Source organism: Vidua chalybeata, chromosome 3, assembly GCF_026979565.1.
Source record: "Vidua chalybeata isolate OUT-0048 chromosome 3, bVidCha1 merged haplotype, whole genome shotgun sequence".
Lineage (NCBI taxonomy): Eukaryota > Metazoa > Chordata > Aves > Passeriformes > Viduidae > Vidua > Vidua chalybeata.
This window is the reverse complement of record NC_071532.1, coordinates 8,014,383-8,136,067: the sequence shown is the minus strand read 5'-3', so window position 1 is coordinate 8,136,067 and position 121,685 is coordinate 8,014,383. Positions and strand designations below refer to the sequence as shown.

The 121,685-nt window shown below is 39.4% G+C and overlaps 1 protein-coding gene across 4 annotated transcripts; it reads right to left on the bottom strand.

The window, feature by feature from the left end:
• Nucleotides 1–29,824: 29,824 nt before the first annotated feature.
• TASP1 (taspase 1) lies at nt 29,825–108,579 on the bottom strand. 4 transcript variants are annotated; one of them, XM_053939128.1, is made up of 14 exons: nt 108,551–108,579; nt 105,666–105,883; nt 103,947–104,014; nt 102,414–102,482; nt 94,715–94,835; nt 93,498–93,582; nt 88,118–88,197; nt 77,599–77,705; nt 70,991–71,110; nt 69,946–70,024; nt 54,093–54,203; nt 44,920–45,030; nt 41,291–41,364; nt 29,825–31,323 (listed from the first exon to the last, which is right to left on the bottom strand). In XM_053939128.1, exons 2-14 carry the CDS (start codon nt 105,808–105,810, stop codon nt 31,228–31,230), a joined length of 1,266 nt encoding a protein of 421 aa, XP_053795103.1. In that variant the 5' UTR covers nt 105,811–105,883; nt 108,551–108,579; the 3' UTR covers nt 29,825–31,227. The 4 variants fall into 4 exon arrangements, 3 of the variants coding, with proteins under 3 accessions (XP_053795103.1, XP_053795104.1, XP_053795105.1); XM_053939129.1 differs by having other exon boundaries at nt 88,133–88,197; XR_008430174.1 differs by lacking the exons at nt 29,825–31,323; nt 41,291–41,364 and adding an exon at nt 53,884–54,000 and having other exon boundaries at nt 44,943–45,030.
• Nucleotides 108,580–121,685: the final 13,106 nt, after the last annotated feature.

Here is a 121,685-nt window from a genome sequence, read left to right as displayed (position 1 = left end):
CTGCCCTGCCTGAATGGCAAGGCCTTAATGTCACGGTGTCTTATTTGTGCTGTCTCCCTTGTTAGTGGTGGGAAGGGAGTGAGGGAGAGCTGAGAGATGGCCCAGGGAGCTGCCTCCTCTGAGGAGCCACTGGTGCTCCCCAGGCCTTCCCTTTCTCCCTTTCCTTTGTTCTCCAGCAGGACATGCCTGGAACTGCCCAGCAGCCAACATGGCTCACAGCAGTTTGGCTTTGGCTTACGTTCAGCAGCAGAGTCACACACTCATCCATCTCTGGAGAAAGTCACATTCAGGCTGGACAGACCATGCAGAAACCTGGCGCCTGCTGTTCGTAGCAGAGGCAGAGAGCTGTCAGGGCAGGGAGCCTGTTCATAACCCACCCAGGCACAGCTACTCTGCAGCTCCACTGTCACCCACGGGACCATGCAGCACTACACAAGGGGCAGTGACATGGCAAGGCTTTTTGTCACCCAGAGGAGGAAACCTGCAAAACAGATATGGACAAACTCGAATTTCTTCATGTTCACTGCATCCACCTGCACAGGCACCAGCACGGCCACATCCCTCCCCTCCAAACACACAGAACCCAGCGTGCTGAGGAGGGAGAACATCAGCAGGAAGACCACCAGAACAGACATGACACAGCAGGAAGACCACCAGAATAAATATTCCCAGCAAACTGGAGTGAGTGCGTGTTGCCACCTAGCTCCGTGGCATTTCTGTGCCAGCTGAAAGAGCATGTGTTTTTCTATCACCAACTTCCCGCTTCTTTACCTTTGTAACTTGTAATGGAAAAATGTGTGGGCAGTTTCCATTATGCCTGTGCTGTTTCAGACAAATTAAGGGGTTGGCTAAGAAATCACTGGTTTCATATTTCATACAGAAAACACACACATGCATATATTTAAATGTCTATGCAAATTAATTTAGGATATCCTCTAGTTATGTGCTGTACAGCAGTTCGCTGCCGAGCAGGAAGGGTCCCACAGCAGACGACTTCCTTGCCTCCTGCACAGGGCATGAGGCTATTTTTGCACTTGTACAGGGGGAAGAAGGGACAGGAGGCTAAAATGGCAGCAGTCATTCTTCAGCTCTGCCTCTTACTTTATGAGTGGCAGGTTTATTCATTTTTCCTTTTCAGCTGCACTGCTAAAGCCACAGAGGCCTTTTATGACTGTGCTAATTTTCTATCAGTTCAGGGAGTTATAAAGTTTTTCTTAATTTATTGTCTATCACAAAAAGGATCTGGGAGTGGGGGGGGATGGGATTTTTAAACATACAGAGAAACTTTTCATTCAGTGCATTGCACAGTTTGTAAGGGGTTCAGAATGTTATATTCTGGAAGTGATAGCAATATTGCACAGGTCAGACTGGCCAAACTGAACACAGCTAAGCGTGGGTGGCTCTAGTCTTCAGAGAAGTGCTTAGATAATATTGCCTTTTTAAAACTGGGCAAACAGTATTACATGTGTTAAATGTCAGAGCTTGCTGTTTATTATGGGTCTGACCAATGCTTTGCTTAAAGTGGAACAGTGCTTCACTTATGGATTTCAGGAGGACTCTGGTAAGACTCTGAAACATGCCTGAAGCAAGAGACAGCATGTGCACACCATGGTGGTGGATACAGGATGTGAGTCAGAAAGTTTGGGGAGCAGAGAAGGTTTGGGAACCAGTTCCCAGTCCAGGCACCATATTCCAGGCTAGCTCCTGCCTCTGCACAGCTGTGCTTAACCCATTTGCTGTGCTTAACCCATTTGCTGTGCTTAGCCCATTCCTTTGTCCCCAAATCCAAGCTGCAGTCATTCCCCTTTCCACACTTCCCAGGGGCAGCTCTTGAGGGGATGTTGCTCAGCCATGAAACATAGAACATGGACACAGCTGGCCTTGGAAAAGCTCCATCTGCCTGAGGACTCACTGAGCTGGGTAAGGAAATGGAAGAAGTGCAAATGAACTGGACTGTGCAGACACAGGCATTCCTGTATCTATTTCTGGCAGTGTTTACCGTCAAGCACTCAACAGGGAGCACCTTCTAATCACAGTGCAGCCTGGCTTCATACACCTCCTGCTTGCCAAAAATGAGGGCAAATCTTAAGTAGCATTCCAGCACTGCTGCAGTTCCTGTTACCCCAAAAAGGACAGGGGATCCAGCCTGGCATGACATCTCCATCCAGGAGTCAGCTCCAACCAGGAGGCAGAAGCACATCTCCATCTCATGTGCAAATGTCTCAGCTATTCCAGTACAACCAGTAAATGACAACTTGGAGAAACAGCAAGGTCTGCCACTACTGCCTGCAGCAGTAACCACATCTGAACACCCTGAATTCAGTGCATCAGTTCTCCTACACATCTCTCATCATACAGCCTGCCTGGGAAACACCAAGAAAGAGTGTGGAAACAGGAGGAGTCTCTTTGGGTTGAGAGGATGCAATAACAGGAATGGGAAGAATCTCTGGCCAATGTGGGGAGGAAAGAACAGTGCATTGAATTGCAATGTGGCCTCATTAAGGGTGATCCCAATTTAAATCAGCATGTGGATAATGATATCCTGAAGGAGGGTGGTCTCAGAGAGGGGCAAGTCAAAAGGAACAAAGTAAGTCTTGAAAAGGAGCTGAGCAAAGAAAACACAATGTCTACATCCAAAGCAGGCTAAGGATTTCCCATGACTGGCTATCCACTGACAGAGCCATTCCCCAGATATTTCACCATGTGTTAAATCACCTCTAGGTACACAATCCCAGAAAAGCCAAATTAAAAGGTGCAGCTGGTAGGTGTAAGGGAAGGAAACATTCCTGAGCCATTTTCCTGAATAACAGCCCCCATGGGCACGTGCTGAGAGAGGCCGTGGCACAGTGGTGGCTGCACCACATCTTCCAGCTGCCCGCAACAGCTCCATGGCGGTGGTTAACCTTGACAAATAACTGTGTTTTGCCCTTGCCCATAGTGGCACAGCTCTCACTACTTCTGTAATTTAGTGCGGCTTTTGCTCAGAAGGTCAACCCTCTTCCTCTGACCCCCATATCAGCCACCCAGGCCAGTGGGTTTGCCCCCTCCCAGCACCACTGACAGCACAATGGAGCACTGGCCTGGGTCTCTTCTCCCACAAGAAAAGGGGGACCTGGCCTCCTCTTCCCAGCACACAGACAGGAGGCACGAAGCCACTGGAGCAGCACAGGCTGGAGGTGGGGGAGGAAGCTGAGTCAACCTCAGACACAACCGCATCTATCATTGCTAGGGTGGGTGGCCTGGTTGGAAAGGCTGGGCTGTTTTTGCTGCCGGTGGGATTGCCCATGGATTCAGTCTGTGAGCCAGAGGGAAAGCAGCAGCATGCTCCATGTCTGACTGTGCAGAAGGTGGGAAGGTGGGAAGCTCTGAGAGCTGTGCACTTTTAGATCCAGCTATATACAAGAGCCAGCACTGCCAATCTGAATCTCAGTCCTGGGATGGAAGCAGCACCCAGACAGCCACACAGGGAGCTGGGGCCAAAGGAACACATGGAAGGAGAGCCCAGCTTTGATGTCTAAGTCACTGTCAGGGTGTGTTTGGTCTGCATTTGAAAGGGGTGGGGGGGGACAGACAATTCCAGCTTTAGAAAAGGAAATCTACAAGGCCAGGGAATCTCACAGGACTATCTGCTCCATCTGACACGTCCAGGCTGGCAATTCTACCATGAGCTGCAGAAGTAGTCCTGAACAGAGCTTGAATAGGGTAGAGCAAATTTAATAGAAACTGTGAGATTTTTTCCTTCCCACAAATATCCACCTATTTCTCCCACAGATTGCCTTCTGCAAAACTTCCCAATGCTTTCAGCAGATGTAGAGCTGCTCTCCAACATCTTCAAATCCAGAGCCCTCTACAGAGAATCATAGTTTGGGTTGGAAAGGAGCTCAAAGCACATCTAGTTCCACCCACTCTGCCATGGGCAGGGACTACTTGCACCAGGTTTCTCAGAGCTCCATCTAACCCAACCTTGAAAGGTTCATTGGCAGCAAAACCTAGAAGGGAAACAGCAGCAATTTGACTTCCCCATAGCACAGTCACCACCATGTCACTGCACCCCCAAAAATGCCAGGAGCTGCCAGCCCCTTCTGAACCATCAATCCCAGCTTTCCTGCCCACTGGCTGAGTTTTTTGAAAAGGCTTGAAAGCCTTCTCTAGGAGACACTCATCCAATATGTTTGCTGCTAACCCTGGGGCACAGGGGACAAGTGACAGCCCCTCTCCTACCATGAACTTGCCCTGTGTTGGCTTTTCAAAGGCCTCACTGCATCCCTCTGGCAGCACAACTCAGCACCACCAGCATTGTCCGCCACTGGCCACTGCATTGCCCTCATTCCAAAACACTTCTTATGCCAGATTTTTTTCTTTTTTTTTAATGGGAAGAGAGTTAAATCCAGACCCCCTGTATGAAGATAATTTGTCTCTTCTGGGTATGTTCCAGCACGAGGAGTGTACTTTATACATATGGGCTCGCTTTCATGTTTGATTGCTGGACTAAGACCACATTGTTGTCCAGCTCAGGGGAGGGAGAAAAAAAAGCAAAAACCACACAAATCAGGAAAGCATTAGGTAGACTTAGCTCAGAATACATCTTCTGACGAAATGGAGAGCAATGTTTTTTCATATAATTAGACCATCTGCTGGAAGTCAAACAGAACAAATGGTGTTGCTTTCAGAGCTGTGGGAGCTGTGTAGTCCCCAGGAGATGATCACACCTTTCCCACAGCATTGGCTGTCATCCCTGAACAGGTTGTGACTGGAGACTGTGGTTTGGAAAACCCTCAGGAGCTCTTTCACTGCATTGCAGTTCCAAATGCCATTCCTCAGTCACAGAATCACAGAGTGGTTTGGAAAGGAAGGGACTTCAGAGATGATCCAGTTCCACCCCCTCTGCCACGGGCACGAATACCACCCCCAAAACAGGTTGCTCAGGCCCCCATCCACCCTGGCCAGTCAATGAAGGAAGACAAGGTGTGAAAACAAACCCTGACTGATTAAAAAGCATTTGAACATTATCTTCAAATTTGCATAAGGTGAGCAAAACGCTGCATTTGGCAGTAAAGGGACAGTGGCACAACCAGCAGGAGAGCAGATGCAGCAAGTGGGACTGTACTAAACACTGGAGGGAAAACACTCTGTACCAACACATAGTATCAAAGAGTAAATGATTCTGCCCTTCAGGTAATGTTTCTTTCAACAACAACCTTTTCTGTAATGGGAGTGGCACAAATGGCATTGAAACACGCAGGCACAGCAAAGGGAACTTGAGCCTGACACCCATATTTCTGCTCATGGCAAGCAGTGGGGATACAAAGGGCCAGAGCCTTCGACCCCCAAAGCCAACAGCAAGGCTCAAATCATCCGTAGCCCAATCTGTTTTTTGGGAATCAACTCTTTACCAAGAAGAAACAAGTAAACATGTTCCATCCTCTTCTCTTCCTAGACATTAAGCAAGAGTAACTTGTAAATTGCTTCCAGCAACTTCGAGACAGCAAGGGAACAAACAACTATCAACAGGCATTACACTCATTGCTTCACACGAAAACAATTATGAGGCTGAAGGGATCCTGACAGGCAATTGGAAAACAGTCCTTTTTATGCTAAATTTACTGTATTTTAGTCCAATTTTCCATGATTTAAAATGTGCGATGCAATAAAGAGCTGGAATGCCTTCTTTTGTCACAATATTTCACACCCAAGACCTCAGAGCACTTTTGTGAATCAACCTCTGCAATAGTTTTGCAAAGCCAATGATTTAGGAAGCAATGAACTGGAAATAAAGGGCAGTTTCCAGAGCTGTTGGTGGTCACAGAGGAGCCTATAAAAAACCAAAGTAGCGTCCCAATATCTGGGCTCCCTGATCCCGTGCCCTCCTTGGGCAATGTCTGCTGACAGCCCACCAGACCTCCTCACCTGGAGCTGGAGCTCCTCTCATGCATGCCCCGGCTGCACTGCATCCCAGCAATGAAAGAAATGTGGAAAGGAAGATGAGATGGGTTCATTGAGGGAGGAAAACATAGGAAGTGAAACACTGCACATTTTGCAGTATTCCAGATTCTTCCTGGGAAGAAAACACTGTCCATTGACTTGGCATCAATGCTGAGCAGACCACAGCTAACTGGGACCATTTGAGGGTCCCAGTTCAATTTCCCTGGACAAGCTGCCCCGCTCCAAAAGCCAGTTGTAACCAGCACTGTAGACAAAGGGCTTAAAGCCTGAGCAGACAGGAGGCTGTGCTGGTTTTGGGGGATCCCACACACATATGGGTGAGATTTTTTGTACTTCCATGGATAGGTACTTGCCTGTAGCCATAGGCCATGCATACTCAGATTCCTTAGATTATCAGCACATAACCAAATGTTTTCAGGGTTAAGCTGTTAGCTTAACTATATGCCTAGAGCAGAGCCCTTCCTGAGATCATTCACAGAATCCTGGAATCATTAAGGTTGGAAAAGACCTCCAAGATCATCAAGTCCAATCTTCAGCTGAATACCTCCATGTCCACCAAACCATATCCTCCACCTTTGGCAGGATTTCTGGTCAAAATGGGGAAGAAGTCGAGGCCTTTCTACTAACACAGACTTTCTCAATATGTTAAAACCAAAATCAGTGATGTTCCGAGGCTTTTTAGGAGCCACAATCAGCCCCTACACAGTGGGACAGGACAGGCTTAAGCAGCAGGGTCACAACCATACCTTGGTGTGGTTCTCCATACTCAGAATGTTTCTATGCCACTATTACAAAACATCTCTAAGTCCCTCTTGGGGATCTCAACTCAACAAATATTCATTAACTAATTTCCCCATAGCTTTTAAAGCATGATAGTAATATTAGGAAAATTCATGGTGTCAAGAGAATTAACCTGGCTAAAGTCAGAGAGGAAGGGCTGTGGCAAAACTGGGACCTGATTGCAAATCCCTTTTCCCATAGGGCTCCATCTTTACTTCCAAAAGCATAAGCACTACTATGAAAGATCACTGAAACACAAGTGGTATTAATGCTGATATTTCTGAAGATTCCAGTAATTGAGTCTCATATCCACCAGTGGTTTAGACAGAAACTGAGCAGCCACCAGGGCATGTGAGGCAAAAACCAGTCCATGTTAAACACTGTCCACACCTCAAAGCAGCACACAGACAAATCCTTCAAAGAACTGGGAATGGGTGGATGCAGATAGTGCACATGGTGCAGGATTTGCCTCTCTGCAATGTGCCATTCACAGATGACACATTGTCCTGCATCCAGGAGGGCTTTGTTCTCTGGAGTGAAACCTCAGCCTTCAGTTTGTTAAGTGCAATTGCAGAAGCTGAAAGGGTGAGGCACAAAGCCAGTTGTGTGAGCACACATATGATAAAAGCACACAGGACATGTATTCCGTCACAGGGGATTGCTTAGGTCCAGCAAAGCCCTTTGGATGGGCACAGGTTGGGACACAGCCCCAGCCATCACCTCCCACCTGGTGCCAGACAGCACTCAGGCAGACAATCTGTCCTCCAGCCCCTTTTAAAAGATAAACTAGGAAATGGGAGAGAAAGGGGAATGGCAATGAGTGCTTCTAAAGCTCCCTCAAGAGAAGCTGCCAGCACAGGACACCTTTGCAGCGCGCAGCCTCCAAGCAGTGGGACAGAGCCCACTGGACAGCGGGATGCAGAGCCCATGGAAGCAAGGGCTGCAGCACGTCCTGGCTCCAGCTGGGCAGTGTTTTCCTGACCCCTCTGCTCAGCAGACTGAAAAGTCTTCACTGGGATTAAACACCTGCCCAACCATGAGAGCCACAGCGGGACAGGGGGCTGCTCACCAGGACAGGTTCCTGCCTCTCTTCTAGACTGGGCTGATCAATTGGCTCATGCTTGGGAAAAACAAGGATGCCTGTGGAGCAGCACCAGGGGAGAGAAAAAGGGGAGCAAACACCTGCAGGTGCTGCTTCTGCTGCTGTGGCAGAGATGTCTTGACCTCAAAGAGAAACCTGCTGTATCCCCACAGGGTCTGGAAGGGAAAAAAAAGCTACAATTTAAAATCAGCTTCCAGGGTCAGCTGTTCCTTTACATCACCATTGCTCACAAGTTTCCATCCCACAGCTGTGACCACCTTTCGTGATGTAGGTAGACCCTCAGAAAAGCAACCAGAGGTCAGATCCCCTTTGTTGTCCTCACTCAGACTGTCTCTTTTCCTTACCCCCTGCCTCCAGCCAGATGTGCTCACTGCCTCTCCTGCCAGCTTTTGCGATCACCCTGGTGTTCATTCAGCAATTCAATTCAGGAAGCTGATCCAGCTGAAATCCTCAGCGAGGAAAAAAAAAAGAGGCTTCCAACCAGAATATAAGCACTGCCTTTGAACACACACACAAGAAAACCCTCCTAATTTGTTTTTAAAAAAATAGAAGAAAGTGATTGAAGTATCTTCATTAAAATTTCCTTTTATGTTGAAGAGAAGTGCTATAAAAATACTAACCTTCTAACACCATAAATTGAGTTGTAGAGGAGATTATGCCTTTACCAAAAGAGGCTGTATGGAATTCATCACTGGTTCACTCCTTTAAAATAAATCAGCTGGCAAAGTTGTGACGTGACCTACTTAATTTGCTGTCTTGAAAGTTGATGAGCACTTAAAATTTGTTCCCAAAGCCTGGAAAATGAGAGAAGGGGGGAAATGGAGGCACCATATCCAAACCCCTGAGTTGAGATGCTGCCTTCTTTCAGACACTACAGGAGTCAGTGGCTGCAGCAGCACTGCTTGGGAGAGGAAAACTGGGCTCCAGTGGCGCTCACAGGGAGATCCAGTCATCGTCCTAACTTAAACCTGTTTCTAGCAGAGATTTCTTACATATATCTTAAGAAGTTTCCATTGATGGAAATTTTACTCTACACCTGAGCAAGCCATCTTCCACACCACTAAGTTTTTGCAGAAGCTTCCTCCCTTTCTGCTTCCAAGGCACCCTTTTCTACAGGTGACAGACACAGTGAGCAACACCTTCCCTCTCTCTCCATGCACTGGTGGAGCTGGAGGCTGTCACTGTCCCACACCCTTAATCTTGTAGCTCCTTGCACTTTCTCTCTAGCTCTCTTCTCACTTCCCCATTTTTATTCCCTTTCCATAAAATGTGGAGCCCAAACCTATGGGGCTTTCTCTGCCAGGGTACACTTTTGTGGACATGTTTTTGTCCCAGTGCACCACAGCTCCAACACACTCCTGCATGTGTTTCAGGTTCAATTCATGCTCTCATGCTGTCAATCCACCCTTTGGAAAACTATCCACAACTCACTCAGAATCCATTTGCCTCTGTTACTATTGTCATAACCCAAGACTACACAGACTTCCATACCCAAAACAACAAAAAAATAACCAAACACAACACCCGTTTCTCAAAAATCCCAAATCTCCCCACTCTTTCCCAGGTGAGACGCTGAAAAACTCCCCTGATGCCACCAGAAGCACAGCACTGCACCAAAAATGTGGCTCAAGGGCTCCAGAAAACCAAAGGTTTGGCAAATAGGTCTTGGTGCTTTGACTACAAATCCTTAAGAGGTTTAAAAGTGTGTTTGGGAATTTTATTTGTAGGGAGAGAAATCAATTACATCTACCTGGTTGTATTTATAGCAGTTTAACCTTCTTTAAAATTTCATTTATTCTCTGATTTGATAAGGTTGTGGCCCTTTAATAAGCTGAAGTATTCATATCCTTATGACAATCTGGCACTGGAATTGTTTACTTTAGCACTGCAGATTGCACAAGAGACATGAAAGGCTTCAGCGTAGCTGGAAAGTCACTTTTGATGAAATCACCCATCGCTCCAGGGGCTGCATTCTTTACAGTTTGTGCATACTGATGATATGTGTCTTTGGATGCATTTCGGCAACCCCATGCCATTTTCAGAAATCCATCTGGGACTCAGGAACAAAGCAAATGCATACTAACATGAGGAAGACAGAGCTGGCACAGCTACTGGGTAGAATTTCTTTAAGGAAGCTCAATCACTTGTTCATTTTGCTGGCAGGAGAAGATAGGAAAATGATTGTTCCTGTTCTCAATGAACTTTGTGATATTGTTAAATCCCTCAGACAATATATAATTCATGGCAAAGCTGTGGCAGAATTCCTTTGCACTTATCCACAGTGTGGCTCTCCCCCAAAACACAGATTTCTGCCCTCATTTCATACACAAAAATTGCCCAGATGAACAATAGAGAAAAATCAGAACGCTTGCCCTTATTTTTTTTTGTTTTGAAACTGCCAAAATGTATTATTATTATTATTCCATCAGTGGAAAAAACGCATCTTTTCTTGCACTAAAACACAGAAGCAGACTCCATGCTGTGATATGGATTGGGAGGTGACTTTTGAAGAGAGTTTTCTGGGTAATGGCTTGAGCTTTGCCCTGGAAACCCTGAAAGGGAAGGCCCAAATTATGCCCCATACCTGGCAATGCCCCTCAGCACCAATGGCATCCAGCAGTGCACTCAAAGCAGCATGAGGGCACATCCCTGAGCCCAGAGCAGAGTGAGGAGGTGGCACTTACTCCAGCTCTGATCACTAATCCAGCCTAAATCTCCTCCATAGGTGCTGGTGGATATTTGAGTTGCACCAGCCATGGATGTAGCCCCAGACTGCAAATCATAATTAATACCTATCCCAGCTTTGCATTTCTTTTGGAGAAGAGCCGTGAATCACTGAAGTGGAGCCTTGTAGAGGAAATCCTCAGCCACAACAAAAACGTTTCATGCTTTATCTCCCCCCTCAAGTATTTTAGCAGACAGACAGAGGATTTTCCTCCCAGTGACAACAATAACTACGCTCATTGAAGAAAAATATGTGGAACAGGAAGACCTACATTCCTTGTGTGAAAAATAAGAGTGGCCTTTGCCAACTGCATTTTTCAGGAACAGCTCATCCACATGAAAAAATGGCTGCTGTGATAGTGTCCTGAACAGTGAGGCAATGGTAATGTGCTACATAACTGAGAGATGGGAAAAGTAGAGGGAAAAACAAAGCTTGGTCTTTGTTTATTCCTAATATTCCATTATTAATATTTCCCTTTGACTCACATTTGAATGACTGCATCTTCCCCACTCTCTGCTCCCACTGCTTTGTGTAGCAACTGTACCTTATTCCTAACTTCACCATTCTCAGAAGTTTTATTACTTTGTTTTTAAGAATATTCCTCTGATAAATCCTGATGCCTTGGTCTCTTCAAGACGTGGATTTGGAAAGCTCATGCTTCAGTCATTTAGGTATAAACTTAACATAATCTGTACGTCCCTAAATTCATTCAGCTTACCCAATGGGTATGGCTTAAGTGCAGCCTGGTAGTCCAGACAACTCTATTGTGATGATGATGATGATGATGATGATGATGATGATGATGATGAAGCATTACTATTGTTTGTTGTTGTTGTTGTTATTAGTATTACAACTGTTGTTGTTGTTACTTTTATTTTTATTGTTATTATTATTTTTAAAAGAGAACTTAAAAGGGGGAATAAAGATCTAGGGAATACTTCTTAACCTGAGATTAGCTCAATTGATTGGAGCATGGTGCTCATAACACAAGGGTTGTGAGTTCAATTCCACTTAAGAATCGGATTCCATGATCCTTGTGGGTCCCTTCCAGCTCAGAATATTTTGTGAATCCGTGAACTTCTTCTAAATGGGAAAGAATGACAAGGACATCAGCCTCACATATGAGATAAGGCAGCACCCACATTTTACTAAATCAGGTATTTAAAACACAAGGAGAACACAATTCCTACCTTCTATCTGAGCACTGTCATCTCCAGAGCAGGACCTCACGGATGTTTCCCAGTTCCAGACTCCCTGATGGTACCAGGGAGTGCTTGTCCCACATCCAGAGGGTTTGCCCAAGTCACCCATGGCCATGACAGCAAAGGGCAGTGTCTCCTTTAAACAAGGATGCTTGTGACTCATTCCCATCATGACAGATCTGCAGGAAACATAGGGCAAAATCAAAGGCAGAAGAAGAGACTTTGCTGATGTGCAAAGGAGAGGCAGCACAGGGGCTCAGAGGGGTCATCAGCGCCAGCTGAAGGAGCAGAGGCTGAACCATACCAGTCCCACTGAGTAAAAACTCTCAGCTCCCTTTCAGCCATTAAAATGAGTGAAGAGCAAGACTGTTTGGATAAACATCAGCCAAAAGAAACCTTGGAGGCAGTTAGAAGGCTACTGCTTCATACAATATAGACCATGTTTCCAAATTCCAAATACAAATATTAGACTTGGCAGAGACACTCCTTTGCTTCATGAGTTATGTTGCTCTTTTTGTTATGTTTAAGTTTGTGTGAAAGGTATAAATAGCTGGGCTGGTATTAAATGAGCTTTTTTTTTTTTTTGGTTGCAAAATATAAAAATGGTCCCAGCTCTTCATGGAACAAACACACACTATATTCCTTTGCCTGAATTTTTGTTGCTAATTACAGAAAATACCACGTAACCAAAAAACAATGTACCAGAGCCAGACATGAAAAACACATCTTTCCTATATGAAGTCATTTTTTTCAGAAAGCTGTCTGGAGGAGGGCATCTGGATCACCATAGAATTGACATGTGTGCATACATGCTTAGTGGCCTCACAGAACAGCAGTTTCTGCTCATGCTGAGGTGTGGAAAGCCCCATGTCCCAGCTGAGGAAGAGTGAGTGTGACAGAGGTTTAGGGTGTTGGTTTAGGGTTGACCCTGGTTTAGGGTGTTGGTCACAACTGCTTTGCCTGATCCCGTATTCCCTAAGAGCAGAGATAACAGGCAGTACTGATTATTTCCTGATTACAGACACAAGATTACGCTTTGTGCTGCATACAGTGATAATTATGGGCATAAGGCAAATCCCAGCAACCATTCAAGCCTCTCCATCTCAAGATGAGACGATACTACAACTTGAAGGCCAAAAGGCACTTTCATTCGTTCTTTGATAAATCTGAGTGTGCATAAATATGAGAGCACTGCAGGGCCCTCACTAGGCAAATCCCCACTGCCTCTTTATCACCAATGTCTACCTGGTTTAACCAATTACTACCTGAATGGATAAAAGAGTTACTTTTAAAGATGGATGCAGCTTGAACTATCTAACATGGATACAACATGAAATTACTGTCTCAGGTAAACCAGAGATGAGAGTTCAAATAGAGTTTAGCAAAGAAAAGTGTTATCAACTTCAGACAGCACAGAAGGCTGTCTATTCCCACTGAACTCAATACTTATTTCCATTTTTTAAAAAAAACTTACTAAATATTCCCAAGTTTTTTCAAAGTGTTACAAGACCACCAAACCAATAGAGCAGACATTGACTGAAAATGTGAGATTAGTGATTAATGATCACAACTGAAAATGTGAGATTAGTGATTAATGATCACAACTTCAGCAGCCCACAGAAAATGAATAATGCGTACTGTTCAGTTGCAGGGATGTTAAAGGGAATGGCACAAAAAATCCTTTGTTAAATAAAAGATATTTTGCTTGTGAGTGGACATGAGGAATGTGATTATTCAATGTGTCATCAGGACCTTTCCATCCATTCATTCCACCTCAGGAGTCAGGTGAGAGCAACCAAGGAGAGTCTCACCTCACAAATGCTTTGAGGCTCAAATGTTGGAACAGCATCAGATCAAATGCTGCAGATTAACAGTAAAAAGTACAGGAAGAAACACAAAATCACTTTCTTCTCTAATCCCTCATGGTTTTGCTGTTGGTCAGACCCACTCATCAGAAGCAGATGACTGTGCACTGCATTACATCTTTATAAATAGCTTGTTGACTATTCTTCTGGTTATTTCCCTTTGTACTACTGTAGGTAAAAATATTGGTCACCACAATTGTGACCAATATATGTAGGGAAAAATACTCCACCACCAGTGGCTGGTGGAACAGAGTAAGAATTACTTTCAAAACCTCACAGAAATGTTGGTAATTTTAGCTCCTGATACCACTGCATTTCAGGAAGTGTCCAACCAGTAACAGTCATCCTACAGCACTGCGGCCAATCTCAGTTGAAAGGCTTCTGCTTATCTCACAATCAATAGTTCTTGAGCTCATTTTTCAGTTCACATTTTTGGCTGTGAGAAGTAGCTCATTTTTCAGCTAGCACGATAATCCCCAGAAAACATGCTTAGAAAGAGCTGAGTTAGACTTAGGCAGCTCTGGACTCATTTTCTACAAAAACAGCATCCCCAAAACAAAGGTGTGGGACAAAACAAACACACTGCAAACTAGAGAAAAGCCATTCCCTGTGTTTGCTTGCTGCCGTTACTCATTTGGAAAAAAGTGTATTTTTAACAACACAGAATTAGTACAGGGTGGTGAACCCTAAGCTGTCATTAGAGGCTGCCAAATGAGCCAGTGTCCCTTGTGCTGGTGAATAAACAAGGGTGTATGAGGGCTGAACAAACAAATAAACAGAGCAGGCAAGGGTGGCTTTTTGTACTCCAGCATAGGTCAGTGTGGGAGTGAAGAGAAACCCTGAGCTATTTTCTCTCTGCTTTCACACCAGACACTGGTACGGGTGCCTGGGGTCCCCGTCTGAACTGGTGAGATCAGCTAGCTCAGTTTCCTGTTACTCTGTGGTTAAATGCATCGAAACATCGTTCCACTCATAGAGGAGCCCCTTGCTATTGAAGAAGCACAACATGGAGGAAATTCAGCTGCTGGATGAATTAATCTGGTCAGTGAGATTCCTTTACAAACCAGGCAGATGCCAGTCCATCAGAGCTGCAGAATGTATGAGCAGAGTTTTGTACTTCTTAACATGTATTGCTTGCATGGAGCAACATCACAGCAGGAGCTGGGCCTGGGAACCCTCCTGTGCCACCTCCTGTGCATGGGCAGACAAACCTGGGTGAGTCATATCAGTGTAAAATTGACATGCAGACCACTCTGTATCAATGGTTTGAGCTCTGTGCTTGCCCATGCGTGATGACTTCAAACATTCTCAAATATTCTCTTCTCAATAACTTCCCTGGGAAATCAAATGCAAACCAGACTTGTGACACCTCTCTGATGGTGGCCTTGCCAGCTGAGCTCAGAGGAACTTCCCTGTATTCTTATGAAGAAATAAAAATATCATCCTTCAGTTCCTTTCCCCAACCTGCCCACAAAAGCTTAGCAGTATTTCTGCTAAAATTAAAATCTTACTCATGCATAAAGGAGGAAAAGAAAGGAGACTGAGAAAAACACTATATACACAGACTTGGCAAACACCAGTCTTAGTTTCTGTGTGGGGATTAGGACAGCCCTGCCAGAGTAAGTCCCTGTCTGGGCAATCTTACAGATATATTTATGGTAGTTGTGCTTCTGCAACAGGTTTTGTTTTCCCATTTACACAGTACTCCACCTTCTTACTCCATCTTCATCATTAATTCAAAATTGTCCATTTACTTTGAAGCCTTACTGACTCAAATCCTACTTCCTCTCCTTGGCTAAGGTAGTTCTGTTAAGAAAAGGTAACACCTTAAACATGCTTTCACTTTGCTTTTTGTGCTTACTATAGACTGAAGAGATTAAAGTTTTCTTCTCATTTTTTAAAGTGTAAAAACATCATTGTGTTAAACATATCTGTCAAAAGCAATAACTGCTTTCACTTGAATATTGTTACCATAAAATCTCTCTGAATGACCTGCAGAACTGACATTCTAACACAGGCAGCAAGGACAAAGACTATGCCATGCATTCTAGGTTTTTTGAGTTATGATCTAAAGGTAGGAAAAAAAGCAATGAGCTACCAATTGCCTGTTGACATTCTGAAGTTTCTCTCCCTCAGTCCTCTGTGTAAAATAAACAGGTGAAAGCAGCCCACAGCCTCCTTCCTACACCGAGCGTATCCACTGCCAAGAAATAGATGTGGGACTCACGTTCCCTCGTGTTTGCAGTGGCTGCTGCCTTTCAGATGACCATGCACTCAGAGGCAGCCATCCCTGCACCTCTCACTGATGCAGACTGTGCCTGACCTGAGGAGATTCTGCCTGAGATGGCTCCTCTGAGAAGCTCTGCTGACTGGCCCAGTTGAGCCTGAGGTCTATGATGCAGTTTGAAAGAAATTTCCCTGCATAACTCACAGGCATCATTCAACCAAAGGTTCATTTAGGTTACTGGAGTTTAGCAGCCTATCAAAAAGTTCCCAAAGTCTTTGCATTTTGCAGAGGTGGACGGTGCTGTGGAAACCTGGGAGCTGCACAGCTGAGCAAGGGATGGGCATGGCCCCTGGGATGCCTGACAGTCCCTCACATTTTCTGTCCTTCTCTCCATCCCTGGGTGCCACATGGCTCCAAACTTCAGCATGTTCATGAATCAGTGGCATTTTAGGGAACAGCACACAGAGCATGAGGCAGCCGTGATTTAGCTGGTGAGGAAGTAATGATTTATATTAACATTTGAAGCAGGTCATTAAATATGACACACTCACTGCAAACCCCATGCTGAGCAAGATATTTTCTTGTAAATTATTTACGAGCAAGCTTTTCATACTTTTGCCTTGTAGGTTTTCCATAACTGCAGGTTCACTCACATTTCCCAAGCCCTGGTAGCAGCTCTGCTTCAAACTGTGAAGACATCTAAAGGCTGCTGCAAATTGGTTAGGACAGCTCAGCAAAGAAGAATAATAATTTGGGGCTTTTTGTGGCTTTCTCTGTCCCAGTTCTGTGATAAAGCTTATGAGAAATCCAGGAGACTTTTCTTGGGGCACCCAGGTAACCTCTGGTTGACTTTCTCCGTCTGACATTGCTGGATCTCAGTGGATGGACTTCCCACCTGCCAAGGAAGGGGTACTACTCTTCTCTGAACTCTCAGCTCCACGGCCAGCACGATGCTGAGCCTGCAGGTGGGTTCCTGCCTGCAAGTGGACCGTTGTGTCTGCTACATTCCAGGGCCTGGAACAGCATGGGGATTTCTGCTGAGACTGCTGCTCTTCCCAGGATGGCAGTACCTGCACTCCAGCTAGGGAAACTCAGATCATGCCAGAGGGCAGCAGCATGGGCAGCAGATCAGGGGAGGTGATTCTGCCCCTCTACTCTTCTCTGGTGAGACCCTACCTGGAGTGCTGCATCCAAGTCTGGATCCTCAGCACAGGAAGGACATGAACTTGTTGGAGCAGATCCAGGTGAGGGCCTTGAAGATAATCAGAAAGAGAGCTGGGCACCTGGGCTGTGAAAACAAGCTGAGAGAGGTGGGCTTGTTCAGCCTGGAGAAGAGAAGGATCCAGGGAAGCCTTCAAGTCCCTTCCAGTATCCAAAGGGGGGCTTTTAAAAAAGATGGGGATAAATTTTGTAGCAGGTCCTGCTGCAATAGGACAAAGTATATTTTAAACTGAAGGAGGGTTGATTTAGAGCTGGTATTAGGAAGAAATTTTTTACAATGGGGATGGTGAAACAGAGGCATAAGGTGCCCAGAGAAGCTGTGGATGCTCCATCCCTGGAAACATTTGAGGTCATGTTGGGTGGGGTCTTGAGCAACCTGATGTAGTGGAAGATATTCTACTCACTGTAGAAGGGCTGGACGAGCTGGCCTTTAAAGGTCCCTTCCTACCCAAACCATTCCATGATTCTGTGATAATGGAGCACACAGAGCAGCTCTCCTTAGTGGGGAAACTCCATATCCTGCTTGCACGCCATCCTCTGGGAGTGGCCATCTTCAACATGAATCTGCAGAACACCTTTTCAAGGCAGAGAAATCTGGGAAACTGAAGCAGTCACTGCAGTGTTCGTATCCTACTTTCTCCATCTTGAATTAAGTTATACTCATGTCCTTCTGAGAGGCATTTATAGTTTTGCAACCTCACATCATCCAATCCAAACTCCCAGTGAAATCCATGGAAGCAATCTATCTTGTGTTTTGTCAGCTTCTGGCCGGACTTCAGTCTCGGAAGGACAATCACAGCTGAAGACAAAGAAAGAAGCTACACAGTTCTGTTTGATTTTGCCTTTTAAGTATAATTTTTCATCTGTGTAACTAGAACGGTTCCTTCACAAATGAGGCTGGATCATATTGTATGCTGCTTTTGATAGCATGAGAAACAAAATATTTGCATTTATTTAATTGGTAGATTGCTTTCTCCTTTTATGGAAGGGAAAAAAAGCCTCTATCAAAAAATCAGAATATTTACTCTCATCATAAAGAATACTGATTTCTGATATTCTGAATATCTGATGCACCTTAAAGAAGAAGATCCTTATAAAATCAAATAATAAGCATCATTAAAGGATAAATGAATATTTAGATAACATATAGAGAGAATATATATAAAACATACATATAATATATATATATATAATATAAATAATAAAATTAATAAAGCCCCATTCTAATTTTAGGACCTGCCACATACGAGGTATCAATATTGAAAACATTCAGTATTTGATGTCAAGCAAGTTCATACCTACACCACTAGTAGTTGGAAGAAGACAAGTACCAGCAAGTAGTTGTTCCTGCTGCTTCCAGGAAGGCAGATATATTATTATTTTTTAAGCATATAAATCATACAAGGGAAAATATTTGCTTATGAGCATGTTTGTAACTTTCATTTTTTTAATTCCTCCAGCTTTTGGACAATTTCAGGCAACTGAAGCCACCCTGGTTGATGCCAGTCTCAATCCTGCCTAGTGGAATCCATGCAGCTGCTCAAGCCCAGCCACAGAGCCGAGCCCGCGTGTCTGGAGCCACCGGGGAGATGAGTGAATGCGCTGGCACTCAGCATTGGGCTCCAGCTCCTTGAGAACAGAAAGGAGTATGTGTTGAATTTCAACCTCCCCGAGCAACACGGGCTTTGCACAGACCGCTTCACTCTCAGTTCTTCCCCAGGGCAGGGTGGGAAGCAGCCTCGCTCCCCACGGCTGCTGCTCCAGGCAGTGCCAGCTCCTGGCTTGCCCCCCAGAACTGGCACGATGGCTTCATCCAGCAGATTCCCAGCAGCCCGGGGGAAAAAACTCTGCGAGGGATTCATATGCGGAGACACATCAGGCTGATGCTTTGCCCAGTTCGGACACGAGCCCTGCTCACACCTCCGCTCCCAAACTTGCAGCGGCGGGGCAGGAGAGGGAACGGAGCAGCAAGATGCGGTGTTGCTACGTGTGTTAGTTCCACTGCTGAAAGCGTGTCCCTGTCTGTGGTACCCTCCTGTGGCCCGGTCTGACATAGCAACAGCCTGACACCTGCCACGCTCCGTGCCCTCCGAACTGGAGAATCGGGGAACGGCTTGGATTGGAAGGGACCTTTACAGGTCGTCTGATCCAATCCCCCTGCAATGAGCAAGGACATCTTCAACCAGACCAGGCTGCTCAGAGCCCCATCCAGCCTCACCATGAATGTTTCCAGGGATGGGGAGCCCACCACCTGTCTGGGCAACCTGTGCCAGTGTTTCAGCACAAACCTTCATCCGTATGACTGCCCTGCCCTGCAATACCTCATCCCTAGTGATCACCATCCCTTGTGTTCATCCAGAGCAACCTCCAAGCCACCCACAGCACTGCTTCCTCCCCAGCAATCCCCACACCACCTTGGTCTTTGGCCCCTGGTTTTGGAGCACAGCCCTCTGTGAACAGGGAGATAGATCCCAAGGGTCTGAACATGCCACGGCACGGGGCTCAGCAGCTCCTGGCTCTGTTGCTCACTGGAGGCTGTCCAGAGGAGTGGAGCCGTCCTTTCCGTAGCTGCCAGCCTGGGCACTGTGTAGGGATGGCTCCTGCCTCTTTTCTCTTATGATCCAGCTGCTCCTGCAGCCCCCTTCCAGCTGTCTGTGTGCATGGGCAGGACTCAGAGCTCCCACAGCCATTCCACATCGCCAGCCACCGCCACTTTCTCTGCTTCCAGCAAGCACAGCCCCTGTCAGCCCTTGGCAGGCAGCTGCTGCTGCACCTGGTGTGGCAAGTTTGGGCTGGAAAATCAAAGGAAATGGTGTGGGGGCACTCGGTCCTCATCACTGCCCAGATCTGCAGCATGCTCAGGAGGCACTGGGCACTCCTGATTTTGAAGGATGCTGAAGATGCAGGGGAGCCCAGGGATGCAGGAACTTTCCCGACTGGTTTGAGATCCCAGCAAGTGGTGCCCCATGCCCCCTGTCTATCATCTCCTTCCATTCCAAGCAAAAAGACTCTTCTTGCTGAAGGGGGGGAAGGAGAAGGATTATTATGTTTTAGCCTTTTTCCGATCCGGCAAAGCAATGCCGACAGATGGAGCTGTACAGAGCAGAGACCGCTCACTTTGGCAGAGCACAGGGGAAGCGGCAGCCGAGCATGGAATTTGAATTATTAAGCATAATGAGCGATTAATCATCTCCAAGCAGGAGACAAGCTTTATTTACTATGCTCAAGTGAAAAATAAGTCTGTCAACAAAGCTATAGCCCAGAATGGGGGAATCCCAGGATTTCTCCATCCCTTCATGTGAGGATGTTCTGTCCCAGGAGAGAAGAAGGGCTCATCACAGCCCTTCAGCAGAGGCTGGAGACTCAAAGTCCTGAGCTGAACTCACATCATCACCCACCAGAGCTTCACATTGTTTAGGTAGTAAATGATAGAGCCAAATTAATAATCAAAAAATAGGTTTTTATTTCGCAAGATTTGGTCTCTGATAGTCACAATCAAAGGGACAGCGCCGAGCCCGGGATCGGCGCTGGGTGAACACTGATCCCAACTCTACCGCTTTGGATCCCCTCTGTTCACGCATGTTGTCTCTGTCCCGTTACTTTTATACAGTTTTTCCCGCCTGAGGCAGAGGTTTTCCTTTCCATTGCTGCACATATTCATGGGGTCTCCTTTTCTCTGTGCTGGGCTGGACAAAGCTGTTTCTGGGAAGTGATGAATGCTGATCATCGCGTTAGGGAACCTGGTATTGGGATGCACGCCCCTGACGACTCTGACTATCTTGATCGTAGATACTTTTCGAGTATTCATCGCTTGGGTGTCTCCTGGATTGTCCCAGGAAAGGGCCCATCTCTGCACGGAGCCATGTTTTGTCATTTGTAAATTAGGCCTTTCTCTCTGCTGCCATCTGTGGTTTCGCAATCTTTCCCCGGCTGCGGCTTGTGGTTTTAAAACTTTAAGAATTTTCATACAAGCACAACTTATTTCATGTATATTTTACATAAGCACAAATTATTCTATAACATATATTACAACATCAAAAGGATATATCATGCAGGACTTTTGCCTTCCCCAGCCTAATCCCAGAGTTCAAAGCCTGGACACAACAGCATGGCACAGATCTCCTTGGAGATCTCTCCCGAGATCAAAGTTCTCAGCTAAGGCCTCTTGCCTAACCCGAGGCCAAAAGCACAATATGAAGACTCCATAGCTCACCTGCAACCAGGTAAGCAGGGATGCAGGAGCACCAGGTTATCAGGAGGACAGAAAAAGGAAAAGGTTAACAGCAGGTGACTTTTTTTGGATTTGTATGCACAGACAGTGAATTTGAGAGCTGCATTTTTTCACCAAGAAATAAACTTATCTTGTTTAGCTAAACTTATAAACTTAAAAGTCCACTGTCAAGTTAGTGCATTTTTTTCCCAGTCAAAATGGACTAAAACAAAATGTACTTGGTATCCTCACTGGCCCGTGACTAACAAGAACAAGATCTTGCAGCCTATCTGAATGGGAGATAGAAATAATTAGAGTATTTAAGATGAGGAGGAGATGTCAGCTCTCATTTGAAAGAATGTTTCCTTTTTGGTATTTTCAGGTAAGGTGAATTAGTTAGCAGGAAGGGAAAAGGGCTTGTATTTTCTTTCCAGCCACATGAAAGGTTTCAGCAAAGAAGAAGCAAAAGCTTATGTGGTCTTTCTCTTACAAGCCCTGTTCAAAAAACTCATTGTATCTACTTTTATGTCATGAATAGAGGATTTTTTCATGGCAATATTACACAAACACTGTATTGGTCTTTGCAAAAGGACTGCATGAAGCAACATCTTTGATGGAGAATTCTCAGGGCAGAAAAAATAAACTCACCAGAAAGTACAAAAAGCAGGGATGATTCCTTTACCCCCTTCACCAGCTCCCGTGTTGCCAGCAGGGATGCAGTGCCTTCTACAGGTAATATTCAGTGTAAGACTGGCAATACATTACTGTACAGGTGATTTTTACCAGTTATAACAAATCTGAGAAGGAAAAAATCTAAGAAATTAAATAGGCAAAAAACTGGTGAAAATAAATAGAAATAAAAATTCAAAACTTTTGTACCAGCTTAAAAGGCTCTCATTTGTGAATGAAGCTGTTCTGTAATCACTGGATCAAAGTAAGCAGGCATTACTTCCACATTTGTGCCAATGGAGTTCATAGCAACCTACATTTTAGCCCTAACTGGGAAAAAAAATCCTGTACAAAGGCTTTTTTGGGCATGGATCCTCAAGGGACTCCTCAGTCTCCTTTCAATTCAGGAACTTGATGTATTTCCTTGTTCTTTCTAGCCACACACATTCATTTCACAGGGGAAATTTAATTATTGACCCTCTGTTAATAGTATTCAAGTTGTGTATATTTTGGAAAATTTGTGTATATAAAAAGAAATATATATAAAATATGTTATGCTGGTGAGAAATATTCTTATAAGATTTTAAGCACGCAAGCCAGTGTTGGGAGATTGCTTCATAGTATGTGGAAACCACTGCTGACAAGAGGGATGAGGACTTCATTTACAAACGAATGAACATAGTGCCCGGAGATGGGTCGTTCTCCAAGGTGATCCAAGGAACTCCCAAGCATGAATAATCAATAAATATCTAAGACTAGGGGAGAGATACATCTCAATGCCGCATTCCAGTAACTCAATCATGGATGTACATCGCTCCCCGGACATGGTTTTGTTCAGCTCCACATGGAGAAAAGAAACCACATGAATATGTGAGACTCTGAAAGGAAGAAAAGGAACTCTGCCTCAGGCAGAATAAACTGTATAAGAACTGCTCAGAAGGGACAGTCGGTGTGAACATAGGAGACCCTCTGCTGTAGAGGTCGGACCTGTGTCTCACCCAGTGCCGATACCTGGGCTCGGCACTGACCTTTTGTTTTGATTGTGGCTATCTCAGACTGAATCTTGGTCGCAAAATAAAAATCTATTTTTATTAATTATTGAACTCAGCTTGATCATTTTTTTACCTATAACAAAGTGAAGCAAGTGATGGTGCTGGAGAAAGAGAAAATAAAGTTGAAAAGAGCGGAGAGAACAGGACATAAATTGGACATGAATAAAGACGACACATGTCCATACAATTCAGGAGACCACTGGCCTGAAAGAACCTGCACCTAGGATTTCCAAATGAATAGTTAATCACACTGACTAGCCAGCCTGGCCATCATTATTACTAAGAAACCCTTTAAAATGTAGGTTTTGGAGTCTCTGATGTTTTTAAAGCGGAGACTTCAAGCATTTTCCCAGGCAAATTATTCTGCTGATTCTTGGCAGTGATGCAGAAGGGACAACAGCATCAGAGTGCTGGATACAGGCTGTAGTACTCCCATTGCCCTGAGAATGAATCACCAAAGTGTGGCACCCAGGAAGCATCCTGAAGACATTGTGACATGTCCTTGGGGCAGGGCTTGGGCAGGATGAGAGGTACAACACAGTTTGGGAGGAAAACAAAATCAACAGGTCTTGTTTTCTTCATTTCCTCACCAGAAGGGATAAAAGGAAGGTTTTTACCACTTTGTGTGTGCAGTTTGTGAGACTACCTAATATGGGCTCGTTCTATTGCAGTGAAATGGATGAAGGATTGGAATTTGAATTTCTTTGAAGACAAAGCACAGGGGAGCGTTGAAAGCCTACCCATTTCTTCAGACACCTGAATGCATTTGGGTGCCATTCTCTGCAGGGTTAGTTCCTATTGACTACCCAGCTGGGCTTGGCATCCCTACAGAAGTAAAAGCATCTTTGTTTTAAATTAATTTGCATTACTTTAGAGATACCTAAAGTGAAAACACTTTAGCAAGGCAAAAGCAAAGGCATCTTAGTTTCAAAACTGAAAACAAATAAAACAGAAAAGTACCAAAATAAGAAAACAGCATTAGCTCATACCTGAACTTAAAACTCTGTCATTGCAGGCTCATGCTGTTAAGGCACAGGAGCAAAGTAAGACAAAAATGGGTTATGTGTCAGGTTTGGTTTAACCTATTAGAAACTTTAAGCAATTTATTATGGCTGAAGACTGAATAGGACTACTCTGGCACCAACCTGTCTGCTAATCCTTTAGGACATGTAATTGTGTCTTTGAGTATAAAATCGACAGCATTCATATTTTATTTCTATGTATTTCACTTTGGAGAACAGGATAATTAATTTGCCTTCTGGCCCTTGTGTATTAACAGTGAACTTTTTGCCTGGTTTCTGTTCATCATTTTTAGTTGGGTGTTTCCTTATTTTTGAGTTCTTTCCTAATTCAGGTACCTCCCTAATGCTGGTCAGGATTCTTGAAACTTATCTGGGAATAACTATTCTTTTGATGTGCAAATAGAATACTAAAAATAATGTTTTTTCTAGCCATTAAACCTTTTCCTTGAGGAATTAATGGAATTGCAGTAATCTAATTGCAACAGATTGCAAATCATCTATCATACCGCATTCTCTGCTGTGCCATGGCATTGTCTTTTGGTTGGATAAATTTTCTTTCATGGACATTAGGTGACATGTTGATACAATAAAATGGGGTTTGAAACAATATCTCTCCCCTCCACAGACACACAATTAGTTTCAAAGGCCATCATGGCACAACACTGATCATTAATTACCTCAAGCCTTAGCCTGTCCTTATCTCCCCAGAGGAGTTCATTGCCTTCAAATTTTAGAAACTGTTTCTTCATCAGATTGAGAATTGTACTTCACTAGGATTGATTCCCATAAAATCCACCAAAAATTCAATTTTATAAACATGGCAATATTTTCCCGACAAGATCCATGGTGCATTGTAAGCAGTTACTTCCAGGGATGGACTGGAAGCAGTAAGAGCAACATCCAACACAAAGAAGACTCACAGTGCGTGGGATGATGTCAGCAGTTTCATTTTATACCAAATTTAACATCAGCAAAAGACAAGCATTTTTGTCTTCCCCATCCCTCTTCCAGCCATGCATTCCTGTGTTTCCTTTACACAGTCATATAGCTGCAGGGCCCAAAAACAAGTGATCAGCCCCCTAGCCCAAGCAAAAAATAACCTACCAGAAGAATATTTCCTGCAAAATTTTACTCTTTGGATATAATCCTGAAGAGAAACATGGCTGCAGATATAACTGATATTGGTGCCATCATGGGTAAAACAAACTCAACTAGGGGAAAATCGATTTAATGCATGGCTACTTAAAATAGGTTTGGATGGCAATAGACGAAGACAAATTAAAACACCACCTTCCCCCATATTCTCTTTCCTAGGCTCAATGTTACTCCCTAATCCATAAATCCTGCACCCTCTCCTACAAGAGGGGCTTGTGGGGCTGTTTCTCACATTTTTTTCTCACTCCTTGCTACCCATCCTGCTTCTCACAGCCAGGGCCTTTACACCTGTGCACAGCAGAATAGCAGAGACAAAAGAGTTTACTCTTAGCTGCAAAAAGTAGCAGTATTTTCAAGTATGGACAATTTGATGTCAACTTTAAACCAAATCTCAAGCTGACAGGGAGCAGGACTGGGAGATCTCCAACACAGAATTGCATTGTGTGGCTGTTATCAGTCACAACTCAGATTTTAAGGAAAAAGTTCTAAAAACTAAGTTCAGTAAGATTTTTATCACAGGTACAGTACATACAGAAGATGCTACAATCCAGGCTGGTTTCATGGCTTATTGGAACTTATCTGGGACACAGTGGTTTGCCACAGGTGAGTTGTACCATGGGAATCCTTGCCTAAGGTTGTGCTCTGATGGGTTGTTGTTGCTACCATTCACTCACATGTACCTGAAGTGAAACCAGGGCTGCAGAAATTATCATCTTTAGGAAAACTTGTGAATTACAAAACAGTGCTGAGAGCCTTTAGCTCCTTTTAGCACAGTCATTGCTTGGCTACAGCAGATTATTTGCCCAGAGGAGTCTGTAGTTTGGTTCTCCCATTTGGCTTGCTGGAGCCCTACACACCCAATAGATATTCCCAGATAATCCAAAAAATGAGTCATCAAAACATCTCACACAACCTCATTTCTGAAGCCTTCAGTACTGGCATTAAGGGACTCATAAAGTTTGAGTCCCCTAAGATAAATACCTTCAAGGATGACATCCTGGCTCCACTGAAGCTGATGGCTGAGCTCCAAGTGACCTCACTGGGGACAGGATCTGATCTCACCTCAGACACTTGCCTTTGTGTGACGCTTTCTGAAAATGGCATTTCACTTTGAAAGGCTTTTTGTTTCAGAAAGATGAGCTTAGCTGGTCTCTATCTCTATGCCTTAGTGGATATTTGCAGCAATACATTATCACTGAGACATCGGAGGTAAGGGAGGGTAGGATGGTTTAGGCACAAGGCCAAGGGAAAGCAGGTCCCACAGTACCTGCTACTCATGCTGACACTTTATTTGCTTCATTAGGCAGACAGGAATGGGTAACAAGACACATCTGTTTAAATCCCTATCAAGTGATGCTAATGGTCTTTATGGGGATTTAAGCCCCAGGTTATGTGGAATGTGTACATCTAATCTGTGTCACTGTAAAATCTACAATAAAAGTCAGTGTACAAGTCCTCCTTATCTCTGTGCTATCTCCAAATAGAGTGAATAATCAAGCACGGGGCTCTTACAGTAGCAAAACCTCCCACAAGCCTTCCTGTAAAAAATGAGCAAAAAGAAAAGAGGTAAGTTTTATTAATCAGTAATGCTGCCCTTAGACCCACTACCCAAGTCCTTTGCCACAAGCTTCCATATAAAATCTCAACACAATTTCCTGCAAGTTACAGGTTCTCAGCATTTCTTGGCAGATCTGGCCTCTGGTATGAGGCAGTGGCCCTTTCCCAACCCTCCTGCAAGTAATCTACAAAACCTCTGCTGACATGACATGGAGGCTAAAAGCCACAGAAATTGTGTTTGTCTTCACTTTGCTGTAAACCAGAACAAATATTTCACGTGAAAACCAAGTGTAAGGGAGCAATTCATACTTTGTGTCTTCAAATATCCCTTGGAAAACAAGCCCTAATAGCATGTGAAGGACATATCAATTCTTTGAAAATCCAAGTTTCTTGGTTACTGTCTCTTATTCTTTTTTTTTTCCTTAAAAATAATTGTGTTTTCCCTCTACCTCTTTCCATTGATTTCTCCTCTCCCCTGTTGGCAATTTTTTTCTGTATACTCTGCTAACAAGAGCCTTTATTTCCCTACCCAGCTACAGTATAAACTTCCCCTTCAACTCTTCAATTCTCTCCTAAACCATCTCCTATCAACCAAGCTGACCTGAAAACCAGGTTCTTTGCCTAAGTCATATTTTAATATGAAAAATTGACTCTCTACTAACAAGATGGGATGTCAGCCACCCAGAATTACACTGATCCAAATTCTGTTAGAGTGGCAAATCTTCAGAGAATGAGGAGATGGTGCTCAGTTATTTGCACACACAACGCTGTAAAAACTGGCCATGCAATTCAGATTCTTTCAACAGATGATAAATCCTGCTATGACTGAATGACAGAACTCTTGATATACCTCACTTACTCAAAAGTAAATGACTCACATAACAACTGGAAGAAAAAGAAATCATTAAATTGCAAGCCTTCACTTGAAGTCTCGTAACACACTTGGGAGCTTCCCATCTAATTCTGCATTGTTGTATCATGTTATTTGGTCTGTTCCTGTTTTCCCCCTCCGCTCATGGTCTCATCCTAAGTTGCCTCCCCTTCCCCAAAGTGTCAATCCCATCCCCACTCCTCCCAAATCCCTGGAAATTTCCCTGTCAATCATCATATCCCCTCCCTGGCACCTTGTCCATCACTCGGCTCCCCATCCCCTTTCTCTAGAGGTTTCCACAAAGGGGATTGGACAAGGGCCAGGGGTCCCCCTACCCTGCTCCCTAATAGCTTGTTCTGTTTGTCAGTTACTCCTTGTTTCACTCCCCCTTATCCTAATCCCCCTGGATTGTCTGCTCCCTTTCCTTCACCATCGTCAGCCGTGTCTCTTCCAGGAAAGGGCTGACAACCCTTAGCCACCCTTCTGCATTCCGAGCGCAGAAAAGTGTCCCCTGCAGTCACCGTGTCGGAGCTAGCAGGGAGGCACCAAGTGGTCACTGCGTCATTCTGCTCCAAACTGGGTTACGTACATTGTCCACTGGCACAATAATCTCATGCCACTGTGAAATATTGCACCAGTTCCTTTGGCTACTTTTTCTATATTCTGCTTTTAATTCACATTTTGAATAACAACAGCAGTTACCCCAACCTTGCTAATAACCCTAGATTTATTACCTTGTTTTCTTTTAGGCTTCCTTCTTTTTACAGCACCTTCTGTATTGTCCTTCACACGTGAATGGCTGCAGTTCCTCCAAACCAAGTCCTCTAATCCTCCACCTCAGTCAAATCTCTCATAAACCACAGCATTTCCAAAGGTTAATTTACAAGCAAAAAAGCATAGTCTTCATTTGTACAGAACTGCAAGGAGTTTTTATTTAAAAAATACCAAACCAACCAACCAAAAAAAAATCTCCAGGACTGGAATTCAAATCACCTCTTAAGTTTTTTTAGTGTAACAAACCTGTCTTCCATAACTTGCTCAGTTGGGAGCCCTTTGAAATCATTCATTGCAGGCTCATGCTGTTAAGGCACAGGAGCAAAGTAAGACAAAAATGGGTTATGTGTCAGGTTTGGTTTAACCTATTAGAAACTTTAAGCAATTTATTATGGCTGAAGACTGAATAGGACTACTCTGGCACTGACCCATCTGCTAATCCTTTAGGACATGTAATTGTGTCTTTGAGTATAAAATCGACAGCATTCAAATTTTATTTCTATGTATTTCACTTGCTCACCCTTCCTTTATAATTTCAGTAGCTATTGCTGTCCACAGTGTAATTTCCTCTTGGGCTCTATCTGCTTATGCCAGTGGCAATGGTTACTCATTACACACAGGGCTTACAGGACACATCACTGCAGTGTCCCTCCTCACCATTTATATTTCATAAGCCTCTTTTAAGCTCAAAATAGAACTAGTAGCACAATTAGTTGCATAATTAAAGTCATGTAAGATATTTCATTGGTTTAAGTGGGAGTTTGATAGGAAATTCTGCTCCTATCAGTCTTCACAATTACTGATACCAAAATTCATACATGCTAAGATGATTTTCTTCTCATAAACCCTGAACCAAGAAGAAGAAAAACAAATTGACTGGAGTATTGTATAGATACAAAAATAAAAACAAACCACAAAAATCCTATGCTGGAATCCAAACCTTCAAAAAGAGAGATTAAGCAAGTAAGGGGAAGAAAGCATTTATGAATTTACATTTTACAAGCTTATGGCATGAAAGAGTGAATTTATGCCAAAATTTCTATATTATGTCAGTACAGAAAAGCACTTTCAGAATAAAAGCAGGCTAATGCTGTTCCTTTAGCTTTTCAAACAAGGCCATTTTCAGATTTGGCTATGTACAAACCCATATACATGATCTTCAATTTTTCACTCACTTCACACAGTGAAGGGTCCTTCATTTTCTCAGACCATGATTGTACCACTGAGGATCCAACCTCAAGCATTGTATTTCAGCACAAACTATTTCAAGACAGGCACATTCCACGTTGTTGTTGTGCAATCTGGAAAGCTGCTGTTTTATATTACTTACAGAACTGTATTGAAATAACTTCAACTGTAGGGCTACACTGAGGTCACAATTAAAAAACCATACACAGATGACAGTATCTCAATGTATGCTGTAGTATAATAGTGAAAATTAACTCAGGCTATTAAAAAAAATTTTATTCTTTTCCATGAAAGATTGGTACTACAATCAATATAACCATTTAATCAGTCAAGTATGTCTGTTATAGGCAGGCACAATATTACAAAACAGGCAAGTACAATGCCTGATTAAGCGAATACAGTCTGAATATCTATTCATCCACTATTTCTGAAAACAGAATTATCAAATATCCACCAGGGAAAAGGATGAACTATTTTAGTTTCTCTTTGGCATACTTATCAGGACAATGAATCAATTACAAAAGTCTTCTATTGCTGCCAGTGCTGAGAAGGAAAAAGGACTGAGTGGAAGGTTTTACATCAGAACTCACTTTTAGGACTTGGGCAACCTGGCTCACATAGCCAAACTGGTGACAAATGACAGTTCAGCTGCCAATGCTTCATGAGGCAGACAAGGATTACATTGTTTTACATTGCAGGTTTGTTCAAGGTATCAAAAAGAGTTACAGTAAATTTATGCACAGTACATACATATTACACACAGTTATATAAATACCCATGCTGCGGCTGGACATGAGGAAGTTGCTTTACCAACACGAAAGCTCAGTATCAGACCTCCCACCAGCCACTTGATACACATTGCACTTCGCATCCAGTAATATGTTCATTTCTGTACCTCTCTTAAAAATAGATTTAAAGCAGAAGTGAAGAATAATATCGAATCTTTCTATAAACTTTGTTTTCTTATTTACAGTGTAATATTCCATTATACATAAAGACTGCGTAACGATACGTTATCTTCATATAGCTTTTTGCAATACATACAGCTTTGAGCTATTAACATCTTGGTTTGGGAACACAGATATGACCTATAAGACTATTCAAAAACAATTTGAGCCTTAATTTTGCTCTAGTTTGTTTCACTGAAACCATTCTTTGAACAAAAAAAAAAAATCCTCCTTACTGGAGAGGAAAAAAACAACTCATGTTTAAATCACCTCTGGATTTCCTTAAACCACTAAGAAACTTAGAAACCATAATCATTTTTTGCATAATTATAAAGCCACTTCAAAGGCCTGGTACTTTTAAATTTAGAATATGAATTACAATTGTGACCATATCTTTAAATTATTTTTTCTTAACTTTTGGTTATCTTTCAACACAGAAAAATGAAATCATTAATCATACATGATCTTTGCGCAACTGGGGAGTGTTCCTATTTATCTGGGGAGTTTCCTATATATCCCATGGGACAAATGAACATGCACATAACCCCCATTCACACAGTGAGAACATAAACTACAGCAGCACTTGTCTCAAGTTCTGGTGCACATGGTTGCAATACGGAATATAAAACAAAAGCAGAATTTCCAACATCTGTTAAAACACAAAAAAACCCTTATTCTACAAAAAGTCATTCACATTCTCTGCAATGAAGTCAAGAATCAGCTGCTTTCTGGACTCTCCAGCCTGCAAACTCCTCCTTCTATTGCCACGGACTGTCCTGCCACAGCTCCAGGAGGAAGTCTTGAAATGTGAGTCTGTGGAAAAGTCAAGAGAATATTATGGACTGTGGAAAGGCAAAATTATGCAGGACAAAGTAAGTTTGTAAGTATTGAACAATTAAGCTGTTCCCTCACTGAAGTCTAAGGACAAACTACAAAGCAACTTGAAAAGCAACTGAGATTCTTTTTCTATTTTGTTTGCATTAATGTTTAACACATGAAGAGAAAGACCATGACAGATGCATAGAAAAGGCAAATTGGATGAATCAATGCACTGAAAGTAGAAAGAAATATCCAGAGTGAAGACAAAAGAAAATACTTCTGGCATTTCATGGTTTATAGGTCTATTTCTCAGGGCGAGTCAGAAGTCTTTACTACTGCATACAGAAATACACCTTCGAGAAACCTCAGGCAAACTAACACTTCAGAGGATAAGGCAACTGCAGTGATCAGGATGCAAATAAGAAATTGCTCTGCAAGAAATACCTACACATCCACCTAAAAAACTCAAAGACTTCCTGTTGCCAGCTACCAAATAAATCAAACCAAAAAAAACAATTGTGTGTAAGCCAATAGGCATCTTCTCCACAGAAAATTTTAAAAGCCTTTGAGAAGGCATTGGAATATTTCAGCCAGGAAGTGGGTACATTTGTCTGTGTACACAGAACTCCATTTTATAGCTGAATTTTAACTCAGTGATCCTAAAAATCTGTTAATGATCCTTTATATACTGGGGTATGTTTTATTACTGATAGGCAAAAGCATCTGCTTATGAAAAGATAATTTGACTTACTGTTAAGAGTAATGACTTTTTATCCCCCTTTGCACATGATTTTTACACTGTGAAAACTGATCATGTTCTATTAAATTAGGAACTAGAAATGATTCCTACTATGGTATAAAGTTCACAACATAACGTTGCTGGCATTTAGAAACTACAGTTTCCTGTAAGTGCAGCCCACAACATATTTGTTTGTACATAATTATCCCATTTAAAAGATTTAATAGTTGCAAAATGTATAACTTGCAATGAGGTAATGGGTTGTCACAAAATATACAGTGTAAGAGTTCAGTAAGAAAAATCTGCTTCAATTGAGCAGAAAGTGATTTGAGACTCTAAACTCAGTTTGTCACATTGAAAAAACATTTTGTATCTTGAGCAGCTTAACTCCTTTCTTGATAAGGGGGGTATCCTGCTGCCTGCACTTAGGTGGTCTTGTTTTCAGTTAAATCACAGAATAAGATTAAATTTAAAACATTTAAATGTTTTCATTTTATTGCTAAAACTTTGACCTCTGGCTTTCCTGTTTGATATATGAACATGTTCCTACTTTCAGAACAATTTTAGTTACAATTGTGATTTACAACTCCAAGGAGAAAATAATCTGTTCAAATCTTTTACAGTTTCCCTCAAAATGTAACTGACAATTTTTCTGTGGATGTCATTTCATAAATTAAAAAAAGGAACAAAATCAAGTGGAAGACAGGTATTTTTTGTTCCATGACTGACAGATCCATGATATTTTTCCAGGTCTGTAAAAATTTCTAAATGAAAAGGATGACAGTATAAAAGCAGCACTGTTTGATGGGCATGGTAGCAAATTTGTTTCCTGAGAGGAAGAATGCCATTTGTCATTCAGCGAGGCACTGCAATCAGAGCAAACCAGTAAGTTAATCCTAATAAGTTTTTGAGCAAGGGGAGGAAAATGTACAAGAGGGGATAAGCAGGTAGTCACTATCTATTAATACATTAGCAAGTACCTATGTTTAAATAGCCACTCAAAACACATTTCCTATAGAAAACCTCATTTCCTCTGTCAGGAGGAACACATTCCCCATACACAAGACCCCCAAACCACTATACACCAGCACCTGAAGGTTCCCATTTACAGAAACACTGAAACCACATATAACAAAGCATTTCTTAAAGCCTTTACTTATGTCCTGTTTATTTGCATACTTTCTATGATGGAGTAAATACAGATCTGGTTTACACTGACTACTTTTCATTACTTTTACCAACGGCTGCCTTGTGCAGAACAAAAATGAGACAGATCTAAGATGATAATGTTTAAGACCTTACTTAATAAGTAATTTGAAAGGGTAACATTCATGTCAAGACAACTGTAGAAAACTCCCAAATGAATTCTTACATTTATATGTCCCTTGTTCTTAACCATAAGAACAAGCTCCAGTAAATAAAAAGAAACATCAAAGAACACTGAATATTTTTAAATGAACCACAGAACTTATTTGTAAAGTTCACTACATTTTCATATCCCAACATCATATTTTACATTAAGTCCAGATTGTATAGTCAATTAGGTTTAGATTCTAGAAACTTAAAAATAAAAAAGCAAACAAAAAAGAAGAACACTGGAAAGGTTTTAATTGAACTCAATTAGTGTGCCACATGAATGAATGAACCTACACCTGGAAGAAATTGTGCCTGAGACCAGAAAAAAAAAGGAAAACAAATATTTTTTCTGAGTTAATCTTCCATTCAACTCCACAGAAGCCTCTCTTTGAGGAAAGTGTATGTCAAAGAATGGTAGATTAAGAACGATGAGTTATCCGTATCTTCAGCTTCATATATAGGCATTTTACTGTCCCAAAAATATTCTGATTTGCTTTGCCTTCCCAGAGAAAAGCAAGGTTGGTGAGGGTCCAGTAGGAGATGAGGTACCAACATCCGGGACACCAGTCAGTCACCAGATTTTTGCTGCAGATTTTTTTGCTGCAGTCAGCTGCAGATTTTTGCTGCAGCTTAGAAGAGTAACCTCTTGCCCACAGTTCCACAGGAGAAAAGGTAAATGCTGGAAGAAACATTTGATCTTTTGCTTCCTACCCCTCTATAAAGCTCAACTAACCAACCTTTCAGTGCTGATTCTTGCTCTGTGTTCCTGACATCCAAACACACAGTGTTTCCCTCTTTCCCTCCTAACCAAACCAACATCATGGAACTACCGATCCCCCCAGCACCACAGTGCTGCAGACACTGCAATGTTACTCTCTCCCAGTGCTTTCTGATGCACACTGCAAAGTTCCCTACTATTTACAAACTAATAGCTCTTTCTGGAATAAATGAAATACAACTATTACAGGAACAATATATGGTTTCATCTTTTTGACTTTTATTACTTCATGTCTCATAGACAAGGATCCTGAACCAACCTTAAAGACCAAGGAATATGAAAAGTATTTTCTTCTAAAGAACTATTTCGCAGAAAAGTATCAGCCTGTCACAACAACTTAGAGAATTTTTCTTTCATTAAAAGCATAAATACAATGTAAAATGAATATATAAAATTTCAGCCAAGAGACAGACAGTGCTGCATGAGAAAGCTGAAATCAATCAAACACTGCCAAGAGGACAGAGTACAACTACCAGATGGCAGCACATTCAGTTCTTAAGCAAATCTAGGGAGTACTTCATGTGTTTAGCACTCTTATTACACACTCAGGATATGCTTTAGACAGAATAATTTATAAAATAAACTTTTTCCATTCATTACACTATAGAGATGAAATATAATGAAAGACCAAAGATACCATATCCTTAAGGAAATTGCTTTCGACAGCTTTGCTCCCTGAAAAAAAGAGTAGCACCAAACTCACATATTCTTTAGGAATTTGGAGCCTTCTAGCTGGGTACACACTTCCACCATCAGAACCATCTGACCACACATTCTGAATTTATTTTCTAAGCAGTAAGAGCCCATTTTGGCAGCAATTCTGCTGCTCTGTCTCCTGGTAATCTCTCCTCCACTGTGGTTTGTATGCACACCTGTAGTATGGCAGGAGAAGGTGCCCCACTAAATACTGGCAACTGCTGTTATGGGGAAATGCCATGTGCATCTTGTTTGGTGAAACCTTAGCAAAAAAAAAAAAAAAAAAAAAAAAGGGGAAAAATAGAAAGAGAGGCTCCAGAATATTGTCCTTGTCAGGAAACAACAGAAAAACACAGTGATGGGGTACTTCTGGTCTCAGTGCACTGGAAATAATGATTTTACATACAGGTTACTTAGGAAGTTAACAGTTTTCCAAGCTCAAATTCATTCTGTGGGTAAGTATATTACTATAAACTATTTATGTATCTAATTAAATTACTCATACCTGTATCAAGACAGCCTAAAGACATATACCAACATACCAGCCAGTCACCTAATCAGCTCAGCATCCCAGGGTTTTATAGAGGTATTGTAAAACCTTGTCATGAATCTTCAAATGTGATTTGTATCATTGTGAATTGCAGGTGCTAAGGTTATTGCATTTATATTTTCATACCTGCACACACAGTCCCATCTTCCCTACTCCACTCTGTCAGCCAAATCCAGGGAGAGTTCCAGAACTACTAGCTTTATGCAAGAATCCAACCGAAAAAGTGAACTTATCTTCTCATATCAGAGCCAGTTAACTTCCATGAAGGTCTATGAGCCAAACATTTTAACCAGTATCTTAGCACTGAGGGTTATTTCCAACAAATAGAAAAAACTTATTTTTACAAGAGAACTAGATGGTCCACTGTATGCAAGGAATAGTTTTCAAATGAAAATTTCTGACTGATTCTCCAGTCTCCAGACAAGCGTGAAGATTAAAGAAAATAAGTAGAACAGTGACATATACTTCTCCTGTCTCAGGAAGTTAAAAGACTGTCTCTGTAGTCTGAAATGAATGACTGAATTATTTGACTTCGTATTTCTGCTCACTAAACAGGCTTAGTAAATTTTTCCACTAATTTTCAAATTAGAATTAAGATTCTTCCAAGATGTGTTTCTTCACCCAGTGAGCACTGGAAAACTGCCCTTTTCTTGACAAAGGTCTTTCAGAGACCTTTCACTCACAAAGTCAAATACAGAAGCTCATCCTCAGAAAACCAACAACAATCACTACAATCAGTGTTTGTCACATGTATCACTTCAAACACAAAGGGAAGGACTTCTGCTAAATTTTACAACATCTGTAAAGGCAAATAAATCTGATGATGACAGCTTACATCTCCACAGAAAAAGTGAACTGGAGATGGTCTCTCTGTCCACCATGTTTATGTTTGCTCATACTGGCAGATGAAATTAACTGTCAAAGATAAAAGGTTCTTTTTGAACACTGCAACCACAACGTTTGGTGTGGACAGCAGTTGCTGCTGGTGGATGTTTTCAAACACAGCAATATGCAACACTCTCCACTAATGCTGTACTACGTCTTGCAAAGCAATGTGAATTTGGTTCATTTGAGAATGGAAAGAATGGCTTATGCAGCTTTGCATTATTAAAACCTGCCATAACATAAAGCTTACCAGTTCATGTTATAATAACTGAATAGCTGCCAAAAAGAGATTCAAACTGGCAACTGAATTGGATTATATTCAATACTGCAACTGGGCTTTTTAAATTTGCCATCTAAGCCATCCAGCTGTTAGAAGAACTAAAACCTATGAGTCTGAACTACTATTCAAAAATATTGCAACATTTACAGTAATTGCCAAAGTTTACAACATTTAGAGAGATCATATAGCAGATTTATAAATACTAAGAAACATAGTGAGCTGATAAATTATTTCAAATACTTACACAAAATAAATTACCAAAACTGCATTTTGCTGGTATTAAGACTGAATCTTGCACTGGGAAAAAAGGACTTTGACTTCAAATACTATTGCAAACAAAGTGAGGAATTACCTATATTCAAGCAAAATCATCAGCCACCAGCAACTACTCTCAATCACCATGACAAGACACTGGTCAGATTCAGGAAAAAGTAAGTATCCCAGCCACTAACACTTTCTGCATGCAGAATAATGCAGGACTTGAGTAAACAAATACTCTGCAGACCCTACCTGAGATAAAAGGGCTCCTGTCTGACTATGCACAGATACACAACATTAAATCAAGGAAAGGCTGCCTACCCATAGCCAGAACCTTCAAGAGATGTTGTTGGTATGAGAACTCGCATTGCAGGCATACACTGCACTCTCATTTGAGACTGAAGAATTTATTTTCCTTTGAAGCATCCTCCATTGAGTAAGCAGACATGGAACAAGAAGATATGAAGTCTTTGTAACCAAGAAGAGTCAATTAACTTGTGCAACCTAACCATTAACACCCTTCCTTCCCATTCCTCATTTTAATCTAAAATCACATTATGGGTGAACAGAACATAACCCGATCAGTTCATGAAAATAGGAAATGATAACTAAACTCTGCTGGAGTAATGCTAAAGAAGTCAGAGCCCCAGTAACAGGGTGACCTTCTTAGCTGATGCTATGAACAGTTGTTAGATCTATTATGGATCCATAAAGAAACCCAAGCATCTGGAAGGTTGTTCTGAAGACCAACTAGTATCTCAGAAAGAGAAGAAAATTTGGGCTGGAAAAAGAAATAATTGCTTAAATTCACATCAAGTAATTAATGAGTCAATAACAAAAAAAAATCTCCTCAGTTCATGCAGTTATTTAATCCCCCAGTCCTTCAATCTAGAAGTCAATACCTTTGTGGATGCAGCAGTTATGGCTACAGAAGGAGCTGTGTGAATACAGAGGGAATTCACAAACTAGTATTTTCTATCTGCTTCTATGTATTCTCACAGTGGCAGCCAGAAACTTCCACTGCAGCCCAGAATATTCCAACAGCCTCCTGAATGGATAGAAAGAGTTGAGCATCAGCTACTGTGACAATTCTACCACCACAGAGGTGACAATGCAAGACCTCTGCTTCAAGAGATCTTGGGAAGCCCATTCATCTTCCAAAGGACAGGGCTGATGTTGAGACAATCTGTCACAGTATTGCCTCAGGAAGGTTTGGCTCCAGAAACTCCTAAACCAGAGGGTGTCTGCCTCTTAAGCTCATGATAACTGAGGCTCCCAAGCACCAGCCTGGATTAGCTGCAGCACCAGGTGGTACAGGTTAGTTCAAGAAGTATAGGAAAGAGCCAAAATGCTGAGATGAAAAGATTGTGTCCTTCCACATCCAATTTGTGACAAACGCTGGCACCAAGTGATAATGAAGCTGCTTGTGTTGAGAAGAATGACAAGAAAAAAAAGAAAAGCACAGTTGAACCAGCTAAGATCAGCCTTGATTAGCTGTTTGTAGTGTAAGAATCTGAGGGAAGCCACCTGAACATCCACTGTGCAGGTGCTGGAGACAACACTCCCAGAGTTACGAGCAGTGGAGGAACTGAAATAGTTCCAGCATCTGGAAAGAGCTGATAGGACACACAAACAGAGATGAATGTGTCAGCAATAAGGTGTGAACTTAGTCCATCTGGCAAGGCTATGCAGGATTTTTAAAGCAACATTCAACTAAACACTTTAACAGAAAATGGTGACTTTTCCAGGCAACTGGTTTTACAAAAAAACAAAAAAACAAAAAAAACAAAAAAAAAAAAAAACAACAAAAAAAAAAAAAAAAAAAAAAAAAAAAAAAAAAAAAAAAAAAAACCAAACAAACCAAACAAACCAAACAAACAAACAAACACAAAAAAACCCAAAACTGGACACCTTTCCAGAAAGTATGCTTCAAATCAGACCACTATTAGTGCACAGTTCTTGCAGGCTCAGCCATTTGGTGCTGGTGAGCTAACAATAAGGCAGTCTGATCTGAAGTGGCCAGCTGCAGAACCCAGTCTTGCCTAAACTGGGAGCAAACAAACCCCTGGTGGAAGGATACTTCCAAACCAGGGCTTGGAGAGCTCATGCTGCCAGAAGGCAGAAGCACCAGCAGGTCACAGTGTACAAACCACTTCAAGTCACTGATTCCACCTTCCTGACCCAGTCCTCTTTTAAGCAGTTGCTGACAGATAACTGGTTGTCTCTATGTCTTGAGCACACCGGTGTCTGCAGGTGAGCTGCATATCTACCCTGTGTTTGCCTTGTAAGAAAGACATCCTGTACCTCCAGTTTCCATCTGGTGTTCAGAACCACCATTTGCTAGTTCCTATTATGAATTGCATTAACCTCCCATACCCAAAGAATCACACTAAGATAGAAAAGCAGGCTTCTTTTCTCTTTAATATGTACCTCTTTTCATGATTCTAATATTAGTCTAGTAAAAAATTAACCAGTTCAAAACCAGGAACTATGACAACCCCTCCATTTAAGAACAAAACTCAAGTCCTAGACTGAAGGTCTTTACCACCCTAGAAAAACAGGAAAGCAAATGTTTCCTTACAAGCTGCTGCTTAATCATTTTGCTATGGTCCTCATAAACAAGTGATATTTTATACTTTTATGAACTCTCATCCCATTATTCTTTCATGGCAAGCACTCAAAAATTAACTGTAGCAAAACAGTCACTCTATTAAAGAACAGAGATTTTTTTTTTTCACTTGCAATACATTGTGTTCTATTTCAAGCCCAGTTTTCCATCTATAACTTAGTCCTAGTTGTAGCAGAACAAAATTCCAGCTTTTATGACAGAGGACTTTTTTTGATCAATAGAAGTCAGCAGCAAAAGCGTTTGTGGTTTTTCTCTGGAAAGCATTTGTGGCCACAGACTCAAAGAAGGAAGAAAGGGAGGGGGATTAACTCTTCAGTGAAGGTCAAAAACATAATTTAAAAGTGATCCAAGAAGAGCAGCTGTGTCTGTCAGCACAATCAGGATTACCAGCTGGAGAATTTACCAGCAGTATGAAAACAATGCACACCAGATGTCAAATGTTGCAACTGTGAGTAGGAAAGCAACTCTGGGCATGGCACTGTCATGTTAATACGCATTACCAGACAGATTTCATATTTAGCATTTATTTATTAATTAGACACTGCCAGGAAGAAACAATAACATTTTGAGCTTCACAGTGTAAGTCAGAGACAGGTGTGCACATTGGAAACATCCTTTATTCTCAGTTATTCTTTCACTGCAAACACAAGGCAACAATTTTAAAGCTAACTAGCAAATACTAGAACATCTGTGGCTGAACTTGCTTTAGTTTCACTCAGTTCAATCTGAGCTTTTAACTTCAGTTTGGACTTTTTTCAACTAAATCTGAAACAAATATTAAGAAAAGAAATAAAACCACACTCTCTTCCATGTAGAGCTATCTGGAAAGAATTGTACCTAAGTTAATCAAAAGTGAAGCAAATACTTCACTTATACCTCTACTAGCACTTCCTTCATCGCCTGCTTGTTATCTTCCTTGTCTTTCTGGGGCATTCTTGTCTTTTTTTTCCTGCACATTTTACATCTTGAAGATGAACTCATCCATTCCAGTGCTTGAAACAGAGTGTTATACCAGTTCTGCTATGTAAAATATCTGATTTTCTTCTTTTGTATATTCTTGTATTACCTTGGTCACATTCGCCCTTTGCATTAATGTCTACAGAAACCATTATGATCTCTGCTTGCAGCTTCTCCCATGTTCATTCCTGTTCTCCAAACATCTCTCCTAAATGCTCCACTTGCTACTCTACAGTACCTTCCTTTTTCTCCCTTCCATGCTCTTTTCCTAAGAATGGATGGCTCATCCACTTGGTTAATCCATATTCCTTGATCATGATGTAACAGAGTTTTCCAGTTTTCACTGTTAAATTCAAATTTAATGTAATATTTCTCTCCTTAAAAATCAATTATAAGGCCCCAAGGAACTGAAATTATGTATTACAGAGGGTATTCTAGGAACTTGTTTGAAGTTTGTTTTATATCTTCCTTGATGGTGCAATTGCTTTATCCAAAGAAAGACATGCCCACAGAGAAATAAGGTACCAGCATAACTGAATCAAGATGAATATAGTTATTCAAATCCAAATACTGTCAGCAGAGGGAATGGACACATGTTTGTGGTACCTTATCCTGACAAGGAACATATGTTGGTATAGTGTTGTTAACTGCTGCAATTAAAAAAAGAAATTAGAAATGCCTAATCAATTGACACATTGAACTGCTTATGCAACCATTAGTTCTTCTGTTCTCTTAGAGAAAGAAATTTCTTATATATTTCATTATCAGTAATTCAAATTCCCCTTAGCTTTTGCAGTCACCTACTGTATTACAGCCTATTCCTCATGGCTTACCTTAGCTTTGCCATCCTGTGCAGACATGTATCCAACACACATGCTCTCTGTTGTATGGCTCCACAGAAATTCCACTATAAAGGAAAATTAAAGAAGTTACAAAAAGGCCTTGGTTTAAAATACAAGACGCAATTTAACAAGACTGTGTCTTGAGGAACAAATATAGCAAGGATAAAAAACAAAGAACAAAAACTACTTACCAGAGCAATTAAATCTCAAAAGAAACAGCTATCAAACAAACAAGATTTTCCTGAGTATTCGCAGTCGCATACTGCAGAACTATTACCCAGCATAAGAATGTTACTTCGATGATATGGAGCCTCCAAGATGAGACATACATCAATGCCAACTGCAGTTAAAAACTGGACCAACTTCTAAAGCAGTGGCCTGTTCCACTCATCAGTAAAAGCTGACAGAACTTGTATTTGCCTGCCTTGAACCCAGACAAAAGCACCCTGCAACAGCATAAAGCCAGATGGCCTACTATCAACAGGTAAAGGGGGATTTGTGGCTTAGCTGCCCAAGCAGGGATACAGGCAAACATGCAGAAATAGTCATGTCTGCAATATGGGAATTGAAGATATAGATCAGGCAGGAAAGACATCTGGTAAAAGCAAAATTATCCTGCAGAAAAAGGAGGAGAGGTGTATGATGGAAACAGAGTAACATGCACAATAAGAAAGATTTCTGGCAAAATTAGAGGAAGTCCTGAATTCAAAAGTACGCTGAATTACAGCAGCAGATGCAAACACCCCTTTTCTTTGTGGAGAGTGCAAGGAGCACTAAAGGTAAGAGAAGAAAGAAAGATGAAGAAGAAACTCCTAGCAAAGCACTCCCAGGTCTGATTACCTGGATTTCCAGCACCAGATATACAATATCAGCTCTCTGGTACTGCACTCACAGCTAATTTAGGATATCAGTGTTAGAGACCAACTGCCATGCCTGCAGTGATAATGATTAAGAAAATTAATCACTGCTCACAAGTATTGTTAATGCCTGTTAATCCAGTAAGGTGCTGTCCTGAAGTCTGAAAGTGCTCTGATTTATGAATTGTTTAACAGCCTGTTCCAGTAATCTTTAATTGCCTGATACATATGCAGGTATCTTTATGTACACAAACACACTCCTACTCAGCTGCAACACAAAATTCAGACAAAGAGCACATTATTAATATATTCAGCTCTCTGTCAGTGGAGCTTTATACTCCACACTGTTTTCTTCCTGCTCTCTGTCATGGTAATTTTTCTTTGTATTTATAAAGTCCATAATTTGGAAGGGGGAAAAGAAAAAAAATAGCTGATCAGAATTTAAGGCATTTCACAGAATTCTATAAAAGGCTTAAAAAATGCATTGAGGCACAAATTCTTTCTCTGGATTATGGGAGGTGTCTTACATGAATTACACAAGATGCCTTGAACAGACATTTCCACATATTTCTTTTGAGAGTAACTTTCACATACTGCAAAAAAAAGCATCACTAGATGGGTTTAAAACCTTTACTCATTCCTATTCCTCACGTTCCTTTAACGTGGCTGATGGTCACAGGTCACAGCCTGCTGAGCACACATCCTTTGAACCACATCTCCTTGCATAGCAATTAAACAAGAGAAGGAGATCAAATGTTAGATGATCCCAGCAAGACTTGAAGATTCTGACAGATATGCAGATACCATCATAAAAGAAAAATGAACTTCATCGAGGTGTGTTCTCTGCTCCCCCATAACAGATTCATGATTGATACCACCAAAGGTGAATCAAAAGCTTTCACAGAGTGAAACATATCCAGCACAATCAATGTGTGTTTGAGGCACCCAACCTCTCTGTGGCACCCCAAAATGCTTTTTCACTGTCAGTGAAAGCATTTTTTTGAAAGACAAATTTAATCCCATCTTTTAATTTTGAGAAGTTGAGAAACAGTCCAGAACAAATACCCTCAAAGTAATATATCTTTGCCTTTGAAAACTACCAAAAGTAGCCTGTACTAGCACAAACCTAAGTTACTGTTAGCCATTATAGGTAGTGAACTATACTGAAAATTCTAAATTACATGTGAAATATCTTCAGATAAGTATATTTTCAACCATTTGATAAGTCAGTTCCTTGCCATTTCTTTCAACATTAAAAAGTAAGAAATAAAGATGATTCCTGTAACAAAGACATGAGAGTTCTTTATTCTATACACAAAGTTTTTCAGTATTAACCAACTTATTTTCAGTCCAAACAACACAAATACTACATATGTTTAATTGTGTATTATCTCTGCATTCATTATAAGGTAGGAAATTTCCATGGCACAGAAAAAGGACTATGTTACAATTAATCCCAGTGTTATTTCAGTGGAAAGAAAACAAAAAATCAATGGACAAATAGTCTTTACTTATGATGTACAATATATGGGGATTTTATAAGTTAATTTTTGAGGAAAAACTGCCAAATCTTCATTAATAGAAGATTACTATCCATATATAAATGACAAGCATTAAATGAATAGAAAAAATTCTCTCACTTCCAAATCTCAGGAATTGAAGGTTACGTTGATCTTGTTTGCTCTTACTTAACCAGACTTGTATTTTCATTTTCTTAACTCTTTTTATAAGGACAGAATTTATGTTGCAGGATGCTGTTGCACTAGATAATGTCACAATTGGGTAAATAACAATAAAGCAGAGTTTTAGACAAAGGAAAAACACTTTAAGTCTGGTAACATTAGACAGGTCAATGTGACCCAATAAATATGCACATCTGAGGAGCACCAGGAAGGGAGATGGCACCAGCGTCATCCTGAAGTAATTCATATACCCCCAATCCCCAGTTCCTTCCCTTAGAGAGGCCTTCTGTCTCAGGGTTGCATTTCCACCCTGTTCTGCTCATAGTCTACAGCCTTCAGTCCCCATCTGTTTCTCCCACACAAACCACATGACAGTTTTCCATAATACACTTTTCTGCCGTAAAGCAGCAAGAGAAGGATTGTGTTTGCAGGACAGAAATAGGGATGAAGGGATGTAAAGCCCTTTTGGAACCAGACAGTCACTGGTAGAGGCAAAGTCCAGGTGATTCCAGTATGAGCAGCAGAAAGTCTTGTTTGGTGCAAATGCAAATAGTAACTGTGACTTATCTAAACTGATTTTCTTGGGCATTACCAAGAATAAACAACTATAAACAACTTTCCTTACAAATTTTAAGTGCATTCTCCAAATTCACACATTTTCTTCTGCAAAAAGGAGGAATAAAGAACTTTTTAGAAAGCATTTTTCACAAATAAGCTACTGAGAAGCAGTAAACTGCAACATGCATTACTCCCAGCTATAAATGCGAATTTTCCTATGAGGAACACATCCGACCTTGCCACAAGCAACTATTATATCTATGCCATAGGTTTAGAAGGATCCCAAACAATCTTCTGAATGACAATTCTGCTTAGAAATAATGAGTCAGAAAGAATGCTCTTTTCTGGAGTTCTGTTGATACTAGCTTTTTTTGTTCCCTATTTCACTTTCTAGATTTTTATTATTTCAATGTCAATTCCTTTTTGTTTTCTCTGTGTCTTTCAAACATGCACAGAGATTTCATTTCACCCTTCATTTTGAGTTAGCATCCAGCTGAATTAAAAATGAGTAAGAATTCCTTACCTAGTAAAGTTGGCTTTTCCTGTGAGGATTCAGGCCCGGCTGAACACCTGCAGGAGCGGAGAACTATCACACCTCCGAGTACACCATCTTCATTGGCTAGAAAAGGTGAACCTGGGAAAAAGTGTTGGGGAGATTTACTTGCAATAGGAATAGTTTCTTGGGCATTTTCTTTTAAATTTGACTTTCTGCCTTTTCCCTTTAATCTTGTCACTAAGGGTTGAAAAGACTGACAGATCAAACAGTGCATTTACAAAAGCATCAGTTCTCTTTTTCCTAGTGTTTCAAAAGAATAATTTTCTAGAACATTAATCTACTACTTCACCAGCAACCAAAAATTGAAGAGCTACATGGAATAAAACAAAAACATTTAAAATTACATTTGTGAGTGCAAACCTCAAATGTAATTTGGATGGATCAAGGAAAATATAATAAAAAATGGAGCGTCAAGTTGAAAAAAATTGTGACTCAATATTTATCTCTTTCTGTTTTACAGATTATATAAAGACATATCTAAAAATCAATCAAATTTGGGTCATTTTTACAGTTTATTCATTTTTGCCAATTTAAAACCCTTTGTACAGAGGCATCATCAAACTGCTACACTGTCTGCCCTGTTGTTTGATGAATACTAACAGAAAAGCCTAAGCACATCCTTTTTACAGTGGCTCCTCTGTTGTTAATTTTAGACATAAGATACAAAAGTCTCCTATAAAAAAAAAAAAAAAAAAGCTCTTTTAAAGCTGGAAAAGCTTTAAAGGTAGCTGAACCAAGCCTAAGTATTTTTTCTCTGGTCTGCAATTTGAAATAAGATTCCTGTTGCTTTAAATGTGGAAACAATGGTATAATTTACATACAATTTAAAATGTCTTGAGCCACAAAATTAATCAAGGACATTAATCAAGAATAGTGCCTTCTTGCACTTAGGCCCATAGACATCCTAGTTAAATATATGCATTATACTGTCATTTAAAATTGAACATACAATTGCAACAGCCATTTACTGTAATTCTTTTCAATGCTTTTTTTTTTGAATAAATTAGTGTACAGACACTGTAATTTGCCAGCCACTAGAACTTCAGAGCAGCTCTATTCATCAGCCTCCTTTAACTTGCCCACAGCTATTTGTATGATTAAAATTACTCCTTTAATGCAAATAACAACAAAACAGCCCAATAAAAACCAACTTTGAGCATTACCATAAGGAAAACTAAAAGCTTTATTGTGTTTTCTCTAAACCTAGAGCAGCCACCTTGAAAAATGATACAAGGTGGTGACTGCAATAGAAGCCCACGTTGCAGGAAAATAATAAATGAAGCATGCTTAATAAACAGTAGTATCATATTTGATGTAATGCAAACAGATTATTATCTTTAAAGTGCCACTTGCTTTGTAAAAGAACTATTACTAGTTATACCTGGTAATACACCTCCTGAATTACTCACTGACTGCAACCAAGTCCCTGTGAAACAAGAATCCAGCCCATGATTAAGTAGTAGATAAAACAGGAAAATATGTTTGGTTAAAACAAAAACACAAGGCTTGGAAAGTTGTGAAGAGTTTTACCACCCAAGTCAAAATCAGGCACTTCAAAGACAATGAACTTGATCTGCAGACCCAATCTTACATTAAACTGCACAAATGATTTAGGCTCCAAGCCACGGTGAAAAGTCTAAGCTCTCTAAGCTGAGGCAAAAAGTCATTGCAAAGAGACTGAAGTAGTTCTGGTTTCTTTCTAATAAGCAGTTTCTCCTTCCCTTTCAAGAGCTGTGAAAGATTCTTCCAAGGTTCTAGTGAAAAATATTAATTATCTCTTTAATTAGAATAGCTAAAAATGTTCTACTTCATCAGAGCACAGCCACCAAACAGTATTCACAGCAGACAGCACATTCGAGGCCACAGTAAAACACTGGGACTGTATGAATGCACATACACCAGACAGTAACTACTGATTGTAGTTTGTAGAGTTGGTTCCACTGAAGTGTTGTTCTAGAAATGCTTCCATTAGTTCAATAATTTATTTTAGGGATTTCGTTTCTCTCACACTCTGAAAAAAATAGGTGAAAGGGAAGTCTGTAAATAAGCTAATTACATATTTCATCATTTTCCCAGTATTTTTGTCAATTATGCCATCATGACTGATCAAACTGTCAGTAATCTGAGTAACCTGTATATGGTCTTTTGAAATTTCACAAGGCTTAGAAAAGACTCTGCAGCAGAACACGTAACACTGCATTTCCACCAAAAAACTTCCATTTTTACAGAAGTAAATGTTTTGCAAGAACAAAACATTCACCTTCTGCGAAACACAGAATTAAAAAAACAATCACTCAAAGCAGGTGTTTTTTTGAAAAAGGGTTTAAATAAGTAATTTAAAATTTGAGCTTCAAGCACATAAGACAAAGTTTTCAGCTTACAACTTCATCCAAAAAGATGCTCAACCTCTGTCAGCAGAGAAGAAGAAATTCTGTCAGCATAAATAGCATTTATTTATTGCCATTAAACATGGTATCCATTATATATTGCCCTAAGTATGTACACAATTTGTTTTCTGAACAAATTACTTCCTTCAACGATTATGCACCACGGAAGCTTTATTACCAGTCCACAAAACTCACAGGCTTTGAAGACCTGCCACCCTACTGCAACTGGAAAACTCCAGAAGAGGATTAATTTAATAACTCTGCACCTGATAAAAGTGCGAGAAAGTCTTAACTTCAGCACCAATAAAACACAATAGATGGGCAAGACACTGACTTCTTTAAGAATGACACAGATTGGACCCTTAGACCAAGAAGAAATAGTCTTCTTCTTCATGTTGGTTATGCCACATGAAACCAGGTCATGCTGCACTAACTTTGTAGCAGTACTACTGGTGTGAGATGAATAAAATTACTTAAAGTGACTTTTAGCAGGTAATTTGAATGAAGTATTGAACCAAATGTCTTAAAAATTTGTGTTATGCAAACAAAGCAAGGATGATGGGAGACATTATCTCTCCTACACACAAAAACATAGCCTTCCTTGCCCTTTTGATCTTCTACACCACTTCATCATCACCTGCAGAATGAGCATTATTCTGGAATGGTGGGAAAAGTCTGAAAAAGTACATACCCCTTGTTTCCATCTCCAAACACAAGCAGCAAATGAAGACACAGTCACTTGCAAAGATTCAGGATCTTCCCACCCACACCACTTCCAAGGGCCACCCTGCTTCCCCATTTCTGTTGAAGGCTGCCATTCCCAGAAACATCAGGAGCAAACTGTGTGACTACACCCTCACCCATCCCAGATGCCTTCAGCAGCAAGTTCAGCTAAATCATCTCAGTGCAAAATCAGCAACAATACAGTGTAAGTCTCCAATTCACTGCCTAAATTGTGGAGAATCAACCTCTAAGAAGTGTCAAAAATTAATTGCCTTCAATAATAATATTACAGTATTCTATGTTACAGTAAATTCAGGCTGTTTCTCTGCTCTTAAAAATCAGACCCTAAACCAAATTAAATACATGCTGAAAAGCATATTGTTTAAAAGTTATTTATTTTCCAATTAAAGCAATTTTTCAAAACTGTTAAAAGAAGGATTCAAATATAATACCTTTTTTAAACAAGGATCTTTCTTGATATGTGGACCTACTGATGATGATTACAATTATGCTAAAGAGTATATTTTAATAAACTAGACAGTGCAAATGAGTAGGTCTATGGTAAGTAAAATTTCAGACAGCTGAATGCTATGCATCTATCACTGAATCTGTAAAAATAATGGTACAAAAGCAGTATTATACTTTATTTTTAAAGAGAATCCATGTACCATACCCACCAATTAATTTGACTGTTCTCAACACTGTGAATTCAAAGGTTAGGAACATATTTCATCAATTTAGTTCTAAAACTCATTTTTGTTACAGACAACCGATTGAGAAAAAGAATAACAGAGCAGACTTTTGTAAAATATAACAATATAGGTAATGACTTTTTTTCTTTTTAGTATTATAATTAGTATTTCAAGAGGAGGAGAAAAAGTGGAACTAAAATACTACCATGTATATTAAAGGCAGAATGGTTTCTCATTAGAAGAAAAAAGTGATCTGGCTCCCACCTCCTACACCATTTTTTCTCTCTCTGTACTTTTCAGAAAGACAGGTTTTCCTCTACAAATTCAAAATTTAGTTAAAATAAAACCAAAACATGCCTACTACCCAAAAATATTGTTTTCCAGTGCAATAAAATAGAATTGCTGGACAAATCTTGATCTAATAGCTTGCTAATGACAAAATTACAAAAACCTGGAGCTTTAAATATCATTTTAAGTCTCATGAAGCTCAGTGCTCCTTTCCCAGTTACACTGGCATACCACTGAGGAATGTGGGATGAAAAACCCAAAGTGAAACTCCAACTGCAGCATTAACTAATAGTGTTAGCACTGACTGGCCACGGCAGAGAAGGGGTAGGACAAAGCTCAACTACTTTGTTATTGATATGCGACATACAGAAACCATTACTACATTTTTATTTATGTATTTTGTATGTTATTAATCTGCAGTAATGGTCTCTCAAAAACAAGCAAGCAGGTCATCACAGCTACTCCACATTCCCTGATCCCATGAAGTTCTGGCAGAGCAGCCAGAGCTGAACATGACGACCCAGGTTCAGCTGCTGATCAGGGACAGAACTGAGAGATTTCACAAGTGCTAAAGCAAAAAATGGCCTCAACATTCAGCCTTGCTCTGGAGGAGCTACAGTTATAAGTGAAGAACACTTTTTCTTCAGCATCTCTTGTAAATTAAAGCTCTCACATGATGAAGATTGTTTCCTCCAGATCATGGGAATGAAGTTGTTCACTTCTGATCCTGTGCCTTTTTTCCCCATTTGTAGTTACTGCATAGAACCATTCTAGCACAGATTCAACACAAAGCTGCAAATGAAGTGTTTTATTTACACTTACCCAGCTGAAGAATGAACCAGCTGCTCATCAGATGTTCTACATTCACACTCTTCTATAGCAGAGAAACCATTACCAGTTTCGTTGTTTACGTCAGCTTTCAAAGGATTAGAACTTGGGTCTGAACACTGACTGTGATGTGGTGTAACCAATTAAGTGCTTCAGCATCCCCCTGTTTTAACAGAGGGCAACTAGACAATTCTAAACCTTCTTGTGCACTGTGAGAGTGAAACTCTGACTTTTTCAGGTCAACAGTCTACAGATCACCTTGGCCACTGGACTGTCAGCTTGTGTACAGAATGTGGTGGAAGTGAAGCTGTTTGCCACTCTGCTTCTGCTATGTATCCCACTAAACTCCAAATATAATAAGCACTAAATGAAGCCTGCTTTTAATTTTATGCACCATTATTTGGTGAACATTTAAGCACAAGCTGTCTCAAGTCAGTGGTCTTTATATTTCCTGATACATTAAGTTACAACATCTATATTGAAACTTTAAAGAAGCTGCAAGAGAAAACACCTGCACTTTAAAACTTCAAGGGTAAGATTTTAAGAAATTAAATAACTGAGGATACCACAGACCAATAAAATCCCAATGCCTTTGACATGGAGAAGCATAGGGAGGACCTATACAAATCCTTGTGGAACATCACCACGTTGTGTTTGTGAAACTTCAGGATCACTTCATTCTCTTCAGAAATCTTTTTCTCTGTGTAATGGAAAAGCATAATAATGCTTCCATAGTTTGTTTCCTCTGCTAGAAAACCACAAAGGATACTACAAAGCTTAGAGTGGTGCAGCACCAAAGGAAACTATAATGCCCTATAAAGTAACTATAACACTGTGCAATGTCAGTCACAGTCTTCTTAGTGTTGAAGTACAAGGCTTTTTCCTCCCCAGCAAGCATAACTAATTATCAGGAAATTCATTTTCTATGATTCCTAGCTGTCCAAAGTCCTGATCAGAAGAGAGGATTTTGACACTAACTTTCTAGAAGTGTCAGCATTATTCTTTTGCTATTACCTTTCTGCGGACTTCGCTCAACTGAAGCGCAGTTTAAAAATGCAAGAATAGAGAAACATATCTCTGCTAAGGAAAGAACAAATATCAGATTCCAACTATGTCTTTCAGCTCATTATTTTCTAATACTTCATAAGAAGTTCTAAAGTACCATTAGTAATGCTGCCATTGTTAAAAGCCCAGATTTCCTGCCAATGAGATGACACAAATATTTACTCTAAGTCTACATTAGAGTCTACAAACACAAACTTGGCTGCATTTGAAAGGAATGATGAGTAACAAAATCCTCCGTTCTTCTGCTTGGAAGGTACTTATGTTTACAGAACACCATTCTTTAACTGTGAACCAAGCCTTCTGCGCTCTTTGACTAAAGATATGGCGCCCATTCCATTTACAAAAAGTCTATATTTAATTTCTCTCACTTCTGATTCAACCATCAGTTGTGCATTCTCCACAGTAAGCTGGCTCTGATAAAGGATGAGAGAAGCACATCTGACATGAGTTTGTTCATCACCTGCTGTTTAAACAGCACTCACTGTCTAAGCCAGGCATTCCCTAGCTGGAAGGATTCCCAGGACTCTGCAGAGACTCAGAGAGTCCTGTAAACAGGAAGCACCAATCTGATGGCTACTGCCAAAATCAGCTGTTCATTCCTCTGAGACAAGTAACACACATTTTGACTTCTGATAAAACATTCTAGCTCAGATTTGTTAAAGGCTGGGGTTTTTTCCAATGCCTTGGTCCATTATAATTCTGGTGACAGTTTGAAAGACCACAAAGCAGGGCTCTAAGGAAGGGAAGGGAAGGGAAGCATCCATGCTATCAGCAAGGAATCTATTACCCCATTTTATCCTGATGTTTCACAATAAGAAATTCTGCACCATACCACACATCCTGTGCTATCAACTAACACATCACTTATGAAAAGTCACAGGAAAAAACCTATTTAGTATAAACCTACCATTTTTAGGTGTAATGCACGTTTTTAACTGTTGCACTGTATTTGCCATGTGTAACTTTGCATTCCATCTGCAGAATTGCCAAGATGGCCACAATTTCTCTACCAGCTACAAACTCAATACTATGTCACATGTAACCAGCAAGATGTATCTGGTCTTTGATGTTTTCCTCAATCAGTCTTCATTCACAGGACAGCTGAGCACAAACTAGATTTTATGTTTTCTACTCCAAGCACTTCACCTACACAAAAAACAAAGGTGGCAGTATCTTTTTTCCCCACATCAGCACTGCCCTGAGTATAACTGAGCAGATACTACACAGTCTTGCTGTCAGGCAGCAGAAGCTGCAGTGGTAAGTTTCTGAAAATACAAGCCAGACCTGTCCTGAATTAAAACTTTAAAAAGGAATTACAAAGCATTTATATAAATGTTATATAAACTTTTTTTCAAATTTTCTTTTCATGAAGAGCATTAATTTAATCCTGTCTCTCACTCTGTTCTTTCTGCTGTTTAGCTGGGTTTAGTGTTTTCCCAAGGCAATTACACATCACACTGATATCCTGATACCTCTGTCTGTGCAGCTCCTCTTCCTCTGCAATTGATAGTTCAAGTGTAACAAATTCTTCAGCAACATTTAATAGGCTTTTATCTCCAACAGAAACATTTTCACATTTCCACTAAAGAACACAATGCATATATCACATAGGAGCCAGTTAACATTTAATATGCAAAGTGGTGGCAAAATATGTTTGCATTAAACAAGCAAAATGAGAATTCCATTTTTTGGTAACCATTACCAAACCTAACAAAAAAAACCCAGAAAACTCAAAGCAACTCAAAGAAGGCACCTTTAACTAAGACAATTTAAATTTTGGGCTTTTATCAGCCAGTCTCTATGAATTACTTCATCAGTAGGTTTCCATCTTGTGTGTATACATGCATTAATATGAAATCGCAGAAGGCTTCATAAAATTTGGGCTTGCTTTTAATACTCTTAGAACAAATAGCAGAATAAATTTTAAGAGCATGGATTAAAGATCTGACTTTCTTAAAGTTAGGCCACTTCCATACAACACCTGCAAAGCAGGTTACAAATTAGCAAAGCTATCACAAGCATCCTTCCTAAACGCTTCTTTTGGGTACACAAACTCCTAATTTTGTGCCACTATGCACTGGAATGAGTGTTTAAATAGAAAAAGCTACATTTTTGCTGCTTGGATTAGAATCTTTTTGGGGAACACACAGAGTGTTCTGCACTCTTACAACACCTAGAAATGACTGCAGTACAGCAGCAGATTATCAAGTGCAGTCTTTCAATGCGAAGGTGACTTCCCTTCAAAAAGTCAAATGTCAGAAGCAGAATCTAACATGGATTCAACACTTTAAAAAAAAATCAAGAAGTTGCAATGCACTGCTTGCCAAGACTAAGGGCATTAGTCCCTAGGACCCCAAAAGGTGTGTATAATGCCCCTCTTTCAGTTCCAATTAAAGTATCACAAAATGAGCTTTGGCAATACAGTGTACAAGTATTATGTTGTCCATAAGAAATTTTCAAGATTAAAATTGTCTTTGGATTCTAAAGCTTGAAAAATTTTAAGGAGTTATGAAAACACTGCAAGTCAACATATACACCAGAAGCTTCACTGGAATTTTCAAAAGGGCAAGGATTTTATGGTTATTTTAAAAATCCACTTTCATATTTTCCTTATGATTTGAGGAAAGAAAACAAGATCTATATTTACAAGAAATTGAAGATATATTACACAATTCTCTTAAATCAATTTTTTTTTAACAAAGTATATTTCACTTTTTCAATAAATTAATTTTATTATGTAAATAGCAAACCAGAATCTGTCTGTCTAAAGCATTTAATTAGAACATGAAATGGTTTTGAGGTCTACTATTTTTAAAAGGGTTAACATGATGAATAATTTTTACTAATGGTCCTAACCTATCAATTCTAAAACATGCAATTGTACACCACAGCCCATGATTCAGACAGGAAATTCTTTCTTCAAACCTCTCCGGTATTCTATGACTCACATAACAATTGAGGTATTTCCAAGGGTTTGCCTTTAAATTTCGTAATATATTCTTCTGTAGTTTAACATTTTTCAGATGTAACACGAGACTAAATCTGAAGCCAACTGCAACACAAAGCTTCAACAGAAATCACAAGAATAAGTATCATTGATAAAGTTACATGCATTTTCAACTAACTTGCATTTAGGCAATTTGGGCCATATGCTCACCAATAAACTTGTTTTGCATAGTCTCTAGGAGAGCTTGGTGGGCATCCTCTGTTTGCAAAGCACATGAACATTCTCTGGCCAGTATGGTCCGGACAAGGTGCTCTCCACAACCTAAAGAAATATTAAAATTGGGAATAGTCAAAATACAGATATCACTTTGAAGAAATCCGGTAATTAATTTATATCATCATGTTAATTTGGCTGTGATGATGCAAAATAATGACATTTTCTTCACAGTGATGCAAATGACAAGTTTCTACCACACATTTTTATTTTTTAAAAAGGCTGACACGGAGTCACTGAAAAATTCAATTAAGTCAGTGGTTTTCTCACAACTTTCCTGAAATTTCGACTCCACAACCAAAAAAAATTAAGTACAGAAAGAAGAAACAGCAACACTGTCTCTAACATAGCATCTTTATCCAGATAAAATCCTCTTACTAACCATTCTCTTGGGAAAGATCCTTGCATGCAACGCTTCAAACCAAGAACAACTTCAGTGACACAGTAACTCCTTTTGCATGACAGAATCTTCTACTTAGTCCATCTGATTCAGCCTTTTTGCAACAAATGAATACATTAATTCAGCCATGCTTTTTTGCCAGAGTGGCTGGTCACCAGACCCCTAATACAAATTCCTGTGATTTTTAAAGGTTTATCCTTAAAAAATTAAAAAGCTTCTGCAAACAATCACTTATTGCCTTAGTGCTTTCTGTACCTATCCCCCTGAAACCTGTTTTTGGTAAAGACAAGCAGGTCATTACTGCTACTCTTTTTCTGTAGGAACACTTTCACACCTGCTATTTTTTTCTCCACACACTTTCCCCTTCCTGTACTGTGCTTTGGGACATATAGCTGCAGCCAGATGGCACCATGAATGTTTACTGGACTAGCTGGGGTTGTTGGACAGAAAATTCACTGCTGATACCTTCTCCATATAGACCAGGGTCACTACACTCCTTAGGCCTCCTGTTTGTTGACATTTTTCCTTAATGGCAGCGAAGCAGACAAAGCAGCTAGAAGAGGTTTAACCAAGAGCCAGGTGAACTGTTGTTATCCCGTTAGGAAAGAAAAAAACACAACTAACATAGAGTTGTAATGTAACAATGATCTCAAATTATCTAAATGCAAGTGACTACATTTTGATCAGATTTGTAACTTATCAGGACCTAAAACTGAATTAGACACTAGAATACACAGAGAGAAGTCAGATACAGTCTGTTCACAATTATATATAAATATTTCTAGCATATTTCTCATTAAATACAACAAGATGATGCAAGCAGTGGAATCATAAAAAAAAATCTGTTATAATACAGTTGGACTTATTAGCTGAGGTACAGAACTACATAAATACACCTATACAGCCTCCAGAAACAAATTTATGGCTGGAAACAATCTAGTTGCTTCCAAGTGGCAGGGAGCTGGAGCTGGTAAGACATCAGACCTAGGCTGGCTTCAGACAAAGGCAGCTCAGTCTCCACAGGTAACTCACACTTTACTGGAAGCACTAACAAGCCCAGAACAGAGACACTGACTGAAGCCAGCCTAGATGTGGCACAAAGAAAAATTTAATAATTAAACCCAACCCAAAGTGGCTCCAGTGCAGCCTGCTGGGTCTCTCATCACTGTGCACATCCTGAGTTTAGAGCACTGACTGGTGTGGGTACAACGGAGCACAAACACGTTGGCAGGTCCAGCACTGTGTATTGCAACAACTCACAGATGGGTTCCTAGTTCTTCTCACCATTTTAAACCCTAACATGGCAACCTACTCAAAGAATCTCCCTCTCTGGCTACTTGACACACAATTACACCCTTCCCCTTAAATGCACAGTGAGTTTCCACTGTTCTTAAAAATTTGCTAATAGAGGAGGAAAAAAAAATTACCCTCCTCATTTTCAAGATTAAAACCCAATTCCCCCCCCCCAAAAAAAAAACCCAAAAAATCAAAAAACAACAAACAACACCCTCTGGAGCATCATGGATGCATTAGATGTCAGATAATCAGCCCAGAGACCAGATTGCTGAAACACTGTGTACACATGTCCCAAAATCCTGCTATGTTCAATCTTCACAAAAATACCCTGGTCTTCAGTTATGCGCCCCTGCTAATGGGAAGTGTCTCCTGATTAATACAATTCAGCTAAACTGAGTTGTTTGAATTCACTTTGGCATTGAATCTACATACAATTGGCACAACAGAAACACGAAAAAAATTCTTTGTATAGCAAACAGACTGAGTAAAATCCAGTAACAAATTTAGAGGAAAATGAAAGAGCAAAAATACTACAACATTTTGTTGTAGGGAAGACAAGGGAAGTTGTTCTTGAGAGCACAAGGGAAAAAATGTTTTCATCGAGACTGTCAAGCTCTCCAGTTAATGAGAGAAGTGTCCTGGTTAGGAGATAATCTTCAAGAGGCTCATGCAATACAGCAACCTCAGCAACTGCTTACAGGAGGGTCTGTCTATTCATTTGCCTCATTATACTCACACTCTGAAGCTTCTGTCCACAATAGAACTGTGAGTTATCTACTACTTATTCCAAAGTGATGGATGAAGAATATGAAAAAACCCCACAAGATGCATTTTACCCATAGATCACAACATGAACATTACTTTTTTAAAACTAGGAAACTTTAATCACTATGAAGCTTTGCTGTAACAACTAAAACTAAACAGGCATATGCTCCGGCAAAAACTGAGAAAGCTGTTTTTTTCTTGAAAAAAGTTGTTAGTACCTTTAAAATATAACATGTAACACCTTCAAATATAACTATATGAATAAGAAGCAGGGGACTTAGAAGAGGAATCAACCAAATGAGACACATAAATCAGTGAGGCTATGTATCTTCAGTGCATCAAGTAATAAAACCAGATGTTACTACTTTACAGTTTTAAGTATTTCCTAAATTGGAATAAAAAAATAAATGGCCATTTTTTAGCACGATGTATAATATTATTTCCCCCCCAAGAGAATTACTTTATTGAAGAGTTCCCATAATATCAAGTCTGCTTCAAAAAAAATTCAGAGAGAGAAAACTTAATATGGGTTAAAAACAGTTGCAGCCCACGTCCCCATCCAGGATCAACCACAAGGAAAGTAGCTTTGAAATTCTACTAACACATCACACATCTCTACATCCCCACAGACAAAGTCATTGCTTTTTGTCATATTTATGTCAACCTATAAGGCAACAAACTTACAGACTGCTACTGGCAGCGTATGTAAAAATCTTTCAGCACATTGCTTGCTGGCAGTCTGCAGGGACAGATAACTAAGGAAAACAATTCCTCCATTCGCAAAAGAAAAATTTGTTACTGTAGTTTTTGATGTAGGAACATCTATTTCTGAAGAAGAAAAAAAAAAAAAAAAAAAAACTAAGCAGTGTGTCACATACTTTGACCAGATACAGGCTGAGAAAAAGAATTACACTTTCTATTATCTCAAGTCAGAACCAAATTTCTTGCAGGTTTAACAGATCTATATGTCTGTATAGCATCAAACTGTAGATAATACTAGGACTAGGCACAAAATTAATGTATACATTACTAGAGCAATCAAAACTGATTCATAACTTAAAATATAAAATTGTGGGTTCAAATTTCCAGTCACTTTAGTCTAACCGCCAGCAGTAGCTAACTTCCAAAAAAGTTGTATTAACATGACTCAAGACAGCAATTCCAGTGAAAACTACTTAAACACATTTCCAAATCATGCACACAAGTTGATGAAACCGGAAATCTGATTAATTTGCTTAACTATCTCACATTATACTACATTTAACTGCAAGTGTTAATACATTTGGCATTTCTTTCACTGAATAGTACTACCAAGTATAACCAAACCAAGAGAGACTCTCACTAAGAATTTTTCAATTCTACATTAAAGTCTCAAATACATTTGTTTTAGTAACTTTCCTGTAAACAGAGTTAAAATAATTTTACTATCCTGCCCCAGTTATGATGATGACTTCTTCAGTATTCCGAAGCTCATTATATTTCAGAGATGAATATTTTGCAATGACAGACAAATGCTTCCCTAAGATTTCACACATGAGTGACTCAAATGCAGATGACTAGCTGGAAAAATTTACTGGGTTAAATTAGAGCTTCACATTGAAGTAACTTTCATATAATAAACAAATTATTTTCCTAACACAGTAATATTCTGCAAACACCATGTTGCCTACTTGTAACTCCTCTGCTGTCAAAAAAAAACTACTGTTGGAACTGCTGTTGTCCATGTTTGCAGGGCTAAGTACAATTAACTGCCTTCCTCTAGTATTGCTTCTGGCAAAGGCAAAAACACTTCTACAGAAAACAAAGAGTTTATAGAGACTATTTTGATAAATCATGCCTGGCAAATTTGGTGACCTTCTACAATGAGGTTACAGCATTGGAGGGTAAGGGAAGAGCAACTGGTGCCATCCATCTGGACTTGTGCAAAGTATTTGACACTGCCCTGCACAACATCCTTGTCTCTACATTAGAGAAACATGGATTGGTGGGCGGACTGCTCAGAGAACAAGGAACTGGCTGGACAGTCACACTAGAGTCGTGGCCATGGCTCAATGTTCAAGTGACACCAGTGACGAGTGGTGCTCCTCAGGGGCTGGTGCTGTTTCAGTCTCTTTGTCAGCAACAGGGGCAGTGGGATTGAGAGCACCCTCGGCAAGTGTGTGAATGACACCGCGCCGTGCGGTGCAGCCACGTGCTGGAGGGAAGGGATGCAATCCAGAGGGACCTGGACAGGCTGGAAAGTTGGGTCAGTGTGAACTCATGGAGTTCAACAAGGCCAAGAACAAGGTGCTGCACCTGGGTCAGGGTAAGCCCAATCACAAGGAGAGGCTGGAGGAGAACAGATTGACAGCAGCCCTGAGAAGGACTACCAGGTTTTTGGTGGACAAGATGCTCAACATGACCTGACAATCTGTGCTCACAGCCCAGAGAACCAACCACATCCCAGGCTGCAGCCAAAGCTCCATGGGCAGCAGAGGAGGGAGGGGATTCTGCCCCACTGCCCACTTCAAGTGAGAGCCCACCTGCAGCGCTGCATCCAAGACAAGAGCCTATAGTAACAGGACAAGGGGGAATGTCTTTACAACAAAGGAGGGTAGATTTAGATTAAATATCAGGAAGAAATTCTTTACTCTGAGGGTGGTGAGATACTGGAACTGGTTGCCCAGGAAGTTCTGAATGTGCCATCCCTGGAAGTGTTCATGGCCAAGCTCGATGGAGCTCTGAGCAACCAGTTCTAGTGGAAGGTGTTCCTGCCCATGGCAGGAACTTTAAGGTCTGATCTTTAAGGTCCCTCCCAACCCAAACCACTTGAAGATCCTACAAAAAATAAACAGAAACAGACAGATATTTTGATGCAAGTATCTAGCTTCCTAGATGAAGGGGAGAGAATATACAGATTCCTAAAGGCTCCAGGCAATGATAGCAACAGATTCCTATGACAAGGGAAGGAGAGAAGAATGAGGCTAAATAGCCACAACACCTTTATTCTGTAAACAAACTACAAACCCAAACGAAATTCTAAAGGATCCTGGAAAACCTGTCTTAAACCAGAAGCTTCTATTCCTTTCTGAAAATTACTTGAAGATCATATACAAAATCACTTAAGATCATACATAAACACCAACATTGATTTTCAGAGACACGTATCTTGGATCGTGCCACAATACAGATTTGATGCAGTGTTTCTTTCAAAGTGCCAGGCAGACCAACAGTGAAACAGAACTTCCCTTTTCTGTGGGTATTGAAAGGTGTAATTTCTGATACACTTTTACCTCCAATTCAAATACTCCTCATTGATTACTACAAGAATTGTCTGGGAATCTACAACCTTTGTTTTTCATAGTCTCTTTTTCTTATTATTCTACTATAATTTAGCTGTTCTGGATGTATTAGTAGTTCCCTTGAGTTACTATGTCAGCAATAATTTGCTAGTTAGCCTATGCACAACTTCAATAACAACCATGTTACTAGGGGGAAGGAGGGGTTGTGATGTTTCTATTTTTTAAGATTGTTAACATCTTCAACTTTTAGGTACTATATTAGATACTAGTACTATATTAGATACTATCTTACATTGCATACAATTCTGAAAAAAGGTAAGAAATCTGAGCTATAATGTTGAATTGTTAAATGTTAATCTTTCCGTACCAAACAGTAACTAATAATCAAGTCACAGGTTATACAAACCTTAACTTGCTACAGACTTGGATCTTTCATTTGAGTTCATGCAAGAAACTAAGGATTAAATCACAGGGTTTTTCCTCAGCATACTGACTTCTCAAGAAGATTTCTAATGCTTGAAATAACCACAAGAGGAGAAAGAACCCAGCACAATATAAGCTGAACATCCCATACAATGCGTGCTCTGCATCTTATAATGCTCCTCCGATGGAACCAAGATGGCAAACGAAAGGAAGGCCTTGTGCAAAGCGAGGGCCTCCGAGCAGCATGTCACAGAGAAATTGTTTTTCTGCTTCTTTTGATGGGAGATGCTTTCAAGTCAGGAAATTAGAAACAGGTGTGCCAGAGGGCACACACACATCCATGCACCACACTGAAAAACACGCGTTTTCAATTTTCAGACATGAAAGCGGCTCCTGTTGAATGGAAGGAGAAATGAAAATCGAGTTTGCTTTCTGCAAGCCACAAGCAGAGAGCTTATGGAGCTTTGACAGGCTGCAGGAGCCTGTCTAGCTATGAAATGCACAGTACCTCAACACAAAGTTGTTGAGTTGGAACTTGTTTTAAAGGAGTACAGAATGGAAACTTGCATTACTCATATACAGTCAAGAATGGAAAAATTCATCTAGTTTACTCCACTGACAAAGTATGACTTTTTGCTTTACAGAAGCTAAAGACAGAAATTACAGGTTATCTGTATTTATCATCTATTCTCCACAGCAGAGTCTGAACCTGGCCCTGTTGTTTCTGTCTGTTAAGCTTTGACGTTATTTTCAGTTCAATAGTAGTCCCTAAAGTATCAGCTAACAAGTTAAAGAACTACTATTTCTGCTCTATTTCCTGGATAACTTCTAGTTATGCATAATGGAAACACTGTGGAACCTGTATTTCAGTAAGCTCTGCTCTTCATTTCCAGCATCTCTATAAAGATTTGACTAAAACCTTGCATGGCAGTGATTTTAGAAAACAAAATACAGTACAATAAAAATATTTAGTTGGCAAGACACTTATACAGGTAGATACATGTTGAAAAAAAAATTAATGCATAATTCTCAAAAGACAAAATGCTGCAGTCTAGCAGAATGCACTACAGTGTTATATTAAAGTAACATAATTTTAGGAGTTTTTTTTCTCCTATCAGCTGCTGTATCTTGTCTCCATACTAGCAGGGGGAATTTTTAAATTACTAACCTTCTGCCAGAAAAAACACCTGCAAACAAAGTCCTGTCCAATTCCTAAAGCATTGATCCTAGAGGGCTCAGTGGAGCACATTCCTGCTGCAGACAGAATATCCTTAGATGATTTATCAACTAAGAAAATGCAATGGAAATTTTCCAAAAGGTTGAACCTTTAGTAAATTTGGGCAGATTTCAAAGATAACTAAAGAATTTCAATATGCAGACACACTCATGTCTAAAGCACCTTCTCTAAGGAAAGGTAGGAAAACACACCTGTAAGTTTTTAATATGGGAAAAATAAACTAAAATCACTCCAAAAAACAACTCATTCAGCTTTTCTACAATTTTACAGATAAGAAAAAAAATGGTTAGAGAGATAAGGATTCATTCATTTGGCACTCTAAGTTCTAAATAGTGGTAAATGGCAAATAATTTATTTTAAGTTTTTTTGTGTAAGTTACTATGAACAAAAAGAATTTCAGATGTATCTCCAAGAGAGGTTCGAATGAAGAAAAAACATAGGTCCCTTAAAGAGGATGTACTTTTTACATTCTTCATTACATTTAATACATTTTGAAAGATTAATTTCAGTTAGGCTGTAAAGAAAGAAGCAAACACTTTTGCCTAGGCCTTCCTCAGAAGCTTTGCTGCGACTGATCTCTGTAAAAATACTATTCCTCTCCAAACTACATCACTTCTGTCATATAAAACTTACAGGGAAGGAAGTATGACAGTAGCTTATGTGTTTGCTAACTAAAGGTACAAAACCACTTACTCTCAAATCCCAGGGGATAGAAAGGGAGTTCAGTCTGCCACCATCTTCAATCCACTTTCTATCCTTGTACCTAATTCAAGCCACTTGTGCCAGGCACAGCAGCAGGGACAGGACTAAGTGTCCAGAGCAGGGGCTGGTGCTGCACAGCTGCTGGCCCTGGTGACAAAAGCGCTGCTCACGAGCCCCGGGCCCTCCGCAGGAAGCTGCAACTTCCACAAGCCTGGGCACCTTCAAGCCTAACAGATACTATAACATCAAGTCCAATTGACATTTCAAGAGGTAAAAAGCCCTCTGATTATTGTATCCATAGACTTCTGCTTCCCAGCAAACCCTCCAAAGGCAATTCAAACAACCATTCTGATCATTCTGAGGACGGACCCCTCAGCTGTGAACACTGCAGTACTGTGTTTAACTGATTAGCTTCTCAATGCTACCATTCCCACAAATAATTTCTGCCTCAGGCTTCCTCTCTCTTCTCCCAGACTCGTGGTGGTGCTGAGTTAGCTCACACACCAAATGCTACAGCACTGAATCCTCCCAACTGCATCTGGACACACAGGCTGAATGAACTCTTGACAGAAAAATTCACTTCATAGGTAAATACTGATCTGTCTGGAGATAGACCTCACCTTCCTCCACCCTACCTCTGGTTCATGGTAACAATGACATAACTCTTCTCCATTTGCTTCATCTGTGATGCATTAAATTACCTCTTATTCCCCAAATCTTACAGGACCAGACTGATTTTGAGAGATAATACATGTGTCTACAAAGAGATTAATTGTATCATAATATCTATCTCACATAGTGTAGCTCAAACCATCTGTACAGGGTACAAGATTTGCATATGAAATTCCTCTGGGCATTGGGAGGATGGACTCAGAAGGACAGGCCAGACAGACAGTGCTGCACTTGCGTGTTATATAAGGGCTAACGACACATGCAAGTTTGAAGCAAGCTTTATCATCACTGGCACAAGTTGCTCAGACAAACTGTGGATGCCCCATTGCTGGAAGTGTTCAAGGCCAGGCTTGATGAAGCTTTGAGCATCAAGGAGTCTATAGGAGAAGTTATCCCTGCCCAGGGTAGAGGGGTTCCATCCATTAAGGTCCTTCCAATCCAAATTATTCCATGATTCTACGAAACAGCACTGGCCAGGTATTCATTCAAAGGATCCTAACACAGCCACTACTGCCCTCAACAAAAAGGAATCACAAAGTCAAAGTTATGCATTACAAGTCAATTTATTTGCATTAAAGCTTCCTTGAAAAGTATTTACTCCGTAGATTTGCACATCAGTATGGTTTGTTTGCAAAAGGAGTTTTCAAGTAGGAATCTACAGATCAGTGACTTCCATAAGACCAAAATGCTGGCTGAGGGCATAACTCAATGAACAATTTAACAACCACAGCCCATCTCTGCACAGGTGTCATTCCTATTCCATCCTATTCCACATTACCCATTCCACATTACCTGAAAAAGCACCCTAAGACACACAATGGACTGCAAAGAACAACAGATGTGAACACAATTTGAGCAGGAAAAGGTGGGACAAGGAAAATTGAATTTATTAATTCCCTTATTGATGTCAATTTCAAAAACAAGAGAAACCTCCTTGAGCAGTGGGTTGGACTAGACCTCCAGATGCTCCTTTCAAACTAAACAATTCTGTGATTCTTCAAAACACAAAGTGTGCTATTTTTCCTTCATGGAATGATGCATTGTGTATACAAATGTATATCCAACACAGCTTTTAAAGTATTATGATCTAATCTCTAAAATGCCTTTATGAGAACAGAGGCCATTGCTTTTGTCATGAGACCTTAACAGTTTTCTAGGATCTTGGTGAATTCACCAACACAAGAAATTGGCAAGGAAGTTTACACAGACTAAACACAGTTTGTACACGTATTCCTAAAACACTGCTGTTTTCTCTATCTGATTTTCATTCTATTCAAGAAAAGTTCTGTGCAGGATAGAAGAGCAAGACATCACTAAGAGACTTCTCTCAGACAGAATCCTCAACTACACCTCATAAATAAATCTGGTATTTCCAGAAATCCAGACATCCCTCGTAAATTCTCAACAAAATGCAACTCTGGCTCAGTCCTGAAACCAAATTATGTTTGTTAGCATCCTTAATTTTTCTGAATGACTTCAACGTATGTCAAGCTTCTACTCCTTCTTTAGGATCATAAATTAGGTCGTATTTTAAATTTCCCTAGGATAAACTATGTGCCTTTCTTGTATCAAATAGTCTCTTCAAATTAATTTTAGTAAAAGCTGGAGATTTTGCAGCTTTATGTCACAGAATTTCTGTGTTTTGTAAATAATGCAAGACCTTCTATCTTCAGAAATGCAGTATTAAAGGTTTGCTGGCTTCCATGGCTGGTACCTAGACACAAAACACACCCACATCCTTTGTATGCTTTCCATTTCCTGCTGTTGTTAAGATGAAAGAAATGCAAGACATCATTTTCAGTCTCTACACTTCCACTCAAAAATTCCACTTGGGTTTAATTTTCAAAGTGTCCTGCATTAGCTGTTACTGTAATTTTATATTTATCTTTATATTTATTGCTAAGGTTCTGCATATGCAAAGAGAATTAGTATTTCTCAATTTATCTCCTGGGAAAGATACAGCCTGCCTCTTACACCAGCAGTATTACTTTTGGCACAGTTAGTGAATGAATATTCACAATCATCACGGATATTCCAACTGGGTAGGAGATTCAGTGTCACACTTGATATTATTTTGAATGAGAAGAATATGCACAAAGTCTTTGATTCTTATTATGCTCAGGAAAAAACAGGAAATTTTTTCTTAAACTACAGCCAAAAAATGGACTATTGCTTCTCCTGTGGTTGGGTTTTGTTCACAAATGTTTTCCCTCCAAATAATACCCATCTTCCTGTTTTTACATTCGTATACCAGCAAAAAAACACCCACTACAGAGTTCCAAGCAGCCTTACAAGTGTTCTGGCCTCTTTTTGTGGGGAGATGGTGGGGGTGCTTAAAGGGAAGCCTGTTTTGTTTCTGTCTGTGTGCACACATGCATGGAAAAGCTTTTAAATACCACAGATTTGGCTTCTACTATGTTGATCCAAAACCCAGTTTAGCTGTTAATTACATTTATACTAAATAAAGGCCATTGGTCATGCTCATCTCATTTACCAGGCTTTCACTCCATCTCCACCATCATTCCTGCACGGAATGGCCCTTGCACTGTTATTAGATGTCACAGTTAAGTTGCCCAGGTATCTTGGGTGTGCCCCCAGCACAACTGCAACTGCAACATTCTTTGAATTTCTTGAATTTTAATACTGGTTTGGAGATACTTAAATTCCTGTAATGTTTATCCTTCAGCTGCCAGTAAAGTCCCATAATCATTTTTTCCCCAACCATAATATTAATTTTAATATAATTCAGAGTTTATACACCAAAATGTCTCAAAAAGTTGATGGGAAAAAAAAATTAGAAAAGCTTTACTTGTTTACACAGAAACTGAATTTTAGACTGAGAGTTACAGAATAAGCCTTGGATTTAGGGCCCCTTAAACTCACAGTCATTCCTAAGTTTCACCATCTCCCCCACTGTGTTTTTAGAAAGTCTCCATCTTTTGATTTCAGTTGTCCCAGGCCCTGTTAAACTATAACCATAAAATATGAGTTTTACAATATGCTGTATTTTGTAAACATTGAAGTAACTTTTGAAAAGCCAAAAAAAAAAAAAAAAAAACCAGAAAACCCAAAACCACCAAAGACACTGTGTTCAAACAACATGGTCAAGTGACTGTTAGAGGTATGAAATTACCATGCAAAAAGTTGAAGTCATGCCCAAACAAGTACAGAACCACCACCTTTGGCACATTCAGCATAACAACATGATAAAAATACCCAAAACTATTTAAGAAAGCACTTGCTAAAAGGCATAAGAGCTAATACCAAATCCTTCCTGAAGAGGTGAAAGCAGGAAGCCTCCCAGCAGCTACAGGGCCAACAGAAGATCCAAGATGTCTTCAAATAATACACAACCATTGAAAGAAAGCTACAGGAACTTGGAATTACTTTTAAGTACTTGTGTGGGGACATCTTCCCCCAGCCTGCTTTTTTTTTAATGAGGCAGGTACTGAAAGATACTGAAGCTTAAATTGGAGAATTTTAGAACAAAATTAATAAAAATTCAAGAATAAAGCCTACTGTATTATTAACTGTGGCATTTAAACTAAAACTTCCTTTTCCAAAGAAGTTTTACAAAGGTAAACACAGAATAAAACCGTTCCCAGCAAAACTGAAATATCTGATCTTTGAAGAACAAGAAGAAATTAGAAATCTTGAGAAGTCACCCTGACCTATTAGAACAAATATATCTCTAGTTTATATAGTCCCAATATCACAAATTGCCAGAAGCCTGGATAATGCAGTGGAGGTGCTTTTGCCAGTCCTGTACTTTCCTCTGGAGAACTGCAAACACCCTCTTTCTGAGACAAGCCACCAAACTGTCTGGAGCTCTGGTTCAACCCAATGTGTCCGTGGATTTCAAGGTGCAGGAGTTTGTACTCTGCCCAATTTGAATTACTATTCCAAATTCTACTTTCCTCACACACAGGTTTTTCCTAAGCTGTTCAATCTGTAGTTGATCAACACTTCCAAGACCCAAAGACATGAACAATTTCTTAAGTATGGAGTGCAAAGAGTTTACAACACCTGACCCTTCCAAATTGCTTGTACGAAACTGATGCCAAAGAATATCCTTTTTCATTATTGAATATAGAGCCTGATATAACAAACTCTCAAGGTTTAAATTTCTATTCTCAGCAATCACTAAAAAGAAGTTTAGAAGTGTAAACCAGCACAAAAGAGAAACCTTTTATTTCCCAAAGAATAATTCAACTAAAATTATTTGGTTTAACACACACTAATACAAAATAAATTTGAGGATACTTTTGATAAAGCTTATGGGGAATTAGAGTTTAACTTTTTATTCAAGATTTTTTTTTAATTCCAAATGTGATTTGATGAGTCAGCTATTCTCTGAAGTCATGTAACAATAAACATTAAACATTACTCAATGCCCACAGCAACCACTGTCTAATTTTATTCTTTTTTTTCTTCTTCCCACAAAATGGAAAAAATTTCCTGTAGAAACTATTATATTTGTGCCAAATTTATGACTCAAAGAAAAATTAAAATAAATAGACATGTGAAATTAAAACAACAAAATGCTATATTGTGAAAACCACAGAAATTTAAACTGATTGTAGGTTTCTTTTATGTACATCTTTTAAATACATTTACATACAGGTGTAAATGTCTGAATGTAAAATGAAACATAAAATGAATGTGCACGTACACAGTTTTTATTTATACATAACATGCAAGTTGCATGTGTTGCTGATTTAAAAAAAAAAAGTTAACACAAAACCTGTTTGGAAACCTACAAGAGGAAGGTATAATCACTATTACAAATACAGTCTAGTCTGGGTTTAGTTACATCAAGGGACAGTGGTGATATTCTGTTAAGAAGCACTGTTCATCTTGGAGCTTTCTAAATCAAGGCATCTTCTAGAATTCAGACAGTACATTTATTTTCTAAATATTTAACAATGATATATCTTAATGCATTATTATCTTCCTTGGACATGGCAGTTTCACCTGAATATTTGCAGATGTTTATGCCCCCATTCCTATCTCTTGTTGTGATCCAGCCAAGCTGTAAGTTTCATTCTTTCAACTTTTCCTACAACTTAATTTTCCATCCTTTTACTGCTTAATTAAATTCATGGTTCACATCATTGGATGTTCATATTTTAAATAAGAGTCAGGCATCAATATATTTTAGAACTGCACTAAACATAAAGTACATTATAAAATAAAACATTATGAGCTTCTGAAATGGAAAAAAGAATGGTATTGATTACAGAGGAGTTCTCACTTCCTGTAAACATTTCTATCTCACTCTCTCTCACAGACATACACATACTTTAAAGGAAAACCAGAAACAAGAGTTTAATTAAACACCACTAGTCTGAATTTCAAATCCATGAATGAACAGATGGCCACGCTTCAGAGTCCGCCAGCAGGCCACTCCAATTAACTGGGACTGGGATCAGGGTAATGTCATGGAAGCTAGAAGTTCTGAACCAAACAAATATCCATATATGTGTATTTGTGACAGTTATAAATAGTATAACATTGAAGTATTTAGCACAATACAAAAGTGGTACCAGCAAAAAGAGAGGATGCTACTATTTCAGGTCATCATTAAATCTAGCCATCTCCTATGAGTGCACCAGGATGCTTGTCAGTACTCACATAGACTTCAAATCCAGCTGACTTTGCAAAGAACAGCTTTAAAGAAGTAAATAAAGTTGTCCACTTCAGCTCTTCCACAAACAATCTCTAATATTGGACTTGTGCTCACTAATTAATTAAAATACGGTCCCAAATACTTAAATATATTTGGTTACATCAGTAAGCATTTATTAAACTAAAATCAATATGGTGTCCCTTGAGTAAAAATGCCTTTTGACACTCCTGCATTCAATAAAACCATCCCCTGAGTAAGCACCAAAAAGGACATCTGCTTTTACTGACATTAATCTTAAGGGTGAACATCTACATACATTTTCAACAGTGCAAGACAGACGTGAATACAGGGGAAATAAAAGCAATACAGGATATTCCTGATGCTCTTCAGCCTCTATCAAATTTTAACTCTGCAACCTGTCACCTTGCTCCCCCTCCTATTTCTGTAGCAGGACTCCAACTCTGCACTGCCCATGGGATACAGCTGACATGACCTAAATCTGAACTCTGCAGATTTTCTTCACCTCTCCCTATACTGAATGCTGATAACTCTGACCCCTGAGCAGTGGGCAATACATAAATTTTGCAACCTGAAATAAGCACTTATGAAAAAGTGTTACAAGTAGTTTTTCTGATTGAGGCTGTTCATACAACTAGGGGGAGAAAAAAAAAGTGAAAGCAACTCCTACATAACTTCACCTTAAGACTTTTTGTTCTGTAAGGCATCAAATGAACACAATACTTTTGTGTGTCGAGGACCCTAAGCCTTCCAAAGAGAACAGAAGCTCTCTTAATTCTTACATCACTTTCACAATTGCTGAATAAATATTTCCTGATACACTTGTTCCAGTATTTTGGTTTTGCCTTTTCTGTTTCCTTTCAGAAGGAAAAGAGAGATGAAGAAAAAAATCACTTAAATACTCATCTGAAATAGTAATTAAACACTTTTGAGGAAAAAACACTGCATGTAGCATTTTTGTATCCAAAGGACCCTCTGATTATCTCAGTCCTTTACACAAGGCTTCCATTCCCAGAGGTCTTCATCATTTAATACAGTACTGGGCTAATAAGCACTTCTTCACAGGAGGACAGGTTCCCTAATATTTAACAAATACAGCACATCCTTTCAGTGCAATACAAAACAGGATAAAAATTCCCATGGTTGCTAATTAACTCAAAAGGGCAATATAAGCAACCAACAAGAGATCAATTAATGGATTTAAATACAATACTGACACTAATGAATGATGCAAATTAAATGACACAAATAAACAAATGATACAAATTTAGAATATAGTCTGGAAATAATGTTGGTATTTTAAATTTGCAAACTAATCACAGAGAAAGATAGCAACTTCATTAAATATTTATAAAAGTAGTAAATACCTGAAGTACTCACAGCAGTGGAATAAGGATTATGAGCTCCTGTATTTTCAGCCCAGCAGCCACAACCATAAAGAGCTGCCTAAGGAAAGAAGCACATTGTTCAGTGCTTCTGAACATGTTAAGTGCAAGAGATTTTTGCTTTATTCTCTTTCATTAAAAAAAGTGAAAATACAAAAACAACCTCAAACCAACAACAACAAAAAAAAAGAAATCCAATAAAAATCCAAGTATTAATACAAAAGACTAATATCATAACCATATTGCAATTCCACTCCATTTTGCTACATCCTTTTACTATTCTTGAGATCTGAGTGTTTGTCATAGATACAGTATTCTAGCCTAGCTTAACAGAAGATGAGGGTAAAGATATAACCCTGTTCATATAAAGTCTCTTTCACTCTGCTATTCAAAAAACAAACAAAAAAAATCTTAACTACATTTCAAAAGAGAACCACTTTTTGGACAGTGGAAAATGTAAACCAAAAATACAGCTGTCCAGCAATGGAGTACAAAATTTCTGATGCACCTTAAAATTCTCTAACAACAATATGGTGACACATAATAAATATATTATTATTATTACTATTAATAATACATAGAACTATACATTATTTATATTCACAATTATATATAACACATCATAAATATCTGATATGTTCTTTTATTACTTTTGTCACTTTCTCCAATTCACAAGATCATTTAAAAATTAATTAGGACAGCTTCCCTAAATATTGAGAGAAATCTTATTTTAAGACTCTAAGCATTTAAGAGACCATTTAAGGACGTATTTAAGCCCAAGAAATTAACTTACTGGTATCTCTGTCAAAAGGTAACTAACTACAGAACATCTTATCTATCACTGTTTTATTACACTGATGGAGGACACTAAAAACACTTGCATATCAATGCAGTGAAAATGCCTTCAGCATTTAACAGGAAGGGAGAACAGAAGTTTGCTGTCACAGCATTTGCTTGATACCACACCTGCTTGTGACACTGAACAATCATTCCCAATTAAAAAAAAAAAAAAATGTACAATGATCACCTGACCAACTCTTCCAGGATGCTTCAGTGCTAAACCTCCACTGGAGACAGCAGCAGCGACATTTCCTTCTTGGTCAACAACAACTGCACCAACTGTATCCAAGGTTCCTGAGTCATTCTCCTGCAGGACACAAATAGAAAAAAATCCTAGCAAAAATAGAATATTAAAGTCAGATCATACTCCTTAGCAGTGTGCAAGTGAGAGGCCTAGCAACCAAATGGATTTGTTATCATGCACTTGTACCCACTGCCATAAATCTTCCCAAAATGCTGCTTTGCCTCAGACAGGACCTTAATAAAACTTCTCCAGTAACAAGAAGGCAATAAACATCTCAGAACTAATCCAATCCTTAGATCACCTGCTTTTACTCACAGAAGTGCCAGAAGTCATTTTTTCTTAGAGGTTGCCACTTGTCCACTAAGAAATGATTCAGTAACTGATGCCACATCAAAAGGCCTTTCCTAAAAGGCCCGAAAAAGCATTTTCAGGGGCTCTGATCTTTGAAGATGCGTGATTTTTAAAAAGTGAAATTAAAAAAAATCAAAACAACAACAAAAACCAAGCCCCCCCCCAAAAAAAAAAAAACAACTAAGCACCACCAAAAAAAGCCAAGCAGATGTTTACCATGTAAAGAGAAAACACTGATATTCTGAGCAAGAAAATACTGATATTCTGAGCAAGACAATAAATAGAACCCTCAAGAAAAAAAATCTCCCCTAGGACAGATTCTTTCTGCCAGATTTGTTCTCAGTTCAGGAATCTTTAGTGAGTAAAGCAATTTTACCTTTGTTTCTGTAACTAGAGGGTAACTAGAAAAGTGCCCTTACTTCCATGACTTCTGAGGTAGATTTACTCTCCCCAGGAGCATGGGTCTTCCTTTCTATCCTTCCCCCATTACTTAATGCACTACACTAAGTCCCTCTTAGAGAAGGAACAGTTTTCCCCTCTCTGCCTAGGCTTAGCCTAGATTCCCCTCTCTGCAGAACTCAGGGCAAGGCACTCAGACTTCATGCTCCACCACACACACAGCATGCAGTGTACAGAAAATAAAACAAATAAACAAAATTGATCCATCATCCATCACGTACTCCAGAGATGCAAAGTTGCTGCACAAGCCTCAAGCCTCTTACATAGACTTACCCACTGAAATAATGCCAAAGTTTATTAAGTTTTTCATATAAATGTGAATTTTCTGGACTAGAATTCAGAGGGAGGAATTAAGGGAAAAAAAAGAAAACAAACACCTAACTATTCAACTTTAAATTATCAAGTTCCCATCATCAATTAAAATTCCCTTGGGCATACTATGTCACTTATCAAGCCTGGTTTCTAGTACTGCAATGCTGATGATACTCTGGCCACACTTAATTTAAGAGAAAACACTTGGTTTAATTCTGTGTCAGTCTCAAAAGGAAAAATATGCAGTACAGCGCTACCATGTTCCGCAGTACTTTGCAAGCAACTAGAACTCCTAGGCAGGAGATTCATCCTTGGCTTTCACACAGAGAAACAGTAAGTTTCTTCTCTGCACCTACACATAGATCTTCCCTGGCAAGTTCTGCACTCAGGTACTGGCACTGACCATACTCAATATTAAAACAAATGGATGGGTGTTCTAACAATAAAGCACAATAACTACACAAAGACAGAGAGGGGTGAGAGGCTAAAGATCCACGGTTTCAACTGGTACTGGGAAGAAAGGTAAGCTGAAAAACAGAGGAAGGAAGGAAGGAAGGATCAGGGAGGGTAGGAAAAGTAGAAATAAAAGGGTGTTTGATGCTGGGAGCAAAGGGGATAAGACAAGAGCCAGCTCCCTTCCAAGTTCTAAAGATGAAAAAAAATTTAGGAACCTTTATTTAACATCTCATGTTGTGTGCAAATTTATTTCCTAACTCCCAGGACTCCCAGATACATCCTGAGCTAATACTAACCCAGTTCAAACAATATTACTCAGTGGATTGAAAAGACCTTAACCAGCAGAGCAGGCTGCTCAAGGGACGTGGAGATTGCCATCCTTGGAGGTTTCCAAGACCAGACCGGACAAAGCTCTTCCCAGCATTAATTCTCTTAAGATTTCTCTGTAGAGAAGAACTACTATGATACAGGTGCTGCTGTCTACCCCCTGCCCCCTTTTATCAAAGGAAATTATACTCACAACAAAAAATTTAATTAATAAACAACTACAGATATAAAAATCTAACCTATCAAAGTTAGTTTAAATGAGGTGACTTCGAGGCTAGACATCTTTTCTAAGGGAAGCATTTCTAAGGGAAGGTTGAGCTGGCCCACACAACCTTCTGAAGGAAATCTGTATCTCTGAAGCAAAGGAATTCTGTATTTTATTTCTCAGTAATATAGGTTTGGGGTGGGGGTGGGGGGGGCACAGGACTGGTTTCTGATTAGAAAAAAAGACACTGATATAGAGCTGATGCTGTATTTATCCTTATTCAGCACACTGAAAATCAGCGATGCTCTATTCCACATCCAAAGGGAAAAATACTTTGTCAGTATCTTCTACATACGTGAACTGTACTGGCAACCCTGATTTCTGGACCAGTAAATAAAGAGCTCATCACAATTTAACAAAGGAACTTTCTTTACATCTCCCTATATAAAAATATCATGTGCCTGAGGAGTTACTGCAAGACTGCACCTGCTGAGAAGACTTTCAGTGTCACACATTTCATCTCTTCAAATCACATGAACATTGAAAAGCAGAGGATCCTGTCAAGCTAGTGTCAGGACAATAAAAGCAAGTATGATAAATACTACAATTCACAAAGTCTAAAATAAGATCAAACTTTATACAGGTCCAATAGGGACTAAACAAGATCCTATTTGCTTGTCCTCACCTTTCTATTGATTGATTTACTTAGCTACTTAAATTTTAAAATTTTGCAGGTTGCAAAGGAAACTTGGCGAAATCTGTTACCAAATTCTGTATCTGAGTTCAGCTACTAAATGATCCTTGTCCACTGTAAAAACAGTTTGGGGGTTTTAACAATGCGGTATTGCAACCTAAATATCTATTACATAGTTAATGTTTTGCATGGAAAAAATTGAAAGTCAGTGTTACAAGTCAGACCTCACATTACTTAATTTGCACTTTGCAGCAGGAAAGGAAATTAATTTATTAAAACATGGTCCAAATACTCAGATTTTGCTAAGAACATAAAACAGAAAGATGCTCACCTGCACAAATACAGAGTTCTATCAAGTATTTTTAAAAAACCCTCCTTCCCTCCTGCACATAAAAAAAATGTAAATATTCATCACTGCAAGCACCTAAGGAAGCAATTAGCAAATTAGAAGAGCTCTACTCAGTGCCCACTGAAAGATTCTACACACAGGGCCTTTTCCCTCTCCACTTGAGATAGTTTTGAAATACCATGGAAAGTAATTACCACTAAATTCCATCTCTGAGTATAACTGACAAAATACAAAATTAATCAGATTGAAGCAACTAACATTTCTATGCTATTACCCAATTACCTAATTATACAAAGCTTGATGAACAATCCCAGCCTTCCTGGTTCAACAGTTGTTTGGTGTGTAAAAAAGAACATTTTGTTTGATTTTCATGTGCAAGATGGGGAAATCATCCCATACTGTATTTCCACAGATAAAGCCAAAACAAAACAACAAAACTTAACTAGAATGGGTGAAAATTATTTAGGCTTATTTTCCCATACTAAATGGATTTTGAAGCATATTTTTGAAAACTGTAAGGTTTCATTATCAAAGACCATTTGCACACAAATGTGAGATGGAACATTTATTTCTTTTTTAAGGAAATTTCCAAACTGCAACACTAGGCAGACACTAGGACTGCCACAGTTGACTGCCTTACAATTATCTGCACATAGACAAAAATATTTTCTAAATATCTTCAGTCTTAATACAGTAACAGAAGCACATGGAACTGTTGATTCCATGCATATAATTCCAACTGATGTATACATATGTCAGTACCTATGTTGAACTAGATAAAAATCAAGCCAGTTTTAATAAAACTCAACCTAAATAATGTTATTTATAGAGCTAAATAACTAGGCTATAAAATACTAACTTAAAAACACTAATCTGCAAAAAAACTCACATGTGCAAGGGGTTCTTAGTGTCACTTATTCAAACCAAGAAGAGGACAACTTTTTACAGATATACTGAGATCACTTGTAAAAGTTTGCAATAGCAAAAGACAAAGTAAAATCGGGGCTTCAAGCCAAACTCTGCTAAGCTATTTTCAAAGACAATTTCCTCTGGTAAAAGACAGACTAACAGTAAGCAGACAAATATTTACTTCTGATATTTACTGGTGCTTGAGGGGAGAATTTGAGAATAGCATCTGGCTGAATGAACACATCATAGACACCCCCATGAGAATGTTTAGTTAATTTTTGTTTGTGTGTGAATTATTTCTTAGCTATGTAAATCAGTAAAACTCTGCAACTTAAAAAAGACTAAATTTTTACACCTTCAAAATTTGGTGAAATTATTAATGGATCTTCCTGTATGCAAATGCATAACCCTCTGCAAATGCTACACTGGGTGAACAAAGAAAAATACAGAAAAAAACTCCATTTATCAGGAAATAAAATTCCTTTAGTAAGTTACACTGCCAAGATTTTCCATACAAACTTTGACAAATTTAAACAGCCTCATTCTTTTTAAGGTTGGTATCATCACATTTTTATTGAAAACTAATTTTTAAACCTGTTTTTTTTCTTTTTAGCTGGTGATATTTATCAGTAGCTCAAACTTCTAATTAAGTTCAGTCTGTTTTGGTAGCAATACTGTCTCTTCACACTGGCCTATTAGTTCTGATCCCATTCAACTCCACCTTCGTTAACATCCTTTCTACCTTGCTCTTCCCACAGCCTGCAGCACAGACAACAGAGGCACACAGGTTCAGCTGCACCACAAAGTTAAAGTGGGTGAGTCAAACCAGATAATAAAATAGCTCTGAAGTCCTGCTGAAAGGAATGGTCTGCAGCTCCAGAGAAGCACAGCTGATAAAAAAGTTACGTGAGCATTTATCAATTAAAATAACTTTGACAAAAAGATTAACTTGTAATTACTCAAGTATTTAAATGGTTTTAAACTAGTTATTTTAAAACCTTTTATGAGAGCACAGCTTTGACAGTGTGAGTCTTAGGGCAACAAATCACATGCCTCATGAAATCATATGCCACATGAAAAATCACATGCCACATGGAAAGGTCCTTGCTAAACCCTTTTCTATTAGTTTGGGGAGATATATTCTAGATTTTTTTTCTTTTAGAATTTGATTTTTCATTTCTATTTCGTTTTGAAAAACTACTTTGAAAACCTTACTCCCTGCAAGGCTGCAATTATCCTACACTCTGTGGATAGCACGAAAATTCCATATTGAGAACATGGGTTGGTTTTCATCCCTGCTCCATGGACAGGATGTGCCCAGACAGCTGACAAAACCAGCATGTTGTTACTGGATTACTCACTGGGGAGAAGAGCTCTATCTGATCACCTCTTTTACCTACCACCACTGGCCTTTGGGAATCTCCCACAAGCGCTGCACAGGACTCTGGAGCCCTTGAAATTTCAAACTGCAGGTCGGTAAGCTCATGCACTGGCATATGTTTCAAGCATTGACTTGCCCCTTATTACATGAACAGCAATACTGCACTTTCACACTCCCAGTTTCACAAGGAGGTAACTGAAGTTCTGTGAACAGGAAAAGTTCCAAAATGAACAACTAAATTCCATGGCTCCCCCATCCTTAATTTCTTCACAAGTCTTAGCTCCTTGAAAAAATAAAAATTAGTACCCTGCTAGAGAAGCATCTTATCTAAGAACACAGATGTAAATTGCCTAATTTATCACTGTTTGCCTTTGCTAACAATTCTGTGGGATTTATACCTTATTTATATCAATATATGTAAATACAAGTGGTCAGACAGCTCATCAAAGCAAAGAGAAATGGCCAATCTGAAGGTCCACAGGCCCCAAATAAAGCACAGGGATTTAATTTAATGAGCCATACTTTGATATTCAACATTAAACACAAATACTGTGAATGCCATTCTCACAGGTTACCAAAGCTCTATCTTTAAACTAAAATGAGGGAGCAGAGGGAATCCCTGCTAGTTTTGTAGCACAAGTAATATGGGCCAGGTCAATGCCAGATGCATGCACAGATGCACATGTTTACCTACCTGGTATTTCAAATTTCACCAATTCCAGTTCCATAATGCAATGTGCTCAGGAGACATTAAAAAGTGGGAAACAGTGACAGAGATCCCAAGCTAAAGAAAATGTTTTAGTAAATAGAATAAATAGTAGAAAATGTTTTGGTAAATCTGTTTGTATTTACATTTGTCGTATTTTCAGTTTAAAATGAGCAAAATATTTTTCTTAGCACAAACAAGATATAAAGTGATGGTTTGGTTTTCAAATAGCAAGGCAGAAGGTTTTAACTGCACTAAGTTTTCATTATATCATCTAAACATTAAGATGGACAAGGAGAACAGGCTTCTGAGGCTACATCAGTCTTATCATATAAGACATGAAGTTTATTAGCAATCAGCTGTAAGTTTAGGATGACACAAGAATTTGAAACAAGAGCTAACCTTTTCATTTGATTGTCTTCTTTTCTTTAGTTGAATGAGATCTGTTTCCACCTTTTCGGCCAACTCCAGCTTCCTCTTGTTCCTCTTAAAAGCTGCTAAACTAAACCCTATAAAAATAGTTCAAAAGCATGTAACTAAGTAAAATTTACTTATTTTAAGCAAATATTGATAAGTCTACATTTTGAAGGACACATCCCCCACTTCTTTACTGATGCAAAAAGCATCAATAAAAAGCCAAAAACTAAGTATTTAAGTTTCAGTACAAGTTGTTCACATCTTTTCCTAAGTTTAAAAGTTCTACTATTGTTCAGCAACGGTGATGAATAAAATATCTGGTAGAAACACAGCATGAACACATTGGAAGCTGGTCAAAATATCTTTGGCAATGAAGCAGCACTGCACAGAAGAGACCAGAATAAGTGGCTTGTGTTAAAATTGTTTTTGACTGCTGACAAGAAAATAGATACCACGTGAGCTCATTCTGATAGCCATAAAATTAGGTTACTATTTTATTACTTTAATCACATATCTGTATGTTTACCCATATATTTAAAGCCACACACAAGTCTAGCAGTAGTTTACGCTCCATAATCCAACACAGTCTAAAGACCACCTAGGTCTCAAGAAGACAAACATCTACTTTCTACATCTAAGCCCTACATTCAGAAAGGAAGTGCTCTCTAAAGTGGACTAAAAAATAAAATTGTTATGCTTAAGAGACTAAAATGACATGTTCCCATTTTAGAAGTTTCAGTTCATGAACAAATTGCAGATATTGATATATTTTGTTTAAATTAGTTTTGACTTAGTATCATCCCCAGGCTGTTTTAACATCCTCTGTAAAATGTAAAGAGGTGGAGAGAAAATGTCTTTTGTCACTTGTTTAACCACACTAAATCAAGCTATTGGGAGAACAGAGCAATTTGAATCTTTTACTTATACAAGTAAGTCACAAACTAAAAAGCACAGGTTTTTCTATAAACTTCAAAAAATGTCATTTTAAATGAAATTCTGAGCATAGTTACATCACTATTATTCAGAAGACTGGAACAGCTACATGAAGTCTAGTAATAAACTCAATGTTGCAGAGCCAATGGAACCCAGAGCTTTCATTTACAATTCTCACAAAGTACACAGACAGTGAGCTTTTTACTTTGAAACTTCTCCACACAGGTATCAAATTCACCTAGTGAACTCTCTTTTAATCATGTTTTTAAGTATATAAAACTGGACCTTAATGTCCACACAGTTAGTTAGTCAAGTATATAACTCAAAAAGTAGTGAGAAAGCTGACATTTCTCTCCAAAAACCTAATGAATACCAGTTCTTTAAAAATGTAAACCCATATTAATCAGCCATCACCAAGAAAGGAATTCGTTCTACTATATAGAGCTGATTAATGCAGCTACTTAGGACAACACATTTCTATGTTTGAAATGAGGATGAAGAGGTAAAAACTAAATACTTGATAAGAGGGAGCAGACAAAGAATCATTTTAGTCAAGTACTAACTGGCAGTGGGGAAAAACAAACTAAAAATCTCTCACAGATCAAGAACTTTGTAAACAGAAGTGCCCCAAAATAAACTAAGCCAGCATATTGTTTTTAAGAGAATTTTTAAACAGGAGAACTTGTAAGTTGACACAAGTTCACCAAGCACAGCAAATACCTATGGGCAGAGCCATACAGGGTGAGTAAGAATGGTGCATGGCCTTGGTATTCCTCAAAAGCAGGCATTACACAGGGATAAATATGCCTAAGCCTGTTACCTGCTGCTGCCACTACCTCCTGCCAAGCTGGAAAAAATGTGGACATAGAGAGGCAAAAGGGTGCAGGAGCCCACACATGCAAACCTGAACAGGTTCCCTGTACTTCAGAGCCCAATGTCAGCAGTGTCCTGAAACCTTCTGCAGTATTTGCATGTTCACCAGTTCAAACACATGCACAAAGATCACATCAAATGCACAGAACACATGGACTAGCTCCAAGCTGCCCTGCCAGCTGCACAAAGTGCTGCTATATGGCCTCTCAGCATCTCCACTCCACCTATACCCTGGTAGCATATTTATCCAACCGTTTTTCCACAACACACAGAATTCTCCAAGCTTGAGTTTCATTCACTTAAGACAACAATCCCTAGCTAAGCAATTAATTTTCAGATGCTACCCTGTGCTTTAAGGTTGTTTGTCTTTTCAAAACAAGAAAAAGCCTGAAGACTTACTCTGAATGATCTGCTAACAGTAACTTCTTATCTGCATTGTTAATTCAAGGTGGTATCGGTAAGTTGTGAAATACGGGGCAGAAAAAAACATCATTATGAGCAGAGAAGTACACATCTCTTGGGCCATGTCAGACAGACAGATGAAGACACCTTTCCAGCAGCATTTAATGATGTAGGTTGGAAGGGATATTAGGAGGTTGTGGAGTCCAACCTCCAAAAAAACTCACATCCAATTTAAAAGGATTTGTTAGATTCTGAGTACTTTCAACAATGGAGATTTTACAACTCTGGGCTTCTGCATCAATATTTGATCAACCTCAGGTTTAAATAAATAAGGTATTAATTCATAGTCTTCAGTTTTGTTCAGTTTACCATGAAACATCATACCTTTCAGACCTGTGAGGGAACGTCAGTCTAGTCAGACATCCCCTAGAAGGGAAATTCTTGTGCTCAGGCTACACTGAACTTCAAAATAGCTATTAGGATTAACTTTTAGATGAAAGGTGAAGATTTTGTTTTAGCAAGGACTTATGAATAACAGCCTTTCATTATTTAAGGAAATTACTAGCAGTAATTATCAATTCCTCTTAGCAAGATAAGCCAGCTAATACCTCCAAAGTGACCAAATAACCATGAAATAAAGGACCAAGTTACAACTCAAAACCTGGCAATTTTTACCTCTGGTAGTTTTATGTCCAACTTCAGTTAAAAAAAAAAGTCTTGATTCTTACTTGAATCTTAAAATTGGTTTTTCTCTCCCCAGAATAAGGGACTAAAGACTAAAGCAAGTGACAGGCTGCCTGCCCTCAGTTTATTCCTGCCTTTGTGATGTTCTATGTAAAACCACTATAAATGCCATTAAAATGAACAGTACTCTCATTGCTTCGTCTTGGTCTACTAGTGACAAAAGAAACTGAGGAACACAAGTGAGCTCCAAACTACACACATGAAAGATGAAACTAGAGTTTTCTGAAAACACCCTCTAAGTTTGGTCCTTGGCAAAGAACATATTAAAACATTCCATGAACTAAAAAACAATCTAGGATTCAAACGTGCTTAGTTAACAACACACACAACATGGAAGAAAGACCTAAAGAAAATTTATTTTGTGAATACACACTACAGACAGAAAGAAAACACCTATACACAATTTGAGTTCATAGTTCACATTAAATCCACCCATTTCACATTAAATCTAAAACAAAACCTCAACTTTGTGGTGCAAGGACACTACAAAATTTCATTTGTCCTTAATGACAGTATAAAAACCACTCTCACCTTCTCCAACCAGACAGTGCATTCCAAGCTTGAGAAAAGGAAAGGGTCACAACACAGTGATGAAGACAGGCATGTTTTCCTAAAACAAATGCAATATAGCTACATCAGCCTGATGTTGACTGGGTCAAGGAGGAAGAGAAGAGCAAGAGAAGCAAAGCTTACTGACTAGGGAGAAAGCTAGGAAGAGGGGTAAGGGAGCTGATGGAATTTTAGCTTGAAGAAGTTTTGGATCACAGCCCAGTGGTACTGTTGTTAAAATCTATGGAAAGGTATTTAGTAAAATGCCCTTTGATTTTGCTCAAGAGCTTAAAAGTTTAGATGTAATTCAAACAAGTACTTTCAGATAAAATCCCTGGCAATTACTACTCTACCCAGTAACAACATGTGCACTCCACATCATGCTTAGAAGAACTGAGAATTGAGTCTTGGGAGCCACAGAGTACAACCAGCCCTGTTGTTCTGCTCTCTCATTTATGCACCTACTGGCATAAATAAAACCGCCTCTGAGCTGCTAGGAGAGGAAGGGAAAAAAAGAAAACTCCCACAGCTTTACAAAATTGCTGTTCTTGTTTAAATGTCATTTTCTCAGGCCTCATCCAGACTAAAGACTCAATGAGTGACAACCATAGCACATCAGAACCACAGTATTATAAATAAATCCAACCTCATTGACAGTATTTATCACACATCCCTGCCTCGCAGCATGGGGTGCCTCTTCTGGAACAAATAATCTTCAAGGACCTGGAAACACCTTCCTAATCATCCACATTCTCCCTTCAGCCCCCAAGGTACCAACATGAGCAGTCCACATGTACTCTGCAGTTTGGGTGCAACTGTGCCAGAAAGGGGAAGCTCTGGTGGAACACTTGGTCACAGCAGAGGTGAGACAAGTGTAGGGGTTTTCCTGGGAGAAGGTGCAGTGGCTGAGCACAGAACAAGTAGAAGTAGCTCCTGCCCAACACCACTCGCCTGCAGGAGAGGTTGGCATTAGTGGATGTGGTATCAAAACATGCACTTGATAATATTTATCTGTAAATGCAGAAGAAAAGTCTCACAGGCACATCTTGTTCAAAGCTAAGACTGATGTTCAAAAAGTTCTGATGTTCCTGGATACCCTGCTGAGAAAAGGCCACAAGATCTCCATTACATAATTAATTAGCTCAAGATTCATCTCCTAAACTATTACTGCTAGACAATAAATACACCTTTTTTACATGCTTTTTTCATCATTATCACCACCTAACAAGGAGATGAGAAAGTAATTTTCAGCAAGCAGGTCAGTGGAAGAGATCATTAGTCTCTGACTAATGATGAAGAGATTCATCTGTGCCACTTGTTTGCCATAAAACTTCCACACCCTTTATTTACCTCCTGTACTCTGATCATTCCTTTAACTCCTTTAACCATTATACTATGTACAAGTAAAAATATAATCAAAAATCTTGACAGTTCTATTAGATAATGATACAATGACTAAGTAAATGAAACACAACTGTATTCCCCATCCTACATAGCTCTTCAGAAGTTTTTCTCAGTCACCTTTCATAGCCCATTAGAAATGATCCAGAGAGCACAGGCATATGAAAAGCAGACCTGTCCTATACATGGAGTCCTTGAAACTACTGAATTGTTCATACAGACTTAAATACAACACTAAGACACCTTTTCATCTGTTAAATAATGGTACAATTGATACATATCTACTTGTTAATTCTAGCCCTATGTACCTTAAACAGGCCTGCACATGACAGGCTGTTTATTAGAATACATTGTTAATTTCTTGCCCAAAGTTAATGCAAAACATTTTTGCTACAAAGTCCATGTTTCCTTAAAATCCTCGTGCTTTTATAAGCCACATGTATTCCCTTATTTATTTTCAGCAAGGTTGAAAATTTAGATAATGGCTATGTGAACAACTATATTTTCAAATAGAGGAAGGATATACAAATTTTTAGCACCACTAAATGACAAATCAAGTTCAGGACAATATTCAAACCCTCCTGGTTACAGTGGTGGAACAGCAAGCTGGGAACACAAACCCCAAATAATAGCTTTAAATCAGACACATTAAAAATTACTACGCAACTAAATATTACGCAACCTATACATGTTCAGCAATCCTCGTTTAAAATCAAACTATAAACTGAAAATACTACAAAAACTCCAAGAATATTTAAAAATCTTTGAAGCAGAGATAAAGCTCTGACCAGTCATATAGCACCCCCTGGCAGACTGTGCTTAGAGTCAGCTGACAGAAGCTTTCTGCAATTTATCTTTTTATTCCATATGAAAGTAGAATGCAACTATTGGAGAAGAGAATTAAAAAGGAATATACTAACAAATTAGTTAACCCACAGGAATTCAAATGATCTTGTGAAGAACTCTGTTGAGCAGTTACTAAAATAAATGACACAAAACAGAAAGATGAAAATAAATTTCTTTTTAACAAAGCTATTTTAAATGACAGATTAACAGCACTTAGGCTTGTGTTGGGACTAAAAGACTAACAGAGATCGCTTCCATGTTGCCATACTTTGACAGAAACAGAAAAATGAATGGAGGGGGAAAGGCACTTGGCAAAAGCATATTTAAAAAAATAACCCAGCTCTCAGAGCACTGCTCCATAGATCTGTTCTTTACAACATAAACTCAGGGTAAACTGCTGCTGGACACAGCGTTTCTTACTACTTCCTGCAAGAAATCTTGTTTTTCATCATGCAGCCTTTCCTGAGCCTGGAAGATTTTCAAAGTATCTTCTGGGCACTTTGGCTCAACCTTTTTCCTGGGTAACTTACAGCCGTTCTCCTGGCTGCACTCAGCTGTTCAGATTTCAGAACATCAAGTGACTACAATACTGTCTCCAAATCCAGGGAAGATTTACATCATGTATTCAGATTAACCAAGCTCCTAACCAAATCCCCAGAACCCTTGAGTTTCTTTCCAAATCTTTCATCCTCCTCTTAAAAACAAAGGAAACATGGTCTGAGCCACTGCCTGAAATCCATAGCACAGTTCCAGCAATACAGCAAATGTTTTTTCCTAATACAGTAATAATGAAGTAATGAGAGAACTGGGAGTGAGGTGAGATTTGGGGTTTTGGAAGAGAGGCAGGCAATACTGGTGGTCAGGGAGACATACAGTGTCACTAGAAATAGCACAGTCTGCACTACAGTCATCCAAAAAAAAGACTCTCCCTCATTAAAGAATCCAAGCAGCCATAAGATAAACAGGAATTTCCTTGCATGCACAAAGTTAATTTAAAAAAAGTAGCAAAGTACAAGTAAAGAAATGGTCTGTTACAAACAGAATTTCAAACCAACCCATAGCAGCCCTGAGTCTGTTGAACAAGATGTGATTTTACTGATGACATGAAGTTATTCAAGGAAATTCGAGAATTTGACTGAAGAAGGATTCTGAGTAGGACTCTCACAATGAAGTAGCAGCTTTTATTCAGCAAGTCTCAAAATAATGAAAATGAGCTAACTCATAGTTGTAAAGGTTTACTGCACTGTTTACTTTCCATGTATGCAGGAGTCACTAACAAGTCCAGAATTTAGAGTCTGGAATAATATAAGGGATAGGGGAAGGGAAGCAAATACTTGCTGTGTTCTTACATCCTTCCTTAAGCATCTTATTTATGGCTACTCTTGAACTGCAGTTCCAGTTATGTGGATCCACTGCCACTATTTTGGTTCTTATATAACATTATTCACTGAGGTGCTTACAGTCACTTCCACATTGTTAGAGTGACAAGTTTCCTGCATGAGTAGGTGCCTTCCTTCTCTTTCCCTTTGAAGACTTAACATTATAAGCAAATGCAAGATGCTGTCTTACAACATGTTATCTTTGTCAAAGATAATTTATATCTATTATAGGCTGAGTTGATAATTTCAGATAGAAGTGTTTTGGTTATTACTAGTGCAGGCACAGATAGTGGCAGCTGGGGATGTACCTCAAATTTACATTGCATATTTAAAGTGTCCTTTTAACATTTTAAAGAGACTGCAATGTACAGTAATTCAGCACTTCTAAATTGTAATTACACCTTAACGCTTGGATTACACTGTCAAAGCTGTCTCTCTAGCACAGAGCAGCAAAGTACTGGGATAAACCAGTATGGGCTCTGTACTGGCAGCCTCTAGTCTGGGCAGGGATTAATAAATTCAGCTTCCTTGCAGACTGTGGGTAATACAGATAGATCACATTTCAGGTGTTTGGGTTTTTTTTTTTAAAACCACCCACTCTGTACACTGGAAAGTCACCAGGTTTCTACAAATGCAGGAAATCCCATTTCCTCACACACTTGACAAACCGAAGAAGACGAAGCACATGAGCCTTGACAAAACCTTGATGTAATTCAACAATTAACATGGTTTAAAATATGCTTCCAGTTTGGTGCTTGGATACTTTGATAGTTCTGAGAGAACTGTAGAGCATGAGCACAAAGCAGATCGTGACCCTTTCTTTGATACTGATCACAGGGATGCTCCATCCATGCAAACCAACCACCCAATCCCCCAGCCTTACTGACAGCAGCTACCACATTACTCTTCTCATCCCAGGTCCAAGGAAAAGGAGACAGAACAAGACAACTTCAAGAACATATTTCCCATGTGCAGCACAGAGAAGCCAAAACATGCACCTGTTTTGGTGCATATGGAGACCATGCATAGTTCTCCCTGCCAGTATTTACTGCAAGTACAGATCTAAATTTGGATTAGAGGTTTTTGGAGGGGATTTTTGTCTGTTTTTTTTTGTAAATAAGTTACTAAACGTATTTTTCTGATATTTGGCAATTTGTTCAGTTCTTTCTTTTACAGAGCTATTCAGAAGATACGTGATGTCTACTTAATTTACCCCCAGTTCTCCATGCAATCTTTACCACAGCAATGGTAGCAAGTATCAACAAAAAAATCTCCCTTTTTTTGAAGACTGGTACATTATTTAACAAAACAGCTGACTTCAGATGAGATCTCTTTGTGGTTGCTTGGAAACAAACTCTATTTGATTGTTTCTTAAGCATATCTAACTTTTCTTTTCATGATAACATTGGATAAATTTATTTTGGCTTCTTATATCGTATCTGTGAGAGAGTTTCCAATTTCTTTTTACTTGTAATAATTCCATGTTGTCACACATGTTGTTAATGGTCATTTTCCAATCCCACTGACCAGAGGTCAGTGAAGTACAAGATTTACTTTGCTAAGAACTGGGATGGGAATCAATATAACATCTTCTGGAACTGATTCTTCAGGTTCTTGTTTACTCTTGCATTTTTTTTTTTTTTTCAGAGAAAAAAAAACTCAGATATACTACCATTAATAAGTATACTGCAAAATTAACTTGTCAGTCCTGGATATTTCAACTGTTTTAATGCAAATTGTTTTGTTAAATGCTGAATGTACTGCAGAGACAAAATGCAAGTAGTGGTTTATTGGAGCAGGATTGTGAAAATACATTGGCTGGGATTATTCTTCTGTTGTTTCTCCAATATAAATTCATAGTATGGATTAGGCAAACCAAACTAACAGCGGCCATCCCTGCTAATATGCATATTTATTCTGACTTGGGTACATTGTAGCTAGCAAATGTATCATCTGGCAATTAATGTCACAATTGAAACACACTGGTACTGGAAACAGCTGAAATCTGTGCATGCAAACAAAATTAGTTAGTTAGGGCACCTTTGTGAAGTATCTCCTGCATGTAAATAGGAACTACTTTTCTAAAAAGAAAAAAAAAAAAAAAAAAAAGAAGGCAACCCTCCTCCCCCCAAAGAAAACTTCAAGGCATTAAGTGTTTTTACTCTTTCTAGAGCCACAGAAATAAAGGTGTCCTGCTCAACTCAGCACAACAGCTGTTCTGCAGTTCTGCAAATGCTGTTTTGGACAGCAGATAGAGCAAAAGTTCCAGTCATGTGGAGCTAGAGCTCAAAATGTTTTTGTTCAAAATTAAATGTATCATAAATATGTATGAAAATCAGTGCAATCAAATAAAACAGTGCCACTGTTTCAGGGGTTACACTTCAACACTGAGTATCAACAATTCCAAGCTGCAGTTTCTAGACATTTATCTACATTTAAAATTGAACCCAATAAAAGGTTTAATGGGAGCCCTGGGTTTCAACCTCTGATCTAGGGGTGAGTCAGATATTTGTAGTACTGTTTACTGTAAAATAAGCATTCCTAAACTTATGTGTTCTCCTTCTTTGGGTAACAACTTCTGATTTTTTTTCCTGCATAACCTCGACAGGCAGCACAAAGCATGTTCTCACCTAAAACAAACTACAGACTGGTTGTTATGGCACTTCCCAAAAGGGAGGGGGGCTGGAGAAGGAAGAGAACCATATCCTCTTTTCCATGGTTAAGTACACTCATTTTTAGCCTAGTTCATAGATGATGTTTCAATATAACATAATGACTATTTTTTATTTTAAGATAATAAGCTTTTATAAGAAACTAGGATTAATATACAGTATAATCCAAGTCTCTTTTCCAGACTGGGTTATTCTATCAGGGCAAGGTGAAGTGAAGCCTTTGGTTGAAAAAAAAAAAAAAAAAAAGAAAGGCAAATTACAGCCTGTTTAGACAAGAGCAGTTCTGGACAAAGACCCAGAGATGGGTGTAACTACACAATCTCAGAGACAAACTGGCACCTGCTGAATTTTGACATACGGCTAAGTTGGTGCTGTTAGGATCCAAGATGGACCACAACTGGAGACTTGTAGGACTGAGCTTTTAAAAAGCCTACATTTTGGTTAAAAGAAGTCCATCATTGGATTTAGTCCTAGAATCAAGAATCACTTAAATTAGATCTTGCTAAAATGCAGCTAAAGAGTTCACAATTTTTTCTATTTAGAAACTTATTAGAAAATCAGTAAACTTAAACAACCCTTATAGACCATAACACCATAAGCTAGCTGAATGTTAAGAACAATGAAGTGATGTACACCTCAAAAGATGAGGCACCATTTAAAGTTACTCTGTCCTGTTCTTCCTACTGACACCACCAGTTTACTCACTTGTAGCCATGATACCTGGAGGACATGCTGGTATCCCGTGATCAACTGCCCATCTGTAAGCTCCTTCACCAACTAAAAAGCTAGGAGACACAGAAGAGGGAGTTTAAACAAAACCATATAACAAATCCCCCTTTGCTTGCAATTATTTTTTTCTATTTGGTTTGGTCAATTTTAAATCATAAACTGTCTATATTTCACAGGACCGTCTGCTATTAATTACATTTGGCAACCTTACGTAGTTTCATTAAAAGATTATGCAGTTCTGACATTAAATTTATTACTGGACAAAACCAAGTGCTATTAAATTTGAAATTCAATACAAAATCAGCATCAGCTTTCAACTGCAGCTAAAACAGGACAGAGCTGTCTCAAATCTTGCTCTCTATATCAACTTAGCAAGATCCTGAAGCCTAAAAATATGGGATGAGAAAGGTGAGAATGGGAAGGTATTTCCAGTAAAGCCAGCCAATGTCAAAGGAATACCAAGCAATATTTTGAGAAGTACAATACAAGCTAAAAACTAACTTTATTTAGCATGATTAAGGTCTATTTCATGGAGTTATATCAATCATTTGCAAATGAGACTAGCCCATTGAATTTTAAATATACTTGTAAAAAAACTCCAGCCATTTAAGAAGCTGTTTTCTAGTCAGTACTGAACACTTTACCACAGTGAGACAGTACAAACTGCTGTGACAACAAACAAGAGCAAAAAATATACACACACACAGAATTCTAGGGATGGAAGAAAAAGCAAACCTCATGTTGTCTCCCCTTAGAGAAATTAATCTTATTGCCAAAAAAAGGGTATGTAGTAGCTGGAAATGAGACTCTTTCATAAAGCTGCTGTGCAACACAATAAAGGACAACTACTTCCAAACTTATTTCAAAAATGGACAATTAAGTTAAGAATAACACAACTGCCTAATGGACACCAGAAGCAAAGACTAAGAATTTTCAGCAAATTGGAAAAAGTTTCACTAAAATATCAGAGTTAATAAGATGAGTCTAAAGAAGTTATTCTAGCTACAAAGTAATCTGTTGGGCCATGCAGTTCTCAGTTTCTGAGAACACTACTGATACAGCAAATTTGTTAGCATTAATGCTGCTGAAAGTTTTCTTGACAGTGGTACATCCAACATCTGCAGCTTTCATTATACAGTATTTTGTGGTGGTATTTTCTATCTTCTATATGATTTAACCAATTTCTTTGAAATAAAATAATTTACACAGAGAGAAAGGTTAGGTGGGAAAAGCATCAAACTCAACATTGGGAGTTTGATATATGGTAACTCAAGCACAGGTCAGTCAGAAATACTGTGTTTTACAAGCAGTTTCACACCTGCCTTTTTAATACTTAAAACCAGAAAATGTCACTAGTATTTTATGAAGAATGCAAAAAAGCACCCAAGAGTGTCTCCTAACTTATGTGATCTGACTTTCAGTTTGTTCACGTTTCTGTCCTTAATCCTTAGATTCCTTTCCCTCCTAGAACACATATTGTTTTAGTTCCAAAGAGTCTTTAAATCAGAGCAGAAAACTAATTGAGGCTCCATATCACCACAGAGATCATCCAACTTTTTAAAACTGTTCAGTTCAGATCTTTAAAGGACAACATAATCACAGAAAAGTTAAAACAAACTGGTTACAAGATAAATAGCATCAGGATCTCAATGCTTTGTTGTGTGCATATAAAAACAAAACTACCACCAAGCTTGACTTATTGGGGGAGAGGGAAGAGGGAATAAAGCCAGTGCACTATAGAAAGCAGTCAAAACAACCACAAGTTTCAAAAGCCTTCAGGCTAATTCAAAATACAGTTTCCCAAACGGAGGGGAAAAACAAATACAAAGGATTAATGAGTTTATTAACACAAACAAAGGATTAATGAGTTTATTCTCTGCTACTCTGAAAGTTGGGTCTGCACAAACAGGACATAAAGATCCTTCTTGCAAATATATCAGAGTACTCTGTAGCTCTTACAGGCTCAGAACACAGAAGATGAAAACAACCTCCCAGCAAGGAAGTGGTGCTCAGATGTGCCTTCCAGTTCCAGGCACACTAGGCTATATTAATAGAAAATATAAGTAAAGGCCTCTAAAATTATCTTTTTAGGCAATTTTCTCCAAGAACATGATAATGCAGGTGTTGAATACTCCAAACAGGGCCATTTAATATGGGCTGTAGGGAAACAGGCTGCTCCAAGCTAAACAGAAGTGTCAGAAGGTTTGGTTTGGTTCATGGTCAAGCTGATCACCGTAGTAAATACACTTTGTAACATTTTATCATAAAATGTAGCAATCACTCTGAAATCAATGTTACAAAGAAGAAATTGTTCTGAAGAAATACAGAGCAGAGATAAAGGTGGTGTGTGTTCATTCACACTGGAACTTTGACTATGGACTGCCCTACTAGTTACAATGTTTGTAACCTGCACATAATTGTGTAAAGCTGTGAAGCTATTACAAATCTCTGTATATCCCAAGGTGGGGGGAACCTAAGAAGGAATTCTTTCCCATATAGTTATTATTGAGAAAGGGATATGACATGGACTTAATGTCAGTACTACTAAGGAGACATTTAGGTGCATTTGTGCTGTGTCCTGCAAATCTCACCAACATACATTTAAGAGCAGACAGATGTAAAGAAGCCTCTTTCCTTAGGTCAAGGTTTCACAGCAGGAAACAGAAAATCTTCAAGCTTATTACTATGAAACATCTAATCCATTACTCTCTGATCAAAGACCGCTTCCAAAGGTTCATCCAGTTTGTAACCATGCAATTACAAAAGTACTTTCTTTTGTAGAAGTAATACAAGGAACAGGAATATCTTACATGAGATAATGCAATATTTACAAGTTAAGTATTTTCTGTTCCTTCATCAGAGAAAATTGTGACAACACCAAGCTGAATAAAGTATGACTGAAAGATGTCAAGACCTTAGAGGTTTCAACAACTGCACCATGCATTCAGGGTTTCTCTAAACTTTTAAAATTCTATTTGGATAGAGGGATACTGTTTTAAATAACACAATAAGAGATTGATCCAGAAGGACACACTCTACAGAGCAATTTACAGCACATTAGATACATCAGTTCAGACACTTGATCCCTCCATCCCAGTAAGCTTACCATGTCTGAATAACTTAATTCAAACTCACTGGAATTTCTTCTACAGAAAATCAGAAATATACCACTTTGAATTGGTTTTGAAGTGCCACTATGAAAATGTATGCTGCACAGGGGTAAAGAGCCCAAGCAAACTATCTCCACTGTTCTTTTATAGCAAAAAAACTCCCTAATGCTACTTTTATTAACCTCACAGCTCCTGAAATTTTTCTGTTTGGTGCCAAACATTTTTGGCAGAAAACATTAAGCTAGTTTAGACCATGCTATAGAAAGAGTCTCTACCATAGGTTTCTTTAAGCAGGTTCTTATGCTAAGCAGTATCTGGAAGATTCCCCAATACACTATGTACCAATGAGAACCAAGATGAAGATCATGTATCTTTACAATTAAAAATCACTTACTAGAATCCTGACGCTTGCTAGGAATGCCAAAATATGGCTAATCTCTTGTCATTTGATTCTAAGTATTCCCAGCTTTGACAGGAATGTATTTCAGTCCCAAAACAATGTGTCATGCCAACCCCAGTCAGAAAGGCAGGACATTAAATCCTCCATACCACCACCATCAATGTACACGAACTCTATCATGCTGACCTTGGCATAGAAGCATCCACCACAGCAAGCCCAAAGCATAACCCATCATATCCCACTCTTATAGACTGTTTCCAGGATAAAAAAATTGCCCTAATTTTAAGATGTGCATTCAAAATCCAGAAGGGGGAAAAGAGGAAATGAAAATATTTACCAGGTAACCCAAGAGCACAACATTTGCAAAATAAACTGCATGCCTTGGTTCCAAAGACAGCTCATCTCTCATCTCAAGATTTGAGCTACCCTGCCTTTAAAAGCATCTGCTAGTCTTGCACAGTCCTCAGAAGACTTAGGCTTGCCCTTGGAGGGCAAGAGGATATAGTTCCTTTTCCACTCAGTATTTTTAAAACAGCACCATAAAGTAGGTCATAAAGTCACAGCCTAATATCGAAGTGCTCTTCCTTAAAATAATTCTAGAACACTGATGATACAAGTAAAACAATCTCAAGTGTTTTCTCCTGTAGCTGACTTCAGTAATACTTCTGGAACACCAAAAAAACACATTTCACACTCATGTCACATTTTAATGTACCTCAGCAAAGCCTCATTTTCTCCTGACAGCTAAAGAAATGAGCAGCTAACAGCAACTGAACATAAAGTTCCTATTCTTTAGTAAACCTCCCCACAATTACTCTGCTCTTTATCCATTAAAGAAAAGTGTTTAAAATGCAAAATTTGCCTGTTGATGGTTTGATTTCAAGGTGGCTTTTTTTGATCTATGAACGTTTTTTGCACATGACAGAACACTGAAATCCTCACTATTTAAATATGAATACTGCACCATCCAGCTATAGGCTACTTGGCTAATTTCACAGAACACTACATGTAAGGAAAGTAAAATTTGTAAATCTAATACTTACATTTTTTTAAACTACACAAATGCTGGTTTAATACTTTTGCAAATACTGACCACTAGTTGGCAAAGGGCAGCAAATTCTGCCACAGGTATAACCAATGATAGCAGTCAATTAATATGAATAAATTATTCAAGTTCTCTAGCTGTCAATTTAAATTGCTAATGAAAATAAGGTGGTTTTAAGAGCAATCAACTCTGACACATTTCTTGGATTCTTTCCAAAGTAAGGCAATAACATTTGAAGTTATTCTGTGTTTAATACTTACCTCTTCCATTTAAGTTTTATATCCATCTTAATAAGGGTCTGCTTGTTTTCATTTTTGTTGTAAATATTATTAAATTTATCTTCAAAATAAGAGGAAGTTACTAAACACTGCACATTTCCACAAAGCCACAAAGGCAATAAAATATGACTTTTTTTTCTATACTTATTAAAAGCTGCTTGTTGCTTTTTGTTAAAGGTAGACAGGCAAAGACAGTAGAATTTCCATTTAATCTTGATGGTTTTTTTGATTTTTCAAAAGGCTACAGTAACAAACATAAGAATTAAGTATGACAACTGGAAATAATCAGACAGACAGAAACTATCACAAAATGATGTTGCCATCTATATCTAATACTTCCTTCCACTGACTGCCTAAGAAGTTTCAAGATCAGAGAACAAAGCTTATATTCTTTTTAAAGACACACTATCACTGGTATGTAAAACAGCACCAGCCTTCCTGGGTGAGATAAAACCTTCAAATATTGCATCCATGCAGTAGAGACGAAAGACAGAAGGAAAGTCAAGCAGAACAAAGCAATTACCAAGGTGGAATTCTGCCAGCAGAGAGTTTCCCCTTCTGCCCTTCACACAACAATCTATTTGCAACCGAAACTGGATTCTTGATTCCTAAAAAAGAAAAAATAGCAAAAAAAGGGAACAAAACATTAAAAATATTTTCCCTCATAGCACTATAGAGTTAATTTTGGCAGTGGAACTCAGATTCTTTTCATTTCCAAGGGTTTGTCAAGTAATTAAGAGGCACCTTATGTTTCAATGTAGTAACAACATTTTCAGTTTTCCCTTCACATGCTGTTGGTAGTGACAAAGTCTTCCAATCAACACCTGCCCCACTTTTTTTAAAAAGAAAGAACAAACCATATTGAAATAGGAGGAGTGATCTCCTACCACAGAAATCTCATGTAAAGTCTATTGTACCTAAGGGTCAAAGATGTTTATAAGCATTAATTTTTCTAGGTGGAATTTTCATTTGGATCTATCTGGCCAGAACAGAAACTACAGGACTCAGACTCAGCCGTCTCACACTCTCAATTTCCTCCTTCCCCATGGCTGGAAGGATACACTTTGTAACAAATAAGGCTTGAAACACTTAATTTTACTATTTATTTTAGATTTATATTTACATGAGGAAGCTATTTCCACAGTTTAGAACCATTCTAGGATAAAGAACAAAGCTTGAAATCTTGTCAGAAAAGCTATTCATTATTAACAGCTAAAGCTGTTCATATACTTAGAATGAAACCTCAACAATCCCTGTTTGGGACTTTATATCTATATTTGTTTTATACTGAAAGCTGAAACTAGAAAAAAGAGAGAAACACATTAGTTCTCATATTAAATAAAGCCCATATGCAAATAAATTGCCTGAGCACAAAAACAAATAAAAAGCCTAATTTAAATACTTGTAATATTTTTTAACAACTGAATTTTATTACAAAATTATCATTCCTCAAATTCACCTCAGCAAACTGAGTCCCACTGTGAATACTGTGCGGTATCACACAATTGTGCTTCATCAAAGGATTATCAGTGAACTAATAAGACATGATGTTGCACAAAGAAATTAACACAAACCAGCATTTCGAGAAGCAGGACTGCCTCCCCCTTTTTTAAAGGAGTAGAATTTATTTAAACACAGCAGAATTTACAATGAGTCCCCCTTCAAATCAGTAAAAAAAAACCCAAAATTTATCTTTGCACTTAAATCAGCAGTTAGCTTTATAATACATAATGTACATACCACTCAGTGCTCCAACAGCTCCAAAATTCAATGACTTTCCATCCATTATACTGGCATCACATTCGATCTCACCCAGTAGGTTTAGGTTAGATCCCAATCCTGCGTTTGTAAAAGGAGAATCCTAAAAACAAGAATAGAACACTATAAGGCCACGTCCACAACATCAACTAGATCAAACCTCTGTATAACTGATCTGATGGCACTGATCTTGGTGCAATGCATCTTCTTATTTTAGTAGTTTAATCTTCCACAACAAAAACAAAGGCAATTTGAACAGAGCATCTAAAATTACTACAATGGACAGCTTTCACCTCTGTAGGGTGTGATATATCTCAAATGTAATAATGCACTAATATAAAAACCAATCACCTAACAATTAAAGATGATCATTTCTATGCAAGCAAAAGCCTTACAATATGAGTGAAAATCTCTCCTTCCCCCAAAGTACACACTTCCTTGGTCCTTAACCCTCCTTGGTCCTTAACCCATCAAGTAACATTTAAGTAACATCTTATAATCATTGCACAGACCAGTCTACCTTTGAAACTCCCAAGTGTGACACTACAGCAAAATAAAACTGTCCTTTTTCTGAACACTCTAAACTCATGACTGCAACTCCACATGCAGAAATGATGAACTGCCATCACTGAAAATCCACTTGGTAAAATTCCTATTTGATCATTAGCACAGGGACTGTGGTCTGGAAGCTTCTTGACTAAAAACCAATTCCTATTTCATAGAAACTATGGAATAACATTTTAACAACATCACAAAGCTAGCTCCTTTTTTGTTAACACCTTCTGTTGCTTTTAACAAACCCAAGGTTGTCAAAGAGTAAGTTCTGCATGCTAGAACTAAATCCCATTTTTACCCTTCCATTTCACCAGAGCATCCCCATCACTTTAAAAACACAAAATTTCTAAGTAACACAGTTCAGCAGTCTCACTGACAGTTCAGAACAATCCCCTCTTCTATACACAAAGAATATAGGACAAAAAAAAATAATAGCTAAATCAAATTTCAGAGACGCTGCATGCTTTCAGAGTAAATTACAACAGTGTAACAACCTGATGCAACAAAGAACAATGGTTGTGGAGACCAGTGTGAACTGTAGAAGTATGACATCTCATTTCACTAATGAGTAATAAAAGCTGAACCAGGAAACAAATTACTGGAAACAGCTCAAAGTTCTGTCTTACATTTAAAATTAACTGGATGGGTTTTGAACATTCTAATCTGCAATGAATTTAAAGAAATAAAAGAGGTGAGCACATAGAAATGAAAAATAAATCTGATGCCAGTTAGCTTTTATTAATTTTCAAATCAGCAAGTAGTGAGTAAATTCAAAATCTGTTCTGCAAGATGTTGATTCAAATTTACAGACATATAAAGAGTTCTCAGTGTTTGAGTACCAAAACACTATCTTTCTAAAGAATCATGAATGCAAGATTCCTGACTAATACATAATCATGAAACTGGCCTTCATTTTCTGCTTTTTCCTTCTGAAGCAGCACAAGATTTTATCCTATTTTATCCCATACCACAACACTTCTTCCAAGTCACTGTGTATATTCATTTTGTTGTTTATTTTGACAGCAACCCCTCACAGCAAGTAAGTAAATTTGAAAATATTTTAGGATAATGAAACATTCACAGTTTCGAGTGCGCAAACAATCTTCTGTAGAAAGGGGATGGGTGGGGGAAGATATGTTTAGAAACAGTTGATGGGCTTGAAAAGGCCAGAGTAGCTGCTGGCTTAACTGGCTTCATTGCTCCCCAGGCTCTACAAATATGAAGAAAATTAAGTCAGTGAAGTTTAGGAAAAAAAAGGAACAGAGAAGTGGTGGAAGGAATTGAAAGCAAACAGTGAAAGGTACTTGGAAGACACAGTAAAACCAGGAATGTTTAGGATGACCAATGCTTGCTCCTAGTGCTGTCCAAGTCCTCTGCCCCTGGGTAATCAGAGTGCAAAGACCTGTGAGTCTGAAGACAGATCTCTAATGTTCTGTTCCAAACACATTCACTCAGTGCATTATACTTAAAAGAATTAGCAAAGACGAAAAATGTTGTGCTACACAGATTTTTTGCTGCTACAAAGCAGAGACAGTTGTTATCCTAAGAGTAAATGTCATGGCCAAATAAAGGGAGCAAGAAGGACCCACCAGAAAGAAGTCCTGGTAACACTGTCCAGAATCCCTCTGCACTCGAGGCACAAAGGTCTCTACCATCCGGTAAAGGCAATAATCAAAAGAGGCCAAGGAAAAAATACAGGATACAGAGTTCACTTTATTTTTAAGGATCTATATGTGCTACATACTTTGGCATAGCACGTTCACTGGCACAACCTCAAGGATGCACCAAGACATAATTTACTCTAAGAACAAACACCTATTTCTCCCTACAGAGTATTAGAATACTACGGAATTTTTGATTATAAGAACTCCACACCAAATTGCAGATGTCTCTTTGGTGGGGTAACTCTCATATTAGGACTCAGAAGGAATCTTATCAGTAACAACATGAGTAAAAAGGAATAAAGACCAAATTCCAAGCATCTGTTCAAAATTTCTATGGAGTTTCAATCAGCTTTAGAATCAGATTGCATTCAATTAAGAAAAAAGGCTTAGAATTCCTAAGAGGAAGATGGTTTAACTTCACACATCTGAAAGGCAATCTGAAAACAGCTTTAGAGAAACTGGGTGTGAACCTATGGAATTTTTGATATCTACCTGAGTTTCTCTGAGGTGAGATAAAAGCCTTTGAAACAAGGTTGGGGAAAACCTTTATAAAAAATGGAAACAAGACATTCACACTTACTTCTGTGAATAAGCAAAGACATGAAATACACCACACAAATAAAATCTCTATTTGAAAACATGAATCTCTGTGAAGTTTGACCAAAAGACTTCAAGAGTCTGAGATACAAGTGGAAGAATATAATGTATGAACATTAAGGTGTAGTTTGAAATGAAAATTCAAAACTTACAAGAAATGCAGAAACATTTAAACAGAAGCATGAATGCCTTTAAAGAGGCAAGAAACAAACTGACCTAAGTGAAAGTCTTTTCATACCCTCAGACAGAAAAGTGCAGCACTGCAAGACCTGACTACCATAAAATGGGGAAGAACCCAACCAAAGCATGTGTCCAGGAAAAGGGAGGACAGGAAAAGAGAAAAAGGCAGCTTCAGGAATATACTTTTATTTAAAACCACAGCAGCAATCAGCTTTTGTGTTTCTAAGGAAACTGAAAAAGACAAGTAAGCAAACCAAGCCTGAGCTTTGCACGTTAACAGCAAGCCTTGCCACCATCGAACACTAAGAAGAGAGAAAAGACAAACAATGGCTATTCAAAGCCTTTTAACAAAATGTAACTCTTCAGTTATGTGAAAAACACTAGACTCCCTGGCAATGACTCCACAAAGTGTCTCTAACTTACCATGTAAACCTGCAGCAAAGGAAGTAAGAGAAAGCTTTAAGACGTGAAATAGGAGTTTTGTTTTCCCAAGTTACCCATCTTACAAAAACTCACAAGCTTCTGAGGGCACCATTTTTATTTACAGAATCCTTTTTACTTCAAAATGTATTTATAAATTTTCTGGCAGCAAATACAGGCATTCTGGAATTTGTAGCTGTGGTCAAAGTTGGAATGCTTGAAGATGTTACTCAGCTCTGTAACACATCTAGGCAAACAGTTAAAATGCTTGGATTTCAATGAACATGAAAGAACATTCCATCCATCTTTGATACAGCTTTGGCCATGGCTGATTTGTAACTTTTAAAGCAAATTCAAAGTCTACAGGCATTTCTTTCCACATACTGTAATTTTAGAAGTTATTTTCCTATGAGAATTTCATGACAATCAAAAGTCTACAATGATGAGTCACATCCCTTTCAATTACACAAGCAAAAATGTTTTTAAGCAACACTTTTGTCACAAATTACTGTTGGTCACTGCAGCAAAGCATCATAGTAATGTTTTTAACTGGAATTAACAATTTCCAGTTCATTACCTATTAGAAGTTCATCTATCGTGACTGCCTTAATACAACAAGGATGCTTGTCCTTGAAAGAGAAATCCTTGGGACTAAGACTGTATATTCAAAAGTCTTAACTATTAGGAAAATAATAATAATAAAACAGAAGAAAACAATTCCTCAAGAAAAAGGTTCTTTCACTGCAAAATTTTGCTGACAACCGTAGAAACACACTGCTTGAGTATAACAGGTCCAAAACATTCTTTGTATGGATCCACAATAACAACATGCAAAATAAACTGAGCAATTTCAGTAGCAAGGAGATTGGAACCCAAAATGTGACATCTGCTTCCCCATCAAACATATTAACTCCCAATTTAAATGATGTTCATAAAGCATGTTCTACTAAAGTCAGATAATGAAACAAGTAATCTACATATATATTAGTAAAGGATTACACTAAACTTAGAAATAATTTGAAATCTTCATTCTTTACAACCACTGTATGTTCCTAGTACCTGATCAGTAGACTTCCTTAAGTGCTCTATAGTCAAAGATAAGCTTGAAATTGCATCATTTTCTCACAGCCAGACATAAATGCAAATCAACGTGGTTTTGCTGAAAACAGCATGTTTTAAGTGGGTTGTATGGGGTCTCCTCCCCCCACAAAAAAAAACTGTTTAATAATTTCATTGTGTTTCAAGAAAAATCCAGGCATCATATGGTGGCTGTTAGCAAGAGTGCAAAAATTAACAGTACTGCAATAATGTCTTTGTGGAAGTAAACAGGGAGTCTTACAAAATACCTTGTCCAGACCATTTTATTACCAAAGGCTGACAGAGATAACACATGCATTTGTTTCTCTGCAATACCAGAGTTCTCAAACTACAAAACATACCTGCCTTAATGACCTTATCAAATAGAGCTGATGCTTATGAAGTCCAGCATAGTTGTTTTAACAATATTCTGTGTCAGTCTTGTTCCTTCGCAAAAGAAATCACCTTTTCCTCTAGTTAATTATTACAATTATTGTATTCACAGAACACCATTTCACTTGAGAGTCACACAGTCCAACAAAGAAAGGCTATTCTTTCTGCACTTAGAGCCTGAAAAAATAAAACACAGACAGCATACCACAAGCAAACTGTCTGCTTGCTCATAAAAGATCAAGAGCAACTCTTGTGCCTCAACAACTCTTTGAAGTGCTGCCTTTTGGATGAGCTGCAATCCTGTGTAACAGGAGTTCTGTAATTGAGCGGAACTGAGGAAAAAAATTCATCTCTTGTGATATTTCCATGAAAAGATATTTTGCCTTGCAAAGATTACAAATGTTTGGAACACAGTATTAAAAGTCTGAGAGAACTGTAAAACTGATTAAATATTTCAGATAAACTCATAGCAATGTGTCCTACAGAAACCAAAATATCAAGAAGTTACAGTCAGTATACTTTATAATCAAATCTGTTATCATTTAATACAATATTCTGTTGTTCTGCATCTTTATTTGTGTTACAGGGAGACAAGAACACAAACAGTTTCACACAGATTTTTGTTATTTGTCAACTTCAAATGCTAAAACACATTGTTTATGCTAGAGCATAAACAAAAGGGAGTGACAGCTCACGAGAGATACCGTCAACACAAACCTATATTTTTACTCATAAAATCTTGCAGTTAATGAGAACAACTATTCTGATTGCTTTGTTGACTCACCATGTGTCGTTTGTTTTCCACAGAGCAACAGAAAAACCATCAGTACTAAACCAGAAGACGTAGCTCCAGAAATGACAGAGATGTCTGGAGGTGGTGTTCAAAACGAGGTATGAGTAGATACAAACCATTCCATATTTTGGAAGCTGACAGTCTAACACTTGGGAGTTTCTCAGACAAGATCCAAAAAACTGCCACTGCAAACCACACCATTTTCTGGTTTGGGTACAAATTGGACTTTCCCTCAATGTAACTGCATAACTAAATACTTTAATCTAAAGAAGGCCAAATCCCAAACCCAGTACTCCCTATTCCAGTAACAGACAGAACCTTCAATTAAGAGATTATATAAATCACTTAATGAATAAATGAAAGTAAATAATTACATTAATGACTGCACTACAATCCGAACAAAATAACATTTTATCTTAAAAACAGGAAAAAGGAAAAAAAAATGTTTTGTGCAACAGAACACATAAAAATACTACCTAAGACAATTGCTGAACTAGAAAGTGGAATGGTGACAGGCATCAGTACAGTAGTAGCAAGACAGATAAGGAGAAAAAGGTTTCTGATTGGAGTAATTGGAAAAAAATTTTCATTTCATCTTAGAGCCATAACTTGTTCTACAGAAGCTACTTCGGAGTATTTAAATCTACTAAAGTAAAAGAAAAGTCTCTTGGGGATAACAAAAACATATAAACTATTTACCACAGACACAGCTGCAAAAAGATCTACAACTGCTCGGTTAAGCTTCTCAAAATATGTTTTTCTCTGTAGCTCAGGAACACAATAAAAATCACAACCCAAAGTAGATTTTTATTTTTGTTTTCCACTGAGGAGGGAGCTGACACACAAACCAGTCTCATGGAGTGAGAGCAGTCTCAGTGAGCTTAGGGAAGTGCATCGTAAATAATTCCATGAGAGAGATACCCGCTGCTTTCTGTGAGCTATACTCTAATGTGTAATATTACACATGAAAGCATATTTGAACGGCTCAGTGAGACCCACAGGAGTGCTAAAAGCCAAGGCACTTGCCAAGTTCACAGTGTGACTGAAGCCTTGGCTCCCAGTCAGCATGTCTAACACATACTGAAGTATGCACTTACTGCCTGCCTTACACTATCCTCATCAAGTACATTAATGAACACTTTCCCAACATCTGGATAAGAAAATCCACTGCTAATCCTCTTGGAATACTACCATAAATTCCAAGTGCAGGAAATTATTTTTACAGCACAACACTTACCTTGCTTTCCTTTTTTTTTTTTTTTTTTTTTTTTTTTACTAATAAAGTTGGAGAGGAAGAAGCAATTACTACTTACAGGAGAAGAAGAGTACCTGTTTCCATCATTACTGTCATGAAGGATTAGTGGATCTGGGACAATGACCAAACTGCTTCATTTACCACCCAGAAATGTTTACCTTTACTCATTTCTACATTATTTCATGGGGACCTTCACTGAAGGCAGACGCTATAAAAACCTCATCACTCCAAAAAGACACTTTTCCAAAAACCTCACCAGCAGCTGCTCATCAAGATGTTCTATCTTAATTAACAAGTACTGAAATAAAAACATTACTTGCCCTATTCCTTCACATATATTTTGTCATAATAATCAAAACCAGTAGGATACATTTTCCCTCTCTTAAGAAGCAGAACCAGAACAACCTGTCTGTGGCTCAGGAAGTCAGAAATGAAGTTCCTTACAAAGTGTTCAGTAAATCTTTAATCTGTGTTTATTCTGTGTTTATTCTTAAAGGGTAAAGACTATCTGATACGGCATACCTAAAATGACAACCAAATTGCACCAACTAGAAAACTTTCATTGAGTTTGCATTTTTATAAAGTACTTAAACACACTTACAGCAAAATATAGTGGAAAAGCAAAAGATAAAATCAGTGTAGCACAAAAACAAAAATCCACTGAGATTGCCCATTTAATACCCCCTACAGAAAGGTCTGGCAAGATTTACCCAAGAGGTATATTTACTACTAGTCAGAAATTCATACCTCTAATTCTATAAGTGCTGCAGTCACTGCATCTGTTGCAAGAGCACCAGCCTGTAGCTTTTCAATTGCCTGTAAAACACAAGTTTTAGCTGATGATTAGGAAATTCTATTATTCTGTGACTGAGCCCTACATTTTTCTAATCCTGTATAAAATAAAATCTTCACCAAATTAGTTTAAAATGTAAGAAGGTGTAAGAACAAGAGGCACTGGAAAAAGTCAGTATGAATCATATGAGGGCAGAAATGAAGGTATGATTTTACTATTATGACACTGTGTCACTGCATTTAGTAGCAGATTTCTGCACAGTCAATTTCTATCAAAATAATTTCTTATACTTCATGTCCTCAAACACCAAATGTCAGTCAACAAGTTTCAACTTTTCCTTCCAAGATCCAAAATTTCTAGTACCTCATATAGCAATTACCATAAAATTGAAGAGAACTTCACAACCTCATCACCAATACAAATCACCTAATATAATGCTACCTTCAAATTGCATACACACACAATAATGAACTTATAGGTCCTAATAGTATTCATTAGATCCATACTGAACAAGATCTTACAGTCAAGCTTTCTCAGGGAACCCCAGAAAACAACTCTGGCTGCAAGACAAACCTCAAACTGTTTGTTCTTCACAGAAGTTATTGATGTTGGCTACTCAGTTCAAGAGTAGCTACACAGAATCTCAAATTGGACTTGAATTCAACAGAAGATCTCACATAACTAGCTGGAAAATTACTTTCACCAAGGCTAAAAAAGCCAGTGTTAAGTTTGGATGATTTGTGAGGCCTCTCATTACAAAATTAGATTGGTATTAGGATTGAGCAACAAACTGTAACACAAAGTGATAATTATCAGAGACCAACTCTGAGACTCTTCTAAAAATCCTGCCAAGCTCCCAAGCTCTTTCTCCCTGCATTAAAAATTTTAGAGAGAGGTCTTCCAGCTACTCATTCAACATTTAAAAGACAGGGCTTCCCAGTTCCAAAGCAAAGTTCTTGGAAGAGATGAAAACATATTAATTTCAATGGAAATGAAAGTCTTGCCATTTCTCCGTTTCCAACTTTAATTTTTTTGGTTTTGTTTTTCCTGTTTCTACCTCCCTTCCTATTAAGACAGTAAGAGCTATCAAGAATATAATAATTATAGAAATCCCTGCATTCACAGAGCAACCTTGATGCTAGAGTTTAAATAAACTCCAAAGACCAGACATGGAAAAAATCAACATATAGATACCATACTTAGCTCCAGAAAGCCTGGAGAAATGCAGGAAGCTGTAGAAATACTCCTTGTAGGTACCACTGTGACCTTCTCTTGTTCTCCCACTGTTCAGCTGGTGTCTGCTATTTGCCAGCACTATGAGAATGTTGCTGCATCCCATGGCCACACACTGTCCTGTCTCTGTATCATCTTAACTGTTTCTGCTCTGGTTTCCCTCATTTCCTTCTACAAATACATACAGCCCAAGCAGCTAAGTCCAGATCTTTCTTGTGTACCCAGTACAGGACTGTGGAGCTGGTGACACGTACCTTCTGGCAGGCTCTTTTGCACACATGCTTGTACTCTTTAGCTTTGGATTCAGAATGATAACCTGCACCTGCAATTGAAACAGAAGGAAAATATATTATAGTACCTGGCAAACTAAAGCCTGTAGTTCACATAGAGATTTAAGACACAGGCAGATACAGTGTTCCTTATTCTGGATTACATTGGCATTTCCTTTTTCTATCAATGATTGACAACTTTATGAATTCAAACACAGAATCAAACACACTCAGTAAAATACAGGATACAGATCATATATCCAGAAGCACAGAGGTATATATATCAGCATCAATCTCTTCCTATAAAAACGTTCCAAGAGATTCCAGTTTCATTCATTCTTGGAGGATTTCCAGCATAGCTTTTTTCTTTACTGTCCATTATTGGGCAAAACCCTCCGTTTTAAGTCAAACTCTGATTTTCTTTTTTTCCGCAATTCTGCTCATTTTCTCATGTTTATGCTACATTTTTAAAGCTTGTTACTCCTGACTTAGAACAAAGAGTTGCTTCAAATGAAGCTCATACAGATTTTCACCTTTTTTCTTATTCTCAGTCTTTACATCTATCCTGCTGTATTGAACAATTCTGCCCTATTTTAAAGCCACTGCCCCTACTTCCACACCTGAAAAGTTTATCAATGCCACCATTCAACTAAATGCAGCATCAGAAAAACCAGAGTGGTGCACGTATTTAAAATCTACTTCTGTTTCACCAGGTTTTGCACCTAAAAACGTGCTTGTATTTACCTCAACTTCCCTTCGCTCACCTTTAGAAATATTAGTTTTGAGAAACTCTAATAAACTAAGCTTTAACACTAATACCAAAATGACCCAGCAAAGGACACTATATTGAGCAATTTCATTTGCCCTTAGAATATCAGGGTCATCAAGCATCAACCCAGAACAAATTATTTAAGGTTTAGGGCTGTTTTTTTAATCTTAGTGATTTTATAAAGCAAGTAACATGTTGGCTTTTCAAATATTTTAGGCATGACCAGTCCACTTTCCTCTATTTCACCTCATGTACTCACACAGATGCTCAATATACACCCAGACATAAGCATTGTTAACTTCATAATTCATAGTATTTAATAAAGAACCTATGAAAGAAGAATTTATGAGCAAGATACACATAATACATAATTTCTATATCAGATCCGAGTAGAGGAGCCCTTCATTACATGTGGAAAGAATAAACAGTAACTCACTTAAACATGACAAGATCAAAAAAATAGAAGAAAAAATGTCAGAAGGGTAAAAAGAGTTCTGCAACAAACAGCCCAAGCAGATTTCAGGAGGTCTTAGCTGGACTGTCCTCATGGACAAGCTAGACAAGAAACCATCAGCAATGAAAGAAAGGACTGTATTTGATCCTTCCATAGATAAAGAAACAGACTGAAATATCTCCCTCATTTTGTGGGTTTGCCAAGCTTAGCAGGTATCTACAGAATACGACATTTTATACTCATTTACATTTAGGAAGGAGAACAAAAATATCATCCAGAACACCCAAATAACCACATTATGATTAACACTTTCCAGTGCAAATTCCAATCAAACTCCTCATTCCGAGACTTGAACACAGAGTTAATGTCACTTTATTAGTACACTACTAGTCCAAAGCCACTATAAAATTTTTGTTGGTAACTAGTTTGATATCAAAATATACATTATTTCCATTCCAGCTGTTCTGCTTCCACATCTTACCTGCATGGACAAGCACAAATCCTACTCGTTTCCCTCTTTGGGTTTGCTTTGTTTCGGGCTCTTTGACGACCACTTTTACAGCTGTAACCTGAGATGATTTGGAAGGTAACACTTCTACTGAACTTATCCCCTTCTCCATGATCATACATTAGGATCACCATCTTCTACTGGGAAGGAGCACACTTCCATTCAAAAATAAACTCTGGAGAGAAATCATCCTAAAACCAGATCAGATACGTATGTTAGACACTGACTTCAAGAGATGCATTTCACACAAATAACCTCAGAAAGAACTTTTAGGAGAGAAGTTTAAACCAAGGAGAATACACCTCTCCAAAGCAGGGCTTCCAAGTTCTGCCTCTTCCCTAGCCAAAAGCATTAATGAGACCTAAAATAATCAAAGTCCATGCTGCAAGCTGAAAGCAGCCTTTTCACTACAATATAGGTTGAACCTAATGGTCTTGCCAGACACTGGAAGGAACTGTTAATATAAGTTTTGCTTTCCATGCTGTCCTGTTTTCCAACAATACAACTAATTTCTCCACTCATCACATCTAACTGGCACATGACTAACCCTTTAAAACACCACACCTTTTCCTTTCTATGCAGGAAATACCTGTTTAAGATCCTATAATGAACTCCTATTCTTCTACACTGTTTCATCCCATCTCCTTATAATTCCCCACTAATTAGCAGCAGGAAAAGAAAAAATAAATTAACTTTTTTTTAATGACAAATTATTTCTAAAACAAAACCAAGTAAGCCTAAAACAGTCAAATAATGTTTGTCTGGGTAAGAAGAGATACCATGATTACTAGTGAACCTCAACGTGCTTAAGTCAAGCTCAAATAATTTAGTAACTCTATTGGCTTTGATGGTAACCCTTAAGATGCTAAGGAAATTAATGCTTATAGAAAGTTAATGGAAATATTGTCAGTATTATCTAGTACATGAAACAAAAAAATAACAGTACAGAATGATGTATTTATCAGGAGTTGCCAAAGAAAGTGTCTGTATTTACTGCTGCTCTTATCCACAGCTTACTACATATTAATCCTGACAAAACCATTTGTCTAGTTCAGAAGGTAAAACAGAGACATTCCACACACTGAATTACTTAAGGAAGTAAAAAGCATGTAGTGCTAATGCAGAAATGGAGAAAATCTCTGTAATATATTAAGATAGTTTATATATTAAGAACTAGATGAATTTTAAGGTCCCCTCCAATCCAAAACATTCTCTGACTCTACACCTCTATATTCCAGTATAACATCTATCACTCCTACCATCTGAAAAGGACTTTGAAACCCAAGAACACTGGAAGGTGAACAGAAACAGAAAAATGAGATGTTTAATGCGTAAGACTTAAACCACTGACTCTTCAAACGCTATATGGCTTGCTCCAGCAATTAAATACCACTCCATTTAAATGGCCCAAACTATGTAAATGATGTTTAGCAAGATTCAGCAGTGCCACAGAACAACTATTCTTTTGATAAGAAGAATCAGCACAACTCTGGAGGAAGTTATTTATTTACCATAATTTCTTCCTAAATACTAAACATACCTAGTAATCTTCATACACTTATAAATCTACTTTTCAAAATTAAATATGAACTGATTATTATAATTTTATATGTCCCAATACATAATGAAAGGCCACTACAAATACACAGGCTCTACAGAGAGAAAGTGTTTATGGATTATATCCAATTGTAATCGTCACTTGAAAAAAATTCAGAGCTAAGATTAAAGTATTCATCATTGCATTTACTTCCTTTTTACCAATAATAGTAAAGATGGCTCCAGCAACCATTGGTCCTCTTTGCTGCATATTGCTACACCCTACAGGAAGTCACTCCTACAACAAGGACACAGCACAGACTTCAGTAAAGAAACAGAGGAGCAAGTAAGGAATTTAAACTCTCACAGGAATGGAAGAAATAGTGTGGGAGTAGGGAAAGCAATAATGCTGATAAAATGGCTTTTGAAAATTAAGATGGAGATGTCACTTGAAGACTTACTAACAGCGTAACTGCAGGCTAGAAATCCTAATTAGGCCTTTGCATAGAGGTGGGTCTAAGGATATGTTTACTTCTACAGAGAGCATACAGGCAAACTCTCTCTCTCTCGTTTGCTTCCGTTTGTAACACTTCCTCCATACCAATTCAATTTTCTCAAACATCTCAAACTGTTCTTCAAGTCCTTTTACATTTCATTCACAAACCTGCTGCTTCCACTTGTTAAGCTCCCACTGGACCCAACTTTTCCCTTTCAAGCCTCTTTTAGAATTTATCACTTCTCCCTCCTGGGCTGTCATGCTTCCACCACTCTTGACTTGATTCCTCCTTGCTACACATTCCCTGCTTCCCATCTGTACAGCGGCAGGAACGGTGGAAGCACGCACAACAGCGGGACTGCTGAAGAACAGGAACCAAAACCATTTTACCAAAACAGCCAATGCGCCCTGACCGCACTGCAAAAGCAGCTTTGACTCCTACACGGGCGCTGGGAGAAACACAATCGCACGGAGGGTCAGGGCGAGGCAGCCCGTGCGGCCCGGGGCGGCCGGCAGCGAGCGGAGCGCTCGGCGGCTCGGGCCACGCTCCCGCTCCCGCGCCTCCGCCCCGATCCCGGCGGCGCCCGGCGCCCGCCGCCCGGCCCGTGACGTCACGCGGGGCCCGCGCCCGCTGACGTCACCCGGGGCAGCCCCCGCCGGCGGACGCGCGGACCGCCCGAGCCCGCGCGCGGCCGCCGCGCGGCGCGGCGCGGCCCAGGCCCGTCCCCGGCCCGCGCGGCCCCGCGGGCAGGACGCACGGGAGAGGCCGTGCCGGGGGAGGCGGGAGCGGCGGGTCGGGGCAGCCCCGCGGCGGCGCCGCACTCACCCTGCACCGCCGCCATCCGGGACCGCCCGCTCGTCCGCCCGTTGCCCCGGTGAGCGTGAGGCGTCCCGCCCCCGCCCCGCGCCCATTGGCCGGGCCGGGCCGCGCGGCCGGAAGTGGCGCCACTGTTGATTGGCGTTCCGCAGCGCCAATGGCGCGCGGGGCGGGCATGGCGGCGCCGGGCCCGGGACGGCGCTCCCCGCTCCGATCCGGCTGCACGATCGGCGCCAGGCACGGCCTCCTGGCCAAGCAGCGCAGCCCCAGCTGTGTCTCAAGGGGGTGGATAGTAACCTCCGGTGTTGTTACCGTGAGCCCCAGGGCAATATACATATATCTCATATCAATATGCGTATATATCGTATCGATATATAATCAATATAGATGTCATAGAATATGTAATGTATCTCTATATCTATGCAATATACGTATATATAATATATCTAAATATCATACAGTATGCAGTGTACAAATATATAAATATGCTACATACCCATATATCATATTATACACGTATTTCTATCAATATGCAGATATAGTTTTTCAATATACTTATATATCATCCAGTATGCAGTACATCTATATATCAACATAGAGTGTAGATATATATCATGCAATACACAATATACATATATTAATATGCAATATACATATGTATCATTACACATAAATGTAACACAGTATGCACTATATAATACAATATACACATATCCATATGTAGGATACATATATATCTACACATGTGACTTCTGATAGCTGCTCAAAACTAACCTTATTGATTAAAAATACATATATTTCATAATAGACTTGGTAGGAAATTCTCGCAGCAATAGATATTTTACATCTTTCTGCTTCAATGAGCACTTAACTATTGTTTTCTGCTAGAGGAGATAAGTTTTTATTAATTTCTGTCCACTTTGTTGTAGAGGTGTTGTAGAAAATATACTGTGTACTGAAGCTGCCTCCCCAGGATCAAGAACAGCTGTATATGAATCCCATTTCCATGATACCTTCTCTGAAGGTCACTATCATCAGTCCTGGGAACCAGTTGTGTATATGTGAGACACTTCATTATCCCAGTCCACACAGTCCACTGTTCCCAAAGTACCTCCACACTTCCACCCTGTTGCTCCTCTTCTTCACAGAACCATGAAACGAGTCCAGATGTCCTTACAGATTTACTTGTATTGTAAATTTATTTTAGCTGACAGCTCAAATTCTCATTTGCAAAGCTCAGCCTTTTAAAGCTGAAACTCTAAAGCTTTTATTACATCAAGACAAGGTTGCTCTGTTTGCAGAATTCGCTTAATCTCTTGCTCAAGCTGCACATGGGAAGTGAAAGGATATCTATTATACAAAAGATTATCCTGACCACTCTAGATGAAGATTTTAACTCCTCAGTTTTGTTTTCCTAGGAGTAAGCCCAGTATGTAGCTATTACACTGGTTCCTGCAACAGTGAACAATATAATTCATTCTCTGCAAACAAGCTGTCAGAAAATCACCTGCTTCAGCCAAATTTTTGAAAATACAATTTCTGAAATTACAATTTTTGAAAATAAAATTTCTATGGTACCTCTCTGACAATTCATTCATTCACTACTAATAAATGTTGTCTTTCTAAATAGATTATTTTAATAATAATAAAAAGCTGTAAGAGTAATCTTGCCCTATATTGCTCCATTTGCCTAGCAGGTGTTGTTTTCTCAATCAGAGAAAAGCGCTGCCTCCTCGTCTAAGTCCTGCCACACTTTCTTGTTCCTTTCTCTCTGGAGCATGTCCCCCCGCAGGCAGCGTTGGCGCAGGTGCCTCAGGAAGCTCTTGATGGAGGCAGAGTTTTCCTTGTGGCGGCCGATGACCTCGTCATTGAGGGGGGAGCAGTCAGCCAGGCAGCAGGTCCTTGGCCAGGCTGAGCGTGCCCAGGCCTTCTCCTGGGAGACACAGGGCAGGGAGCACGATGACAGGGGCAGGGGGGCTGCAGGGGGCTGGGCCCCCTTGGGCTCTCCTGGGGAATCTGGGGCCTGGCCGGGCTGCCCAGGCTGCAGGTTGTGTGGAGAGGACGTCGGGCAGGTTCCGTCTTGTTCTGGTGGCTCAGCCTGTCCTTGTTTCCTCCTGGGAGAAAGGGGGCTGAGCCCCACCTCTGCTTCTGGGCTCTTCTGGGAAGAGGACCCTTGGTGCCTGCCCAGGCTTTTCTCTCCGCAGGGGCTGGCGCTCCTCACCCTACACGTTGTAGCTGCCGCCCCCCCGGCACCATCCCACCTGCCTGGTCCCCATCCCTCACCTCTCTCCGCTGCCTCTCGGCTTTTCTCCGGAGGCTGCAGCCAAGGCAAAGCGCGGCGAGCAGCAGGGACAGGGCTAAGAAGGCGCAGCAGCACGGCTGCACGGACCGCAGGCTGGCGCTGCCTGTGCCAGTGTGCGGCTGCTGCACGTCCTGGGCTGGCACAGGCAGCCGGGCCGTGCTCCTGGCGGGACAGCTGTGAGCTCTGGGCGTGCTGGCGAGCAGCGAGGCCACGCAGAGCCCCAGGAGCAGGGAGAGCCCCGGGCGGAGCATGGCAGAGCTGCCTGAGGAGCTGCAATCCCCGGCCCTGACCCTGAGCTGAGCAGTGCCCACGGGCTCTGTGCAAGGTGGTGGCATCAGCTGCGATGTCACAAGGATGTTGCCTGGCAGCCAGAGGCTGGGAATGTCAAAGCAAGGCCAGGCCGGAGGGTCTGAGTGAGTGGCTGCTTTGTCTCACTCTGCCCTTGCATTTGAAAATTAAGATAGAGATGCCACTTAAACACTAATTAGGAGCATAACTCCAGACTGAGAATCCTAATCAGGCCTTTGCATATATTTGTATCTCAGGATATACTTATTTTTACATATGGTTGAGTTATCTCAATAATTTCATAACACTTCCTCCTCATCAGGTTAATTTGCGCAAACCACTTTCACCTCAAAATATTAATGTCCATTTACATTTCATTTAGAAAACTGCTGCTTCCACTTTGTAAGATGACCCATCCTTTCACTTTCAAACTTCTAGTATTTATCCGTTCTCCTTCCTGGCTGTCATACTTTCATTAATCCTGATCTTGAGCCTCGTTGGGTCAAGGAGGTCATACAGTTTGCTGTTCTACATCTGTATACCTAATGAAACAGTAGTGGAGGAATACACGGTAATGTGACTCCTGAAGATCATGAACAAAAATGTGTTGCAGCCAGAATTGCTGCTAGTAAAGTCCAGGGTAAGGAAGCAAAAAGGGCCTTTGCATAATATTCACACATGTTTAAATCAGACACCCGGTAAGACGTTCAGGGTCCCAGGCACCCTCCTGGGCAGGCTCCACGTTTTTCCTTTCTCGAGGGGCAGGAGATCCACCCGGTCTCGGGGCAGTACCAGGGTGAGGGCCAATCGGGGAATAGGGAGGGAGCGGCTCAACGGGGGAAGCGGCCAATGGGGTCTTAACAGCTTTTTGAGGGAAGCGTCTTGTGTCCCCCGAACCTAGGGGATGCCCCCCAGGGTCTTCACAAAAATGATTTAAGGACTTGGGGGTGCTGGTGTACGAGAGGCTGGACATGACGTGGCAATGTGCTCTGGCAGCCCAGAAAGCAATCCTGTTCCGGGCTGCATCCAGAGCCCTGTGGGCAGCACATGAGGGAGGGGATTCTGCCTCTCTGCCCCCCCTCTGGTGTGACCCCACCTGCAGTGCTGCATGCCGATCTGGGGTGGCCAGCACAGCAAGGACACGGAGCTGCTGGAGTGAGGCCAGAAGAAACCACCAAGGTGATCACAGGGATGGAGCAGCTTTCCTTGAGGAAAGACTGAGAGATTTGGGGTTGTTCAGTCTGGAGAAGAGAAGGCTCAGGGGTGACCTAATTGTGGCCTTCCAGTACCTGAAGGGAGCCTACAAGAAAAGATGGACCGGGACTATTCACTAGAGCATGGAGTGACAGGACAAGGGGGAATGGCTTCAAACTGAGAGAGTAGGTTCAGATTAGGTATTAGGAGGAAGTTCCGAGCTGTGAAGGTGGTGAGGCACTGGAACAGGTTGCCCAGAGAAGCTGCGGATGCCTTATCCTTAGAAGTGTTCGAGGCCAGGCTGGATGGAGCTCTGAGCAACCTGGTCTCCTTCAACCTGGAAGCTGCCCAAAGCCCTGACTGCACTGCAAAAGTAACTCTGAATGTTAAGCAGGCGCCGGGAGAAAGACAAACACACGCGAGGGTCACACCGAGGCAGCAGGAGCCGCTCGCAGCCCCCTGCAGCCCGGGGGATCCCGCAGGGCCCGCAGCCCCGCAGGGCGCGGCCGCGGAGCGATGGGAACGCCGGGGCGGGCAGGGCCGACGCTCCGATGTCCGTGTCGCGACAGCAGCAGCGCGGCAGAGTTTGCTCCCGAGCGGGTTGGGATTTCACAGCGAGCGCTGACCCGGCCGGACGGAGCAGCCCCGCAGCGCCGCCGCCGCCTCCTCCCGCCGCCTGGCCCGTGACGTCACCCGCGGCGGTCCGTGACGTCACCCGCGGCGGTCCGTGACGTCACGCGGAGAGCCCGCGCGCGGCGGCTCCGTGGCGCTGCGGGCTTCCTTCCCAGCCGGCGGCCGGCGGGAGCTCGCCCGCCAGACTTTAGTTTTTAAAGGGAATTTTGACAAATTATATTTCTGCAGCACTTACTATAGGACTTCCTAGTAACGCCAGTTTCATTCACTAGCCAAAACAGATTTCGTAGTGTAATATATGATTTAGGATAACTTCGTGCTCAGGACTAAAAAATACAATATCCTTTTTAATGGAACCAAGTGACGGGAAAGAGCAATATACACAGGATGAATTTCTGTCTCAAAAGATGGTTATTCTGAAGGATTATTCTGTCTAGAAGATATGCCTTGAACGATAAGATGAATATTTGTCGCCAGAACAAGATATTCGAGGGGATTACTGTCTAACAGGATTTCAGCAATCAGAGTATTCTGGGAAAACCTCTGTTTAGAAGCTCCACAAGAAAAGAACACGCATGAATATGTGAAAAAGGACAAAAGGAAACAGGAGGACCCCCCCAGAATCCCTCTAAGTCTGGAAACAGTATAAAAAAGACCCCGTGAATTCAGTACCCCATGAACTGCCAGGGTACAGAGCTGCATCATCCAGACCCAGTTCACCCAGCACCAATCGCCTGGCTCAGTGCTGATTTGCTTGTGGCTTTTCTAATTTTACTTTGATTCAGTTTAATAAACTCCTTTAATTATTAAATTGACTGATTCATTTATAACAGTAGCAAATAATAACTAGTGACAGATTGCTTACGCTTCTTGCCGTCATCAAGAGAAGTGTCATGTGCTTTCATGTTTATGGTGAACACAAGTTGTACTGTGTATTAAACATTAGCAGGAACTTGCACTGAACTGGCAACAACCAAAGAATTGTGGAACCATAGAATGGTTTGGGCTGGATGGAATTTTTAAAGAACATCTAATCCAAATCCCCCTGCTGTGGATAGGGACATCTGGAAACTAACTTTTTCACCCCCAGACTTTATTCTATCTCCAACATATCCTAATTGCCCTACACAGGATCTCCCCCAGGAATTCAGAAGGCTCCTTCCTGACCTGCCTAATAGTCACAGAAAACCTTTCTGTAGCTTTTTTCCCAATAAAAATGTGCTTCCACTTTTGTATCATTGACTTCTTTTTTCAAAGACCAGCCTTACATTTTTTTAACAATGCAAAATATGTCAGGAACAAATGCAAGTCTTTTTCAACACAAGTTTTTGGCACACAAAACTATGTGGTTTTTGGAGAGCAGCTTTTGTCTTCAACATTACCAGGTGCTTCCTATTCTGTTGGACAAAACTACAAGGAAATAACATGTACTCCACAAACCCTCAGGAAATCTTTGGCTTTCTTTCACAGATTTTAACCTGAGGTCCAAATCCAAGTTGCAAGTTGCTTTGTTGCCTTTTCTTTGTTTTGTTTTATTTCAAGCCCTTGTTATTCTTGACAGTGCTGAACTGAACCAAGGAGATTCCTCAAAGTACTTTTTTTCTTCTCAGATGGCAATAGGTACATTTGAGGTAGGACAGACTGATTTGAGAGAAAAGGAGGGTGTTGTAAAAAAAAGAGGACTGCAATATAATATTGGCTTTTGCATTATATATATTAGTTTTTGCACTGATCATAAGTATTCAGATATAATATCATGTATACATTTGTTTAGCTGTTTGTCAGTATAACAAAATCTTTAAGTACATACTGCATAGTTTATAGAAATAGTAGTGGGGTGAATATACTATCTTATAGGCCTTAGCTGAACAGTAGGTGTTAAAATACCTCTATCTAACCAAACAAATGGTGTAAAGTGATCATGGTGTTCCCCTTGACTGAATCCTCCAAGTGGTAAGGTAACCATGACACAAACCGGAGCACCGGAGGACAATTAGAGAACACCATGTTAAATTGAAGGAGGACATACTAAATCCTTGTCAGAGAATGTGAACCAGCAGGATGGAGACACAAGAAGAAATAAAATATATTGACCCAGGATATCCTGCAGATAAGCCGGAGTGTGAAGAAGCCAAACAAAGGAGTTCCTAAAACATCAGAAAGTTCGCAAGAATGTTTAAATAATGTATGAGACGCATGAATATGCATGTACCTCAGCGATGTAACCGTATAAAGATAACACTGCTGGGATATACCCCTGTGTTCTTTGGCTGTTCGCCAGGAGCACCCCAGAGCTGGACTTCTGCCTCTTATTTTATCCTTTATTAAACTTTACAAAAATTCTTTATCTTGAACTCCGTTTTTCACAGTGTTGTGGAAGTGTTGCAATGCACTTGCCTTCTGGCTGCAGCCCTTCTTCAATGCACAGCATTGGCCACCATCAGGGCAGCTTTGATTTGACCCTGTGCGTTCACCTCTCTGTCCTGTGTAAGGTCCTATGCACCCTCTGCCTCCCGCTTTGTCTTTCTGTGTCCAGCTGTTACATCTGTGGCTAAGAAAGAGGCAACTCGTGTCTGACTCTCAGCTACACATACTTTGACTTGACCTGACTGTCAAATCTCCTTGAAGTTGGCAATAGGTTGAAATTACAAAGGTAGGGCTGTCATACTGATAGATAGACAATATCACAGAGCCCTTCATTCTTTAGAGGGGAGGCTAAAGCCATGTCAATGTTTGGTCCTATACCATTTTCCAGAACTGGATTTCAAATCCAAATGTCTGTTTTTACTTGTTTTTTGATGCTTTTACTGAACTTGCTCTCTGCTGTTGGTGACAGTTTTCAAACTGGCCAGATATTTCTTCGGATTTTTTCCTATTTTCTGGTCCTTACTCTTATGTAGATTTGTGTTGCTACTCCAATAAAAAGGTGATCTCATTCTGTAAATCGTTCCTCAGCATCCAGGTTTGAAGTGAAAGGTTTTCTTTATTCCTTTTACAAAGATTCCAGCTGTGTTTTAAAGCCTGTGGGTTGTTTTTTTTTTTTTTTTTCTGTTTCTTGTTGATTGTTTTAGATTTCTTCTTGCACTTTGTATTTTGAAGCACACTCTATTGGCTTTACTTCCTAATATGATAAAGAGCTTATCTGCTCCTTTAATTTATTCTGGGTAAAATTGTCTATTGAAGTCCTTAAACTTCAGTGAGGTTTCACAAAATATGTTCCAGGCAAGAAATACCTGAACCTTTGGTTTGGGAGGTTTCAGTGTGTTCGGACACCTGTTAAGGACAAAGATGCTGGGAAAGGGCAGTAGAAGAGGAGAAAAGACACATCCCTTTTCTATCTCTTTTAACCCAGGTAAGAGGACACACTTTAAAAAATCAATTAAAGACAACTTTAATGCTTTAATGAAGAATTTGTCTGGAAATTTGCCACGAGGAAAAGAGGAAAAAAAAAACCAGAAGGCCAAGCATGTAGAAATACAGCCTTATATGAACCATTCTAGCTTTAGTTAGGAGCTTTGCAACTCACTTCTACAGTCAACGGAAAAAGAAGCTGAATGCACCAGTAAATACAAACAGGAACTGTTATCTGGATGATGGCATGAAAGAGGAGAATAGAAACTGAAGGCTGGAATCAGTCTACTCAAACACCACATCATCAATCCCCCTGACAGACTGGCTGATCCTTGCAGGTAGCATAAATAAGCCTGCAGTCTTCTCCAGGCATGTTTGTTGCTTCCTCTCCATGTGAAGAGGCCCCTTCTTTGACTTCCAGCTGGTAAAATAACGTTTTTTTTCTAGATAATGAGCTACTACAGATGAGGAAAATACTCTAACATCCTGGACCTAGCATCTACTTAGCGTTTCACATACTCCCTGCTGCTCAATCACCCACATGATTATTTCCAACGCTCATTCCACTGCAGCTCAGAGAGATCTAACTCGGTGTGATTGCGATCTGTCAGCCAGCTTTTCAGGGGGGCCAAATCATAAAATACAGGACTTTTGAGAAATGCAGCTTCAAAAATGCATTAATCACATGTTGCCAAAATAACCACAAGTAGTAAATCCCTGCAAGTTTTTTTCTTTATTCCTTGAAAAGTGAGTTAAATGTGTACTGGGTACATACTGGCCACTGCAGTAGGTAGGACAGTCATCTCTCAATGACAGCTACAGGAAATTAGGACGCCAAGAAAAGTGGTTTTCAGAATCAGAGAACATTTTTCTTCATGCCCACAAAGTATGGTGAAGGTTTAAATATGGCAATTTAAAAATACATATTTTGGCAAAACAGGTCAAGTTGGCGACTAAGTAATTCCTGAACTAGGCTTTCTCCACAGGTTAGATCATCTCATTATTGTTACGGATTCTGACCTGTGCGGTTGCTCTCTGCAACTCTCCATGGCTAATGATTTAGTCCAAGCCAGAGCCAGTTTATTGCACTCAGGGTATGATATGATTTCAGTAAGGCAGTCTTCACAGCATCCTGCCCTTCAAATTCTGTGATACTGATCCCATTGCAACAGAGAGGCTTCAGGATTCCTAAGTTCACTATAAATTAAGAATAATTAGCAGAATCATTCTCTTACTGGGGAAGTTTTGATCTTCAAGATACAAAATGAGGAAAAAAAATATCTGTTCTCATCCCTCAAGTTCATGAGCTCTATCAGCAAATTCACATTTTGGTGAAGTTGAGATCAGTACAAAAATCAGCACAGGTTTATCTTAGGACAGAATTTGCATTTTTAAACTACATCTTAATACACAACTAAATTCATTACTGTTACCCTTTTTCTGTATTTTATGCCTTCTGTCTTTCAAAAAATGTAACTCACAGTAAACGAAAGCAGTTATTCTGACAAAATCATCTTTGTTTACCAAAGCAACTTGCTTTGCTATCAAAGGTGAATTTTGGGCTTCCTAAGAAAAGTGGATAACTTAAGTGATAGATTCATATTCCTTTTAAGTGTGGTCTGTTACACCTGTTTTGATTTTATTACACAAGTAGCTGTATGGCCAGCACCCTGTGAAGCATTTCTACTCCTCTGCAAAGGGCATACAGAGCACAGAATTGTTCCCTGCCAATATTTGGGATGTTCATGGAAGTGCCCAGTCTCCTCTTTGGATTGAGGTGATCATCCATCCATGAGACAGATGAGCTTCTGTGACTCATAAAGGTTCTGGCTTTTATTTCATTAAAATACATGAAAATTAATACCCTGCTGACAAAACAGTTATTTTGCAAACTTGAGCACTTAGACACCAAAATACAGAATAATGAAGACTGCTTCCCTTAACATGGTATTTTCATATCAGATTAGTGCTTAAAGAAAAGCATCTGTTTAGGTAACTGCAACAAATGCCAGAGAGGATTTCACAACTACTGTGCTTGATTTTCTCTCTGACATGGTTTTGGTTCCTAGGCACTTGTATTTAGTTTCCTCATAGGGAACTCTAAAATTCACCAAACAATAAATATTTGAAAAAAAAAAAAAAAAGTCTATCTTCTGCTTGGTTCAAGAATTGCAGACCTTCTTTCCTCCCTCCAACTGCAAGGACACCCTTAAACTCTTGGTGAACACCAGAGGCATTGCTCATCACTGCACATCTTCTCAGGCTCTCTCCCTGCTGACTCTCCTCAGTCGTTCCTTCTGCTGAGGAAAAGGATCAAACTGTCCCTAAGTCCTCCAAAGCCCAAGGCATCCATTCTTGGGCCAGCTCATGTATCTACTCTCTGAGTGTCCAGGCATTAACCTAAGGGGAAAAGCAGACAGGACAATGAGGAAGGGAAGCAGCTTGTGCTTGAGGGTTTTGCATTCATCAGAATTGATTTCAACTCTTAATCACCTGTAACAATCACAGCCACCCTAAACCACTCCTTTGCTATTCCCAGTCCTTTTGGTAACCACTTCTGTTAACATGTATTTTTCATGGACAACCTGCCAGCCCCTTTGAGCAGCAGTTCAGCCACATACATTGCTGACTGCACTGGGCAGTTTTTCTGTTCACTCTTACAACACCCATCCTTGATCCTACTGTCAGAAGTCGCTACAAATCCCATCTGCCTCGATTGTCCTTTCCCTCCTTCCTTGTCCCAGAAATACAAAAGGAGGAAAGTCTTAAGTGCACTGGGCAGGATTTCAATGCAAAGCCAAAGGATTTGTGCAGTGCCAAGGAGCTCACAGGATGCAGTCCAGGAGCATTCAGCCATGAATTTGTGGCAACCAGCCACGGGATCAGCTCTCTGTGAGGATGGGAGAGGAGCAGGGTTTGCCAGTGGGGCTCACTCATGGCTACAAGCAATGGTGTTCAAAATTCACTGGTGTTGCACTGCTGAAAGACATAGCTGGAACACTCCAGAGTAGGGATTACTCATATGTTAGTGATGAGAGGGGTAGAAAGTAGTAATGACTTCAGGTGACATTTCTCTAGACTGAGTCCAGAACCCAGATAAAAATACTCCCATTTATAATGCTGTATGTTAAGGACAGAAAACTTCAACAGACCTTTCTGCCACTTTGTCTTGCTTCTTACAGGAACGCAGTAACATAGTCCTCTACATGAAAAGGCCCATTTTTACATTAAGAAAGTATTCCTGGAAAGTATTCCAGGAATTAATGAAAATTACTGTGCCATCAGAAGTACCAGTGTTGTTTTTCTTATCACAGCTACAAAACCTAAGGCATTTAACATGATTTAAGACAAATGCAAAGCAAACTAATTGCTCTACTACTTTTAAATATAGATCATATATAACATAAGTTTCTAAGATCTTTAGAAAACCCACATTATTTTGGTTGTTTGCTTTATTTGCTAAAAAAGCATGTGATAGCACAACTTACTGTTATTTTTGGATATTATCAAAATATAAAAAGAACAAAAAGCCAACTTGCTATTAATTGGAAATAATACATTTAATTTTTAGACTGGAGGAATGATTGAAAATATACAGGGCTCTTTATCTCTTGTTGTCTGAGCGTTCTGTTTTTAAATAACTCAAACCCTCTTGTGATTTCCACTTGTAATATTAGAGCTTTAAAGGCCTGGCTTATATTCAACAAGAGCTCTGCTGGCTGCCAACTTGGAGACAAATTACTTTATAACAGACCTCCATAAGTTGCTAGAAAAATTATTTGTCTCACTTTTAACTGTCCCAATTTTTAATGTGTTATTTTACTTCACTGCCTTCACTTTTGCTGGTTACATGACATCTAGTGAAAGTGAAAAGTAAAATCATATCTTAAAGTTGAGAGGTTGAAACTTCTAGATCCTATTTTCATGTTTAAAAGAATTAGATGGTCAAAACCATCATGTGTTTTGTTTACACCCAGGCATATGGATTGCAGGGAATTCTAGACTCTTACCAGATTTTCAATATATGCTTCTGCTGGAGACACAAGAGAGCATGTCAGATTTTGCTTACATTGATCTGGAATCATGGAGATTAGATAATGTGAATTACTAATTAGCAATTAAACCTTGTTTTTAAGGGGAAAAAGCCGTTTTAGACCTAATCATTTTATAAACAATCAAAAAAAATTCTCATCTAAGGTGCATGCTAGGACAGATCCTGAAGTTCTCCAGTTTTTCCCAACTAAGATGCCCCCTCAGCACTCAGTAACTTGAAAACAAAACCAACAACAAAAACTTCTGATTACATAAAATGATCATACATTAAGCATTTACAGGATACCCAATACACAATTCTGTACAACAAAATAATTATTTAAACCAATGTTTAAAATCACTATGAAGTCTGCATTCACCTTTCCATGCATTTTGTCTATGACAGCCAAGTAGAGGCAAGGTTTCCTAACAGGAGAAAGTAGCCAGCATATGTCCATGTGAAGACATAATTTGTATCATCTAATTTCAATAAGAAATCCTCACAATTTGTGACTTTTAAATTTTATAACCAGATTTTTCAAATTACTCCTCCAGCGAAGTTCATGTCAAGGACAGAGGCATTGCAGGAGTACAGAAGTTCTGGTGCAGTTCTGTACCAGTGAGTCACTCAGCGTATCTGGGCCATCTGCAGGAGCAGAGATCTACCGATTCCACGGTGATTTCCAGCCATAAAAGCACCAAGCTGAAAAGAAAAGCACCAGTAACACAGAAGTGTTTGGTAGAACTCAGCAGGGTTAGAGGATTCAAGAGACCGTGCAGTTTGTTGTTGCCTTTCATTTCCCAACAAATCTGTTTTCCATACAAATGACTAAACAAAATTATGGGAGACTCTCAATGGACGCAGTATTAAAAAAAAAGTAACTCTGAAGATGTTCAAATGTTTATGAAGAGTAATTACATTTAAAACACTCTCCAAGAATTCCATAGGCACATCATTGCAAAGCACTCTTGTAAAATCCATCTCCACCTGTATTTGTATATTATGTTCCTTAATATCTTTGACTGCTTTGCTCACTCTACAGCCTCCCATGTGCTAATCCAGCTCTCTTATCTCATTTACATACTGAGATAAATTTACTTGCTATAAACACTGGCTTTGATTATAAATAGTTTAATCTCTGATTCATAGAAGTCTCTGTTTAGATTAGTAGAACATTTTAGAAATTAAAAATGTCTTTAAAATGGAAAATTACCTTACAACTCCTTGTTTCTAAAGTTTTCTGTGTTTCTTGTAATGCTATGTTGTATTTCCATTATAGCTGATACAGCAAACCTTTGAAAAAATCCCAACACCCCAACTGACACCCAACCTTAATCAATGGC

Excerpts from the sequence above, each read along its gene's own strand:
- TASP1 (XM_053939128.1), bottom strand. The coding sequence starts at position 105,810 with ATGATCATGGAGAAGGGGATAAGTTCAGTAGAAGTGTTACCTTCCAAA. Across the intron at positions 41,365-44,919 it reads GGAAAAGCCAACTTTACTAG|TGGAATTTCTGTGGAGCCAT; the intron begins GTAAGGAATTCT and ends TTTCCTTTATAG. Across the intron at positions 31,324-41,290 it reads CACAGGATGGCAAAGCTAAG|ACTCACATTTCAAGACTTCC; the intron begins GTAAGCCATGAG and ends ACTTTTCCACAG.